This window comes from Chiloscyllium punctatum, chromosome 3, assembly GCF_047496795.1.
Source record: "Chiloscyllium punctatum isolate Juve2018m chromosome 3, sChiPun1.3, whole genome shotgun sequence".
Lineage (NCBI taxonomy): Eukaryota > Metazoa > Chordata > Chondrichthyes > Orectolobiformes > Hemiscylliidae > Chiloscyllium > Chiloscyllium punctatum.
Window position 1 is genome coordinate 110653286 of NC_092741.1, and position 144179 is coordinate 110797464.

Genomic DNA, 144179 nt, shown 5'->3' on the forward strand with positions numbered 1-144179 from the left:
GAGTTTTTTTTTCTCTCATAAGGTTGTGCAACTTTGCAACTCACTGCCTCAGAAGGTAGTGAAGGTGATATCAATAGATGGTTTTAAGATGGAGGTGGATGGATTCTGAATAGGCAGGGGAATCAAAGGTTATTGACAGTGAGTGGATCTGTGGAATTCCAAACATGAACGGATAAGCCTTCATCTTATTGAATGGGGGAGAAGAGTAGAGTGGCTCAATGAGACAAAAGTGAGAACTGCAGATGCTGGAGCTCTGAGTCGAGAGTGTGATGCTGGAAAAGCAGAGCAGGTCAGGCAGCATCTGAGGACAAGGAGAATCAAGGTTTTGGGCAAAAGCTCTTCATCAGGAATGAGGCTTTTGCCCAAAACATTGATTCTCATGCTCCTCAGATACAGCCTGACCTGTTGTGCTTTTCCAGACCACATTCTCAACACTAGAGTGGCTCAATGGCCTAGTCCTGTTTCTAATTTGTACATTTGTAAATTTCTTCAGAATTCCTTTTGAATTTTCAGGGAACTCTTTTCTTATTGATGGCATCTGGCTGTATTCTTTCCCATAAGTTGAAACCCTGTCTCATTATCCTATCTATCAAAATCTCTCAGAATTGTAAAGATATAGGCCATTCTTCATTTTCCTTAGTGAATGAAACCCACATTGCGCTTTCTCTTTTGGCAGGTACAGCACTACAGCCCTCAGTTTATTACCTTAATCACAGATTGTAGTCTCCTACAAACCATCTGTCCACAAACGCATTCAAAAACATATCAGAGTTATGAAAGTAGAAAGCTATACCTCACCTAACTGGCACTGTCAGAATCATGGCAAGTCAAATATAAAGACCTTGGGTTGTAGGACACGCTAAAGTGTACAGGATCAATGGGAATGTACTGCATTTGGCTAGAGGCAACATCTGTATCCAGGCATTTACCAATATATGGGATGGTGGTGAAGTGATAATAATGGACTAGTAATCTAAACTAATGCCTTGGGGACATGCAAGCTGGTGAGGTTTATGTTTAATTTACAAAACAGATCTGCAATTGGAAGATAGGCTCAGTAATGTTGAGTGGTGAAAAACCCATCTGGTTCAGAAATCTCCCTTAGGGAAGGAGATCTGCCGTCCTTAGTCTGGTCTGGCCTATACAAATGGTTCACTTGTAACTGTCCTGTGAAATGGCCGAGCACATCATTCCATTTGAAGAGAGTTTGGGACAGGTTTCAAATTCTGGCTTTGTCTGTGATGCCCACATCCTATGAAAGAATAAAAAGTGTTCTATGTTCACTGTCCATTTCTATGCAGTTCTACTAACTTTCTGGCACATGCAAGTCATCTTTGGATGCTCATGGTTTAACTTTTCCCTGTTATTTGTGTATTTGACTAAGTACCAATAAAACAATCCAATGTTGAGCGTCTGGGAATTCTATTCATCTGCAGGCATCACTGAATGTAATTGATAAAGCCAGCTCCTGACAAACTGTCGACAATGCTAATTGTACGTTATCTGCTACAGAACACATGGTAAGCACTTGCCTGTGATCAATGGTGATTAGTTAAGACTTGTACAAGCTGAAATACTAAAACCACCATCTGTTTCAGCAACAAACCCAATACCGGGTGTTCACAGAATTTACAAACGTGTCAAAATTGATAAGGTCAATTACATAAAGGTGCAATGTTACACTGATTTTCAACACAGCATTATCTGCTTTTATCAAAAGGTTTCAGGCTGGTTAGAGCTGTTGGAGCTTCCTTACTGGATAGCACTTTTGCCATTGACACTGAAGAAGGTGGATTCAAATCTGACTCTGGGGGGTGCATATATCTTAGGCTGGTATTGTCATGCAGTACTGAAGGAATGCCGCATTGTTAGCATGTTTATGATAAGCAGGTAATCTCGCAGCTGGTCGAGGGCTGCAAAATGCATCTGTGGAAGAATAGGAGCTTTAGAGCGCTATTTAAGCAAAGCATTCACTTACTAATCTGTGAACTCCCATGCAAGAACTGACGTGCAGAGCCCCAACAGGATGATGGTCAAGGGCCCAGAGTTCCTCAATACTGCAGTGTCTCATAATGTGGGTGAGACTCGTTGAGCTTTTCTTTAAATCTATACCTTTTAACTACATGAGAACACTTAAGCAGAATTCTATGAACAAGTTAAAAATAGTGGCATTCGTGGGGATTATGAGCAACGAAGGGTACGTAGTTGTAGATATCACATTATAGGAATATATTGGAGAGAGATTTACAGGAATGGTTCCATGGGTCAGGAACCTTGACTATGAGAATAGGTTAAAGAAATTGAAACTGTTTTTCTTGGAGAGAAGAAGACTGGGAGGAGATTTAACAGAGGTTTTCAAAATCATGAGTAGACGACAGAGTAAATATGAGAAGCTTGCCTGCTGTTAAAAGAAGAAAAGAACAAGAGTGTATGGCTTTAAAATGATGTGCTAACAAAGCAAGCATGAAGTGGCAAAAAGTCTTTTTACACAATGAATAGTCCGGGTACAGAATTCAGTGCCTGGAAATGTGATGGAGGCAGGTTCAACTGGGCATTGGATGATTATTTGCACTAGAAATAGAAGTGCAGCGATATGGTGAAAAGACAGGTAATAGGCATTCGGCAATAGAACTGGTTCAGGCATAAATGATGGGCTGAATGGCCTCTTTCTGCATTATAATAATTCTGAGATTCTAAGAAGTGATAGCATGGTGTGATATGACATCAAGGATAAGGGGAATGCTGTCTGCTTCTGGTTAGCTGATAGGTATTTGTTTCCTGGGCAGAAGGATTCTATTCTCATTGAACCAAGCACACCAAGCAACATGAGATTGCCTTCATAACTAAAGGATTATGCCATGAGCTAAAATCAGTAATTATTTTATCGTGCAACATCAGCATTTTTTGAACATTTGAATTCCCTTTCACCTGTAACACAAGTTCTACTCTGGAAAGATATTTACTCCACTGAGTTCCAGTTTGCAGAAACATCCCTCCCAATAATTTCCAAATGCTCACCAACAACCCCTCAAAGCAGTTTTGAAAGATGCACTGTGCACAATATTATCAATCTGCTCTCACCCATAGATTTTTGTGATTTACAATTTAATATTAAATTACTCATTCTTTATCATAATAGTTGCATTGATAGGAACATGAAATCAAGGGAATGATTAATAACTGGACAGAAAAATCTCTTCTGAACAAAAAAACTCAGATGTTTGATATTGGATACTTGTTCATATACAAAATTTACATGTTTCATCTTTACAATTGCATTCAATCATGTCAAAATTTATCTGCTGTTTCTTAACTTAAATACTTAATTGATTCAGACTTGTAAATGTCGTCAGCCACCTGTCGCAAAGCTGAATGCCATCTGTTTGATTTTGAATCCTTCTAGAATTTTCCTTTCAACTGACTAGTGTGGACAGCATGGGGCCCCTCAGCCGATCCTTGGTGGAGTATCTGCACCAGTGACCTTTGGAGAGAACATTTATCAGTTCCTGTGTTGGTCAAAAGAGATTATCCTGTCCATATGTGAATGATATACATCATTTAAAAATAATCTACTTGAGTTTTGACAATAATTAAAGGATTTAATGGAAGAGATAATTTTTTATTTCTGTAGTTAGAGGAAGGTGAGAAGCTGGTGGGAGGAAGGGAGCTTAGAATAGCGGACATCAATGAACCTAAACCATTCAGCACTAATGTGAGACAACAATTTTTCATGCAATGCTTAGTGGAAATGTGAACCATTCCCTTGAAAATAATATTGAGGATGGTTATCGATTAAAAACTTCCAAATAGAATTCAATAGATTTTTATTAGGCAAGAATATCAAGAGTTAAGGAAACAAAAAAGTAGATGACATTAAGACATAAGCAGCTGTGATCTAAATAAGTGGCAGACTACGCTTTAGAAAGATCGCTTGTGATGTGCCAAATCTATCTTATTTTATTTCTGAAAGTAATTCAGAAATTCAAGTAAGTGCACTGAGTTTATGGTTAAGATTTTTGTATATGAAGCTAAAGACTGGTAGCGAACAAGTGTTTTGGCATCTTTTTTACCATTAGCTATCCCATCCAATCATGCACCTCTCATCTGAGTAGTTCTCCAAATGGGACGATAGACCTATTACTTGGTGAATCGCATGGTGAGTGAAATGGAAGTATTGGCCAATGTTGAGACCTTCCAGATTCTGAGGTTCTAGCACCATATTTAATACCCAGCCGGATAACACTTCAGAGGCTACAAGCCAGGAAGTATCTCTTATACTGTTGCTCACTTCTGAACCCTAACTGGATGGCATAAAAGTTAACTTATAAGCTTGCTCCCCACTTTACTGAGAAAGATCTTGAGGTGCTGCTGAAGACCGTGAGTTTGAGAGGGTCAGTCCTCTTCTTGGTTCATCATGAAAATAGACCACTCTCCAGAACCAGGCAGCCTGAGTAAAGATACAAGCAGGGCTTAGGGTTGTCTTTGTTATCAAAAATCCATACAGTAGTGCACCTCCCACTTCCTATGATACAAAAATTGGTGCAGTGGTAAATAGTGAGAGATAACTTTATCCTTAGATTAGAGGGGGATAAAGATAGGTTGGTCAGTGGCAAATGGAATATAATCTGGACAAATGTGAGGTGATGCACTTGGATCCTTTGGAATGCACTAAGATTCAGAAGAACTTTGGTGTGAATGTACACCATCCCTTAAGGTATCAGTTACATTTGGGTAAGGTAGTTAGGAAGGCATATATGAGGCACGCACTTTTATTAGCTGAAGTATAGGGTTTAAGAGGAAGGAGGTTGTGCTAGAACTGTATAAATACCCTAACAAGTAGAGTATTCTGTACAGTTTTGGAATCCACATTACAGGAGGGATATGATAGTGCTGTGGATAATGTGCCAAGGAGATTTCTTAGGATGTTACCTGGGCTGAAAAGTTTCAGATCTGACTAATTGATTAGGGCTTTTCGATGAAGTTTCAACCAGAGTGGATTGAGGAGAACCAGTAGATATGTTGCATATGGACGTCTAAGGCATTGAACAAGATACCTCACAAAAGGATAGGTCATATGATAAGAACCCATGGTGTTGGAAGTAGAATTTTGGCAAGGAAAGAGAATTGGCTAATGGGCAGGAAAGAACAAGTGGAGAGAAGGCATTCTTTTCTCATGTTGGAAATGTGTAACCAATGGGGTTCTACAAGGGGGCCAGGACTGTTACTGTTTACCATATATATTAATGACATGGATGAAGGAAACAAATGCACTCTAGTCAAATTTGTAGACGAGACAAAAATAAATGGAAAGGCAGGTTACGAGAGGCATGCAAGCAGTATTCAGAGAGATATTGGTAGGTTAGGTAAGTGGGCAAGAATTTGGCAAATGGAGTATAATTTGGGAAAATGTAAAGTGGTTCATTTTGGAAGCGAGAACTAAAGAACAGAGTGTTATTTAAATGGAGAATAATTGCAGAAATCTGCAAACTAAAGGGACTTAGAAAGTTAACAGGTTAATGACATTTTGGCCCTAATTTAAAGGGGGTTGAAACTTGAGAGTGGGAAAGTCTTACTGCAACTGTGCAAGGTGCTAGTGAGACCACATCTGGAGTACTATGGGAAGTTTTGGTCCCCTTATTTAAGGAAAGATATCACTTCATTGAAGGCAGTTCAGAGAATGTTTGCTCGGATGATCCTTGGTATGCAGAGATTTTCTTACGAGCAAAGGCTAAACAGATATTACCAAATGGAGCTTAGAAGAATGGGAAACAATCCAATGATATCATATAGAATTCTTAATGGGTTTAACAGATTATATCCTGAAAGGATGTTTCCCCGCATGGGATACTCAAAGATCAAGAGGGCAAAGTCTCAGAATAAAGGGGCATGAAATTAAGACTGAGATGAGGAGGAATTTCTTCTCTGATGCTTAAGAGTCTTTGGAACTTCTTGCCAGAAAGACCCGTGGAGCAAAGTTTGTGTGAATGTTTAAGGCTGAGAAAGAGAGATTCCTTGACCAATAGGGGAAAGAAAGCTTATGAAAAGACAGGAAAATGGAAGTGAGGAATGCCAGATCAGTCATGATCCTTTTCTTATTTTTATGGTCTTTTGAAGAAAGGTTGGACAGATTGTTTTGAGAAAGAGTCACCGGACCCGAAATATTAACTTTGATGAGTCTTCACCGTTGCTGCCAGACTTGTTGAGCTTTTCCAGCAACCTCTGTCTTTATTTGGACAGACTGTTATTGTTTTCCTTAAAGCAGATGAGATTGAGAGGGGTCTTGATAAAAATGTATAAGATCACGACAGGCATTTATAATGTAGACAGGAGGAAATGTTTCCCCTTGATAGACAAGGGGCCATATATTTAAGGCAAGGGGCGGAAGAATTAGAGGATGTGTTTAAAAAAAAAATCACCCAGTGGATGGTGGGCAAATGGAACTCACTGCTTGTAAGGGTGATAGAAGCAGAAACCCTCATAATATTGAAGAAGTATTTAAATATGCACTTGTGATGGTAAGACATACAAGACAATGGGCCAAGTGTTGAAAAGTGAAATTAAAACATTTGGATAATTGTTTTTGATCAATATGTACATGATGGGCTGATGGACTTTTTATGTGCTGTAGACCTTGATAAGTCTATGACTAACACTTGCTGAGTGCGCAATGTAATTTTGATGATCGCTTGAATTTGATATCTGCATTTTGTGACAATTGAGCTAAATGAAGTAATCATTGAAGGCAGATGTGTAGCATTGCTTAAGGCCTCAACAAAGAAAGTTGCAAACTCTGCCGCTGTACAATAAACTTATACCCTCCATGTTGCATGTGGTTCTAGCCATTTTGTGAAGACATTGCATGGTTGTCTTTTAATCCAGCATGGTGAGAATACAGTTTTGTGTTCAGTTGAGTAGCTTGCAGCTTCTCATGTGACCTACGAATATCCATCCATTCTTCATGTTTTATTTGGTGTTGCCACCTTGTGGGTCCTGATGATCCTTCAGCTTTCTTCTTCCTAGTCTCAGTGAGCCCCTCTACATTACTATTACCATTTTACCCCTAGTTCCCTCTGTTCTTCCCATTCAGAGACCACAGTTACCCGAACTGTCCCCACCCCACCGAAAGGGCACCCAGTCCCCTCCCCAAAACCATGAGCTCACACCTTTATTTAAAATTGCACCTTGTCACAGTGATCATTGTGATCAGCCATTCAGTAAAATGAAACACTTCCCCAGACTTGATCTGTTCGTTTTTCCCAGGGTGTCATGGAAAGACCCCGGTTCAACCATTGATTCTAAAAACCCAGGCTCCACCAGAGTGAATGTAGCCATACTTCTCCTGGACTAACTGGGCAGAATAATCCTGACTAAGCATCGCCAACCACCCCAGGCTCATACCTCAGGAGCATCCCAACTGATCTCCATATAATTCCTGAACTGTTTGCATTTAATCTGTACAACTAACCAGCTCTAATCTGTGTACTGCAAGGACATGAGTCCCTGAGCTTTGGTAGGACCAAGTGACTAGCTGTAATTAGGGCAGCCCATTGAATGACTGTGAAGGTATCCCCTGACTGACTGGAGTTGTTCCTCTTTAAGTGCATGGTTTCAGCATTTGAAGGTAGAGGTCATCACTTCTAGACTAACAAAAGAGAAGTGTATTGAGGGCAGGAAGGTAAGTGGGGCTGAGGCCACCATAAAATCAGCCATGATATTATTGAACAGCAGACTAGGCTTGAGTAGCTCAGTGGCCTATTACACTAGGTGAAGGGGCAGGGCTTCAAAAGCTTCTGCTATCAAATAAACCTGTTGGACTGTAATCTGATGTCATGTGACTTCTGACTTTGTAAATCTGTCAAGTACTTTTCCAATGTTCAAGAGCCTGTCACAAAGTTGAAATAATGTTGAAACGTGCACCATTTTAAAACAAACTACAGCAAGATAGGAGAGAGTTCATTTTCTTAGAATTCCAGGAAATTGTCTGACTTTACAATCAAAATTCCGCAGATTTGTCAGGTGTGTCACATTCACACCTATTAGCTGTTTATGAATTGTTCCATCAACAATGCACAAGTTAACTGAGACAGAAGTGACAATGGTAATAATTAGCTCTTATTTTATCATTTAGGTTTAGTCTGTCACTGATTATTAAATAAATGGCTCAGAAATTAGAGTTGGCATTTAACTATGCTTTCTGACATTTATTGTAATTAGCTCTTTTTACTATAAAAGGCCTAGAGGTTAACATTGCTGCCAGTGGGGTAAAACTAGTGATGGATTATAATTAACTCTTAATTTTAATGTTTTACACAGGTGATAATTGTTCTGAGGTGATTGGACAGTATGAGCCACATGTCTGTATCCATGGAAACTGCAGCAACATGATGGTGAATATTTTTGTGTGTGTGTGTCACAGTGAGTATAAAGGTGAAGCTCAAATCAGTTTGATTTTTTTAAGCTCCTGTTTTATTTTTGCTACCAATTTTCCTGCTTCTTGCTAATAATTGCTACAATTATTAAATCATTGTGCTGAAAAGCAACAGAAGCTCACTGGGTGAGGACCAGCAATCAGTCTGTGTAGCTGATCGGCCATGGAGTAAATTAAGCTTCAGTTGATGTTGATATATTTAATTTCTGACAGGGATATTTTCATAGTCAGCAACTGACATGAATCTACTTTAGCTGTACCTTAGTAGCAAGTACACTTGTAACATTCAGTAGTATGTGCTATACTGAGTACGATCTAGGGTTCTGCACAGGGTACTATGCAGAACATTCTATTTGTAATTTGTTCATGGGATTATGGATGTTGCTGAACTTCTCTAGCCCAGAAGTCAGTTAAGGGTCAATCTCATTGTTCTGGGCCTGGAATCACAGATATGCTGGACTGGGTGAAGATAGCATTCTTTCTTCCATAAGGGCATGAGTGAACTTGAGGACTTTCCACCACAATCAGTGGCAACTTGGTCACCATAAGGCTAGCTTTTCTATTCCAGATTTTGTTGAAATGTAAATGTCACCATTTATCACGTCCCTAGAACATTAGTCTCAGGTTCCAAACTTCTAGTATAGTGACATTACTTCTGTGCCTAAAGAGTACTGTGAGAAATACAAACTATTGTATTGCATTACAAAAGTGTTAAGGTACATTCAGAGGTCATTTGGCCCAATGTGTCTGTAGTAGCTCTCTAAATGAACATAATGAACCAGCGAGAGTATTATGTGCAGCTTTGGAATCCACATTATAAGAGGGGTGTGATAGCACTGAAGAGATTTACCAGGATGTTGCCTGGGCTGGAGCATTGGACAGATTGGACAAACTGGGGTTATTTTTCTTTGTGAAGGAAAGATTGACAGGGACATGATTGAGATGTATAAAATTATGAGAGGCACAGATTGTGTAGACAGGAAGAAACTTTTCCTCTTGATGTAATGATCAAAGGCGAGGGAGTACAGATTTAAGATGGGGGAGCAGAAGGTTTAGCAGAGATGTGAAGAAAAACGTTTTCATCCGGGAGATGGTGGGAATTGGGAACTTACTGCCTTGTAAGGATGGTCAAGGCAGAAACCCTTGTAACAATTCAGAGTATTTAAATGTGCACTTGCAATGCTAAGTGCTTAGAAATAAGATTTGGAATAGTTAGGTAGCTATTTTTGACTGACTCAGATGTGTTTGGCCAAAGGGCCTTTTTCTGTGTTGTAGATCTCTATGGCAAACTCCCGCTTATTCCCGTTGTTTCCATTTGAGTAATCATTCAATTCCTTCTTAAATGCCTCAAATGAATTTTCCTCCACTACATTTCCAGCCATGATCTGATACCTTAACTACTTGCTGTGTGAACATTTTTTTTTGCATGTTGGCTTACTTCTTTTGAAAATAGTTTCAAATCTGTGGTGTCTCATTTTGCTCCTTTAATGAGTTGTAACAGTTTTCCCTAGCTACTCTATCCAGACCTCTGAGGATGTTGAAAAGCTCAATAAAATCTTGTCTAAGAACTCGACTCTCGAAGGAAAACAGTCCCAACTTCTCCAATCTTTCCTCATAATTGAAGATTTGATATGGAGGTGCTGGTGTTGGTGTGAGGTGGACTAAGTCAGAAGTCACATGACACTAGGTTACAGTCCAACAAGTTTTATTTGAAATCACACAAGCTTTTGGAGGGCAGCCCCTTTGTTAGGTGATGAAGGGGCAGCATTCTAAAAGTTGGGTAGCTTCAAATAAACCTATTGGACTATAACTGGGTGTTATCTGACCTACATCTGAAGATTGTCATCCCTGTAACCATCTTGTAGACTACTTCTGCATGATCTACAATTCATTGATATTCTCCCTTTACTGTGGCACCCAGAATTGGATGCAGTTGATGTCTAATAAGTATCTTATACTAGTTCAGCACATTTTGCCTTCTGTTGCATTAACTGCACCTATTTTAAAGCCCAGGATACAGTCAATTTTGTTAACAGATCTCACTACCTATTCTGTCACTTCTCATGACAAGTACGTGCAGATTCCTCTATTTCTGCATCCATTTCAGCATTGTATTCTTTATTTTACATTGTCTCTCCATGTTCTTCCTATAAAACCATATTTCTCTGCGTTGAACATCATCAGTTACCAATCCTCCCAAGTTTCGTACCATTTACAAACTTTGAATTTCCCTTCCCATCAAAATTTAGAACAGAATCCCAATAATAATCCTTAAGTAGTACATCAGAAAACCATCCATCAGCTTGAAAAATATCAATCATGAGTCTCTGTTTCCTATTATTCAGCCAGTTTTGTAGCATATGGTATTGTATTACATCAGCTATAACATTTCTCTCAGCTCTGTTATGTGGCAATATATCGAATTCCTTTTGTAAATTTATTTACAATAGATCAACACTGTCACCATTATGAAGCCTCTCTGTTATTTCTTCAAAATGTACAGCAAGTCAGTTAAACAGGACCTTCACTTTGGGAATTCATGTTGGCCATTACTAAGCACCCTAAATTTATCCATTAATTCTGTCCCACATAATTGTTTCTGGATGTTTCCTCACCAGTGAATTTAAACTGCATCATCGGCAGTGACTGGTATACCATACTCTACAAATTTGATAGAATTTTTTGAGGAGGAGACTGGGTTTGTAGATAAGGTTTATATGGACTTTGGTAAGGCTTTTGATAAGTTTGTGCATAGAAAACTAAGATGCCATGGGATCCATGGCAAATTGGCAAATTGAAATCAAAGATAGCTTTGTGGCAGAAAACAAAGGGTGATGGTTCAAAGGGTGTTTTTGTGACTGGAAGCCAGTAACCAATGGTTAGCCACATGTTTCAGTGCTGGGTTCCTTGTTATTTGTTGTGTAAATTAATGATCTAGACATGAATGTAGAAGGTATAATCAGTAAGTTTGCAGATGACATGAACATTGGTGGTGCTGTAAATAGTGAGGAGGAAATCCTTAGACAACAGGATGATGTTAGCAGGCTTGTCAGATGAGCAGAACAATGACAAATAGAAGTTAATCTTGACAAGTGTGAGGTGAAGCATTTGGGAGGAATAGCAATGTATGGGAATCCATGTTTAATGGTAGCACCTTTGTAAGTACACAGGTTCAAAGAGACCTTGGTGTGTATGTCAATAGATCCTTGAAGGCAGCAGAACATATAGATAAGATGGTTGAAAAGGTAGGTACTTGTCTTTATGGGCAGCATGGTGGCACAGTAGTTAGCACTGCTGCCTCACAGCGCCAGGGACCAGGGTTCAATTCTAGCCTCGGGTGACTGTCTGTGTGGAGTTTGCATATTCTTCCTGTGTTTCTGTAAGTTTCCTCCTGGTCCTCCAGTTTCCTCCCACAGTCCAAAGCTGTGCAAGTTAGGTAAATTGACTATGCTAAATTTCCTGTAATCTTCAGGAATGTGTAGGTTAGGTGCAGTAGTCAGGGGTAAATATAGGGTAGCGGGAATGGATCTGGATGGGTTACTCTTCGGAGGGCCAGTGTGGACTTCTTGGACTGAAGGGCCCTTTTCCAGACTGTAGGGATTACATTTAAAAAAATTATTAGCCAAGGAATTGAATACAAGACCAATGCCCAATGTGATGGAACTGTATGTAATGTTAGCGAGGTCACAGCTGGAATATCGTGTGTAGTTCTGGTTGTTACATAATAGGAAGGAAGTGATTGCATTTGAGAGGGTTTATGGGAGATTCACCAAGATGTTGCCTGGATTGGCGTGACTCAGCTGTGAAGACAATGAGAAAGGCATGGGATGTTTCTTGAGAACAACACAATATAGTGAATTGAACAGAGCACTATCCATGGTGCTGGATTTGTAAAGAGTACTATCTAGGGTACTGTTAACCATACAGATTACTTTAAAGGAGACTGTGCACTGAACACAGTGCTGTATGGTTCTGGCTTGCAATCAGTTATTTTCTGATCGGTAAGTGTTTTGAATCATTCCCAGATTCCTGATTCTGGATACTGGACTTATAAAGGTAATGTGAAATGAAGAGCAATATACAGTTGTTTCAGAGTAAAAGAATCTCTGTTTATTTAAAATACATAAGCTAATATATACACAATAAAAATAGACAATTCAATAAAAAAGGAAATTGATAATTAATTACACAGGAGAATAGTTGTTGTTTAAATACGTTATTAACTAGATTAACACTATTAAAACATTATCCTACTGACGCACAGAGAAAACAACAGTGTTCAATTTCAAACTCTTGCATCAAAATTCCTACCCTTGAAGTTCCAATGCACTGTCACCATCTGACTTCACCTCCCTGCGAGCTGGGTTGGAACTTTGGGGTCTTGGGAATTTTAAGCTCACCACTGAGAAACGTGGGTTTGAAGTGTGCCTGGCTGTTCCCTCTTGCTGTAAACAGAGCCTGGATAAAGACCAAAGACTGCAGTTTTTCAGTTTGGGTTCAGTCTGCTGATGTGGTAAGGTGCATAGTGGGTCGATCAGGTGAGTACCTGGTTTTCTTCATTTTCTGTTGGTTTTGCGGGTCCAGTGTTTGTCTCCGGTTGTGTCTGAGGACTTTGTGGGGTTGGTTGAATCTGTTTCTCAGAGTTGTTGGTTTCAGTTCTGTGGGTCATGGTCGGTTGCTGCTGGTTCTCTTGGTTCATAACAGATCTGTGTCTGGTAGATCTTTTGGCAACAATCCTCAGGACCGACTATACTGACTGTGGGTTCCTTATCTCCATGCCAAATTTGTGATTTCTATTGTGTTCAGGTGTTTTCCTTCCGATGTTAATTGGTTTTCCAAACATTAGAGTATGTGTGAATGGATTTCGATTGAGGTTGAATGTCCAGTTTCTCTGTAGGCCCCTTGCTGCCTGTGCTGTGAAGCCCAAGGTATTAAAGCTATCTTGGGCTTGCGCTTGTTGGTTCCAGTTGATTGCCCCATTAGGGAGGAGGTGTAAATTGGAATTCTAAGCTGAGCAATAGTTCTGGACAATAATCTCTGCTCTGAGGTTTGGGTTTGTGTATTTCCCACAAAACTCAATCCAGCTGTCCCCTTTCCCTTTAAAAGTTTTGAAAAGTCTGGAGTTTTGATCACTATTTTAGATATTGGGAAGTCCAAGGTCTTGTCCAATATTTTGAATATTGGAGATTTTTGTTTGATCCTCCATGCTCTATATTGTAAAATGAACTGTGTACTTAGATCTGTACAGTGTACTATACAGGGTTCTGTGTTCTTTCAATCTACTATTCATAGTATGGTGAACTCTATAGGAGACTGCGAACTGTTGAGACTACTACACGTACTACTATATGACCTGTACACCATACTGTACCGAGTACAGTAAACTGGGCACAGTGAAATATACAGTATATTACACAGTGTATTGTGAAATATAAAATGTGATATCCAAGATACTATGAATGGCACACACTATCATGAAGGGCACGAGAAACTGCAAAACATTCTAAACAGATGGCAAGACCTGTTTAATGTACAGGATTCTGTGAACTCTGCAGTGTAATGAATTGAACAGAGTACTATGTACTATACAGAGTACAATACAGGGTGCTGTGATCTGTAAACGGTACTCTATATTATACAATGAACTGTACAGGCTACTCCACTATGTACTTTTATCTATACAGTGCACCAAACAGAGTACTATGATCCGTACAATCTACTAATCATAATATGGTGAACAGGACCCTGGGAACTGTTGGGACTACTATATAAAGCACTATGACCTATATAGCATACTGTGCAGTGAACTGTATAGTGTACAGAACATGGTACAGTGAACTTTACAGTGTACTACACAGGGTACAGTGAACTGTCCAGAGTATTATACTGGGGCATGACCAATAGAGTACCCTTTGTTGTCCAGTACATCCCCGGAGTGGAGAAACTATGTCATGTTCTTCGCAGCCTTCAACATGTCATTGATGGCGACAAACAACTTGCCAAGGTCATTCTTACACTTCTACTTCTCAACTTCAAGTAACTGCCAAACCTTAACCAGACCATCGTTCACAGCAAACTACTCAGTCTTTAGGTCAACATCGACCACAACACCACACAACCCTGCCACGGCAACCTGTGCAAGACATGTCAGATTATCGACATGGATACATCACCTATCACTTGCACAGCAGGTACTCATGTGACTCAGCCAATGTTGTCTATCTCATATGCTGCAGACAAGGATGTCCTGAGGCATGGCACATTGGTGAGATCATGCAGCTGTTATGGCAATGAATAAATGGACACCATGCAATAATTGCCAGTCAGGAATGTTGCCTCCCAGTCCAGGAACACTTCAGTGGTCAAGGATATCAGCCTCACATCTTCAGGTAAGTGTCCTCCCGATGGTGCCTTCGAGATATGCAACAACATAAAGTTGGAGAAAGTTGAGACTGCAAATGCTGGAGATCAGAGTCGAGAGTGTTGTCCTGGAAAAGCATAGCAGGTCAGACAACATCTAAGGAGCAGGAGAATCGATGTTTTGGCCATGAGCCCTTCATCAGGTACCTAAAGTCCTGATGAAGGGCTTATGGCTGAAACGTCGATTCTCCTGCTCCTCTGATGCGGCCTGACCTGCTGTGCTTTTCCAGCACCACCACACTCCCACCCCAACAAGATAAAGTCACCTAGAAGAAACTGGCAATCAAGTTCCATACCCATGAAGATGGCCTCAACTGTGATCTTGGGTTCATGTCTCACCACATGTAAACCCACCATACCGTTCTGTATTTGTAAACATGTCCACTAAATACAAGGCAAAAATCAGGAGTGTGATGGAATTTTCTCAACTTGAGTGGACAGATGCAATTTCTACAACACTCAAGGAGCTCAACACTATCAAGGACAAAGGCATCCACTTGATTGGCAACACCTTAAATATTTACTCCCCTCACAACGGGAGCAGTGTGTACCATTTACAAGATGCACTGCAGCAAATTGCCAAGTCTCATTCAACAGCACCTTTCAAATTTGTAACTTCAACCACCGAGAAAGACAAAGGCAACAGCTGCTTGGGAATATCATAATCTGCAAGTTCTACTCCAGGCCACTCAGTTAACCTGCAAGTACATGGCCTGCAGTGTTTCAAGAGGTGGCTACATTTGTTTTATGGGATATAGTACACCACTGGCTGGGTCAACATTTATTGACCATTCCAGTTTTCTTTGAATAGGTAGTGATGAACTATCCTTTTGAATTCCTTCTGTCTTTGGGATATAAGGATATTGTTGTTAGGCAATGTGTTTTGTTCCAGTGACAGTGAAGGAACGGCAATATATTTCCAAGTCAGGGTGGTAAGTGTCTTGGAGAAGAACTTGCAGGTGGTGGTATTCCTATGCATTTACTATTCTTCTCCTTCTCAAGAGCAATTAGGGATGGGAATAAATGTTATCCTTGTCAGCAATGGTCACATTCCAAGACCAAAAATAAGAGTGATTTCCAACCTTCAGATATTCAGTACAGTTTTCAATTTAATTGTGAGAATTGAGCTGGTACATATGCTAGCCTCTTGCTATTAAAGCCCTCTTTTCCATGAATTTAACCAGCAGTATGTCTTGCTGGAGTCCTGCCAATAAAAAAAGCAGCAGAAATCTCCATGCTGTCCAGCTTGTCACACTTTGGTGTGGGCAGATCCTAAAATCATCACCCAAATAACATTGCAATCGAGTACTTAGCACCATATGCTTGATCAGCAGGAGGATAAACTGGTGCAACAGAGAATGCTTGATTCTGATGTTTTTTTCCAGGTATTAAATTATTTTTTTTTGTAAATATCAATAAAATGTAGGGAAAATTTACCTAGTCTCTGCAAAGACACAAGATGCTCTAAACTCTGAGAATTGCCTAGGAAGCTTGAATTCCCAATGGTCAATTATCCTGTTCCCTGAGACCTTCAACTCTAAACCAGAGGCAGAAACTTTAGAGGGTTCTGGTATTATTATCTGAATAGTTACTCGGGAAATGTTAGATAGGAAAGTCATTGGTAACTACATCCCCAATCACTCCCACTGATGTTTCAACTATTCCCTCAAAGCTTTGGACCACTCTCCTGACCTCTGACAACTCCTCATGCATCCACATACCCATCCATCCATCTGACTACCCCAAAGTCTTGCCTGCCCATTGGCCCCATTCAGCCTGACCCAACTACATCTCCAATCAAACACTATCCACTTGAGTCCACCTCTGGACCACACTATTCCCCTCAGCAACCTGACTACTCCTACAGACTTTATAACCACCAGACCCAGCAAGATCCTAACCAACTACTCACTCACCCATTTACCACCATATATGCATCCTTAGCTGCCACCATACACAACTGACACTTTAACCTGCATTCCACCTCACGCATCACAGTCACTTATCTGATTCTGCTCTGCCAATTGACCCATTCACTGATGTCCCTTCACTTACCCATTGACTAATACCCATACAGAAGCTTCAAACTTCTCTATGTCAGCTAGTACTATAAAAAGGTGTGATGGGGAAGGGCCTGGCAATGGAAAGTATCCTAATTCCCTCTGAGACTACTGCACTCCTTCTGGTACACTCAATTGGAAACTGTGCCCCACCATTTCAGGGAAAGCTGGGCTTGGAAACCCTGGTAAGAAATGTGAAATGGTGCTGAGGCAGGGAAAATATTGAGCAGAGCAGAAACCTGACAATGTTAGCTGTTCCACACAAGGTCCAGGCCAACTAACTAAGTAAATGAGATTGCATTTGGAAACAGAAATGGGAATTGCTTGAAATCAACTTATTGAGAAATGAGATGAAATTATATCTGAAATTAGTTTGTTATGATGTTTGGATTCAAACTAGAACATTATGAAAATATAATTCATCTGACAAAATAAATTATATTACTTGCATGGTAAATGATATTAAAAGCTATAATTTTAGAAAGTATTAAATAAAGAATAGTCAATTTAATTTGAAGTTTATAGAGTATTTAATATGAATGATACTGTAAATTATTTCATGTTTATCATTTTGTAAAACAGTAGGAACTGTTGGGTTATTTATTTAATATTTTGAGATAAGCGATTCCCTTAAAAACATTGTCCTCCCTGTCCCCTTACTCCTTTTATCATGCCTCTGGATAACCCTCTCTGTCTTTGTGTCTCCTGACTTTCCTGCCCATTACAATCACTGTTCTCTGTCTATTATTGCCCCACCACTGTGTGTGCTCACCTAGCCTTTCTCATTGACTTTTTTGTTCTCTTCTCTTGATACCTTTCATTTTATAGACGTTGGGAACAAGGTTCCAGATTGGCCCTCATTCCATGTCTTTTGGCATACAAAACTGACACGCCTGGCTCTGATTGCTTCCTGTCATGCCCCTCAAAAGCATGAGCTGCTTGAGTAGTCCCTGGTAAATCAAATGCTATGTGTTACTGAGGTTCAAGGCCCAGTTAGGAGTGGGGTGGACTTTGCCTGTGCAGCACTGAGAGAAATTGGTATTTTTGTTTGTAATAAAATTTTGTACTAAAGTTCAAGTCAATGCTATCTTCCTTTGATATGACATTCAGACATTGCTTTTGAAGTCAATGTCCAAAACAACAGAAACCAAGCACTTCCAATAAGATGGGCAATTGCCTAGGAATGACCTATTACAATTTATTTGTGAAATGGATTGCACAGAGGTTGCAGCATATTTCTGACTGTATATGATGATACCCTGCAGGCAGATTTATAGCTGGTGTATTTGAGCAAATGCATTGTTAAGAAATGATATTTAAAGTTTGCACCTATTTATTTTCTGAGATGATGGAAGAATCATTAATTATATTGTGATCTAAACTTTGTGCCAATTCACTGGTAGAATGTTGATACAGTTGTTTTGTGCTAAATTACTGTCTTATTTGTATTTGGTTGTTATTTGCTTCAAGAGACACAAACAGTAACTTTTGTTCATTTAATTATTGATTTTAATGCCTTCTGTCGATTTCTCTTGTGGCAGCCAGAGAGTATGTCCAATTATAATTTACATTTGGGGTTATTTAGAATGAAGAATCAAGGTAATGAATTATTGTTGGCTTCTGATCAGCATACAATTGAACACCCCTGTGATATGCTTGAGGAACTTGCTTGCATTGTAATCTGGCTTGAGGATACACAAATAACAAGTCACATTACACATAGAGATCAGGCATGTGATCTCAATGTCCAATTAGATGTGATTCTTTCTCATATTCTTGTTGTGTCTCCATAATTATCTTCTCATCACACTGCATATCATGCCACCTCTATAACAACAAGAGTAGGCCACTCAGTCCATTGTACTTACTTGGCCATTTAAGATGAGCATGGTTGATCACACACGTGTAGTGATTGTAATGAGGTGGGCCGGGTGGACCTCATGGAATATGAATTCCTCGATTAGGACTGTTAATCTGATCCAATTAAGGAATGCTGGCTGACAACAAAAAAACAGGAGTCAGACCTCCTCACGGGTCTGCTCCTGGGCCTGGCCAAACTGGCCATCAACAGGTCCAGGCAGCGGGCCGTGGAGGGGGTCGTTAGGGCCGACTGCCTGCCCCTCTTCCAGGGTTACGTTAGAGCCCGGGTGTCCTTGGAGAAGGAGCACGCGGTGTCCACCGACACCCTGGAGTCGTTCAGGGAGAGGTGGGCGCCGCAGGGAGTGGAGTGCATCATTTCTCCCTCCAACTCTATTTTGATTTAGTCCCTACCCTCCCCTTCACTGTTTTGCTCACACAGCATTGCCCTGTGGTTTGAAGGGCAGTGCTTGTCACTGGCCACTCGGGTGTCTTTCCTGTCTTCCTGGTGGTGGAAATTGAATAAAGATTCGTGCACTTTGTGTCTTTTCACTGTGTCTCACACCTGCACACACACACACTATGGGTGCTGGGGAATAAAAATAAGCACTACCGCACTTAGGTAGTGTGGGGGTAAAAAAAAAGAAAAAAAAAAGAAACAGGGGTTTTTGGGTGAAAGAAGAAAAAAAAAAACAGGAGTCAGACCTCCTCACGGGTCTGCTCCTGGGCCTGGCCAAACTGGCCATAAACCGGTCCAGGCAGCGGGCCGTGGAGGGGGTTGTTAGGGCCAACTGCCTGCCCCTCTTCCGCGGTTACGTTAGGGCCTGGGTATTCTTGGAGAAAGAGCATGTGGTGTCCACCAACACCCTGGGGTTGTTCAGGGAGAGGTGGGCACTGCAGGGAATGGAGTGCATTGTTTCCCCCTCCAACTCAATTTTGATTTAATCCCTGCCCTCCCCTTCACTGTTTGATCACACAGCATTGCCCTTTTGTGAAGGGCCACTGCTTGTCACTGGCCACTTGGGTGTTTGCCTATCTTGAGAGTTGGATCAGTGTATGACTGTGTGTGTGCACACGTGCAAGGACTCTCCTCCTTGAAGGGGACCGTCCCTGTTGCTGCTTAGGGCCTGCCTCACTGCTGCTGCCTGGGACTTGCCTTGGGGCCCCTCCCCAGGACCTCCACCATTGCTGCTGTTATTAGAGGCCCACCTCCACTGCTGCTGCCTTGGACTCAAATTTGGGGCTGCCTGGGAGACCCTCCCCAACAGGTCTGCCCCCCGACCACTGTGACCAAGAGCCTGCCCAGGACTCGCCTGAGGCCTACCTCCTCCACCTCTGCCTGGGACTCGCCTTCGGCCCCTCCCCACAACCAACACCACCACTGCTGCTGCTGCCTGGGACTCAATTTTGGGGCTGCCTGGGACTTGCCTTGGGGACCCTCCCCAACAGGTCGGACCCCACCGCTGCAACCGAGGGCCTACCTGGGACTCGCCAGAGGCCTACTTCCATTGCTGCTGTTGCCTGAGGCCAGTCTCCACCGTCGCTGCCTGGGACGTGTCTTGGGTGACTGGCCTTGGCCACAACCCCAGGACTTCCACCACTGCTGCTGCCAAAGGCCCATCTCCACTGCTGCTGCCTGAGGCCTAACATTTAGCAGCAGAGTATGGCGAGCCCGAAGGTCGCGGGACCCAGCCGTACCTACGCCGGGGTAGCCGCTGCCTTCGGCTCGGCTGTCCCAACCCCGGCTGCAATGTCAACCCCCTTCAGGCACCTAACCAAAAGCCCGGGGGTAAAGGCCTATCCCCACCCCAATATGACCAAAGAGGCCTGCAGCAAGGCCATGGCTAGTGTGGTCGGCCCACTGGCCATTGTCGCTGCGGCCCGGATGTACGGGAAGGCCATCTTCTTCCTTAAGACCGAGCAGGCGGTCCACCTGGCCGTGGAGAGGGGGCTCACTGTGGGAGGGACACATTTGCCTGTCGACCCTTTGGAGGTCACGGCCCAGAGGGTAGTGATCTCCAACATCCCACCCTTCATTTCAAACGAGCTCCTTCTCCCCCACCTCACCACCTTGGGGGGGATCTGGTCAGGGATCCAACCGCTCCTGCTCGGTCTTAAGGACCCCGCCCTCTGACTCATGTACTCCTTCCGACGCCAGGTGTTTATTTGCCTGGACCGGGAGGAGGTCACCGAGGGCTCCTTCACCCTCCTCCACGAGGGCGCAGCCTACCGCACCTTCTGGACGGCGGACAGTGTGCGGTGCCACCTGTGCCGTGAGGTGGGGCACATAAAAAACTGCCCCATCCAGAAGGCTGCCCAGCCCACGCCAACGACTGATATGTGGTGCCGCTGCACCCACTCCCCCTCCCCCGAAGTCAACACCACAAGCCCTGGCACCGAAGGCTTCCAATGCTCCAGCCTCTGGCAGGGAGGGAGGGGTGAGCATCCAGCTGGCCAGAAGGCGCTCAAAAAGACACAACGCGTCAGGACCGCCCACGTGGAGATCGCCTTATCCCCTTCCCAAACACCTAGCCCACGACCTGCCCCGCCCCGGCACGACAATGCCCCTGCAGCCATGCCAGCATCGCCCTGGCACGGGAACCCTGACCCCCAAACCCGTACCTGACTCTGGCCCCACTGGCCCCACATACACCCCCCACCCCGATAGAGAAACCCCTGGGGCTTCGACGCCTGCTCCTGGTGCTACAACACCTGGCCCGGGGGCCACTGAGCCCTGCCCCACCCAGGCACTAACCTGGGGGGACACACCGCTGCCCAACCTCCTGTAACAATCATGTTTCTGGGCCCCGGAAAGGGAACTGGGCCACTGCTGTCACCTGATAGACCAAGGGTGGGGCAGGAAGTGACATGGTTGACCCTCCCCACCCTGGCCATGCCCCCTGTCTTCCCCCAGCCAATCATATTTTGGGAAAGGCTCGGGCAAGGACCTCGGGACCCATGACCACCAACGTGGGTGGGGAGGGGAAGACCCATAAATTCCTCCCTGTCTCTCTGGGGAAGAGGTGCCGGCCCTTGGAGGAGAGAGATACTCCAGCAGCGCTGCCCCTTTCCAGGGGGATGAGCCCACGGTGCTTCTTGACTGTCCCGCACTGCAGCCTGACCTAACCAAACCCCCAGGGGCTACAGCAGGGCCTCATGCTACCTCAACTCCTCTGGCCCCTGGGGAGGACTTTAACAACCACAAGGGCTGTGGTGCGGGCGACAACAGAGGACCCTTTGCTGTGTTGTGGAGGGGAGGAAGGTATTATCCTCGCTCCTCCCTCCCAGACTGTTTTACCGGGGGCTTTGGCCCTGAGGGAGGACCTTTTCCCTGAAGAACTGGGCGGCCCGGTGTCAGGAGAGGAGCGGAGCCCTGAGCCTCTGCTGCCCGATGACCCGAACCCGGGTGTTCCGGGAAGGGGTGTGCCGAGGAAGGTACCGCCGGTGACCCTGGGGGTGGGGTCGCTGGGGGTTTGAGGCCAGTTGGCGGTGCCAGACCAGCACACATCCTCTCGGTGGGGGAGGGGTCAGTGACCGACGGCAACCTCCCGGAGGAGGGTTCGGGATCGGTGGCAGTCACCGGGGACGACGTGGACTCTGTCTGCAGTGACATTTTCGAGTCCCAGGTGTCCCCCACTGATTTCACCCTCATCCCCCTTGAGGAACTCTGGGAATTTGTCGAGGAAACTCGGGGTCGCCGGGATAGAGCCCAACTGGCGCTCGACCGCTGGAGCTCCTTTGAAAGAGTTTACTGGTCGGCCCACACTGCTCGCCAGGCGCCTGGGCTCGATATCAACAAGCAAAAGCAAGTCAGGAACTTCCTGGGGGCACTCCTGGTGAGGGTGAGGGACTTCTGTGCCCCTCCCCCGTCCTCTCAGTAAATGTACATATTGGTTTTTAACTGTACTGGTGGTGGTTGCACTACGCTTCCGACATGGAGACGACTATAGCCAGCCTCAACATCAACGGCAGCAGGGAGTCACAGCGCAGATTCCAGACCCTCTCAGCCCTTCAGGACGGGAGGTATGCGGTGTGCTTCCTGCAAGAAACCCACACTACCCCGGGAGACGAAGCCACCTGGCTCCTGGAGTGGCGGGGGGCGGGGGGGGTGGGGTCTACATGAGTCACCTCACCCGCAGATCTGGCGGGGTGGCTATCCTGTTGGCCCCGCGTTTTCAGCCGGAGATCTTGGGGGTCAGGGAGCCTGTGCTAGGCCGTTTGCTTCACCTGATGGTTCGGCTGGGGGGGGCGGTGCTTCACTTGGTGAGCGTCTACGGTCCCCTGGCCGGGCCGAGGCAAGCGAGCTTCTTCGGAGAAGTGTCTGCTCATCTCGCTTCCATCGATGAGAACCAGTGCGTCGTCCTTGGGGGAGATTTTAACTGCGTCTTCGAAGGCAGGGACCACAGCGGTGCCCGCACTGGCTGGGCGTCGGGGAGGAGGTTGGGGGACTTGGTCAAGTCCTTCGACCTGTTGGACGTCTGGTGGAATCTCCATCCCGACTCCATCGCCTTCACCTTCTTGAGACCTGGGGTCGGAGCGTCCAGAATCGACCGCCTGTACGTTTCGCGGGCGTATGCCTCCTGTTTTCCGAAGGCCTCCACGCGGCAGGTGTCGTGCACGGATCATCACCAGGTGTGGGCGGAACTCCTTCCGTTCGGCTGAGGCTATGGTGGGACGTGGGCAAGGCTCATGTCCGCATCTTCTGTCAGGCGTACGCGAGGGGGTTGACGAAGAGGCGGAAATCCAGGATCGTGGAGTTGGAGAGGGAGATGCTTGACCTAGAGTCATGCCTCGGTCAGCCCGACGCAGACCCGGCCCTGTGCGGGGCGTACGAAGAGAAGAAGGCCACGCTCCGGGATCTGCAGCTCGTCGGGGCTCGGGGCGCGTACGTGAGGTCGTGGATCCAGCTCTTCCAGGACCTGGACCGCGGCTCCCCCTTCTTCTACTCACTGGAAAAAAGGCGTGGCACCCGTCAGCAGCTCCTTGTGCTGCTGGCCGACAACGGGTCCCTCGTCTCGGATCCGGAGGGCATCAGGTCCCACGTCCGGAACTATTACACAGCTCTGTTCTCTCCGGATCCGTCCAGTGAGGATGCTCGCAGAGTTCTGTGGGAGGACCTGCCGCAGCTCAGCGTGGAGGATGCCGGAAGGCTCGACGCTCCCGTCACCTTTAGAGGAGCTGACCGGCTCTCGAGGGGCAAAACACCGGGGCTGGACAGGCTGACTGTGGAGTTCTTCAGGGACCGACTACGAACAGGTCCTAGGGGAGTGTCTAAATGCCAGACAGCTGCCCCTTTCTTGGCACAGGGCAGTCATCATCCTGCTGCCAAAGAAGGGGGACCTTCGTTCCTTAAAGAACTGGCGTCCGGTCTCCCTCCTCAGCACGGACTACAAAATCTTCACCAGGGTGTTGTCCTCTCGCCCGGCTTCCGTTCTGGCCCACATGATTCACCCGGACCAGTCCTACACGGTCCCAGGCCGGAAGATACACAACAACGTCCACATGGTCCAGGACCTGATCCATTTCTGTCGACGGGCTGGTCTGCCGCGCGCCTTCCTGTCTCTCGACCAGGAGAAGGCGTTCGACAGAGTCGATCATAAGTACCTGCTCGGGACTCTGCGAGCATTCGGGTTCGGGACGCGGTTCGTCGCCCGGATCCGACTTTTGTACGCCGCCGCAGAGTGTCTGGTTAAAGTTAACGGGTCCCTGACGGCGCCCCTTCACTTCGGGAGAGGAGTGCGTCAAGGCTGCCCCCTGTCCGGCCAGCTGTATTCCCTGTGCGTGGAGCTTTTCCTGCGCCTCTTGCGGAGGAGGTTGTCGGGGCTGGTTCTGCGCGGCGCGGGCACGGGGGTGGTCCTCTCGGCCTACGCCGACGACATGCTCCTCACTTTCACCGACCCGGCTGACCTGGGGAGGATGCGCGAGTGCCAGGCCGTGTACTCAGCAGCGTCTTCCACCAGGATCAACTGGGCCAAATGTTCCGGACTACTGGTCGGTCCGCGGTGGGTGGACTCCCTGCCGGAGGAGTTATCGGGGTTCAGCTGGAGTACCACCCATCTCCTCTACCTGGGGGTCTACCTCAGCCTGGCTGAGGAATCCTGGCCGGCTAACTGGCAGAAGCTGGAGGCCAAAGTCTCGGCTCGCCTAGGCTGCTGGACAGGACTGCTCCGAGTGCAATCTTACAGGAGTCGAGTGCTGGTCATAAACCAGCTAGTGGCCGCCATGCTGTGATACCGGTTGGTCACTTTGGTTCCTCCTCCTGGCTTTGTCGCTGACATCCAGAGAACATTGGTCGACTTCTTCTGTGACAAAAGATGCACTGGGTCGCTGCGCAGGTTCTGAGTCTCCCTACTGAGGAGGGTGGTCAGTCACTGGTGTGCATCCGCACCCAGGTTGCAGCATTCCGCCTTCAGACCTTGCAGCAATACCTTTTTACGTCAAGCCTCCTCCTATGTGGTGCGCCCTGGCGATGTACTTTTTTTTCTGCCAGGTACGTAACCTCAACTACGACATGCAGCTCCTGTTCGTCGACCGTGACAGTTTGGAGGTTGCCCTCAAGACACTACCTGTCTTTTTGCAGGACCTGATCACTGTCTGGAACATAGTCAAATCGTGCCGTGCCTAACCTCTGGCAGGAGTAGCAGCTGTCGTCAGGGAGCCATTGCTCAAGAATCCGCACCTCCGTACTCGTGGGTTCGAGTGGATGTCTGAGGGGAGGGCTGTCGTGGCGAGGGTGACCAGGGTCGGGGATGTGCTGGGGGCCTGGGCTGGATGCTGCTGCAGGGCATAATGAGCAGGGCAGTGGTAGACGTCTGGTACGTGGCCACCGCAATCCAACTTCTTAAAACGGCGGTGCTCGGCCCTGACGTAGTGCACCAATTAGAGGATGCTCAGGTGTGCAGTGGGATCCTGTCCATGCTCACCCCAGCCTGGACGAAATTTCACATTGGCCCCAAGGTCCCGTACTTCCCATAGGATCCTGAGCCGCCTCCAGAGTTTTCATTTTGTCCCTCCTTTTTGTGGATGTAAAAATGCAGGCTCTGTATCAACTGCTGCTGCACACCATCCACCTCTTCTCCCTTATCCACTGTCCGGACACGCCTTGGCATGTCCATTTGCCACCGGGTGGTGGGGATCCCCAGTGGAGGGCTGTCTACGCAGGAGTCCTCCCCCTTTCTCTTGGGGATCTGGGGTGGGGGATGCTGCACACAGCAGTCCCCTGCAACCGCAGATTGCGGTGTTTCACGGACTCCCAGCCTAACTGCTTGTTCTGTGGAGTCCGTGGACCACGTGTATATTGGGTGTGGGTGCTTGTACTCCCTTTTTTTTGATTTTCTTAAAAACGTCTTCGTCTGCTTTTGGTTGCTCCTGATTCGCGGGCACCTGGTATGGAGGAGGGAGAGCAAATCTGAAGACCTCCTCATGGCTCTGCTCCTGGGCCTGGCCATAAACCGGTCCAGGTAGCGGGCCATGGAGGTGATCGTTACGGCTGCCTTTATACCCCTCCTCCGCAGTTGTGTTAGAGCCTGGGTGTGTCTGGAAAAGGAGCACGCGGTGTCCACCGACACCCTGGAATTGTTCAGGGAGAGGTGGGCACCGCAGGGAGTGGAGTGCATTATTTTCCCCCTCCAACTCTATTTTGATTTAATCCCTGCCTTCCCCTTCACTGTTTAATCACACAGCATTGCCCTTTGACAGGCATGCCAAACATCCTGTTCACTCTGAGAAGGGCACTGCTTGTCATTGGATACTTGGGTGTTTCTTTTCTTCCTGGTGGTGGAAATTGAATAAGGATTTGTGTACCTTGTGTCTTTCACTGTGCCTTGCATTAGTACATACACAACATGGGTACGGGGTGGGGCGGGGGGGGGAAAGAAAAAATAAAGAAACAAAAAAATAGAACAGGAGGATCAGACATCCTAAAAAAAAGAATAAACAGGAGTTAAAAAAACAACTATATTAGAAAAAAACAGGAATCAGACATTCTTTTTACCCTGACAGCTGGCTCTAAGGAAGCTGGATCAGTGTCAAGGACTCGCAACACATCAAAGAAGAGTGACTTGGTGACAGGATATCGGCCTCTGTGGAGTTATTTTACTGCCAACAAGAAAAAAGCACACTCCAGAAGAAATTTGCTTGCAATGGTGGTCTTTGAGTTGAGCAATGCATTTCTGACATCATGCTGCTATTTGGGGAGCTCGAATCATTTGATCCTGCCATCAAAGACTGAACCTGTATATGGAAGGTATGTGTTAGTTTTTCTGGGCAAATGGCACTGGGGTCAGATGAAAAGCAACGAGGAATTCTCCGAATATACATGAACCTATAGCATTTTCAGTGATTTAAGAGCCTAATGTTCCCTGAGGCGCCAAATTCTAAAACCTCTATGGATTGAGTTAAAGAATACTACAACCCCAAGCCTCCTCTACTTCTGACACGCTATTGGTTTTACTCAGCAATTTGAATACCAGTAGGAATTTGAGTATTCAAGAAGTCAAATGATACTCAATATATACGGATAGCTCCATACTATCTATCATCCAATGGTCTGGCAGAAAGTGTAGTCCAAACTTTGAAGGTACTCAGATGGGGAGGGATATCGTGATTGTAATGAGGCCAACCAAGTAGACCTCAGAGAATACAAGTTCCCTGATTGGGGCTGTTAATCTGGTCCAATTGGATAGCCCTGGGCTGACAGATAAGAACAGGCATGTCAAACATTCTGTTCCCTCTGAGATCTAACTCTGAGGGAGCTGGATCAGTGTCAAGTACTCTCCGTGTGTAAATAAAGGGCAACTTGGTGTTAGGATACCAGCCTCTGTAAAAGGCAATGCCTTTTACTCACTTTATCCCCATTAACCCTTTAAACCACTGATAATCAGATCTTAATTTAAATATACTCAAACAATGAACTTTCTGCTGTCTGAGGTAGAGAATTCAAATGATACCCCACTATCTAAGTTAAAACAAATCTCACTGTTGTTCTAAATTGCAAAGCCTATAATTTTAAATTGTGTTCCCTCGTTCTAGACTCCTCACTCAGGAGAAGCTGCTTGCCTGCATCTGCCCTCTTTATCTTTTGAAGTATTTTGTAGTTTTCAATGAGATTAACTCTCATTCTTTGAAACTCTATAGAGTACAGGCCCAGTTTGCCCTAACTATCTTCATAAGTCAGTCCGATCTTCCTAGCAACAAGTCTAGTGAACCTTCATTTCACTCTTTTTGTGTTAATAAAACCTACCAAAGCTAAGAAGAGCAAAACTGCATATTACTCCAGGAGAAGTCTAACCAAAATCCTATACAATTGAAGCAAGATGTTATTACTTTTGTACTCCAATCCTCTTTCAAGAAAGGCAAACAGTCCATGAGCCTTCGTAATAATTTGTTATACTTCTGTGTTAGCCTTCAGTGATTTATCACACCCAAGTCTCTTATTAGATTTACATTTTCCAACCTCTCACCATTTAAGAAATATTCTGCACATTTGTTACTCCTACCAAAGTGGATAGCATCAAATTTTTCCACATTATTTTCCATGTTCTGATCACTAAATCTGTCCAAACCTTTCTTACATCTTACTCACAACACACACTTCCACTGACCTTTTGTATCAGGCACAATTTTAGTAATGTTACATTTGGTTCCCACCTCCAAATCACTTGCATTTGCTGTGAAGGTGTGATGTCCATGTATTGATTGTTGTGAAACTGTGGTTGTACTGTACTTTTCAGAGTGTAAAAGCTAGCAATGACAGCACCAAGTGCTCTCAATAAGACATAATGTAATATGTGCTCCAGCTACTGGGGTAACTGGTTGCCTGGAAATGACAAAACAGATTCGAATTAGGCCAATCAATTTAAATTATACCTTGAAAAAATACCAAATTCCAATCAAGTTTGAATTGAGTATATTGACAATCTTAAAAGCCGATGCATTGGGGTATAAGACTGGAGAAAATTGAACAGTTGGGAGGAGAACTGCCACCAGACCAACAGATGTAGACTGCTAGTCAGAACTCTCTGAGAGGTACCTGTCCAGAGAACAGTTTGCAATGCTGACCTGGAGAGCCAATCTATTGGCAAAGATAAAGATGATTCCACCACTGGCTGGTTTTTATATTTTGAATTTTCCTGTAACTTTTAAGTGCGAGTTTTATTGGACTAGTATTATAGAAGGGAAGGCAAAGATAGGTTAGAGAAAGGTGATGTAAATAGTTATGAGTTAATTATTCTCTGTTATACTTTAAGAAATAAAGTCGTTAATTTTTATTTTAAGTAATTTTTGACCTATTGAATTTTCAGATTACTGCACGGGATAAATCTTTTCTGTGTTGCTGGTTAAATTAAGCAGGAGGGCTTACCCTGTGTCATAACACTGATCCTTGCAATATCCCAGTAGTCATATCCTGTCAACATAGTAGTGTCTTATTTATTCCCACTCTTTGTTTTCTGTTGTTATTTAATTGCCTAGTCTATGCCAGTATGTTGTTTCTGACCTATGTGCTTTAATCTTGCTAACCAATCTCCTGTGGGGCATGTTATCATCTGCCTTCTGAAAACCCAAACATATTAAGTACTACAACGCCCCTTCATCAATTTGATAGTAACTTGGAGGAAAACAAAACTTCAAAATATTCGTTCAACATGATCTTCCATTTGCATGTCCATGCTAATTGTGCCAAGTCAGATCATTCTTATCGATGCGTCCATTAATCGCATTGTCTACTACTGCTGTAAAGTCAATGGATGAGTATTTCTTTTGTTTTTCTCCTTGTTCCTTTCTTGATTAGAGGATCATTCCATAATTTATGCAATTTTGAATGATGATTACCAATGATGCTTGGTCATCTGTTTCTCCTTACACTGTTTTTGTCTCATTCCTCCATCTTTGCTATCCCACACACTGATTGCTCAATCTAATTCTTATAGAGCCCCTCAAGAAGAAATCATATCACCTGTGAAAACATTCTCCCATCGGAACCTGGTGTATGTTTACCTTGGAGATGTATGTAAGTGGCAAGAATTTATTTATGCTTTCAATTATCTCATGCTTTGAACAGTTAGTTTTCTAGCTGTGTTTATTGAGTCACACCCAGGCTTAACCCATCAAGCACACTGAGCATCAATAGCAGACTGTCAAAACCAAACATGGAACCATTGAACACCACAAGAACAACCGTGTGTCTCACAATCCAGTCCACTTGCACAATCTTACCAAAACCAGTTACTGAGCCCTCACAGCTCTAGCCAATTAAGCTTGATGGGCTCGCCCCAAGGCTGTGGGCCCAACCAGTTGGTTTGTAGCTATAGACAGCTGGAAGACTTACCAGCGGTGGTGAATACTGCTCAACATAGAGATGTCCTCGAAAGCCTTCTCAACATTCGTAGCTGACAGGGGCTGAATCAAGCAGCAGCTGGGATTGGAGGGAACCCTTTTCCAGTGGAATCATTTAAATCAGAGCCATATTATTGATGCATGGCTCCAATGGCACCCCTCAATGTCAGCCAATCTCCTGCTTCCCTCTTCCACCCCTTCACCCACCCCACCTGTCTCCCTCCCCCATCTATCTCTCCCTCTTCCCCATAACTACTCTGTCCTGACCCACACCCACACCCTTCACACTTCTTTCTTTTGTCTCTCTCCCCCTCTTACCCATCCCTTTTTCTCTCCTTCTCCCACCTTCCCGTTCTTCCCTCCCACCCACCCTACTCCATCTTGCCCCAATCCCTCTCCCCACTCTCCCCCTCTCTCTCTCCTCCCTCTCCCCTCTCCCATTTCCAATCCCTCTCCCACTTTCCACTTCCTCCTCCCCTCCCTTCTTCCCCCACTTATTCCCTCCTGCACGTCCCATCACTGGCCCTCCCCCCTCCCTGTTCTCCATCAGTGGGAAAATCCCAGACGTAAAAAAAAAAGTAGCAATACTTGGAAATGGCCATACTGCAGCTCCATTGTTAAGTACACAAAACAAGCTGGACTAGTATGTTTCATTCACCAGTTTTACTAGTGTGCCTTTTTGGAATCTCAGTGGAGTCCTTCTCGTTCCTCTCATTAGCTTCTTAATTGATCATCAAAAGCAACTTGTCACTGCCAGGTAGGTACCTGTTTCCATTCATAACTCACTTTGGCAAGCTTGCTTGGAGGTAGAAGCACATTGGACCGCCAATCCAATGTCCTCATTTTCAAGTTTGCTCCTGATCCAACCTTCACTCACAGCTCCTGAGGACTGGGAAGACTTCCCTGTCCAAGTGGTTTTGCAGCAATGTTCTTGTCAGTGAAAATTCGAACTGCTTCATTTGGAACCTGTGTGTGTTCTAATCCTGCAGTGGCTTGCAATGTTGGCCTTATATTCAGCCAGCTGTTGGCTCATTAAAGTGTTTGTTTGTATGAAGTAATTAGATTGTGCTACTGTTGCAACAATTCATTTCATTTGAAATCAATGGTGAGGTTCTTTTGCCCATGGTTCAAAACCATCTCTCTGGAATGTTCAAGTTGTAACATGAGAGGAAATGTGAAGAAACCCAGAAAATTTTTAAAAAAGGAATGGAAGATGAACTGAAAATATCAGAAATTGGGGATCTTGAAGAGAAGCTGTGGTGAAATTGGGAGAAGACAGGATGTAAAGAACTAAGTGATAAAGAGGCATGAGAATTAAGCAGAACCAGGAACCGGAGCAGGAGTAAACAGATTCCACATATGGAAGGACAACTAAAGAAATAAAAGCTAAAGATATTCAAATGAGAAATGTACCAAAAACGAAAAAAAGGAAGCAAAGATACCAAAAAGATTACAAAGAAAGTGAGAGACAGAAAAGACGGTGGCATGTTTCAGGCAGAAAGTGAAGTGGAATTTCAAACACTGCCTAAGATGGATGCTTTAGGATCATAGGAATGTCATGGGAACATTAGCAGGTCATTCAGTCCCTTAAATTAAGAGAGGAAAGAATTATGAGAGGCATGGATAGGGTGGATAGTTGAGTCTGTTCCCCCAAGGGTGGAAATGTCAAATACTTGTGAGCATAGGTTTAAAGTGAGAGGAGAAAATGTAAAGGAGATACCTGAGGCAAGTTTTTCTCACCAAGGGTACTAGTTGCCTGGATAGCACTGCCAGGAGGGATGATAGAAGCAAATGCAATAACGTTTAAGAGGCATTTAAACAGACACATGGAAAAGATACATTAATAGATAGAGAATGTTTAGGTGGATGGAATTAATTTAGAATGGCATCCTGGATCAGCACAGACATTGTGGGCAGAAGGCCTTGCTCCTGTGCTGAACTGTTCTATAAACTGTATACATTCTTTCATTCTTGCAAGGGATAGGGGCATCACTTGATGGATGTGGAGGGCACCTTTGGGGCCTTGGACGGAGGTGAGTGGGGAGGTGTGGGCACAGGTTTTGCAATTCCTGTGATGGCAGGGGAAGGCGCCAGGAGGGAAGGGTGGGTTGTCGGGGGGCGTGGACCTGAGCAGGTAGTCACGGAGGAAACAGTCTTTTCAGAAAGTGGATAAGAGTGGTGAGGGAAGTATATCCCTGGTGGTGCAGTCTGTTTGCAGATGGCTGAAATGTTAGCGGATGATATGATTTATGCGGAGATTGGTGGGGTGGAAGGTGAGGACCAGGGGACAGGGGGGAGGGTTCTGTCCTTGTTGCAGTTGGAGGGGTGGGGTTCGATGGCAGAGGTGTGGGACGTGGAGGGGAAATTGCGGTCATTAAAGAAGGAAGCTATCTGATATGTTCTGTGGTGGAATTGGTCCTCTTGGGAGCCAATTGATGCCAATCTCCTCCAAATCTCCCATCACCAAACCATCTCCCGGACCATACACAACTCATCACCTCAGGGGATCTCCCACCCACATCTTCCAACCTCATAGTTCGGGATGCCCGCACTGCCCGGTTCTACTTCCTACCCAAGATCCACAAGCCTGACTACTCAGCCGACCCATTGTCTCAGCCTGCACCTGCCCCACCGAATTCATCTCCACCTACCTTGACACTGTCCTATCCCCCCGGTCCAAGAACTCCCCACATACGCTTGGGACACCACACATGCTTTCCACCTCCTCCAAGACTTCTGTTTCCTCATCCCCCAATGTCTCATCTTCACTATGGACATCCAGTCCTTCTACACCTCCATCCACCATGATCAGGACTTCCAAGCCCTCCACTTCTTCCTGTCCCAATGTCCTCACCAGTACTCTTCCACCGACCAGTTTGGCTGAACTTGTCCCCACCCTTAACAATTTCTCCTGCGAATCATCCTACTTTCTCCAGATGAAAGGGGTAGCCATGGGCACCTGTGTGGGTCCTAGCTATGCCTATCTCTTCATCAGCTACGTAGAACAGTCCATCTTCCGGAGTTACACCTTTTCCTCAGCTACATTGAGGACTACATTGGCGCCACCTCGTGCACGAGAAGGTTAAACATCAACTTCACCAAAACATTCCACTCTCACCTTAAATTCACCTAGACCATCTCTGACACCTCACTCCCCTTCCTGGACCTCTCCATCTCCATCAACGATGACCAACTCATTCCTGGTGAAGGGCTTTTGCCAGAAACATCAATTTTCCTGCTCCTCAAATGGTGCCTGACCTGCTGTGCTTTTCCAGCACCACTCTAATCTTGACTCTAATCTCCAGCATCTGCATTACCCGCTTTTGCCATTTTAGACTACAGTGAAGTCAGCTATGGATCTAGAGTCATATATAGCTCCGACCAGTTAAATACAGGTTCCTGAAAGAGACATTAATAAACTAGATGTGGATTTGCAAAATTCAATGATAATTTCATGGTCATCATTACTAAAACCAGCTTTACATTCCACATTTAAGAATGGAATTTAAATTCCACTAGCTGCTATTGTAGAATTTGAGCTTTTAGCCTGGGCTTCTCAATATATAATAATAAGAACAGAAAATGTTGGAGGAACTTAACAGTTCTGGCAGCATCTGTGGAGAGAGAAATGTTAATGATTCAAATGGCTTCTTCAGAACTGAAAGGACTAGAAAAATGATTTCTATGATGTTATCAGAGGGGAGAAAGGGTGAGGATGCCACATTTTGTTTTTATTCTAGATTACTAGTACAGTGGCATTACCACTGCACTATATCTTTCATCCAGACCAATAATTAAACCAATAATTTGATCACAAAGTTTTCACTTCCGTTTTATTTTTGTTAATTACCATGCCTCTCCACACAGCGGCTATATTCTCACCCTTTAGCAAGCTGAAGAGTGAGAAATGAAAGTAAACCCAATCTATACATTGTGATTATCAAATTATAAATATTGCAATCACAACTGCAATCCCTGCTGTCAGCCTGTTGAACCTTAATTCCTGAATAATATGCAAATTGCCAATCAATTTTGTGAATCTGCTTTAATAATAATGAGTTGTAACTTTGAAGATCTGTTCATTTCTGATCAGAATTTCTTTCCTCAATACCAAAATCTGATCGGAATTCTATCGGATTTCTCTTCACTGTCATGTGTTTAAAAGACAAAAATTGCATGTGGATTATAAATCATGTTTATAATACCTTTCTGGTCACATGACAATATGGAAAGGGGTTTGAGCATTATGCAGAGGGAGCTAGGTTGTAAAAATTTTACTTTTACTTGGCACAATTTTGGCACTTACAGGTAATAAAAAATGTGGAGTACGGTTAACGGTGAGGAAGCACATCCCTGGTTTCAAGAGGATGTAGACTGGCTCGTGGGATGGATGGACACATGTCAGACAAATTTAATGCAGGAAAATATGAGATACTATATGTTGGTGAGAATAATGAGAAAAGACCGTAAATGCTAAATGGCAATACTTTGGAAGGCTTACAAGAAAAAAAGATTCTTGTCAGTACTTGTGCACAATTCTTTGAAACTGGCAGATTAGGTTAACAAAACAGTTAATTAAGCATCTGAAATAGTGTGCTTTATTAATCAAGGCATTGAAGTCCAGGGTATCCTGCTAAACTTATATAAAACACAAATTTTCCAAGGCAATATCTCTGTCATATTCCATCTGCAGTTTCATATGTGCTTTTATCGTTGAAGGCTTAACTATAGTGATGTTTTACTGCACATTACATTCATGCTAATAAAGTGATTTATTCTGATTAATTAACAGGAAATGACCACTTTTTAAAGTCTTTAATGTGTTACATCCTCAAATATGAAACTGGTGGAACTTTCAAATTCCTTAACTTTGTTCCAATTCTCATTTTGTGTCTAAGTAGCATTTTAGCCAGGTTATTTGCCACACTGTAGATTGTGTTCACTGTCCAATACTGCATAACTGAAAGATTCTACCAATTGCACATTCATCGTTTGGCGAAAACCTCTTGCGATCAAAACAATGCTCTCTCTTTGACTTGTATCTCCACATTCTTCCTCTGAATATTCTGTTTTAGATTGAGTTTCGAATAGTTTTGGGACAGTTCATGGTGCAGTCATACTTTAAAATGCAGCTGAAACACTGATTGACTGTGCCCTGAGCATTTCTGGACTTCATTTACACATTGTAGATCGTCTTCACTTCTTGAAATTATCAATATGATTTCTGTCCTCATTTTTCTTATTTACGGTTCTACTTCTGTGCCTTTGCCTGTGACCTCTATCTAGACGGTCTCACCAATTTGTTAACATTGTGTCTTCCATTTTCTGTTCCATACTGCTGAAAACTAATGCTTTTTAAGGGATTTTCTCAGTGCTTCTGACATTTACCTAACAGTCTATGTCTGTCCACAAATTTAATTTCCATCAACACTAGAAGTCTGTCCATAGTTTGGCACAGATTAATAACTTATATGCAAGCACGGTTTAGGGAATTTCCACATAAAATGTCTGCAGTCTTACAGAAAATCAATTAAATTCAATTGTGTACTCTCCCACGGTACTATCCAGTCTAAATGTGTTGATCACACAAGGTAGCTTTAAAAGATGTTGACAAATTCGTATGTCACAAAGATTTTTTAAAAAGAAAATCTGATGTGGGTATTGGTGAGTAAGCCAGCATTTATTTTATAACCTTAATTCTGCTTGAGAAGATTGCGGTGAACTGCCTTCTTGAATCACTGCGCTCCATAAGAGGGGACAGACACAACCACAGTGCTGGATGGAAGTTCCAGAATTTTGACCCCGTGATAGTGAAGGCACAGTGAAATAATTTCCATGTCTGGATGGTGTGTGGCTTGGAGAGGAACCAATGGTGCTCCCAAGTATTTGCTACCCTTCTCATTCTAATTGTTTGAGGTAGTAGGTTTGGAAGGTGCTATGAAAGAATTTTATTAAAGAAAGATATTTCATTGGAAGCAGCTCAGAAAAGATTCAGAAGGATGATATTGTGGGATTGTCTTATGAGCAAAGATTAAATCAATTGTGATTCTACTCACTGGAGTTTAGAATGATGAGAAGTGATCTCGTTGAAACACACAGGAAGCTTAAAGGGCTTGACAGGGTAAATGCTGAGAGGATGTTTCCCCTCTTGGGAGAGTTTAGGATCAAAGGGCACAGTCTCAGAATAATGAGGCAACAATTTAAGAGTGAGACAAGGAGGAATTTCTTTTCTCAGTGGATTATGACTATTTGGAACTCCTTCTCACAGAGAGTTGGTGGCACAGTCCTTGTGTACATTTAAGATAGAATCTTTGAGCAGGAGGTGAATCAAGGTTTACAGGTAAAGGGCAGGAAAGTGGACATGCAGAATTTTGGATCAGCTGTGATCCATTGAATGGCAGAGCAAACTCAAAGGGCCAAACAGCCTACTCCTGTTCCGATTCCTTATGGTCTTATGGTGAGTTGTTTTAGTTCACTGTGTCAATGATGTATACTTCTGTCACTATTTGGCTGATCCACACTCAAAATAAATATTCAGACACAAAACTATCAAAAACTATTATATGAAAAAGGGAAGAATTTTGTAGCAGAAACTGTGGATAATTTTAATTAATTTGGCTATAATGTCTACCACACAACTTGTAGGCAATGTGTTTCAATGTGTCACTGATACAGAAACAGGCTCTGCTCATTCATTGCCCTTCCAAATGGTCAATTTCTATAGTGTGGTGTAGCACATGTAGTGTTAAGACTGTCAGTAAAAAATGGAGGGTAGCATTTGGTCATTAGGGTTTTGTGACACATGCGGTTGAATCTGGCACAAGGACCAGCAGGCTATAGAGCCAGGGCACTCAGTCAAAAAATAGGTCTAATGGCTGCATGTGGTCTCTTTCTGCTTTCACATTGGACAAGTTCAGAACCAAGTTCAATGTATCTTTGAGACATTGCACAATCAAGCAGCTGTGATCCCATCTGGAAATACAACTCAAGCCAGGACAGCCATATACACCTCCCCACTATGTGAAACCATTCCCAGAAATCACCATGCAGCCGGCCAATGTCCCTGCAGCCAACAGGCAGTCATGGGGTGAGAACTGTCCAAAAACTGAGTGAACTAAATCTCTCAAGGTGATTTCTTAAAATAAAAATCAGGTTTTCATTTCTAACTGATTTCATTGATATTCAGAGACAACAGTTTTATAGATGAAAATGGAAAGTCCTGAGATTAAACAATAAAATAAAGCTCAGAATGATCTCAGTCCCCAAGTAGTTAATTTATGTTTGGCATTTGTAGCGTTCCTCTGGTCTGTCTCATGGACATTGTTTATCTTTCACACTAGAATGCCAGCTCTGGTACAATTCTTGCTGGCAAAACCAAGGGGAGTGGCTCCTAGGGCTGTTAGAATAGAGGAAGAGGGGTGGTGTTACAGAGTCCAGCAATACTATAGTGGGGTTTGGAGTCTAGTTGTGGGAGGGCTTGTCACAAGGCACAGTAGCTGTAGTGATCGTCATGAGGTCAGCCAGGTGGACCTCATAGAATATAGGTTCCCTAATTCGGACTGTTAACCTGGTCCAATCAGAGACCCCTGGCTGACAGATATGAACAGGAGTGTCAGAGATTCTGTTCAATGCGATTCAATATTGAGTTCAATAACTGTAGGGCTTGACCTCTTTTCCCCATGTCTTTACCCCACACCCACACACAGGGTCTTGCTATTATACACAACCCATTGTCAGCTATTAATAATCCCCATTAGAGGTCATTCATTCGCAGGATGGACCTTTATCCACTCCTTTGTCTATCCAGCTATTTTTCTGTCTCTTTGATCTCTATTTCCACCAATTGTTTAGTCCCCTGCTCCCCCCAGCCTTCTGTATAAATGCCAACCTTTTCTTAGCAACCATCAGTTCACGACCCGAAACATTAACTCTGATTTCTCTACACAGATGATGCAGTCTCTGTTTTCATTTTGGTTTCTAATTTCCATCATTTGCAGTTCTATTCATTTTTTTTTGTTTAAGCAGGAGACAGTGTTGTGTGTAAGATATGAGTCAAACTGTTTCCTCCAATCACTCCTCTTTTCATTGAGTTTTCATGCTATGTCATCCCCTGTAATGGATTTGTGGGAAGGGCATTTAATCAGGGGGTTGGCTGATTGGTTGGGACCCCAATTACCACCTTACTTCCACCTTGACAAAATCCAGGGTGAGATGGCTTGTACATAGCATTCCCACACTCCTACCAATTGAAGCCTTTAACGGAACAATCCCTACCCACTGTTGGGCCTCATCCTACCACCACTGGTACTAGTACAGGGGTTTCGCCAGGCAGGTGGGTTATGACAGGCAAACATATGCAAGCTTGGTTTCTGGTTCTAGAGGCAGTCACCAATGTTCATTCTAATTTTCATTCTGGCAGTGCTGAACTCTGAGGCCCATGTGTGGCAGGGTCTTCCAGAACCATGCCGACACCAATGAAAATATGCATGGAATATCAGTGCGGCTGCACGCATGCAGAGCTGTGCAGAGCTGTGCAGCTTAGTGGGAGTGGTAGCAGCGTGTTGTTCAAAGGTCCTCATTGATGGAACCTGGCATTGGGAAGGGCGTCAACAGCAATAACAACCCACGTGGCCTGGCTGCTATACAAACACCAGCCCTCCTGCCCACCTCACCCCCCCCATCCGACTCCCACCTCTCATACATGACGTCCTCACCATCACTCATTTGGGATACATTGACAGTAGCTCCCTCTCTCTGGAGGTACTACTAACTCTGGTCAGTCAACAGCTCTAGGTGAGCGGCATCTCAGTCCTGAAGGTTCTTGAATGTGGAGGAAGGCTCTCTGTTGGCCTTTCAAGTACCTGAGTGCAAGTTGATATGACAGCTCCTAATTCTACAGCTGACGGATAAGCCTTACTTGGCCATGATTAAATCCGGCCCTTTGTTTACTTTAATTGTCACTCATACTAGGCACATTCAAGCTTTCACATTCATGAAACCTATCTGTACTTGTTCATATATTTCTGTTTCTTTCCCTCCCCTTTTTCGATCACTGTCTGGCTTGATCTATTTCACAGTGTACCCTTTTCAATTGTCTTTCTTCATTCTTCAGGCTTAATCTTCCCAACTCACCCTATCCTTCACTCTATCTGTCTTTCACCCTTTGGCTCCTTTTCTGTTTCTCCTACTCATTTATTACTTTTTTTTTCAACTGCTTCTATATCTTGCACTAGCACAACAAAATGAAGTAATGTAAGTTTGAACCCTTCAATAAAAATGACATTTTTCATACCAACCTTTCGAGACTTGGAATGATGCTCTTCTGGAGCAAAGGGGGGACTTGAACTCAGGCCTTCTGGCCCAGAGACTATTCCTCACTACAAGAATTATTTTTCAGGTTTTGACCACTATGTCCAAACAACAGTGATTATCTCCTGTCATTTGTTTTGCTGTTATGACTGTGCATTCACTGAAAACAGAAATTCTGAGTAATGTTTGAAGTCAAAATGAAGGAGAAGGCAGCAGTCCACTGAGAAAAATAGGTTTGTTGGTAAGCTTCAAGTAAAAATAACAGAAGGGACAGCTGCTGTTTGTCTGTCTCAGAGGTAAAGTACAATTTAATTCAGCAATAAATAATAGTTAAATTGTAAGCATTACCTGAAGAGGAAAGAAAAATGAGAGTTTATTCCCTGGTGTATTTTGGAAAAGACAAAAATATAATACTCTGACAAGACATATGGCAGTGAGAAAATCTCATTGATACCCACTGGGAAATTGTTGACAATGTACGTGTTTGAAATGCATACCTCATTCCAGAAAGCTAATTTAGTGGCTGCACTCAATCAAAATAAGAATTTCTTTGTCCAGAGAGGCAGAACTTCTAATGATTGTACCAAACAACACAAAAGACTATGGCTAAACTTTGTTTGAATAATGCATCTTCTTGTGTATTCGATTCATTTGACTTATTTGTACACATTTTGGTCCTAGCATTTTCCCAAACTTGTAGAATCACATCAAATTATAAGCAAATGGTGAAATTGAACCAATAATAGTCTGTAAATTTTTTAGAAATTGAGAAATAATAGAGAAGGTGGTTCAGTGAGTCAAATATTAATTCTTATATAGAAAGAGAAATAAAGAAAGGAAAGGAAATCAAACAGGGGAAAACAGACTGCAGTGTCTTCAGCCATTTCTTATCATATGGAGTGAATCAACGTGACTGTAGATTGGAATCCATGATCCCCAGGACCACTACAGGAGGCAGAGATGAATCATCCACTCAGCACTTGTGACTGAAGATTGTTGCAAATGCTTCATTCTTATTTTGTGTACTGATGTGATGAACTCCACTATCATTGAGGATGGGTATATTTGTAAAGCCTCATCCTGCGGTGATAGAATGCTGTATACTTACGTGAATAAGTACAACTTGTCACTGGAGAAAGCAGCCACATAATTGGCACCCCACCCACAAGCTTTACCACTGTGCACAGCAGTATCTTCAATTTTCTCTGCAGCAACTGACCAAGGCTCCTTTCTCAGCACTTTTCACACTCATGACCTTTTCCATCTAGAAAAATATGGGCAGTGGATCTGTGCGAACACAACACCTGCAAGCTCTCCTCTAAACCACACACCATCTTGAGATGGAGCTATACTGTCATTCTTTCATTGTTACTCATTCAAAATTTTGGATCTCCCTCCCTATGACAAAAGATTGGTGGCATAGTAGATACGTGTTCTAAGATTTCAAAGGGATCTTGATCAAATGGGTCATTGGGCTGAAAAATGGCAGATGTCATTCAATTTGGATAAATGTGAGGTATTACATTTTGGTACAACAAACGGGGCAGAACGTATACAATTTAGGGTAGGGTCTTGAGTAGTGTTGTAAAACAAAGGGACCTAGGAGTTCAGGGATATGATTCTTTGCAGTTTGCATCACAGGTAGATGGGATGGTTAAAAAGACGTTTAGTGTGCTTGCCTTCATTCCTCAGTCCTTTGAGTATAGAAGTTGGGAAATCATGTTGATGTTGTTCAGGACATTAGTGAGGCCTCTTCTGGAATACTGTATCCAGTTCTAGTTGCCCAGTTATAGGGAGGATATTATTAAGCCAGAGCACATTCAGAAGACAGTTACCAGAACGCAATTGGGTATGGAATGTTTATAAAGAAGGGCTGAATAGCCTGGGACCTTTTCACTAGAGGCTGATAGATAGGGTTAATGATAGGTTTGTTTTCTCTAGAATGGGAGAATTTCAGTTTAAGGGGGCATATTTTTAATATGAGAGGAGAAAAATTTAAAAAAGACCCAGAAGCAATTTTATTTACAGGGAGGGTGGTTCGCATGTGGAATGAACTTCCTAAGCAAGTGGTGATTATGGGCACAGTTGCAACATTTAAAAGGCACTTGGTTAAGTACATGAATAAGAAAGGTTTGGTGGGTTATGGGCTAGGAGAAATAAAGTTGGGCTCGTTTAATTTAGGATTGTGGTCAGTTTGGAATTGGGCTGACGGGGACGTTTCCATGCTATATATCTCTCTGACTCTATAACTGCATCAGTTCAAAATGATAACCCAACAGCACATTCACTCTAACAGGAACATAATGCATCTGAAGTCTTGTTATCACACTTTTGAAAGCTTCCCACTTATAAGTCATTCTTTTATCTGTGAACAGTCTACTCCAATCAATTTTTGAAAGCTCTTGTCTCATATCACTGAAATTTGCCTTACTCTAATTAAAAAACTTTAACTTTTATTGAGGACTTATCCTTTACTGCAACTATTTTAAAACTAATAGAGTTATGATCACTAGTCCCAAAGTGTTCCCCGACTAACATGTCAATCACTTGCTGTGTTTTTTTCCCAAGAGAAAGTTAAGTTTTACTCCTTCTCTGATGGATACAACTAACAGTGAACAATAAATACTGTTACAACCAGTAGTGACCACATCCTGTGAGTTAATTTTTAAAATGCCTTATGTGCAATCACACAGCATTACAAACATATGGATTGTCTTAATTTGCAGCCAAAAATTAATCAATTATGTTCTCATTTCTGGCTTTTCAATCCATATTGCACAACATAGGACAGAGGCCAGGTTGTTTAGCAGCTCACCAACTTGCAGCCAGCCTTTGCTGCAAAGGGATCAGATGAAGATCTCAGTGGGGTCAAGTATAAGAGGTCCCCTGACCGAGCGTGCATACACTGATCGCGATGCCTGGTCTGTCAGACAACCTCCTACTACTGTCAAGGAACATAAAGGAATCTGGCTTGGCAGATGGCATCATGCAGAGCTTACCCTCACCCTGCAGCCTCTTCTTCATCTCCCTACCCAGCGGCAGGCACAGAGGCTACACCATGGCTGCTTCTGTTCCTTTCGTGTGGACAGGGCAGGCATTCTTCTGCCCCAATCCATTTCAGGACATTGTAACAGTTTCTGCCAAGAATAGGAAACTTGCCACAACAACCTCAAAGTACACACTAGAATACTTCTGGATATGTTACATGTGCTTGAACATTATCTTGCATGCAGTTTGGGTGTCCAATCCTTTAAGAAAGGCACTATTATGACAAAGGATGTTACACAATGTCTCTAACTGAAGACTTTACACTAACCTTCAACAGCAACCTGCTCTTCCTTCAGAAAGAGGTTACAGCCTTTATGTTTGCTTTCCCAATGTATTATGCATGTCTGCATCTCTAACAGAATACAGTTCATTCTAATGCAATTGCAGTCATTGCTTCCTTTTCTAAAATCATATTCACCATCCTATTCTGCGAGTAAAATTGCAGCAACACTCTCTCCTGATTGTGTTTCCATGCATTCTGCTCTTTTTTTCTCTTTTCAAAACTAATATCTAGCCTTTCTTTCATGGAACCTAAAGCACCTTGATTTCAGTAGTCTCTTTTGGACAGCTTCCCAAACGAGGGAGAATTTTTAAATGTCTTGAATCAGAAGGCAAGAATTCATTTTCAATTTCATTATGTGCAGTTCACAGCAAAACCTTTCTTGCTCAATTCCATTAAACCTGGTCTCACCCCTTCAGTATTTCCTTTCTCTTGTTCAAAGTGGTGATTTTATCTTAGAGTCCACAGTGAAAAATTAATGATTGTGACAGATAGGTAGTGCACTTAAATAAAATCCATAGCTGATTGCAAATCCTCTGACAGCATGTGTATGTATTATGCTATGTTATATTTGTTTTATTGGATATTATGGACATGCATTATATATTTTTGTTGCATAACCGCAAACCTCTTCCAGAATATTAATATAGGAGTAGCCAGTTGTAGTAAGAAGCAGTACGTCCATAATAAAAATTTCCAGATAGAATTTTACAGTCTCCTTATATCCCTGTGTTTCAACTGTCCTTTGGGTCTGTTGGAATTTATCTGTCAGATGAAAAGTCATAACATACAACATTCATTGTCCAGAAAACTATACGCCAAACCACAGAATTGTTGTGGTGCAAAGACTGATGCACTCAGGAAATGTATGGGAACATGGGGCTGGGACATTATAGCTATTCTAGAAATTTTGATTAGATTAGATTAGATTACTTACAGTGTGGAAACAGGCCCTTCGGCCCAACAAGTCCACGCCGACCTGCCGAAGCGTAACCCACCCATTTCCATACATTTACCCCTTTACCTAACAATTTAGCATGGCCAATTCACCTGACATGCGCATCTTTGTGACTGTAGGAGGAAACCAGAGCACCCAGAGGAAACCCACGCAGACACGGGAGAATGTGCAAACTCCACACAGTCAGTCGCCTGAGTCGGGAATTGAACCCAGGTCTCTGGCGCTGTGAGGCAGCAGTGCTAACCACTGTGCCAACGTGCCACCCACGTTGAGGGAGGGAAAGAACTGACAGCTCAATGTTCTGGGTTTTATATGCTATAGGAAGGATAGAAAGGGAGGCAAAAGAAGAGGGGGAATGTCATTTTTCATAAAGGAAAATATTACTACTGTAATTAGAGAGGATATTTCTGAGGGATCGTCCAGAGAAATTAGAAATAAGAAAGGGATGATCACCTTGATGGGATTGCACCCCCATGATCAGAGAGAAATTGAGGTGCAAATGGGCAAAGAGATCTCAGATATGTGCAAGAATAATCGAGTTGTAATAAAAGTTTAATTTTCTAAACACTGACTGGCACAGCCATAGTGTTAAAGGTTGAAATGGTGAGGAATTCATTAAATGTGTTCAAGAAAATTTTCTTTATCAATCCATCAGAGAAGGAGCAAAACATGACCTTCACTTGGTGAAAGAAAAACAGAGCAAGTAATTGACATGTTAGTAGGGGAACACTTTGGGACTAATGATCATAATTCTATTAGTTTTAAAATAGTTGCAGCAAAGCATAAGTCCTCCATAAACATTAAAGTTTTTAATTAGAGTAAGGCAAATTTCAATGGAATAAGACAAAAGCTTTCAAAAATTCATTAGAGTAACTATTCACAGATAAAGGGATGATTTAGAAGTGGGAAGTTTTCAAAAGTGTGATAACAAGAGTTCAGATACATTATGTTCCTGTCAGAGTGAAGGGTAAGATTAGTAAGAATAAGGAGCATTGAATGAATAAAGATATTGCAATTCTAGTCAGAAATAAGAAAGGATCATAAATTAGATATAGACAACTGAGTTCAAATAAATCTCACGGTGAGTATGAAGAGTGTAGGGGCATTCTTAAGAAAGAAATCTTGAGGGTAAAGAAGGGACAAGAGTTAGCCATGATACATAAGGTTATGGATAATCCAAAGAGATTCTGCAAGTACATTGAGAGAAAAAGAGCACCTAGAGAGAGAAAATGACCCCTTAAAGATTAATGAGGTCATCTATGTTTTTAACCTCAGGAAATGGGTGAAATATTAAATGAATATTTCACATCAGTTTTTACTCTGCAGAAAGACATGGGGGCTGGACAACTCAGGGAAATACATACTGATGTTTTGAAAACAGTTCACATTACAGAATAGGAAATGCTAGAAGTGGATAAACCTTTGGAATCTGATCAAGTATGTCTCAGGACTTGATGGGAATTCATGGAAGAAATGGTAGGCCTCCGGCAGAAATATTTGTATCATCTATAACCACCAGAGTGGTGCTGGAGGACTGGAGGGTGGCTAATGTTTTGCCTTTGTTTAAGAAAGGCTGTAAGGAAAAGCCTGGAAACTATAGACTTGTGGGTAATTTGTTGGAGGTGATTCTGAAAGATAGGATTTACATGCATTTGGAGAACCGAGTGTTGATTATGGATGGTCAGTATGGTTTAGTGCAGGGAAAATTGTGTCTCACAAACTTAATTGATTTATTTTAGAAAGTAACCAAAGAGGTTGATGAGGGCAGAATGGTAGACGTTGGTTACATGGACTTTAGTCAAGCTTTTGAGGAAGTTCTGCATGGTAAACTAATTAGTAAAGTAGATCACATGGAATTCAGGGTGAGCTTGTCAATTTAATGTAGAATTGGCCTAACGGCAGGAAACAGAGAATGATGTTGGAGGGTTGTTTATCGGACTGGAGGCCTATGAACAGTGATATTCCATAGGGATCCAACATCACTTTTGTTTGTCATTTATATAAACGATTTGGATCAGAATATAGGAGGCATGATGAGTAGGTTTGCAGATGTTACCAAAATTGGTGGTGTAGTGGACAGTGAAGAAGGTTATTGAAGATTACAAAGAGACCTTGATCAATTGGGTCAATGCACTGAGGAGTGGCAGATGGAGTTTAATTTGGATAAATATGAGGCATTGTATTTTGGTAAAACAAACTTATGCAATTAACGGTAGAGCTTTGGGTAGTGTTGTAGAAAAGAGAGACCTCGGGATTCAGGTATGCAATTCTTCGAAACTTGCATCACAGATAAACCAAGTGGCAAAGAAGGCATACAGCACGCTTGCCTTCATTGCTTAGACTTTTGAGTAAAGGAGTTGGGACATCATGTTGAGATTATACAGGATGCTGGTGAGGCCTCTTCTGGGGTATTGTGTACAGGTTTGGTTGTTCTGTTATAGGAAAGATATTATGAAATTGGAGAGGATTCAAAAAACATTTACCAAGCTATTGTTCAGAATGGAGGGTTTGAGTTATAAAAATAGGCTGACGAGGCTGAGACTTTTTCCACTGCAGCACAGGAGGTTTGGGGGTAACCTTATAGAGATTTATAAAATTATGAGGGACATAAATAAGGTGAATAGCAAGGGTTTTGTTTTCCTAGGGTGGGGGAATTCAAAACTAGGGGGCTTATTTTGAAGGTGAGAGGAGAAAGTTTTAAAAAGGGCATGAATGGCAACTTTCTTTTACACAGAGTGGTTTGTGTGTGGAACAAACTGCCAGAAGAAGTGATGGATGCAGGTACAGTTACAACATTTAAAAGATATTTAGATACGTACATGAACGGGAAAGGTTTGGAAGGATATGGGCCAAACACAGGCACGTGGAACTAGTTCAGTTTAGAAACACTGTCGTCATGGACTATTTGGACCGAAGGGTCTGATTCCATGCTGTATGACAATGATGCCATTTGTCGCATTATGTCCTCATTCGCTGTCTGAGCATTTTAACTTGGTGTCTTTTCCCCATATCCCTGCACATTGTTTCTATTTATATTTCTAGATAAACAGCTGAACCTAGAGGGGGTGAGCATCTATTTTGCACTGAGGAAGTATCTTACAGGAGGTAGCTACAATGGTTTAGGTTGCTAACGTCACTTGTTCGCCTTTTAATTGGTTATTCTGTACTGGTCAGGCTACTATTTGGCCAGTTTATAAACCTCAAATACTTCAGGAGAAAAACTGAAGGGCATTCAAATGCTGTGTAATACCAGATGTCAATTAACTGGCAAGTTTGTTTTAATGTTTCTTGGATACAGCTGTTGCTGATGAGGCTGGCATTCATTGTCCACCTGTAATGCCCTGGAGAAAGTAGTGATGAGCTACCATTTTGAATTGCTGACATTCTTGGGGTATGAGGTCACCTACATTGCTGTTAGTGAGACAATTCCAAGGTTTTCATCCAGTAACATTGAGGAACGTTGACGTATTTACAAGTCAGACTAACAAGTGGCTTGGAGGGGAACTGACAGGTTGTAATCTGCTGTCCTTGTGCTTCTCAGATCTTATAGTTCACAGGTTTAGTAAGTGCTGTCAAATAGGCCTTGGTGAGTTGCTACAATACACCTTGTCAATGAAACACATTGCCAGCAGAGCAAATGAATGTTTAATTTGGTAGATTGAATTACAGGTTCTGGATTTGTCCTGGATCATGTTATGCTTCGTGAGTTTTGTTGGAGCCACAATCAATGAAACAAGTTGAGAAATTCTGTCTCACTCCTCACTTGCAAATAAACACAAGAGATATTTTCAAATGCGTGGCACGCACTGCATTTGAAAAATGTATTATTTTCAGAAATTATGTAGCCTGTTGTAGATTTCAAGTGCAGCTAAACAGGATGCACATGTTCCAGAAGACCTATATTATAGACAGAAAGTTTTGATTATTTAAAAAAACTGGTTCCTGATTTCAGGAATACATATAGCTGACTGGGAGCTTTACACATCCAGTTTGAGGTATTCCTTTTAGGGTCAGTACTCTATTGATAAGCCTCCAAAAAGGAGACAGAGAATTGCAAGTACACCCCGAAAAGCTGAAATTGAAAATATTATTTAAGAAAATGCAAGACACTTTATGAAATTTACAACCACAAGGAATATTGAAGCAAATGTCATAGATGCTCATAAGAAGAAGCTAGCAAAGCGTATGGAAGAAAAAGAAAATTTACAGGGTTATGATGATAAATTTAGATGAGCCAAGATGAGGAGGAGGCTCGAGTGGAACATAATCACCGGTATGGACTGGTTTGGGTTAATTGCCTGCTGCTATGCCATATTTCCAAAGGAATCCTTCTGTTACCTCTTATGGTCAGAATGCCTTTCAGAAACATTATCATGATATCATCACTTTATACCTATATGATACAAATATCACACAATCTATCTTGACTTGAATACTTGAATAATGACATGCTGCCCAGTTGGAATCTAATAAATTAATGTTAGCTCAGACACTGCAAATGGAATATTTGCATATATCAGGAAGCAGTATTAAATATTGTCTAATTCTTCAGCACCAATGACATTTGCTTCCACTTTGCTATATTACACAAGCTAACATAAGCATTACCACATTACGTAAAAAAAATCTGTTGCAGGCAAAGATTAATCTAGTTTTAGAGGCAAAATTGTCTGGGGATTATAAAGGGACAGGTTAATTATGGGATTGTCATTAGGAAGAGGGTTGCTAATGGTAAAAGCATTGGAATAGTTTCAAGTCACCCCTCCCAATCACAAAATATACCTCCGATACTTCCAGATTTGGTTCATCGAAACTCCCTCTAAACTGGCAGGCAGGCTGCTCCATTGGGAAGGCTACCAGTGTTTTCACCTGCTGGGAACAGAGTTAATCATGGAAGTGCCCTAAAGAGCACTGTAAGCAGTCACTAACTGACTACTTAAAGCATTTAATTGGCAGGACATGGTTGGAAAGTGAAACCAAGATCTAAAGTCCTATGGTGGAGGGAAGGTGCTCCAACATGCCCAATTGTCTTCCCCTCCCTGCACATTGCTTGCCATTTCTCACTTAATATATATTTTTGATCACACTTTTTGCAGAGACATAGGAAAGAACAGATATGTTCACAACTTTATGATAGGGATAGAATATAAATAAATAGCATCATAGTATGTCTCTCCCTTCATATCCATTTGTAACAAATGATTCAAGTTACCTGTCATCTTTTAAAAAACTCTTTACATAAAATATATGTAAGTATTTATGATCTTTATGGGAACTTCCCAACTCCTACCACTGTTCATGTTTATTACAGCGGTAAGTACAATGTCTTGGCAAATAAAGATGAATAACAAATACTCCTCTGTGCAGTGTTCTTTCATAAATACCAGTCAGCCTAAATACCCAATATCACAATCTAGACTATTCTATTAAAACCTTTCATCTTTGTACTTTCTCCTCTCTTTTGAACATGGAGCACTCCATGACCCTTGCCATTGATGTAGCTGTTTCATACATATTTGTCTAACAGTAATTGATATCATTGTTTCTAGAAATTAAAAAAACTGTTTTGTAGATGTAATGAAATGTCTTTGCATCACTTTCTGCTTGATGCTTCTTTATTTCAAAGTGTGCTGGTGCTTAACATGCTGGCTTTCATTGTACGTAAAATCTAAAAATAAAACCTGATTTGAGTTCTGAAGTAAAAAAAAGAGGAAGAATTTAAAAAGTGGATTCAATTCATACATAGTAAATGCATCTGAGTATGTTTGGAGATATGCAGCCATTGTCAATCTTACAAATTTAATTAGACTGTTCCTCAGTCTCATCACTTACACCTTCTTGCCATTCTGTACCTCACATATATGTACAACCATATGTTAAATATTAGGTTTTCATGCTTCTTACCTTTCCATCTTTTGGACCATTCTTCCTTGATCAGCATCTAACTGCTTATTTAGACTACAAACCTAGAACTGTCAATCAAGCAGGGGCTCAAGTGTATTTCACAGAGAAATCGATTTCTGGGCTTTCTGCCAGGAATGCATGATGAAGTTTGGTGGAGAGCCCAGAAATGAATTATTGTGTCAGGAAACAGTTGAGCTCCATGGAAAACATTGCTTAATAGATAGCTCTGGCTCTCTGATCTCTGTTGCCAATTGTACATCTTTATTTCTAGAAAGTTGACAGGCTTCAAGTACTTGCAGTTTTTGCTATTGTTAATTTTTTTTGGATGAATGACACTGCTATTAACCTGTAGCAAAAAGATGTTTAGTGGAAGCTTATCAATTAGTGATTTAAAATAAAAACTTTTTTAACACATCCTATTGTTGCAATCGAGTTCATTGATTCAGTATTGATGTGCAGTGGATTAAAGTGTATGCTATAACTTGACATGGATGCATGACTGGCCTTCAGGGAGGGTGGAGTTCCAAAGCCTTTCATATGCAGCTTAGGGACAAGGCTTATGAGTGGAGTTCTATAAAATGGCATAGAAGGAAGCTATTCCTGATGAAGGCCTTTTGCCTGAAACATCGATTTTCCTGCTCCTCGGATGCTGCCTGACCTGCTGTGCTTTGCCAGCACCACTCTGAATTAAACTCTGGCTTCCAGCATCTGCATTCCTCACTTTTGCCAAATAGACAGCATTAGGGCCACTTAGTTTTGTGAGCTGACAGCATAGCCTAGAACAGGTAGTATGAGAGATCATGAGGGTGGATGGGTAGAATTGGTCTGGTATGGGAAGGATAACGTAGCATGGATGGAGGTTGGCAAATGTGTGTTGGGGATGGGTTTGCTGTGATGAATGAAGACTAGAAGGAATGACAGATTTCATTATGACCTGGGTGAAATTTCATAGCAACAAGGTAGGTGTTTCAAACTGCTCACCTTTCCAAATGGCAGAATTTATGGCTGCCTCCCATTGCTTTCTGTGGTCATCTGGTCCATTGCAACCTGCATCACAATGAAGATGAAAATCTCATTTTTGCTGGCATATCTCCTGAGCCAGGCTTGCAAAGCTGGAAATTTTCTTGACTCCTGCTAGCTGCCTTGGTGTGAAAATCAAGGTCACTGTATTAATTTTGATTTTTTGTTTGTGTGATCTTGACACTATACTGCATTAGCAAGCATTATCCATCACCGAGGTTTCCAAATCAGAGAAGACATGTATTTGATGGGACAGCCACCACTTCAATCTATTGATCTGCTTTCAAAAATATCATTCCAAATTATTTGGTTTCCATTTCACAAATTGGAGATCATAAAGTTTAGATTCTGTCAGAATACTCTGACTTGTTTTGTTTCCTCATTTTTACCAACTGCTCAAAAGCAAGAGGTTTTAAAAAAAAGGGACATTTGTGTTTCAAAAATTGTGCACTTTTTGTTAATGGTGCTGTCAGTACAGCATCTTGCTCCCTGACTATGTTTGGAAAATGAATATTTCATTGAGTGTGTTGCAAATTCTTTTCGAAAAATAATAACTGGCAGAAAACATAGCTAAACCAGTTCCTTGCAAGTCAATTATAGGACCCTCAAGCATGGTGTTTGTGGCGGGTGGAGGGCACAATCTGACTGTCCACATTGCATTATTGCAATTGCTGTAGTCATATTGCAGGGGTGTCTTGTGACAAGATAATCTTTAGGCTACTCTACGTCTATCACAGAAGATCGAAGAAAGGGTGAAAAGAACAATTGTAAATGGCATAATCAATGACCACAATGCTGGAACACCATCTGGTGGCAGCCAGTAGATGCACTGCTCTAGTTTTCGTATCTACATATAGTGGATTCATTTCAATTCAGCCTTCACCAAGCATTGGAATCACTTCATTCAGATACCAGTCATGGGAGCAATGTGTTCTCAAAATCTCCAATGCGTAAATCAACCCAAGTGCAGGATTTATAAATCTGGTACCTTGCAGTAATTTGTGGATGTGCATTTGATAGCATAAGTTTGCTTGAAAGATGGCTTGAGTGCATTAATGAATTATCATTTTCCATAGCTCTGCCTGTGCTGATGACCCACTGTCGATGTACAGCACGTCAAAAGCATTGTTCGATTTTGCTGGTCTGTACTGAGCAAATCTATTAAGTAAGAATGTACGCTATAGTCTATGTGTTTCTTTTTATATTATCCTGTCGATTTCATGCATATGACTGTATCTCATGCAGTAAGGTCTTTATTTGTTGGTTGAGGTGGGAGGAAGGGTAAGGGGATCAAGATTGCCACGACATTGGTAAGGAGGTGGGGGGATATGACAGCAGATGTGACAATATAGTGACAGATGAAAAAATGTTCAAAAAAATCAAATTTGACAGTAATATGCTTCTTTTGAAAAAGAGAAATCAATGATGAAATGCAAACAAAATCCATCATTTGGTTTTCTGTCAGAAGATGTTAAAGTAAAGGAGGATGAGATTAATCAGCTAAAAAAAATCCATTTGTTGTGCAGTATCACTCAACATTATTTGACAGAAGGTTTTAAGATACACTTTCATGGAGTCACCTCTAAATACAATCTCTCTAATCACCTTTGCTGCCCTGCACTTTAGCAATGTCTTATAGCCACTCGTATAAAACTCTGCTTTCAAACCCAAGCTTGCATCAATTCTCTTTCACCTTGTATTAGTTTTTGATCCAGGAGTGGATTGATTTTAAAGTTCTCAGAACTGTTGTTAGCTCCCTCCATAATCTCACTGCTCCTTACCTCTGCAGCTTCCTTCAGCCCTGCACCATCTTTGTGTTCCTTCAATTCTGATGGCAAGGCATGGCAGAGTTCAAGGTGAAATGTCATTGGAACACTTTGTGAATAACTCAGGAAAGATGTTAAGGCATTTGGGAAGGCGCAACGGAGATTTATTAGAATGGTACAAGGTACTTCAATTATCTGCAGAGACCAGAGAAATTGAGATGGTTCTCTTTAGAACAGAGAAGTTTAAGGAGCATTTTAATAGAGGTTAATCAGTTGCTGGCGTGGGGAGTTGGAAGAGTGGGGAAGTTCAAGAGCTAAGAATTGAGAAAGGGAGAATGCTTTGCCAGAGGATGTCAGATTAAGGTTGTACTATAAAAGAAGAATCCACAGGAGTTCAGCCAGCAGCATCTGCCCATCCTGAAATGTAATAAACAAGGATGAAATGAAAATAAGAGGCAGGGATGGTGAAGGGAGGGTAGGAAGACTGAACTCAGCAATTTGGGATGAAGAGATATATAGGTGGATAGGAGAAACATAGGCATTTAACAAAAGTGGTCACAGAAACACTGAAGCAGAAAAATTAATGACATGCACTTTGCATCTATGGATAAAATATTATAGCGGTTTAAACAATGTGGTTTATGGTGAGATGTGTGATAGGATTGAGTGTCAAGTGCAGCAAGGCCCATCTCAACACTGGGAACAACCCTCGCATCCTTTTACACATGGCATGATGAGATTCTCAAAAAACAATGGCAAATTGCCAATTGATGGGAACTAATGTTTGTTAAGTGTCTTGTTGTTGGCTCAATTTGCCTTAATAGTATTTAGGTTCAGATCTGACCAAACTCACCCAACAAATCAGACTCTGGGAAAACTCAACTCTGGGAAAACTCTGGGTAAATCAAAACTGACACCTGGCAAGTTTGTAAAATCATGAGGGGAATGGATAAGATAAATAGACAAGGTCTTTTCTCTGGGGTGGGGGAAGTCCAGAACTAGACAGCATAGGTTTAGAGTGAGGGGGAAGAAAATTAAAAAGGACCCTAAGACGCAACTTCTTCATGCAAAGGATGATGTGTGTATAGAATGAGCTGCCAGAGGGTGTGGAGGAGTCTGGTACAATTACAACATTTAAAAGGCATCTGTATGGGCATATGAATAGGAAGGGTTTGGAGGGATATTGGCCAAGTGCTGGCAAATTGGTCTAGATTAGGTTAGGATATATGGTCAGCATGCATGAGTTGGACTGAAAGGTCTGTTTCTGTGCTGTACATCTCTATGACTCTATGCTGCCAGACCTGATGATTTTTGCTGGCAATTTCTTTTCTTGTTTCAGATTTCCAGCATCCACAGTTCCTTGTTTCTTGTTGACTGTAAATTTATTTGGGATATCCTAGGGTTTGTGAAATATGCTACAGTGAAATAGTTGCTGATTACTCGAAAATATGTAGAACAGTTAATAGCTCAGATGACACCAGGAGACTACAAAAGGATATAGACAGGTTAAGTGATTGGGCAAAGGTCTGGTAAATGCAAAGGAATGTGGTAAAATGTGAAGTTATGCATTTTGGCAAAAGGACTAAAAAGAAGTATAATAGTGAGAAATTGCACAGTCCTTGTGCATGAATTACAAAAGGTTCCAATGCAGGCACAACAAGAAATCAGGAAAACTAATAGAATATCATCATTTATCATGAAGGAAATTGAATACAAAAGTAGGGAAGTTATGCTTCAGGTATACAGGGCACTAGTGAGAGCACAACTTGTGTACCTGCCCAGTGTTGATCAACCTATTTGAGGAAGGTGATTAATGCATGGTTCAGATAAAATATGCCAGAACAATATCTGGAATGGAAGGATTACCTTATAGCAAAAGATTGGATGGACTCAATTCACACCCAGTGGAGTTTAGAAGAATAAGAGGTATTTTGATTGAAATATGTAAGATTCAAAGTGACCTTGACAAGTTGTAGAAAAATCTAGAACTAAGGGCCACTGTTTGAATATAAGGAGTCACCAGTTTAAAACAGCAATAAGGAGATTCCTTTTTCTCATATAGTGTGCATCTGTAGAACTCTTCCCCAAAGGCAAAGGAAGAAGAGTTTTTGAATATTTTTAAGGACAAGGTAAGTAGATTAATGAATAATCAGGAGGATGAAAGGTTATCAGAGGTAGGGAAGAATGTGGATGAATCAGATCTACCATGGCCTTGTTGAATGACAGATCAGGCTTGCAAGGTTGAGTGGCCTATTTCTGCTCCTCATGCTCTAGAAATGCAAGTCTTTGCACTATCTTTCTATTTCATGATTGATACAAGTTGCAAAATGCAGAAGGGTTGATGTACGGAATTCTCATTTCATAAACTACAGCCAAGTACACCCCCAACAGTCACACACGCAAATACATACCTATCTCCCGTAAACCTGATAATCTCTTCCTTAATGTTGATTATATTTTGCATATTTTCCAAATACTAGCTGGCATTTCAGAAATTTAGTTCAACTGTGTTTAACTCATTTTATTTTAATAGTAAATAGCTCGATTCCTTTTGTTACTGAATGTATTTAACTCATGTTTTGTTTTAATGCCTTTTTCTTGTATCAATGTCAACTGATGCCAAAAATCCATACATTAATATGTGATCTATTGCAATGTAAAGTCAAAATTTTTGCTCAGCAGGATTCCAAATACCTCTTGATGCCGGGTGTGCTTAATCTAGTGGGCGTTCACTGACTACCAAATTATATTACATTTAGTGACTATAGCAATGCTAATGCCAAATTCTCTGGAGAGACATGACATGTATAAATGTTTTTCAAATTTATTTTCATGATGTGGAAATCACTGTCTGAGACTGTGGTGGAGACAGGTTCTATTGAAAAGAGAATTAGACTATTGTCTGGAGGGATACAGGGAGAAGGTGGGAGAATGGAACAATGTAAAGTAAACATGTGGAGATATGGTGCAGGCACAATGGGCCAAATGGCTGCTTCTGTACTGTAACAATTGTGATTCTGTGAGGTGGGCATCACTGGCAAGGCAGATTATTGTTGTCCATTCTTTTTGCACTGAAAAAATGCTGGTGGTCCTTTGCAACCTGTATGCATCTTTGTAGTATGCTCAGTGTCAACCAGTGGGAGACGAAATGTGGGACTGAAAACATCTCAGCAGAGTAGGTAAAGAGGATCTATTTCAAATAGCCAATGGGCCAAATGCCTGAGGGCACAGATTTCAGGGGATTGTCAAAAAAAAACAGGCAAGTATTTTGTTTTAATGCTATGAATGTTTCAGAGCTTGAAATTGCTGCTTGACATCCTGCAATCCCGATGCAACAATAGGCTGCACAAAAGAACTAGGTAAATTCTTGAAGGGGGGAAAAGAATTGTAAAACCTGTAGAGTAGGACTATGTGAATTACTCTTTGAAAGAGTCAGTATTTAGACGTGGACTGAATGGCCTGCTTCTGTGTTGTACTTTTCTATCACTGGATTAAAACAGTTGGAAGGGTTGATGCCGAGTACGGAGTTCTCATTTCATAAACTTCAGCCAAGTATACCCTGAAAGGACATTAGTGAATCAGCTAGATTCTTACAACTACAAATTGGTGAGAGAGCATACTATCTACTGTAATTACTCTAGATCTTTATCAATATTTTTTGAAGTTTCTTTCAACTGAATTCATGTTGAAGTTGGTTCTCTAGCAATTGAGATCTGTAATGCAACTCCATTGCAACATTAATCCCTCTGTATGATTAAATGGGAATGACAGTTCACTAAAAAAAATCTTGGGTGATATCTGGCTGGCATTTTACACAGGTTCACCAAATCATGCATAAACTATTGGTAAGGTCTGAATTATTTGATGACAAGTAATGCATAAATAAGCTAAAGGATGGCTCAACAAATAAAACAATTCTTGGCATTCAACATTAATAATAAAACTGCTCTCTGCCCATTGCTCGCATGCTGAATTACATCCTGACCCCATATCTAAATTCTCTTAAGTGATACAATAATAGGTAAACGTTTCAGAACTGCAAAAGGTAGTCAATCACACAAATGCTTTTTACAGTCCATTGTTCAGTCTGGGAATTTGATGAAGTGGAATGGAATGTAACTCCTGTTGTTGTGATATCCTATGCCTGTAGAACTAAACCAGAAGATTGGCCATTTGCTTATTTATTTTTAAAAGAAGTTTTGAAGGAAAATTTATCCTAAATCAGTTTGTACATTTTTGAAACTTTTGTATCTTCTGCCTGGTGGAAGAAGGTGGAAGAGAATATAATAGTGGGAGGGGTCTTTGATTATGTCAGCTGCTTTGACTTTTTGTTTTATAAAATCAGTGAAATAACTTCTCAGCTTGTGCAGCTGGTTGTCAGACTTGGTGCAATTGAGCATTGAATGATTGAGAATTGTGTGGACATTTTTCTGCCATGCACTGAGTAGGCTGAGCAATCTGTATCCTGACCTGAACCTCTTCGGTTGGAGACAAAAAACCTGCAGATACTGGAATCCAAAGTAGACAAGCAGGAGGCTGGAAGAGCAGAGCAAGCCAGATAGCATCAGGATGTTGCCTGGCTTGCTGTGCTGTCTGAACGTCTTCGGAGCTGCCTGACCCGCAACCACCAAGATCTGAAATCCATCAATGACTCTGTCCCTGTATTGCTATTTTCAAGACTGTGCACCTGTAACAGGATGGTCAAAACGGTGTGAAAAGGAAGGACCTTGGTTTTATTTGCCAGCAATGCCTGAACTGCTGTATAGTAAAATGATAGATGAACGATCACGGAACAGCGCTGAAAGCTGAGAAGAGGCACCTGTAATAGTACTGTTGACTAAAGTTAAATCCATGATAAGTGTGGACAGAGGAGTTTGTAATGGAAAACTGTGAGAGACAGGGTATGACAAAAATGCAGGAATGAAAGTGGGGATGGTAGGCAGTCATGGGAAGCAGAGAAATGCCTACATGGCAAAATTAGTTTAATATGTTACTATCAAATGGCAACAGGAAAGATTTGAGTTCTTACTCCCTGAGGTATCAAATCAGAAATAAAAAAATGCAGTTCAAATTTTGGAATGTGGAAATCATTTCCTTGTGCACTTTGTATTGAAAATGATACTTAAATTGATTTTGTCATTATATTTGAGGCGCCTTTTCGCTTCTGATTTACTTAAAGAAACAAATGCGGAGCTTTTGATTTCCTTTGAGAGAAAACAAATTTTACAGATGATCAGGATTGTGATTTCTCATCTGTTTAGGGTCCATTGGAACACAAAATACAAGAACTGGAGGACATGATTCAGCCACTCGAGCATGGTCCTCCAATCATTGGGATCTCTGTTGATACAGTACCATGATTTCTTTGGCATGCACTGGTTCTGTAATCCTGAACGACCTCGCCTGATAGAAGTCTAGCAAAATACTGCGAATGCTGAAAGAAATATAGAAAGTGCTGAAAACTTTTAACAGATCTGACAACGATGATGGAGAGAGGAACAAAACTTTAGGTTACTGAGCTTTCATTCATTCTGAATTTTCATGCAGCCTCACCAGTTTTCTGTGAGGACCAGATGGGTGTTTCTGATTTCCATGACCTTCTGTGTGGGCAACTGTTCAGATAAATAAATTCCAGGTGAGTAGAGTCGATTTTAAAAGCCTGATAAAACCATTGCATGATGGTTATGCTATTTTACAAAACATAAGAACATAAGAAATAGGAGCAGGAGGAGGCCACCTGGCCCTTCGAGCCTACTCCGCCATTCAATAAGATCAGAGCTGATCTTTTCATGGCCTCAGCTCCATTTACCCACCCTCTCACTGTAACCTTTAATTCTTCCATTGTTCAAAAAATTCTATCTTCGCTTTCCAAATATTTACTGAAGTAGTGTCAACTACTTCACTAGGCAGGAAATTACATAGATTCACAACGTTCTGAGTGAAGAAGTTCCATCTGAATTCAGCCCTGAATTTTGAGGCCCTCTTGGCCTACTTTCACCTGCCAGTGGAAACATCCTTTCTACATCTATGTTATGTAGTCCCTTTCATAATTTTGTATGTTTTTATAAAATCCCCCTCATTCTTCTAAATTCCAGTGAATGCAATCCCAGTCTAATCAGTCTGTCCTCATAATCCAACCCACTCAACTCCGGATTCAACCTAGTGAACCCTCTCTGTACCCCCTCTAGTGCCAGTACATCCTTTCTCAAGTAAGGAGACCAAAACTACACACAGTACTCCAGGTGTGACCTTACCAGCACCCTGCAGAGCTGCAACATAACCTCCCAGTTTTTAAACTCAATCCCTTTAGCAATAAAATATGAAATTCCATTTGTCTTCTTAATTACCTATTGTACCTGCAGACCAACATTCTATGATTCATGTACAAGGACATCCAGGTCCCTCTGCATAGCAGCATGCTGCAACATTTTATCATTCAACTAATAATCCTTTTTACTGTTACTCCTATCAAAATGTATGACTTTATGTTTATTAACATTGTATTTCATCTGCCAGACCTTAGCCCACTCACTTAAAGTATCTATGTTTCTCTGCAAAGTTTCACAATCCTCTGTACTATTTGCCCTGCCACTCATCTAAGTGTCATCTGCAAACTTTGACACACTATATGTCATCCCCAACTACAAATCATCTATGTAACCTGTGAATAATTGCAGTCCCACAACTGGACCCTGAGGCACACAACTAGATACTGATTGCCAACCATAACAGCACCCACTTATTTCTACTCTATGCATCCTGTTAGTTAACTAATCTTCTATCCATGCTAATACTTTACCGTAATGCCATAAATCTTTATCTTGTGCAGCAGCCTCTTGTGAAGCGCCTTGTCGAAGACCTTTTGGAAATCTAGGTACACCAACTCTACTGGGTCCCCATTGTCCACCATGCTCATAATCTCTTCATAAAATTCCAAAAGATTAGTTAAGCATGACCTGCCCTTCATGAACCCATGCTGCATCTGCCCAATGGGACAATTTCTCTCTAGATGCCTTGCGATTTCTTCCTTGATAATAGACTAATAATATTACTATGCCTGGTGCTGTTGGAAGCTTGGTAATACTATAAGTGAACAAAGCAAAATAACAGCAGCAGCAGTGAAGTAAGTTTAGTCAATGGCCCAACATGAATCAGGAGAAAGGATTCAGGTATTAATTCCATCAAGTGGCAGGAGGAAATGACCCTAAATGTATCCTAAGTATCTCAAGTGCTGCTAGGTCAGAGAATCAAACCAGGCTGACAATAAATGTGACCATGTTGAGCTGGCATTGAATGAATATATCGATGAGCTTCTGATGTAAGTTGTGATGATACTATGTCCTCCATGTGTTAGTGGTCATCTGAGAGTTAGGCTCTGTCCAGCTGAGAATATGCTGCTGTGTAACCTTACTGTTCTGTAGAGTGTAACATTAAATATAATGTGACAGTTACTTAGGTTGCTGATTGTATGCAACCTTAGAGTGCAGGTCAGTTTAGAGGGAGTGTTGCTTGTTAGTTCCCTTCCAAGTCACACCATCCTGATTTGGAAATATATTGTAGTTCCTTCACTGCCATGGGGCCAAAATCCTGGAATTTCTTCTCTAACAGTATTTTGGGTCCTTCGATCCCGATGACTGCAGCAGTTCAAGACAGTAGCTTATCATCACTTTTTCCAGTGGAATTAGAGTCAGCCATAAATGCTGACCCAGCTAGCGATATTTGCATCCCATGAATGAGTTTTTAAAAAAAGATATTTTAACTTATCCTCAAATCTTTCAAGAAAAATAAATAAATTACACTCCTCTTGTTTTGCTTGTGCAAAAACATGAAGAAAAATCCAGTTTTCTCTATTCCCGGTCTCCCATTTCCCACCAGAGTGACGGCCTTCTTTGCACTGCCTCCATGGAAACAGTTGCAGAAAATATCTCATTATATACTTTGTCATTTGAAACATTGATTTACATTTCAAGACAATGTTAAGTGCCACAAAGTGGTTCAAACAGATATATAATGAGTCAGTGATGCCCTTTGCTTTCCATGGGTAACAACTTGTTTTTATATTCCTGCCTTAACAAAGTGACCTCAGCTGCCTCATGAGAATTTCAATGTTGCAATTTTTTTTCATCCAATGGATGTTATGATGGATTGACATCAGCTAAAGATTAAGGTGTGTAATTGGGAAGGAGAGATGTAGGGAGGCAATGAGGTTTTGGTAGGGTGGGGGAGGTGACAGTGGGATTCTGGAACACCGGCATCAGTAAATCAAAGGAAAACAGGGTGAGAACTGGGGGAGAAAGGGAATCATGAAGGAATGTCTTCTGTCAAATTGCTCAGCTTCACCTGTGTGTTTTCCAGGACAGTGCAGAGTTCTGTCAAATACTTATGGTTTAGCCTTGATCTGGAGCTGTCGGTGTTGGACTGGGGTGGACAAAGTTAAAAAGCACACAACACCTAGTTATAGTCCAACGGGTTTATTTGGAAGTACAAACTTTTGGAGTGCTGCTCCTTCATCAGGTGTCTAGTGGGACAGGATCATGGGACACAGAATTTATAGTAAAAATCATCCAACTGATACAATCTATTGAACAAACCAAGACTGCTGTTAGGTCTTAATCACTCAGAAGGGGTTGCAGGTTTCAATTCATTAATATGTCAATCGCGGAACTTCTTCCAAGTCACATTCCTGAGATAACTTAAGAATACCTTTAATGCACTGTTTGAGCTAAGATCTCACCCTTTTTTTTATAAAACCTTAAATTATCTTGGCAACGTGGAGTTTGAACGTTCTCCCCATTTCTGCATGAGTTTCCTCTGGGTGCTCTGGTTTTCTCCCACAATCCAAACATGTGCAGCTGAAGTGGATTAGCCTTGTGGATTTGCGGCCTGCAATCTGGGTCCGGAGCTGAACAGGAGTGAATGGAGAGCAATCCAAAAAGGTAGTGAATATTAAATATTACCTCATGGATTCAGGGCCTGAACTTCAGAACAAGAGCTGCGTGGGAGCGAGCAGAGAGCAGCCTGGGAAGGTACCAGATTCTGACTTGAATTGGTTTCAACTGAGGAGAAACGAAAAAGTGACATCATAGGACGGTTGTGATTTGATTGGCTAATAAGGGGGTCTGCCTAGTTTTGAATCTGTATTAAGTTGAATCTTGTTAATTATTTGGTTACAACCTGCATAAGGAGAGATACAAATACAATTAAAAATTAAAACAAAAGCAAATTCAAAACTAATTAAATAAAGTAAGGATGGAGGGATGTGTTGTCTTTGCGTGATGTGGGAGCTAGTGGACCCCACTGTGGCTTCCAGTGGCTATGTCTGTAGTAAATATTGGTTGCTGGAAGATCTCTAGCTCAGAGTAGGTGGGCTGGAGTCTGAGCTTCAAATATTGTGACGCATCAGGGAGGAGGAGAGTTACCCGGATGCTGTGATTTAGGAGTCAGTCACACCCTTTAGTCTAACTGAATTTGTGTGGTCAGGCACAAGAAGGTGGGCCTGTGAGTGAGACACGTAGAGGGATTCAGGAGGTAGAGTTGCAGGAGCCTCAACCCCTGTCTTTGTCCGACAAGTTCAAGAGTTTTGCTCCCTGTGTGGGTGGGAATGGGGATTGCAGGGACGATGAGCTGACTGACTGCAGCAGCATGATGCTGGGTGCGACTCAAGTCAGGGGTTAGAAGAAAAATGTTGTTATAATTGGGGAGAGTATAGTCAGAGGCATAGACACTGTTCTCTGTGACCAGAATCGAGAGCCCCAAAGGTTGTATTGCTTGCCTGGTGCTCGGGTTCGGGATATCTCATTTGGGCTGCAGAGGAACTTGGATTGAGAGGGTAAAGATCCAATGGTCTCGGTCCACATAGGTACTAATGACATAGATAAAACTAGGGCAGAAATTCTGCTAAAGGATAATGAACAGCTAGGAGCTAAATTAAAAAGCTGAACCAAAAAGGTAATAATCTCTGGATAACTACTTTAGCCATGAGTTAATTAGCATAGGGTCAATCAGATTAAGCAGGTAAATGCGTGACTCAAAGATTGATTTGGGAGAAATGGCTTTCAATTCATTGGACGTCGCCACGAATACTAGGGAAGAAGGGACCTGTTACGATGGGATGGTCATCATCTGAGCCATGCTGAGACTAGAATCCCAGCAACCCACATAACTAGGGCTGTAGATAGGATATAAACTAGAGAGCAGGCGAAGGGTTCAGTTCTAGGGAAGATTAGAAAACCTGAATTAAAAGAGAGGAGGTAAGTGTGCAGAACTCAGGAGAGGTTATTACAATCTCCAGCAAAGACACAAAGAGGACAGAGTGTTTGGAAAGGGTGAGCAATCAACTTCAAGTACGCTGGACAAATTAATGACAATGAGAAGAAGGACAGTTCATACAGGACTCTCAAGGTAAACTTGCTGGTTGAGTCTGTAGTTAAGAAGGCAAATGCAATGATGGCATTTATTTTGAGAGGACTTCAATATAAAAGTAAGCATGTACTTCTGAGGCTCTTTTAGGCTGTGGTCAGACAACATTTGAAGTATTGTGTGCAGTTTTTAGCCCTATATCTCAGGAGGATGTACTGGTCCTGGAACATGTTCAGAGGAGGTTCACAAGAATGGTCCCCGAAATGAAAAGCTTAACATGAGGAATGTTTGAGCATTCTGGGTTGATACTCAATGGGGTTTAGAAAGATGAGGTGGGATCTAATTGAAACATACAGGATACTGAATGGTCTGGATACAGTAGATGTTGTGACGATGTTTCTATTGGTAGGAGAGTCTTGGACCCAAGGGGACAGCCTTAGAGTAAAGGGAAGACCTTTTAGAAGGGGGAAAGGAGAAACTTCTTCAGCCAGGGAGTGTGGCAAATCTATGGAATTCATTGCCAAAGAAGGCTGTGGAGGCCAGGTCATTGAGTATACTTAAGACTGAGCTAGATAGGTTCTTGAGCATCAAGGGGATCAGGGGTTTTGGGGAGAAAGTGTGAGAATGGCTTTGAGAAATTTAGCAGCCATGATTGAGTGGTTGAATCAGACTGGGTGGACTGAATGTCCTAAATACTGGTCCTTTGTCTTATAGTATTGAATGCAGGTTTAAGGAACAGGGAGAGGGAGTGGGCCTGGGTGGGATGCTCTTCGGAGGGTTGGTTCAGACTCAGTGGGCCGATTGGCCTCTTTCAACACTGTTTCCTACACTCGGGGTTCTATGGATATAAAAATATACCTCTATTGGTTAATTGTTCAATCAAGAATATAAAAATTGTTACCTGTGCTGAGTTAGTTGTATTTTGCCTATGTTCTGAGGCTCTAGATTCAAGATCCGCTCCAGCTCTTCATTCCACAAGCCATTCCAATGCACTACTGAGCAAGTCCTGAACTGTTGAAGGGCCTGTCTTTCAAATGGGATGTTAAACCAAGGCTTAATCTGACTACTCATGTGAATGTATAATGTTTTTTTAAAAGAAAGGCTTCTGGTGACTGGATATTGGTAGGTAGGCAGAAGACATGGAGTAATGCAATGCTGCATCCTGTCAATAAGCCTGTTGTTCAGAAAATTATTTGCCTGTAGTTTCACAATTTTTAAAATCTGACTTGGGATCGAACTATCATCTTTGTACAGCAATCTCAACACAGAGCTGTTTGGATGAATTAAATGAAGCCACGGGCATGGAGTAAAATGACTGCAGACTACAACATACCATGCATTGCAGGCTAAAAGTCTGTTAATTGAGTAATTCATTGCTGCACCCAAATAGCTTCGAAATCGACGTTTCGGGCAAAAGCCCTTCAGCAGGAATAAAGGTGGTGAGCCTGAAGCGTGGAGACATAAGCTAGAGGAGGGTGGGGGTGGGGAGAAAGTAGCATAGAGTACAATGGGTGAGTGGGGGAGGGGATGAAGGTGATAGGTCAAGGAGGAGAGGGTGGAGTGGATAGGTGGAAAAGAAGATAGGCAGGTAGGACAAGTCCAGACAAGTCATGGGGACAGTTACTGAGCTGGAAGTTTAGAACTAGGGTGAAGTGGGGGAAGGGGAAATGAGGAAAGTGTTGAAGTCCACATTGATGCCCTGGGGTTGAAGTGTTCCGAGGCGGAAGATGAGGCATTCTTCCTCCAGGCGTCTGGTGGTGAGGGAGCGGTGGTGAAGGAGGCCCAGGACCTCCATGTCCTTGGCAGAGTGGGAGGGGGAGTTGAAATGTTGGGCCACGGGGCGGTGTGGTTGATTGGTGAGGGTGTTCCGAAGATGTTCCCTAAAGCGCTCTGCTAGGAGGCGCCCAGTCTCCCCAATGTAGAGGAGACCACATCGGGAGCAACGGATACAATAAATGATATTAGTGGAAGTGCCCACACCAATCAACCACACCGCCCCATGGCCCAACATTTCAACTCCCCCTCCCACTTTGCCAAGGACATGGAGGTCCTGGGCCTCCTTCACCGCCACTCCCTCATCACCAGACTCCTGGAGGAAGAACGCCTCATCTTCCGCCTCGGAACACTTCAACCCCAGGGCATCAATGTGAACTTCAACAGTTTCCTCATTTCCCCTTTCCGCACCTCACCCTAGTTCTAAACTTCCAGCTCAGTAACTGTACCCATAACTTGTCCGGACTTGTCCTACCTGCCTATCTTCTTTTCCACCTATCCACTCCACCCTCTCCTCCTTGACCTATCACCTTCATCCCCTCCCCCACTTACCCATTGTACTCTATGCTACTTTCTCCCCACCCCCACCCTCCTCTAGCTTATCTCTCCACGCTTCAGGCTCACTGCCTTTATTCCTGATGAAGGGCTTTTGCCCGAAACGTTGATTTCGAAGCTACTTGGATGCTGCCTGAACTGCTGTGGTCTTCCAGCACCACTAATCCAGAATCTGGTTTCCAGCATCTGCAGTTATTGTTTTTACCTAATTCATTGCTGTGTCTCTCCCCGGGAACACTGCCATTGAGCACTGTCATTTCCCATTGGACATATTTACAATGGCAAGCCTACAATGAACTTCACCCATTTAATTCTTGCAAAGTATTGCAATTGTTGTTTTCAGTTTACTGCTGGACTGTGCTTTCCTTTTTGTTGAACAGTAAGGGAGTAACAATAGTAACAAATATCAATTTATATTAAAGGTGAATGTCCTGAATTTGATGTTGCAATTAATGTCTGTGGTCCATGCAACGTAAAGGTGCTTTTATCCTCATTCTATTCCATCAACTTAAATATGTTAGCTGCTGGTCTGCCTTGCTACCATGCAATCACCTGGTTGAAGAAATGTCACTAGTGGGAGATTGCTAAACTTATTGAGGTAAAAAGAATGACTGCAGATGCTGGAAACCAGATTCTGGACTAGTGGTGCTGGAAGAGCACAGCAGTTCAGGCAGCATCCAAGGAGCTTCGAAATCGACGTTTCGGGAAAAAGCCCTTCATCGGGAATAAAGGCAGTGAGCCTGAAGCGTGGAGAGATAAGCTAGAGGAGGGTGGGGGTGGGGGGAAAGTAGCATAGAGTACAATGGGTGAGTGGGGGAGGGGATGAAGGTGATAGTCAGGGAGGAGAAGGTGGAGTGGATAGGTGGAAAAGGAGGTAGGCAGGTAGGACAAGTCCGGACAAGTCATGGGGACAATGCTGAGTTGGAAGTTTAGAACTAGGGTGAGGTGGGGGAAGGGGAAATGAGGAAACTGTTGAAGTCCACATTGATGCCCTGGGGTTGAAGTGTTCCGAGGCGGAAGATGAGGCGTTCTTCCACCAGACGCCTGGAAGAAGAACGCCTCATCTTCCGCCTCGGAACACTTCAACCCCAGGGCATCAATGTGGACTTCAACAGTTTCCTCATTTCCCCTTCCGCACCTCACCCTAGTTCTAAACTTCCAGCTCAGCACTGTCCCCATGACTTGTCCGGACTTGTCCTACCTGCCTACCTCCTTTTCCACCTATCCACTCCATCCTCTCCTCCCTGACTATCACCTTCATCCCCACCCCCACTCACCCATTGTACTCTATGCTACTTTCTCCCCACCCCCATCCTCCTCTAGATTATCTCTCCACGCTTCAGGCTCACTGCCTTTATTCCCGATGAAGGGCTTTTGCCCGAAACGTCGATTTCGAAGCTCCTCGGATGTTGCCTGAACTGCTGCTAAACTTATTGAGTCTGGGCAGGGGATATATAAGGTTCATGCATTGTGACATCTCCACAAGTTCTAAGCTATTTTTATTGACGTCAATGCCAGTTCATTATATTCAGTGTAATCAGTATTACCAGCACTTTAGAGTTATTCAGTAACAGTTGCTGGGCATAGGTGGGAATTGATTGATTCTGTGCTAATACACACAGGACACAGTTGGAGGCACTTGCTCACAATCTTCATCAACCTATGAGATGTTACAGCATTGGTCCCAATGAAATCCTCATCCCCAAACAACCAGAGAAGATCTGTTCAATACACCAGTCCTCCACAATGCATTTGCTGGCCCGTCATCACTCAGGCTGCCCATTAACTCCTTCCATCAGTTTCAACATGCACACCTTCAACAACATTTACACATAATAGTCACAATGTATCTATGTTTGTGTAATTGTACCTTCCAAGCCTGACATGACAGCTGCTGCCCCCACAAAGAAATAATGTTTTCTGCCTACTCTGTGGGGCAAGTATGTAACACTTTAACAATGATAAAGTATGATTCATGCACCGTGACCTGTTTGTACTCATAGATGTAACAAGTGGAGAAAGATGGGAACTGCACAAATGCAACACAGAGTTCCTGTTCAGAATGAGAGGCTCAATAATCTTGCACCATTTTCAACATCCAGTTTGCTTTTGAGATTGGAACCTTCCCTGGAAGTGCTTTGAGGTAAACATAGTGCAACTGTGGCATTAGTGACAATCAAATATAAATGTATAAAATAAAGGAGCAGGAATGCACCTGATGTCCATTTAGCCTTTTCTGCAACCTATTAAATTATGGAGGTTCATTAACCCTATTCGTTCTACCCCAACTAATCCTATATCTCTTGATTCCCTTATAAAATGTCAAAGATCCACAACCCCTGCATGAAGATATTCCTCCTAGTGTTTGTCCTAAACAGGCAACCCCTAGTTTGAAACCCCATGTTTATCAGAATCAGGCTGAAACAACATAATTTTGTTAAAGAGATGTCAGGTTTGACCAATCTATTCAAGTTCTTTGAGAAGGTAGCATGTGCAATAGATAAAGTGGAAACAGTGGATGTACTGCACTTAGATTTCCAGAAGGAATTTGATAAGATTCCACATCAAAGGTTATTGTGGTCAGTAAAAGCTCATGGTGTTATGTGTCACTAAGGTTATGCTCTGGAAATGAAATCCTGCTATTCCCAGAATGAATCCAAAAGTTAAGGATTTTATCAATATATGTAAAATGCCCTGATTTACCTATCTTTTAGAGCTGGAGCCAGGTTTCTGTGCTTATACAAGAATGTTATTTATTACAGAAAATTAGATTCGAGAAACAGATAAACCCTCATGAACCATTGATATGTAACTATTATTTTAAACTCTCTTGATCCATACATACCGACAGACATAAAGAAAATGGGTATTATGGGCAGAGGGAAAGATTGAAAAGGCAGTTCAATGGTGCCTCTCCAGAGGTTCGCTGAGATGCTCCTTTTGCCCATTGGGACTTGCTACTTCTCAATCTTCCTTGTCCAGGTACTTTCACTTGCTTGCAGAAGACGCAGGGTGACTGTTTCACTCTTATAAAATATTGGTTAAAAGCTATAGCTTATAGTAATACCTTTTTAAGTTTATAAAATCATGAGGTGCATGGATAGGGTGAATACTCAATGTCTTTTTTCCAGGTTTGGGGAGTCCAAAACTAAAGGGCACAGGTTTAAGCTGACAGAGAAATATTTAAAAAGACCTGAAGGGTAACTTTTTCTTGCAAAGGGTGGTACATATATGGAAGGAGCTGCCAGAGGAAGTGAACTTAGAATCCCTACCATGTGGAAACTGGCTCTTTTACCCAACAAGTTTGCACTGACCCTCCGAAGAGTAACCCACCCAGACCCATTCCTCTACTCTATTATTCTATATTTACCCCTGACTAATGCACCAAACCTACACGTCCCTGAACACTATGGGCAATTTAGCATGGCCAATTCACCTGACCTGCACATCTTTGGATTGTGGGAGGACATTGGAGCACCTGGAGGAAACCCATGCAGACACTTGGAGAATGTGCAAACTCCACACAGACAGTTGCCCGAGGCTGGAATCAAACCCGGGTCCCTGGCACTGTGAGGCAGCAATGCTAACCACTGAGCCACTGTACCACCTAAAGGTAGAGGCAGGTACAATTACAACATTTAAAAAAAGCATCTGGATGGGTTTATGAACAGGAAGGGTTTAGAGGGATATGGACCAAATACTAGCAAATGGGGCTAGGTCAGATTGGGATGTCTAGTCAGCATGGATGAGTTGGACTGAAGTGTCTGTTTCTGTGCTGTATGTCTCTCTAACTGATGAGATGGAATAAACTGGCTTTCTTTATAATTTAGGTGAATTTTTCTCCATAGAAAGAATAGCATCTTCCTTTCCAAAGACCAGATGGCTTCTGCCAAACAGCTTCATACCCACAAGTCATTTAGCTACCCGAGTGCCAATCACATGGTTGGTGGCAGGCAAAATGCCTATATTATTGATAACTGGGCACTAGTCCACAAACCAATCAGATACTATTCCCAGCTATATTTCGCTTTGTACACATGCTCTGGCTCCAACTCATCTGTGGTAACCTCACACACTGCTTGAAGCAACAGCAATGTAAACAGCACTTACATAAAGTGTCAGGTAACTTGCATTTTAAAAAGTACCCAGCAATCCTTCCCACAATCCTGGATTTGTAAAATAGTCCTTTCCCTATTTCAGTCCACAATAAAAAAAAACAGGAAAATAAAATGACAGAGTCATTACAGTGCATAAAGGCAACACGCTGTCATGGTGAAAAGGTTGTCTAACAGGAAATAGAGAGTTGATATTTTATTCTCTTTAGGTTGGCAAGTTATCATGAGTGGTGTGCCACAGGGGTTGGTGCTGCGTCCTGAACAATTTATGATTTATATGTGATTGAAAAAAAGGATAAAAAGTATGGAACTTTACTAAATATGCTGCAGTACAAAAATAGTTAGGAAGTTCAGTTGTAAATGGAACATAAGGAGGTTACAAAAAGATCGCAGTCAGTTAAATGCATGCAAAAAGATATGGCAAATGGAGCATAATGTTGAAAAACATTTTGGCAGGAAAATTTTTAAAATTGCATACTTTCTAAATGGTGAGAGATTGCAGAGCCGTGAGATGCAGAAGGATTGAGGTATAGTCTTACATTAATTGCAAAAGGTTTATTTTCTTCGTTCCTGGGACAGAGTTGGCTAACGTTTATTGCCTGTCCCGTTTTTTGTGTTAAGACATACTGGGAAATATCCAAATTATTGGGTAGATGATGGTGTTGTGACTGTACTTGGAAGACTTTGGCTAGGGGAAGGACAAGTTCTAGAGCACAAGTCTTCAGTACAATTGCTGGAGTGCGGTCAGGCCTATAGCCTTTGCAGTATCCAGTACCTCAACTGTTTTGTGATATCGCATGGACTGAATTGAATTGGCTGAAAACTGGCATCTGTGATGCTGGGGATTCTGGATGAGGCCAAGATGGACCATCCACTTGGCTGGCTGATGCTTTAGCCCTATCTTTTGTACTGATGTGTTGGACTATTCCAATATTGAGGATGTGAACATTTGTGGGAGCCCCCTCCATCAGTCAATTGTGTAATTGTCCACCAGCATTCATGATTGGATATGACAGGACTACAGAGCTTAAATCTGATCCATTGGTTTTGGAATTGCTTAGCTCTGTCTATCACTTGCTGCTTATGCTGTTTGACATGCAAATTAATGTGTTTGGTAGCTTTACCAGATTGACACTTCATTTTTAAGTATACTTGGTGCTACTCCTGGCATCTCCATTGAACCAGGGTTGATTCCCTTGCTTGATGATTATGGTTAACTGGCATATGTCATGCGGTTGCAGATTGTTTTCGAGTGAAATTGTGCTGCTGTTGATGGCCCACACACTTCATGAATGCCCAGTTTTGAGTCGCCAGATCTGTTCTGTCTGTTCCATTCAGCATGATGATAATGTCATATAACACAATGGAGGTTATTCTCAATGTGAAGGCAGGACTTCATCTCCACAAGGACTGTGCAGTGGTTACTCTTGCCTATATTATAGAGAAGTTAGGTCTCATTTATACAGGGTGCTGGTGAGACCATATCTAGAGTACTATGCACAGTATTGCTCACCTTAATTTAGGAAGGATATAACTGTATTGGATACTGTTCATTGGAAATATACCAAGCCAATCCACATAGTGTTATTTGTCCAGAGACTGAGTCAGAGTTCAAATCCCACCTCAGTAGCTGTCAAATTCAAATACAATAAATATCTTCAGTTTAGAATCTAATGATGGTCATGAAATTATTGCCAATTGTTGAAAAAACTAACTTTAGGGAAGAAAACTGCCATCCTTCCTTGGTCTGGCCTACATGTGACTCACAGCAATGCGGTTGACTCTTAACTGCTTCTGCACAATTAGAGATGGACAGAAATACTGGTCTATCTGTGACACCCACATCCCATGAATGAATAAAAATAGTCACAGGTTTGTGAACAAGTCCTGTCTTGAGTATGTTGTTAAGTCAATTTGTCCACATGTCAGAACACAATACAGGACAGTCTAAAAAACTGGACGTTTGAGGAAATGTTTGCACATCAGAACTTTAAAATTAATATTAATACATCGCATTTGTATGCATGAGCATTCGTAAGTCTAATGTTCATAAATTGGGACCCTGTTATTGGACCAAACGGTTGACTTATGAGGAAAGCTGGATGGCCCAGGCTTGAAACTGCTCAAGTTTAGAGAAGTAAGAGGTTACTTGAGTTAAGGATATAAAATCCTGAGGGGGCTTCACAGGGTAGACATGGAGAAGATGTTTCCTTTCATTGGAAAATTTAAAAGTGGGACTGACTGACTGTTTAAAAATCATGGCTCATCCCTTTGAAGACATTGATTAGGTGATTTTGTCTTCTCTTAGAGGCTTGTGTCTTAGAACATTCATCCTGAAAAGGTGGTAGATGCAGGTTCCTTGAGTATTTTTAAAGCAGGGGTAGAAAGATATTTGTTAAACAAGGGAATGGAAGAATCAAAGCAGGCAGTAATATGGAGATGAGGTCACAATCAGATCAGCCATGATTTTATTGAACGGCAGAGCAGGAGAGAGGGGGTGAATGGGCTACTCCTGCTCTGGATCTGTATGTCCATACATTCAGAATCATACTGAGAATAACAGAAACCCATTAAAACATTTGTAATCAATTTTCTGTTTTTATTGCAACAGTGCTTCCTGGAATATTAAATTTCTAGTTATTCTTTCAGAAAGACTTTAACAGAATCAAAACTTCTCACTCCATTGAAAAAGCTACATATAGCTCTCCAAGTGTAAAAAATGAGATGAGGAATATAAATACAAATTTTGTCAAATCTGGCCTTGTGACTTTGTAGAATATGAAAGTCTAATTGAAAACTTCTGAGTTGAAAAAGCAGGTTTGCATATTGCGGCCTCAATATTGTTCAAAGAATGAGCACTCTATTTCTTCAACTCTGTTATAATTTCAGCATCTATCATCATAGATAGCAGCTTCCTAACAACCAACAAAGACAGAAATAGCTGGAGAAATATCTCTGGAGAGAAAGCAGAGTTAATATTTGGAAGTCAGTGACCCTTCTTCAGTTAAGAAATATTAACTGCTTTCTCTACACAGACCAGAACAGCTGAATTTTTTCAGCTATTTCTGTTCTTGTTTCAGATTTCTGGTGACCACAGTTCTCTGTTTTATTCCTAATTATCGGTGTTGTTTCATGCTCGAGTTTAGGGTTCATATTTTGTCACATCATTATACTGTTCCTTCCTTAATTTATGTCTGTGCAGTGTCACGGTATACAATGGAGTTAGAAGGTGATGAAACTTTAGAGAGTACAGTCTGGTCTCATCTTCATCATCTACAGAATCAAGCTGATGGTTTCATTTAGTGCACATGACAGCTTTTCTAATTTAGTTTTCATTCAAAGTCTAGTGAGTCTTCATTTATAACACAAAGAATAGATTTCAAATAATATGTTATATCAAATAATTGTTCCTGCCACTTTGCCTCATAACCAATTCCATGATGTTATTTACCCATCACAATGGCTTTTGCAATGAAGTAGTAGTGCCTAGGAGGCCCGGGGTTCAAGTTCCACATACTCCAGCATCTCTGAATAGGTTGTTATAAAATGACTATTTATCCATTCTCTATCAACTCGTTCTTCCCTCTGTTGTTTTTGTTCTATAACAATACCACCACCCTTAGCCCCAACCCTGCTTTCTTTACCTCTGCCCTTGCAATTCCTAGATGGTTGCACCTGCATCATGAGGTCTCGTGCTCTGTGCACCTCATGTGTATCTACTTGTGCTGGGAAGTGCCCAAAAATTTAATGTAATAACAAATATGGACCTTTATCTGACCAATAATAGACTGAGGACAGACAAAAACTGAGTATTTTTATGGTAGTTTAGTAGACTCTGAAGAACCCTTTGTTCTTCTGTAAAAGCATTTTGACTGTTTGGATCCACATTCAGCTTCACCATTCCACTGATGGCACTTCGTAAATAAGTGATGTGTTGGAACCCTGAAATGGTCACAGATTTCTCAAATGTATCACTAGTAAATTGTAGCCCATCATTTGATATAACCATATCTGGAATTTTGAATGGCAAATATTTCATGAAGGTGGTGGAGTATGATCTCTATTTCAACTTAGTGAGAGAAATAGTTGATCGCTATTCAATAAGAGTGTCCTTCAAACACAAACAGTTCAGTTGGTATATTAGCCTATGATCTGGTCAGAAAGGTAGTAGGAAATGATAATTCTCTTTCGTGTATGACAATCAGTTATGAGATTTTCTATTTGTTTAGTGATTCCTGGCCTGTAAGCTGAAGATTGAGTTCCTGGCTCATTTGTTCCTCTTTGATGAGGTTAAACTTTGTTTGTGTTATTAGCCACTACACAATTTTTGTCTAAGTATATGAGTTGTGCTGTCTTTATCCTCTGCTACTACAGCCACATCTCCTTCCTCACCACCTGTCTATGTAGTCGGCTTATCCCCCATGGACTCCAGACAACATTCATCTGTTTCAATTTGGACCAAACCATGACAACCGTCACCTACAGCATGTCCAAAGCCTCCAAAAATGGCTCTCCCTACGAATCCTCAGCCCCATACTTGCAGCCATGATCTACCATCTTCTCTCACCACAGTCAACCCTGCCCCAGCTCAGGGCCTCACTTTCTTAGACCTGCAAAGCACCTCTGCCATTCTTCAACCTCGTCCAACCAAAGCTTTCTCTCCACCCTATCAGACATCAAAGAGTGTAAGTACATCAAACCTCGTTCATACTTGCTTCCAAACCCAGATCTCCACGACTACTCCAGACCCTGTCCCCAATCTCCTCCTGAATCTACTGGATGCCATTAACCACGTGGTTGCTCCAGCCGGCTCCATTGTCATAGAGGATGAAGTCATTTCCGCCAATCCCACTGACTACGCTGCTTCTGCAGCCATCGCCACAGATACTGTTACTGGCGGGGCTACTGACGTCACTTCCGCCGATGCTGATGTCACTACCACCAATGTCATTACCGATCACATGACAGTCCCTCCAGTGCGGGCCTCTCTCTCTCTCTCTCGCTCTATCTCCAACCTCACCAGCAGACAAGGGAGACACAGTGGTAGTTTGGCGCACTGACCTCTACCTTGCTAAGGCCAGATGCCAACCAGCTGATACCTCCTACCACACCCTCGACCCCGACCCCACCTCCCATCACCAAACTATCATCTCCTAGACTATCGACAACCCCATCACCTTGGGAGATTGACCATCCACAGCCTCTAACCTTATAGTTCCCCAACCTGACACCACCTGTTTCTACCTCCTACCCCAAATCTACAAACCTAACTGCCCCAATTGACCGATTGTCTCCACCTGCTCCTGCCCCACTGAATTAATCTCTTATTGTGATTCCGTCCTTTCCCCTTTTTCCAAACACTCCCCACCTACGTTTGGGATGGCACCCACACCCTCCAATATCTCCATGCCTTTCAATTCCTCGGTCCATGACACCACAGCTTCACCATGGACACCCAATCTCTCTACACCTGTATCCCCCATGGGAGGAGGGGGGGGGGGTGCCTAAAATCCCTTTGCTTTTTCCTGTCTGGTAGACCCAACCAGCCTCCCTCCACTGACACACCCATTCACTTGGCTGAACTGTTCCCCACCCTTAACAACTTTTCCTTTAAATCCTCCCACTTCTTACAAACCAGAGGGGTGGCTAAGGGTACCCACATGGGTCTGAGCTATGCCTGCCTCTTCGTAGAATACATGGAGCAGTCCGACCTCTGCAGCTACACTGGCACCAGCCTCCAACTTTTCCTCTGCTGCATTGATGCCTGTATTTGTGCTGTCGTGTTGCTCCCATGAGGAACTCCAATGGTTCATTAGCTTAAATGATACCTTCTACCCTGACCTCATCTCTGACCTCCACCTAGACCATCTCTGACATCTCCCTCCCCTTCCTGAAACTCTCCGTCTCTGTCTCCAGCAACCGACTTAACACCAATATCTATTTCATACCCACCAACTCCCACAGCTACCTCCTCCCAAACCTCCCTACAAAAATGAGATCCCTTACTCTCAATTCCTCTGCCTCCACCACATCTGCTCCCAAGATGAGCAATTCCACTCCAGAACAACCCAGATGGCCTCTATTGGCAGGACTGCAAGTCCCATCCCCATGATCAATGATGCCCTCAAGCGCATCTCCTCCATCTTCCACACCTCTGCCCTGAAACTCCACCAACCACAACAAAGACAGAGTCCCCCTGGTCCTCACATCCCACCTCACTAATCTCTAAATCCAACATACCATGCTCCGCTATTTTCAGCAACTGTAGTCTGACCCCACCACCAAAAAGATATTTCCTTTTCCACTCTGTCTGCTTTCCGTAGACACCATTCCCTTTGCAACTCCCTCATTAGGTCCACAGTCCCCACCAACCGCTTCTCCACACCCCACACCTTTCACTGTGGCTGCAGGAGGTGCAACACCTGCTGCCATACCTCCCCTCTGACCTTCATCCAAAGCCTCAAAGAATCATTCCAAATCCAGCAGAAATTCATTTGCATTTCTTCTAACCTGATTTACTGCATCCGTTGCTCTGGATGCAGTCTCCTCTACATCGGAGAGACTGAGAATAAACTCAGGGACTGGTTCAGGGAACATTTATGGTTCGTACACTCCAATCAAGCTCACCTTGCATTTGCCAGCCATTTCAGCACCCCCTCTCACTGCCCTGATGACATGTCCATTCTGGGCCTCTTCCACTGTCAAAATGAGGTCACATGCAAACTGGAAGAATAACCCCTCATCTTTCACCTTGGGGACTTACAAATTTATAGTTTCAACATAGAATTCACCAGGTTTCAAATATCCCCACCCCTCTACCTCATCCTAGGTCTAGCACTCCATCTCCACCCTGCCCTCTTGGCCTGACCTAACCTGTCCATCTTCCTTCCCATCCATTCTACCATCCCCACTGACCAATCACAATCATCTCCAACCTTCATCCACCTATTGCCACCCCATCTGCCATCTCCCCAGCCTCACTCCCTCCCTCTCTTTATTTCTCAGCCCCCTTCCCCTCCCTAGTCCTGATGAAGGGTCCCCCTGGAAATGTCAACTCTCCTGCTTCTCAGACACTGCTTGACCTACTCCGCTTTTTCCAGCTCCACATTCTATTGACTCTGACTTTCCAGCATTTGCAGTCCTCAGTATTTCCAAGTCTCTGGGAAAAGGTTATCAACAATTGATTTTCAGAGGGCAAGTGCTGATATCTGTGATATCCCTTTATGTATTTGGTCACATAAACAAATCTGGTACTTTTATCAATTATTTCTCATCTAACAGTGAGACCAATGGGTTATTATTGCTTTCTGTAAAAGTTTTAAGACTCATTATGTAAATTTAATATCTTTCTTAGTCCCATGTAATAGAGAGAGCTTCATTTTCAGTGAATATAAATTGTATTTGCATATTAAACAATGCTTGGGATGCCTTCAATGTTGGATTTCTGCATTGTTATGATGCGGAAGTTGAACCCCTTTGTTAATTAAAACCAAACACCCAGAAAAGCTTGCCTTGCTTTGTAATCTGTTAAAACTGTGAGTGAGGGAAAGAGAACTCCTAATTTCCACTATTAAAGAAAAATAAGAATTTATTTTCCTAACTCTAACAGAGAACACTAAATAAAACTACTAACAACCTGAATGCTCCTTTTCTGAATGAATTACTAGCTGACCCCAATTCTATAAAAATGCTGCTCCATAAACACAATTATTAAACATTACATTAACCTAATTTCAAGTCCACACAGTCTCTGTCTTCTCCACGGTCTTCAATCTTCTGTCTGCTATTTTCCTTGGTCGTCTTCTTTCTTTTAACTGTGAGAATTTTTAGCTGAAAAGCTACTTTTTGATAGCAAGTGCCTTCTTATTTCTTCGACAGCAAGAGTTTAAATGGGCAGTTAGCTCTCCAGCTCTATGGCAGTTGCTCTGCTGTTCGGTGGCAGTTGATCAGACAAAATTTTCAAAATACCCTAGTTTTATTTCCCCCAACATCATAAAGTCTAATTTGTCCGATGTTATCAATTCAGTAAATTTAAACTCAATTAGGTTTTAGGATCCTGGACATAATTTAAATTATTTGGTTAAATTTGAATTGTTGTCAAAATAGCAAGCAAAACTCAGGTATCCATTTAATAGCCAATTGTTACATGTATCGATTTTGAAACAACCAGTCTCTTAGCTGTTCTGTTCGACAGCTGAAGCTGTACTTTAGATTTACTTTAAAATTCAGAAAACACTTTCTGTCGTAAAGTGAACACACTCTTTCGACTTTGTAACTGTATTCTGACACATATTCTTGGATAAGGTGTGCTGCAATACCTGTTGCTGAGAATCTGGAGCAATAATCATTGGGAATATTGATTATAGTGGATCTAGACATCTGCAGAGGTCAGCATGCCTTTGATCTTCTGAAAGGCTTCTTCTTGACACTTTTTGAGTAAGTGTCTTAAAAGTTTAGTAATGGTTGCCAAGTGGGCTAATTGCCAAGTACTAACTGATTTACCATTCCCAGAAATCTTTGTGTCTTGTCCTGTGTTTGGAGTAGGATACTCTTTGACTGCCTTTTTTTCCAGATGTCATCTTTGTCAATGATATATCCCAGAAATTGAATAGATTATTTGGAGAACTCACATTTCTCTTTGACAGTTCTACTGTCTTTTGTTTTTTTTCAAAATTGTGTGGGCCCTTCAGTCATAAATTTCTATCATTTCAATTGTGGACCAGAACATCACCTATAAAATAGTATCCCTTGTAGATTTTTGGAAGATCTCTGGAGCTTAGGCAATTCCAAAAGACAATGTATTGAAACAATATCCCTGAAGCAGAGTGATGAACTTGGAAAGCAGTCCAGACTTCATTCAATGGAAACTACAAGGAATCACTTTTGGCATAACATTTAGTCAAGAATTTGTTCTGAGAGAGTTTAGATAAGTTCTTGATCACAGTAGGATGGAATTCTGAAGCCACCATCCCATTGACTTGGATAAAATCAATGCATATTCTGAATGCACCATTAGTATTTGGTATAGTGACCCAGCTCGTGCACCATTCTGTTGTCCTTCTCGTCTACGGGATGACCCCATGTTGATCATCTCCTGTAATTATCTTTAATTTGCTGTATTGAAGGAAGAGTGTATACAGATGCAACGGATTAGTATATTTTCCTAGCTTGGTGCTGTGTGCTGTGTTAAATTTACTCAATATGTTTTAAAATATTCTTTCTTGAAATTACTCTTCTGTTTATGAGGTTTTGCACCCAGTGGAGGAAGTTCAAAGTGTACCATATGTCCTTACTTAACAGCATGCTCTGCTGGTTATGGCTGGTTATATGTTTTGTCTCTAAAATAATAAATGTCATATTAAAGAAATGTTTTAATCTCTGGGCAATTTGGGAGGTGCTGTTTCAACCTCCTATGTATTATCAAATCAGGGGTAACAATTTTTACTTTTCATTAGCTAAGGGTTTGTTTTTCAGATAATACCTTGACATTCATCTTTTGGCCATGCTTGAAACATGGTGGCTCAGTAGTTAGCATTGCTGCCTCACAGGTCCAGGAACCCAGGTTCAATTCTAGCCTCAGGTGAGTGCCTGTGTGGAGTTTGCACATTCTCCCATGTCTGTGGGTTTCCTCCAGGTGTTCTGGTTTCTTCCCACAATCCAAAGATGTGCAGCTCAGGTGAACTGGCTGTGTTAAATTGCCCATAGTGTTCAGGGTTTTGTAAGTTAAGTGCGTGGGTCAGCAGAAATGTAGAGTAATAGAGGAATGGGAATGAGTGGGAGAACTGTTCAGAGGGTCAGTCTGAAGATGTTGGGCCAAATGGCCTTTTTTCATATTGTAGGTATTCTATGATTCTATTAATTCAGTTACCACTAATCTGTAAGATCTCGGACCATCTCATTCAGATGTTTCATCTATATCTTTAGGAATGACTGAGTTGTGTCTTCTAAATTTGGTATATAATGATAGAATGATATGTGTTCTCTCACAGGTTTTTGTAGTCTGGGATTTCTTCAACCAAAGCTTGCTGCAAAGTTTTAACTTCTTTGTGTGATGAGAATGATTTGTTCTGTGGTTGAAAAGTTGTTCTGGGCTTTTGCATGATCTGGAAATTATCTATTTTCTTACATTGGTGTGATAAAACTTGGCATTGTCTTTTTTTTTAACTTCACATCTAGAATAGTAAGTTCAGGCATCAAGGATTTGAAGACTTTTTGTGTCATGTGATACTTTGGTGTTTTGTACTTAAGGAAATTGACAGTCTGATCACCTTCTTGAGCTTGGTTAACATTCTGTTCCCATCATTCTGTTATGCTATTTTTGAATTTCAGCATCTACTTCCATCTAAATAACTATCTCCAGTGTAAGAAATTCTAATAACTCTGTAAATCTCCAAAATCAAAGAATTCTGGCAATGTGACAGTCGTTAATAAAGTTTGCTTCAGATTCTAAATCTTGTACCCTTCATGATAATTGGTTCTTAATGTAAAGTTATTGTCAAATGCTCTTACAATGAAATCAAAATAATCAATTTCTTCTCTTACATTGTCATTTTAAAACATGATCCATGATCTACATACAGAATAAAGAAATGCTTTCACTTGTTCTTTGCTAGCTTCTTTTATCATCCTAAGACAATCAGTCTCTCGTGAATTGTCTCTTCCATACAGTACCATTTAATTCCCTATCTAAAGTATCTGTAAGTTTAAATCTGTTTGAAATTGTAATGCCTTTCTCCCTTGTCACTGTTTAACTACAATTGCTTCTCTTAATTAAATAATTTACTTAAAAGCTGGTGAAGCAATTTTCACAAATCTTTGTAAGTATAGATGGTTCTGCTGAATTGTATAATCACTTGCATTGGATTAAATGTTGAGTCCTCATGTTTTTAAGTATTCCAATTTAAAACTTCTGAAGATGACGAAGATGAATTGTTCATAAAACTTTACCAATAAGAAGCTTTGTTGTTTTAAGTAAGATTTTTAAACTTCTTTCTTGCAGCCACAGGATTTTAAAAAAATCTGTTAATTTGAAGTTAAAAAATATTCTAAATGTTTCTATTTCTGTTGAAAAGTTCTGGAGTCTTCAATGGCATTTTCCCATGCTGCCCTTTTTCATCCCATCCTTCCAATCATATCTTCACCTTCCAACTACACCTTCTCAACCCCCCAAACTGACTGATTCTCCAATCGCAGATGCCCCCCCCCCTTTCCTTCCTGACATGTGTTGCATGTGTGCCTCCCGATTAGTTGTCAGAACCCAATCCTTTCTCTGTCAAATCCATTAATCGTGGCAGCATATCACAACCAAGGAATAAATATTGCTTTTGAGAATTTGCAGGAGTGATTGCTTGCTCCTCCAAGTTCTAATGCACATCACTTGGATCTACTGTGGCAGAGAGTCTCATATCCTGACCATTGCAGGAGCAGCTCCCCAAATTTCTCAAGAGCACCCCACAATACCCTAGGTTCCTGGTGAAAGTTCTGGGATGACATGAAACACACAAAAATGCAATGCAGAATTTTCACCACACAACACTCCTCTTTCCTACGACTTTTGTATCAGGGTAATGGACATTCACTGAGAGGCCTTGGTCAGGAAGAATGTTAGCATGGCAAACCAATATTCGACAGTTCACTAACCACAGACCCAAACCTAAACCAAAGCTCCGTCCTGAAATGATTCTCTGTATTCTCTCATATTTAATAAACTGTTTCACATAATATCACCCTCTTCCTTATAAGCAATTAAATACAGCTGATGTGTGGTCTCTGATATAATGCAGGAAACGTGGAAATCAGAAAACAGTAAGCTTCCACAAACAAAATGTATTGTATAATGTAATACTGACCAACTTAATTTGGTTTTGTATTGTCAACGAAGGGCAAAAGGGGAATCTCGCTTGTTTATCTTTGAACCATGCCCTGGGATCTTTTATGTTCAACTAAGGAGCCAGGGCCTTGGCTTAGCATCTCATCCAAATGATGACATCTTTGACAAGCTTGTGTTCATGTTTCTGGGAAGTGATTTGAACTGTCAATCTGCTGACAATGCTGCCTCTGCTGTTGCTTCAGTATCACAGACTGACCATATATCCCTACATAGTGAAAAGAAAGCATTTGGCCCAGCAAGTCAACACCAACCCTCCAAAGAGTATCCACTCCCCCCATCCACACGGCACGGTGGCTCAGTGGCTAGCACTACTATCTCACAGTGCCACGAACCCAGGTTCGATTCCAGCCTTGTGCAATTGTCTGTATGGAGTTTGCACATTCTTCCTGTGTCTGTGTGGGTTTCCTCCAGATGCTTCGGTTTCCTCCCACAATCCAAAGATGTGCAGGTTAGGTGAATTGGCTATGGTAAATTGCCGATAGTGTTCAGGGACGTGTAGGCTGGGTGCATTAGTCTGGAGTAAATAGGGGAATGGGTCTGATTGGGATACTCTTTGGCAGAGGGTCAGTGTGGTCTTGCTGGGTCGAGGGGTCTTTCCCACACTGTAGGGATTCTATGATATTCCTTATCCTCTCCCTGTAACCCTGCATTTCCCATGGCTAATCCACCTTAGACTGCACATCCCTGGACACTCTGGCAATTTAGCCTGACCATTGTATCTAACCTGCACATTTTTAGACTGTGGGAGGAAACTGGAACAAACCCATGCAGACATGGGGAGAATGTGCAAACTCCACACAATCACCTGCGGGTAGAATCAAACCCGGGTCCCTGGCACTGTGAGGTAGCAGTGCTAGCCACTGTGCCACCCTTATCTATATTCTGCCATAATTTATATGGTTAGCCCTTACTAAACCAGCAAACTTGCTGAGATGGTAGCTCTAACAATGAAAACTTGTAAATGGAAATTACCTAAAAATAGGTCCTGATTGTTTCAAATGCCAGGGATGTTTAATATCTTGTCCCAATGTAGGATTGTGCTTGGGAAGAAACAGAATGTCTTGGAAAACAATGGTCTTTGTACTATGTGAAATTGGCTCCCTAGAATTTTGTTGTTACTGGAATGTTCAGGGAATTGTTTCTGTCAAACCCCACTATTCTATTCCACTTTCTAAAGAATATGCTCAGACGAGTTAACTGTCTCCTTTGCTGTAGTGATTTCCATTCCATATCTTTGATCAAGGTGTGGCACCTGGTGATTATTTTTCCCATTAGATAATAACAAAATTATTCTAATACAGCAAGTCATTGGATCACTTCAGTCTTATTTATATCATTCGCCGTGTATGGATTCCACACACAGTGTGTGTACTGCACTGAGTCATGATAGGCAAAGAAAAGCTTCGATTGAGCCGGAAGCCATGGATCATGAAAGTCTCTTTTGTCCTGTAATTAATGTTTGCTCTTGGGTTCTGCCTTGCATTAATTTCCATAAGCTAATTAATTTCATCTTCAGTGCCATTTGCTCTGTTAATATTTCTGTTAGTGAACGTAGAATTTCATGCATCTATTTTGAAGAATTGTTCTCTGCCTTTATTAACATATGTCCTGTCTTGTTCTGACTTTATCAGTGGCTTGAGCTACATCATTGCATCCAAAGCATGATGAGAGGCCAACTTTCTGCCTTGATGTATGAATTATTTGAAGAGAACATGATGGGGAATAAAAAGAGACTTTCATACATTTTCTCCTGAGCCAATTTGCAAATGTATTGTGTCTTTCTCAACCAGATTACTGCACCTTTTATCCCTTCCATAGAAAATTTATCTTGAGAAATGGTGACAATCCCTTATTGGTTTTATTATCCCCTTTCATTCTCAATAAGAAAACCACATTTGATGAACCAATGTATCTCAAAAACAAGAAATCTTGTGAATCATGCACACTGACAGAAAATTAGAAGTTAAAAATCACACTACACCAGGTTATAGTCCAACAGGTTTATTTGGAAGCACTAGCTTTCAGAGCGCTGCTCCTTCATCAGGTGGTTGTGGAGAATGCTTTGTTTTATGGCCTTATTCTCCACAACCACCTGATGAAGGAACAGTGCTCCGAAAGCTAGTGCTTCCAAATAAACCTGTTGGACCTCTTGTTGTGTGATTTTTAATTTTGTCCACCCCAGTCCAGCACTGGCTCTTCCATATCAGAAAATTAAAAGCCACTGAATTGGAGGAGATTTATGCTGTCTAACTGTTCTGAGTCAAGACAGGGAATGTTTGTTGCTGATTTATGATGTAGAAATGAAAACTGATGTTTTATAAAGCAATCACAGCTTTCATCTGGACTGACATGTGTAGCTTAGGAAAAAAAATATTTTTATTCAGTCATGGGAGTGGGTGTTACTGGCTGCCCACTGCCCAAACCTAATTGCCCTTGAAAAACTGGCAATGAGCTGCCTTCTTTAACCACTACAGCATATGTGCTGTAGGTAGACTGATGATGTCATTAGGGAAGGAGTTCCAGGATTTTAACACAACGCTGAAGGAATATTGATACACTTCTAAGTCAGAATGGTGAGTGGCTCAGAGGGGAACTTGCAGGTGCTGGTGTCCCCACATACCTGCGGCATTTGTCCTTCTAGATGGTCTTTTGAAGCTTCTGTTGAAGATTTGGTGAATTTCTATAGTTCATCTTGTAGATGGCACACATTGCTGTTACTGAGAGTCAGTGGTGAAGGGAGTAAATAATTTTGGATGTGGTGCTATTCAAGCTGGAAGGTGTCAAGCTTCTTGATGTAATTGGAGTTACATTCATCGATACAAGTGGATCATATTCCGTCACGCTTCTGAATTGTGCCTGATTATTGGTGGACAGGTGTTGGCGAGTCAGGATGTGAGGTACTTGCTGCAGTATTCCTAGTCCCTGACCTACTCTTGTAGCCACTCTATTTATACAATAAGTCCAGTTTAGTTTTTGGTCAATGGTTTTTGGTCAAGAATGTTGATAGTGGGAAATTCAGTGATGGTCAGACTATTAGGTGCCAATGAGTAACAGTCAGATTGTTGAATTTGCATTGTCAAATCCAGTAAAGTGTTCAGGAGAAATAGACAGGTGATACCTTGAACTTGTTACCATAGGATAGTTCAGATGCTTTTAAGAGGAAACAGATTTGTCAGGACAACATGTAAAGGTCTGTGGAAAGAAGTAGATGTAAGACTTATATTTAGATAATTGAAGAACATTTTAAATCACAAAGGCTAAACTAATTCCTTAAAAAAAAATGGCTTCCTGAGAAGTACACGTTTGTGTTTTGGCCTTTTGGTCATGGCTGAAAAGCTACAGAGATCTCTTCTAGACAATGATGTGGAGGGAGCAAAAAGAGGGGACGACTTGGCTGTGGTCGGAGATGGGCGTCACAGAGCACTTACAGGTGAGTGGATGGTGAGGATGAGGGTGACATATTATTGCAGCAACATATTCCCTTGGCAGGAATATCAAAAGCAGGCTAAGACTGGAGGAGGAAAGTTAAGTACATATGAAGGAAAGAATTAGAATTTGCTGATAGCGTGAAATGAAACAAATTAAATTGAAGGGAGTCTCTGTGGAGCATAAACACCGGTAAGGGATTGGTTGGGCTGCATTTATAAAAAAGAATGGTTTACATAATGGAATGGATCAAAAATGCTACACTATGTTACCCAGGTGGGACAGAGTATTTACATATCCAACACAACTCTCAAAATCCAGGCTGGAGTCTGTTAGCAAGAGTGTGTTCAAGTGTGTCAGTATGCTGAGAGGGAGATGGGGAGCAAGGGAAGGCATCACTCCCTCAAAGGATGGATGCCTTTGTTTTGGTCAGGTCCTCTATTGATCTTTGAAGGTGTGGACAATGATTAGCGTGCATATCTGGGCACTGCTGCTACATGTGTCTGACATTTTATTCAAGTCACAGTGCCTTGGTACCAAGAAAGCACATATCACTGAGGGTGTGAGTGCAGCCACTTAACTGACACTTCAGTTAAGCAATCAGGAAGTGCTTCAGGAGGCAGAGGTGTCCTCTCTAAAGTATTAAACTGAGGTCCATCTGCCTGCTCAAATGAACATGAATTAACGTTTGGCACTATTTTGAAGAAGAACAATAAAGTTGTCCCTCAGTTTCTGACCTATATTTGACCTTCACTCAACATCACAAAATAACTTAGCTGATGTTTATGACATGGCAGTTTTAGGAAGCTTGCTGCACATAACTTGGCTGCCATGTTTACTATTTTTCAGCAGTGGCTGAATTTTAAAAGAACTTCATTGGTTGTAAAGTACTTTGAATCATTTTGTGGTTGTGAACAACACTGAATAAATGTAAATGTCTCCTATTTTTGTTCTTTTTATTTGAATAACTGACACAAGTGACTCTTGCCAACTCTGAATTTGGCCTTAACTATGAATAAAATACACACTGGAACAGGGTTCAGTCGGTAGAATTCAGGTGAACATGAAGTACATGTTTTTAGTTTTTTCTCTGTCCTGTTACCAAGGCCGTAAAATCCTTCCTATAACTCTGTAGCATAGCATTAACTGACATAAAGGATCAGCCATAAACTACTTATTTTATACTATAACATCACTCATTGTGCGAAGGAGCCCAAGGCAGCAAGGAACCTTTCACAAAAACAAAGTGCTACTGTTTGAAAAAAATGGTCTTCTGACCACAGGCATTTAAAACCAAGAGTTTATATTACTCACCATTTCACTTTTTCTCCTGTTCTTTTGAGCCCTGATGTTCCTGTTCCCTGAACTGTGGACCTTGGTCCTCAATCCAAAGGTTTCTTTAAGGAAGCAGTCAAAAGCAAGTTGCCAAACAATATGAGATCTCACCATTGGAAATGCTTAAGCTGTGATGGCTGGAACTTTCCCATTTTTTTGTCTAACTGTTGGGCTGAGTGTGTGAAAGGAGGACAAATTTGCGAGGCAATTCTATTGGGGAGGAGTATGTTGGTAGACCCACATCACTGTTAGGGAGGGAGTTACGAGATTTTGACCCAGCAACATTGAAGAAATGGTGTAATACATCCAAATGAGGGTGGAGGAGATTTAGAAATCATGGTGCTACCTTGTATGTTTGGCCTTTGTCCTTTTGGATAGTAGTGTTTGTGGACTTGAAAGGTGTTGGCTAAGGATCATCATTGAATCTGCGCTACTTCTACTGAGCACTGATGGTGGAGGGAATGAATATCTATGGATGTGATGCCAATCATGTAGATCGCTTTGTCCTGAATAGTATCAAGCTTCTTGAGTGTTGTTGGAGCTGCACTCATCCAAGTAGATGGGGATTATTCCATAGCCCTTGTAGGTTCTGGTTTGCAATCAGTTATTTTCTGATTCTTAAGTGGCTCGAATCAGACCTGGATCCCTGGTTTCAGACACTGGACTTATTTAGGGAATGTGAAATGAAGATGGCAATAGATAGCTGTTTCAGCACAAAAGAATCTCTGCATTTATTTAAAATGCAAAAGGTAAGTATAATACAAGAAATACAGACAAATGTAATAAACAGGCAATTTGACACAATCAACTATACAGAGGACAGTAATACTATTAAATACATTATTAGCTGGATTAAACACTGTTATAATCTAAAGACAACAGTTTTAATTACAGAAATTTTAATCAGGCTTTTTTTCTTTGGAGTCCCAATGCACTCTCACCACCTGCTTTCCCCTCTCTGCTAGCTCGGTCAGAACTTTGGACTCTTGGGAATTTAAGCTCACCACTGAGGAAAATGTGGTTTCAAAGTGCCCTTGGTTGCTGAGACTCTTGCTGTCACATCTCTTGGTTTGGAACAGACCCATGTCTGGAATCTTTTGTTCGATAGCGCTTGTTTGGCTTTTTCCCTTTCAAATGGCCTTTTGTTGCGATGATGCTCTTGGTTTGGCTTCCCGATTCAGCTTCTTGGTTTGGCCTCTGTTGTTCTTGGTTCTGAAGCCACTTGTTGGGTGTGGAAGCTTGTGGGGAAGTTGTTTGTGCAGAAGTTTGTTGTTGAAAAAAGGCTCTCTCCTAGGTGAGATCAGGTCTGCTAAATATATAGACTGTGCACCCCGTTATCTCCCCTCAAATCTATGTTGTCCATTGTGCTTCTGGTGTTTCTTTCCAAGGTCAATTGGCTTTCAGATGGTGAGGGTATGTGTGAATGGGTTTTGATTGAGATTGAATGTCCAGTACCTTTGTAGGCCGCATACTGTGTGGATAACACAAAGTGTAAAAACCGAAAGAATGGCAGATGTCATAAATTAGAATCTCAAGCAAAAAAACAAAATTGCTGGAAAAGCTCAGCAAGTTTAGTAGGATCTGTGGCGAGGAATCAGAATTAACATTTTGGATCCAGTGACCCTTCCTCAGAACTGCAATTCTAAATTCAGTTTTGAGGAAGAGTCACCAGACCTGAAACGTTAACTTTGATTTCTCTGCACAAATGCTGCCAGACCTGCTGAGTTTTTCCAACAATTTATTTTTTTGTTTGAGCCCAAAATGTAAAAGGTAGTTTTGGTTGATTACCTTCTTAGAGAGGAGGTGTAATTTTGAATTCCAGGCTGATCATTACTTCCAGGTAGCCATCTCAGTTACCGGGTCTTAGAGTCATCGAGATGTACAGCACGGAAACAGATCCTTTTCTCCGACTTGTCCATGCTGATCACATTTCCTAAGTTAATTTAATCCCATTTGCCAGCACTTGGCCCATATCCCTCTAAGTCCTTCCTAATCATATACCCATCCAGATGCATTTTAAATATTGCAATTATACCAGCCTCCACCAATTCCTCTGTTAGCTTATTACATACACGCGCCAATCTCTGTGTAAAAAAGTTGACCCTCACATCTCTTTTAAATTTTTCCTCTCTCACCCTAAACCTATGCCTTCTAGCTTTGGACTTTCCCACTCCAGGGAAAAGACCTTGTCTATTTATCCTGTCCATGCCCCTCATAATTTAATGAACTTCTATAAGGTCTCACCTCAGCCTCCGATGCTCCAGGGAAAATAGGTCCAGCCTACTCAGCCTCTACCTATAGCTCAAACCCTCCAAACCTACAACATCCTTGTAAATATTTTCTAAACCCTTTCAAGTTTCACAACATCCTTCCTATAGGAGGGAGACCAGATTGCACACAATATCCCAAAAGTGGCCTAATCAATGTCCTGTACAATTGCAACATGACCTCTCAACTCCTATGCTCAATGCTCTGACAAATAAAGACAATCACACCAGACAAAACTTTCAAGGAGCTATGAACCTGCACTCCAAGGTTTCTTTGTTCAGCAACACTCCCCAGGACCTTACCTCTTATGTTCACATCCAAATCATTTATATAAATGACAAAAAGCAGTGGACCCAGCACCGATCTTTGTGGCACACCACTGGTCATATAGGCCTCCATTCTATGAGTTGTGTTTGTATATTCGACGTAGAACTCATTTCAGCTTCCATTTACCTTTTAAAAGTTTTGGACTAGTCCAGGATTTTGTCCAGTTTTATTGATATTGGGGAAATTTTCTTAATCCTACACATTGCTGATTTGTAGAAAGCGGACAGGCTTTGGGGAATCAGGATATGAATTACTCACTGCAGGATGCCAAGTCTCTGACATGCTGTGTAGCAGGTCCAGTTCACTTTCTTGTCAATGATAACCTCTCGGATGTTGTTAGTTGGAGATTCATTGACACTAAAGTCATTGAATATAGAGGGCTAGTGGTTAGATTGTCTCTTATTAGAGATGGCCATTACTTGCCACTTGTCAGCCCAAGCCTGGATATTGTTCATGATTTGTTGCATTTGGACATGGACTGCTTCAGTATCTGAGAAGTTGTGAATATTGCTGAACATTATGGAATCATTGGAGAACATCCCCATTTCTGACTTTCTGATAGCAGGAAATTCATTGGTGAAGTAGCTGAAGATGGTTGGACTTAGGACACCACCCTGAGGATCTCCTGCAGAGATGTCCTGGAGCTGAAATGACTGTCGTCCAACAACCACTACCAACTTCCTCTCTGATTCCAATTGACCCCAATTTGTTGAGGGTCCTTAGTGTTCAAATGCAGGCTTGACGTCAAGGGCAGGCACTCACCTCACCTCATCAATTCAACTCTTTTGTCCATGCTTGTACGAATGATGTAATGAGGTCAGGAGCTGAGTGGCTCTGGTGCAACCTAAACTGGGCATCACTGAGCAGGGTATTGCTGAGCAGGTGCTTCTGTTGATGATGACACCTCCCATCACTTTACTGATGATCGAGAGTAGACTGATGGGGCGATACTTGGCCAGGTTGGATTCATCATGCTTTTTCTGTATAGGATAGTATGTGAAACAAAATGTAATGTTTGCTGTATAAATATTTTACCAGTTTAAGAGAACTTGGGACAAATTAGATTGTGAATCTATACTGGAAAGAACCAGTAACAGTTATTAACTATTAAACTATATAGAGGATCATGATAGAAGAAAGCTTTGTCAGGTTTTGGTCTCACGAAAGCTGATTACATGATAACACAGTCCCTTATGCACATGCTCAGATGCTATAGCTTCAATTAACCCCTTTCACTGCATTTGCTTCCCAAGCCAATGATGCAATTTCCCAGAGTTGCAGTGCTCCATTTTGACTCCCTCTGTCTAGTCCCAAATTACAGCCATTCCTGACAAAGACAATATGTTCTAGCCTGTACTGTTCCCAATAATCTCAGGCCCTCCAACAGTTACAATGCACCTTCCAATTAATGGGTACAAGTTAATTTGAAGAACTGCAAGGAAGCAAGTATCTCAGTGCTTCTGCTGATGAGTAAATAGTGATTAAATAGCATAGTTAACACAAGAATCATTTATATCTTTTATTTCTGCAATGCTGGGCATTTTATTTCTCACCTGTCTAAGATTCTGTAACTAAAGAAGCTGTACCTAGGTGCCTTTGTACCTAATGTAAATAGGTATAAACTTTTCACTGTAATCATTGAGTTTATGTGCAAATAAAAGATACTTCTAAAAAGCAAGCAGCACAAAGTTGTTCCCATGTATCACAATCTCACTTTAGATTGATGCTGTTTCTGTCTTGGCCAGAGTCATTACAAAGTTTTAATCTTGTAGGATTTGAAGTGTTTTCTGCACTGAAGCACCTTTATGCTGAATTGCACTTATGCATCCTTTGATGATTGCTGTGATATTTGACCACCTACTTACATAGCAACTGCTATGTGATGCTTTAAATTACATTATATGCATTAAGTACAATTTACAATATACAAGCAAGTCATTCAGGGAAGCTAATCTTTGCTTCACTCTTATTTGTCATCCAATCCAATCAACATGAGCATCTTTGTTTCCCTGTGTACTTTTCTTGTTTCCTTTTAGATGCATCTATCTCGTCATTTTTCATGAGTTCTGCATCCTAATCCAAAAGTAAAATCTGGCAAGTGCTTGATACCTGAAGTAAGAACAAGAAAGGCTGAAAAATCTCAATGGGTCAGACAGCTACTACAGAGAGAGAAACAGGGTCAATGCATCAGATTGATAATCTTCCATCAGTTCAGTCCACAGCTAAAGCTGACTTTATCTCCTTTGGAGAGCTTCCCTCTGCAGCCCCCAACCTGATGGGTTCCCCCAACACTGAACATCTCTATCTCCTCCTCAGCCTGTTTGCTCCCCTCATACAATCTCTTCCCAATTTGTCAGACAACTCTTCATTTCCCTACATTACTCGCATAGTTCCCTCTTTCTTGGCTTTCACTACTTCATTCATTGTAAACCTATGTATCTCAGCCTTCTCTTTTCCAGAAGAAGGGTGCTGATCTGTCTATCTTTTCCACTAGCTATAATAACCTCTTCTTTGCTCTCACACTATCCAAATATGGTCTCTTGTCATTGATCTGTCCTTGTTGCTGATTTTATTCTGCAAACAATTTGTACCACATTTTCACACTGGCTTATAAATATTGCTATAAAGAAAATTTGTGATGCTGGATTCAAATAAAACATCATCTTGAAGTAGCTAATGGCTTTTCTAGTAAATTGGATAATGAAATGACAGTTCTTAGCAGCTGTTCTTCTTTAATTTTACATTGAACATTTTTTTCCGTATAATCTTCTGATTTTACCTGGAGTCATTTAACTTTTCCAGTTGGATGTGCAATGTAAAAAGTTTTTAAATGCTTACAGCCATTTAATTTCCATGATCAAAATTATTACCAAGCACACATCCATGGACAGAACACAGGAATCTTTCTCTCACTCCCGTTTCTCACACAACAAAACCTCACAGCATTATTCCCTTCCTTTACTCAATGGGGCAGTGGATGTCTGCCTTTCCTATTCACTGATAAGATCTTCACGTTATGAATGAAGTCATGCATTCTGGCAGAAGAAGGTGGCGTATATGATCAAATTTCAAAGAATACCAGACAATTTTTTTGAATGTGGTAGTCAGGTTGATTAAACTGTTAAAGAAATAAATGGAATCCTCCTCTTTATAGTGACAAAGCAAGGAAAATACGCCCATAATCCTTTATGGACTAAATTTTACCAAAACTAATCAGTGTCAATTTCAGTGAGTTTAGTTAAGGTTTTTTTTTCTCTGTGTGTTTTGGTGAATTATCTCATGTAATTGTCCATTGCTCATTTGAAGTGTTTTCATGCTTGTTATGTATGCACCATGACTGTATGGCACTGTTCTTACACAGTTGCTATCTTGCGTTCATCAAAAACTAAATTACTCACTCTAGCTGCGACCTTCTGAGGATTCTGCTGTAGGCAACATATTTAAAGCCCATCTGTGTAACAGATTAACTGCTGCCAGACACGATAGCCCTTCGTCATAGATGTAGTGGCAGGGATACAAAAATGAAAGCATCTGAGGGCCCACAGGAGTCACAGGTGACATTTCATTGAAAATAGGTGCTCATAAATTGTAAATATGCTGCTGCTTTACATCAACACATGTTTAATTGACTAATACAGGAACTACAGCAACACAAATGAAGCTACAAAGGTTGCCCTTCCCTAGTACATCAGGCTAGAATACTCTCTGAAGAGGAGTTCCTTTTTCCCTAACACCCAGTACATTATAATAGTTTTTCACTGTTGACTGTGGGAGTATCACATGTTGGAAAGCCTTCAAACAGCTGTTAATGTTAATTTTTATTAATCAGCAGGGAAAGCCACGTAACAACAAATAAAAAAGCTTTATTTACTTCTGGGATTAAAAATAAACTGCTTGGCTTTTGACCAAAAGCAAATTAATAATCAGTTAGTGATCATTTCATTCATCTCAGATCTATTGGAAGCAAGTGTCAATTAAATCCCATCTGGTCTGTTGTGTCTGACACTGCACCACGCTGTCAGACTGGAAATGATATCCTCATGCTCAATGTACTCCTTATTCTCCTCGGAATAATGCTGCTGCTCTCAGGTCTTCAGCATGCATCACATCCCCTGTTGGCCTGCTCCAGTTATGCAGAGCTCAGCATGCAAAGATTATGCATCACACACTGTCTAGAATATACCACAAGACCATCCCAAATAAATCCAAGCATGAGGGACGAAGGAAAGCTTCCTCACGGCACCTTGACAGTCACCAGGATCAGATGGCAAACTGTCACTTCATGTTGCAGGTCCAGCTACAGCAGATGGCACAGTTATGTGATGGTATCCAGGGACTTCTTCAGTCTGTAGTGACACTGCTTCTCACTCAACTGAAAAAACTCAATGGATGATAGAATCTGGGCTTCCTGAATCTGATTCCAGGGGAGGGAATCTGAGGGGATCTTCAATTGCAATATCTTCATGTGGAGGCTGTTCCACATGAGATTGCTGGAGATTGCTGCTGATTCTGAGATTGCTACTAACTCTGTATTTCTCTGCACCTTCATAGCCTTGCATTTGTAATAATGCTAACCCCTGCCATGACTGAATCCATTAACCACAGTTCTCTTGAGCTTGTGTGGGGTATAGTAGAAGCAGAAAGGATCTTTTGTAATGTGAGAAGGCAGCATTCACATCATATCAACACATTACAGCTTAGCATAATTGTGGATGTGGAGTGCCATGGAACTCCTGGAAATGTAACTCTTACTTAGGGATCTTATTCTGATAAATGCAGCTTAAGCCATGGTGCACAAATGCAAATGATTGTAAATCCAATAGGGTTACTGAAATCTTGCCCACCCACTCCCACCACCGCATCACCCAAGGAAGGTAGCATTGTAAAGAAGAGCATATTGATGATGAATACTTATAGTTCAAGGTTAAATAATTTTCAATACCTATCAGGCCACAAGGAAGTACCAGAAGGAGTACTGGAGGACAGCCAATGTGTACTCCTTTTCAAGAAAGAAGCAGGAGATAAACCAGTAATCTACAGGCCAGTGATTTAACTTTAATGGTAGGAAAACTAGTGGAAGCAATTCTGAATGACTTAATTAATCAGCATTTGTAGAGGGAGGGATTAATCAAGAACAATCTGTGTGCTTTTGTTAAGATTTGGAGATGCCCTATGGGATTTGAACAAGCCCTACACATACACCGGATCTGTTCAGATGAGGAGGAACGTGACGGACACCTGGAAGTACTCAAGGATGCCCTCACAAGAACGAGGTACGATGCTCAACTCATCGACCACCAGTTCCAACATGCCACAGCAAGGAACCGTAATGACCTCCTCAGGAGACAGACCCGTGCTGCAACCAACAGAGTATCCTTCGTTGTTCAGTATTTCCCAGGAGCTGAAAAATTACGCCATGTTCTTCGAGACCTGCAACACATTGTCAGTGAGGATGACCACCTCACCAAGACCTTCCCCACACCTCCACTACTTGCCTTTAAACAACCGCCAGACCTCAAACAGATCGTTGTTCGTAGCAAGCTGCACGGCTCTCAGGGCAACCCCATACAACCCTGTCATGGTAGACGCTGCAAGACGTGTCAGAGTGTGGACATAGATACCACCATTACATGTGGTAACACCTCCCACCTTGTACATGGCAGGTACTCATGTGACTCAGCCAAAGTTTTCTATCCTATACATTGCAGGCAAGGATGCCCGGAGGCATGGTACATTGGGGAAACCGAGCAAAGGCTACGACAACGGATGAATGGGCACCGCACAACAATCAACAGACAAGAGGGCTCCCTCCCAGTTGGGGAACACTTCAGTGGTCCAGGACATTCTCCAAGGTGGACTTTGGGACAGGCAGCAGAGAAAAGTGGCCGAGCAGAGGCTGATAGCTAAGTTTGATACGCATAGGGAGGGCCTCAACCGGAACCTTGGGTTCATGTCACATTATAGGTGACCACCATTGCACTACACACACACAGATATTCCTACACACACTCTCACATACACACAGGCACTCCTATACACACATACACATGGACACACATACACACAGATGTACACACAGACACCCACACACACCCTTACAGACACACACACTCCCACACTCACACATGCACCCACTCACAGACTTAAGACACTCTGCACTCACTACACACACGCACATACACTTTCTCATACTTACAACCCCCAACCCAGACAGACAGACACACACACACACACACAGACAAAGACCCACATGCACACTTATATTTTGTGGGATAAATTTGTACTTGCAGGGTTACATTGTACTTTGCTCAAAAACTGCATGCATTCATGTAGAACTCTGAGCTCAAAAACTGCATGAATTTATGTAAAACTCCGTTATCTCACTTTTTAGATTAGAATCAATCTAAACATCATGGCATAGACAGAGAACACAGGGGGCCAACACCTTCAACATATTGTCTAGCTATCACCATTGTTAACAGCTAACCCGAGAATGCAACTTTTTTTAAAAAAGGTTTTGTGATTTACAAATGAAAGAAGTGAAGCTATCACTGAATTCTCACAGATGAAAGGCTTAACAGACAATCAATTTTTCAATGTATAATTTCAGTTACATCACACTGTAAATTTTTGCTATAAATTCTGTGTTAGGATTGAGCCCTCCACTACCACCTGATGAAGGAGCGGTGCTCCGAAAGCTAGTGTGCTTCCAATTAAACCCGTTGGACTATAACCTGGTGTTGTGTGATTTTGTTAAGTGGAGGTCATGTCTGACCAAATTTATTGAGCTTTTCAAAGAGGTGATCAGGTGTGGAGATGACATGTATTTCATGTAGTTTGTTTGGACTTCAGCAAAGCTTTTGTTAAGGTCTCATATGGGAGACTGATAGTAACAGTAAAAGCCCATGTGATCTAAGGAAATTTGGTAAAATGGATCAGAGTTGCCTGAGTGAAAGGAGCAAAGAGTAGATAGAATAAATAGAATAACCTTTATTGTAGTATGCACTCGAATAAATAAAGTGAAAATATTGTCATGCCATCTTCCGGCGCCATCTAAGTTACAGAGGACCTCGGTAAAGATACTTTTTTGTGTAGTTACAGAGTTTAAAAAAAATGTAATGGTTGAGCGCGTATTTGTGGCTGGAAGTCTGTGTCCAATGGGGTTCCAAATTTCTGAACGTTGGAGGCCTTGCTGCTGGTGATTAGATAAGATTGAAAATAGGAAGGTAAATTTAAGGGTGGTATGAAATTTGGTAGGACGGTAAATAGTGAGTAGGATGGGCTTAAATTACAGGAGGATACAGATGGGTTGGTCAATGGCAAATTAAATTCAGTCGGTATGACAGTGAGGTGATGCTTTTGGGGAGGACAAACAGGGCAGGGGAACACATGATGAATAGTAGGACCCTGGAAAGCACTGAGTGTCAGAGGGAATTTGGTGTGCATGTCTACCAATTCATTAAGGTACAGGAGAGGTACATAAAGTAATTAAGAGGGCATATCATATATATGCCTTTATCAGCCGAGACATTGCATTTAAGAACAGGAAGGTTGGAACTGTATAAAAAGTTGGTTAGATGTCAGCTGGGGCGTCGAGTACAATTCTGGAATCCATACAATAGGAGGGATGTGATTGCACTGGATAGGGTGGAGAGGAGGTTTACTAAAATATTTTTGAGCTGGAGAGTTTTACTATGAGTTGCTATAGGAAAGATGTTGTGAAACTTGAAAGGTTTCAGAAAAATTGACAAGCATGTTGCTGGGCTTGGACGGTTTGAGTTATAGGGAGAGGCAGGATAGGCTAGGGCTATTTTCCCTGAAGCATTGGAAGCTGAGGGTTGACCTTACAGAAGCTTATAAAATCATGATGGGAATGGATAGGGTAAATAGCCAAGGTTTTTCCTCCAGGATGGAGGAGTCCAAAACTGGATCGCGTTGGTTGAAGGTGAAAGTGAAAAGATTTAAAATGTACCTAAGGGGCAAACTTTTTCACACAGAGGGTGGTGCTTGTGTGGAATGAGCTGCCAGAGGACATGGTGGATGCTGGTACAGTTACACCATTTATAAGGTATGTGAATGGATATATGAATAGGAAGGATTTAGAGAGATATGAGCCAAATGCTGGCAGATGGGACTAGATTAATTTAGGATATCTGGTTGGCATAGATGAGTAGGTCCAAAGGGTTTGTATCCATACTGTACAGCTCTATGACTCTTTAAGAGAAATTGCATAGACTGGCTTGTTTTCCCTGCTGCCGGGAATGGAAGGGTAGACTGAGGATTTTTAAACTGCAACATAGGAATTTAAGGGGTGTCCTTAAAGAGGTTTATAAAATCATGAGGGGTATAGATAAGATGAATGACAGGTGTCTTTTCCCAAGGATGAAGACTTTCATGACTAGACGCCATATTTTTAAGGAGAGAGGAGAAATATTTTAAAAAGATATCGAGGCAATTTTTTTTTTCCACAGAGATTGGTTCATGAGTGGAATAAACTTCCACAGGAAGTGATGGATATGGATATATTACAATGCTAAAAAGACATTTAGAAACGTACTTGAATAAAAAATGTTTGAAGGGATATGGGCCAAGTGCAAGCAGGTGGGACTAGTTTAGTTTGGGATTATGGTCAGCATGGCCTGGTTGGACCGAAGGGTCTGTTTCTCTGCTGTATGACTCTGTGACTCGATAAATCCATCAGTGAACTAAATGGGTTTTTAATGACAATTGACAATGGTTACACAATCACCATTAGTCTAGCTTTTCATTCCAAAATGTTATAGCATTCAAATGTCACCATCTGCTATGGTGGGTTGCAGAACCATGACTCCAGAAATTAGTCTGGGATTCTTGATTAATAGTAGAGTGATTGCAGCAATCCACAACAAGTCAATGCTAGGCAGAAATGCTGTGAGTATCCAAATAAGCACAATTTGAATGAGCAGTAAGAGAGTAAGCTAAGAGTCCAGAGATTGCTATGACGTTCCCCCCCCCCTCCCCTGACCACTCCCCAGTCCAAGATATTAGAGAGGTATCTGTCCATGCACATAGTATCCTGGCAGCAGCAATGCTATGAAAGGCATTGATGAGCTCAACGAGTGCAGTATTGAAATAATTAACCATATTACAAGTGGGTTAGGGATGTACCGCAATGATATAATGAAGTTGGTGTGTGTCCAATTCCAACTTCCTTAGCTGAAAGTTGAAGGCAATTGTTGCTCATATGGACTACCATGAGATGCTAAGAAACACTGGCCATGGTGAAGACCAAGAGGAATCGGCAGGCTGCTGGAGCTGCCAGGTACCATTCAGACATCTGTATCACTGTTTTGCTGCTCCTCTGTGCCTGATAGAGTAGCAAAGTGTCCATTATTGAGAAGGTAATGCATTCACTAGTGAAATTCTTGTCTGACAATTAAAACCCTGGTTGGAAAATTGAATTGTTTTACTCTATGTTGAGGGCCTCATATTTCCAATCTTGTCATATATTCCAAACTATCATATTATTTCCTATACTATTAGGGGACTGAGAAGATTCCACAAATGAAATTCCTGAAGGGCCTTGGCAACTGTATGACAACACATTTTGGGTTTGAATCATTGAAGTGAGTTGAGGCCTTGGCAAAGGTGCAGTGGATCTTTACCACCAGAATGACACTAAAAGATCATAAGACCATAAGACATAAGAGCAGAAATTAAGCCATAGGGGTGCAGAGGAGGTTTACTAAAATATTTTTGAGCTGGAGAGTCTGTTCTGCCATTCAATCATGGCTGATAAGTTTCTTAACCCCATTCTCCCATTTTCTCCTCATACCCCCTGATGCCCTTGACAATCAAGAACCTATCTACCTCAGTTTTAAATATACTCAATAACTTGGCCTCCCTTCTGTGGCAATGAATTCCATAGATATATCACTCTTTGGCTGAAGAAGTTTCTCCTTACCTCCGTTCTAAAGGGTCTTCCCTTTACTCTAAGGCTGTGTCCTTGGGTCCTAGTCTCTCCTAACAATGGAAGCATCTTTCCAATATCTACTCTGTCCAGCCATTCAGTATTTCATAAGTTTCAATTAGATCCCACCTCATCCTTCTCAACTCCATCGAATATAGACCCAGAATCCTCAAGCATTCCTTATATGGTAAGCTTTTCATTCCTGGGACCATTCTCGTAAATATCCTCTGAACACATTCCAGGGCCAGTACATCCTTCCTGTGATATGGGGCCCAAAATAGCACACAATACTCCAAATGTTGTCTGAGCAGAGCGTGAAATAACCTTAGAAGTACATGCCTACTTTTACATTGAAGTCCTCTCAAAATAAATGTCATCATTGAATTTACTTTCTTAACTATAGACTCAACCTGCAAGTTTACCTTGAGAGAACCCTGGACTAGAACTCTCAAGTCTCTTTCCTTTGCAGACTTCAGAATTTTCTCCCCACTCAGAAAATAGTCCATGCCTCTATTCTTCTTACCAAAATGCTTGACCTCACACTTTCCCATGCTGTACTCCATCTGCCACTTCTTTGCTTATCTCCTAACCTGTCCAAATCCTTCTGCAGCCTTCCTGCCTCCTTAGTGCTATCTGTCCCTCCAACTATCTTTGTATCATCTACAACTTAGCCAAAATGCCCTCAGTTGCTTCATCTAGATCGTTAATATGTAAACTGAAAAGTTGTGGTCCCAACACTGAGCCTTGCAGAACACCACTTGTCACTGGCTGCCATCCTGAGAAAGACCCTTGTATTCCCACTGTTTGCTATCTTATAGACAGCCAAGCTTTAATCCATGCTAGCACTTTGTCTCTAATACCATGAATAGTTACTTCGTGTCAGTATTCATGGTGGAAGTCACGATAATATCACAAAAAATTAAGAAAATGAAGAGGCAGAGCTGAGCATGGTGGCCATCGTCAAGGAAACTCAGTAACCTCCTATGTGGCACCATGTCAAAGGCCTCTTGAAGTCCTGGTAGATAACATCCATTGGCTTTCCTTGGTCTAACCTGCTCGTTACTTCTTCAAAGAAGTGTAGTAGATTTGTCAGGCATGATGTCCCCTTGATGAAACCATGCTGACTTTGCCCTACTTTACCATTCACTTCAAACTATTCAGAAATCTCATCCTTCACAATGGATTCCAGGATCTTACCCACAACTAAGTTTAGGCTAATCATTCTGTAATTTTCCATCTTTTGCCTTATTCCCTTTTTAAACAGGGCATCACAATCGCGATTTTCCAGTCCTCTGGAACCCTCCCTAACTCAACGATTCCTGAAAGATCACCACTAATGCCTCCACTGTCTCTTCAGCTATCTCCCTGAGAACTTTGGGATGTAGTTCATCTGGGCAAGGTCATTTATCCACCTTCAGGCCATTCAGTTTTTCTTGCACTGTCTCCTTGGCGATGGCCACCATACCCAGCTCTGCCTCTTCACTTTCTTAATTTTTTGGGATATTATCGTGACTTCCGCCATGAATACTGACACAAAGTAATTATTCAGTTCCTTATCCCTTTCCCTTATTCCCCACTAATATTTCTCCAGAGTCATTTCCAGTGGCCCAATGTGTACTTGTGCCTCTCTTTTTCTGTTTATATATCTAAAGATACTCTTATAGCCTTCCTTTATATTACTGACCAGCTTACCCTCATATTTAATTTTCTCCCTCTTTATTGCTTTTTTTGTTGCCCTCTGTTGGTCTTTGTTAGCCTCCTAATCCTTCGGTTTCCCACTGCCCTTTGCCACATTATATGCTTTTGCTTTTATTCTATTTCTGACTTCCCTAGTCAGCCATGGTTGCCTCATCCTCCCTGTACTAGACTTTTTTTTCCTCAGGATGAATCTCTGCTGTGTCTCTTGAATCCAGAATCTCCTGCCATTACTGTTCCACTGTCTTTCCTGCTAGACTCCTCTCCCAGCCAATTATATTCAGCGTCTCCCTCATATCTCTGTAGTTGCTTTTAGATTGGGTTATATTAGATTACTTACACAGTGTGGAAACAAACTCTTCGGCCCAACAGGTTCACACCGACTTTTCAAAGAGCTATCCACCCAGACCCATTCCCCTACATTTACCCCTTCACCGAACACTACAGGCAATTTAGCATGGCCAATTCACCTAACCTGTACATTTTTGGATTGTGGGAGGAAACCGGAGCACCCGGAGGAAACCCATGCAGACATGGGGAGAATGTGCAAACTCCATACAGATAGTTGCCTGAAGCGGGAATTGAACCCGGGTCTCAGCTATAATACCATTACCTCTGATTCTGTCCTCCTCCTCTCAAATTGCAGTGTAAAATCAATCATATTATGATCACTGCCTCCTAAGGGTTCCTTCACTTTAAGCTCCCTTATCAAGTCTGCCTCATTGTATAACACTAAATCCAGTTTTGCCTGTTCCCTAATAGGCTCCACCACAAGCTACTCCAAGATGTCATCTCATAGACATTCCACAAATTCCTTTTCTTGCAAATCGCTACCAGCCTGATTTTCCCAGTCTACCTGCATATTGAAATCTCCCATGATCATTGTAACTTTGCCTTTCCTACATACCTTTTCTATCTCCTGGTGTATCTTGCACTCCAGCTCCTGACTATTGTTTGGAGGCCTGTACATAAATCCAACTATAGTTCGTTCACTTTTGTTGTTCCTCAATTCTACCTACATAGATTCTATACCATCTGACCCTACTACATTTCTTAATGTTGATTTAATTTCATTTCTTAGTAATAAGGCTAGCCCACCCGCCTATCTGTTTGATCTGATGCATATCATAGAAGAATAATAGAATCCCTACAGTGTAGAAACAGGCCATTTGGCCCAACAAGTCCACATCGACCCTCCAAAGAGTAACCCACCCAGACTGATTCCCCTACACTATTACCCTACATTTACTCCTGACTAATGCACCTAACCTATACATCCTTGAACACAGTGGGCAATTTAGCATGGCTAGTTCACCTAACCTGCACATCATTTGTCCTGTTGGAGGAAACCGGAGCAACTGGAGGAAACCCATACAGACATGGAGAATGCACAAATTCCACACAGTCGCCTGGGACTGGGATCGAACCTGGGTCTGTGGCACTGTGAGGCAGCAGTACTAACCACTGAGCTACCATGCCATCCTTAAATATTCAGCTGCCAATCCTGATTCCCTTGCAGCCATGTCTCCATGATGCCCACCACGTCACACCTTCCAATTTCAATCCATGCCATAAGCTCATTTAGTTTATTCCTTATACTGTCTGAATTCAGATATAACATCTTCAGACCTGTATTGGGATGAGGATCTCCAGATATGTAAGGAAGCTGGAAAATATGGCATTGTTCTCCTTATAGTGCAAAAGGTTAAGGGGAGTTTTGTCACAGCATCCCAAATTCTGAGAGGTTTACATGAGGAAAGCATTTCTGCTGTCAGCAGGATCAGGTTGGATGAGACAAGTTTTGCAAATGTAGTGATCCGTAATCAGAGGATAGAGGTTTAAGAAAACTATCAAGAATTCAAGGTGGGTTGAGAGAAATGAAATTGTTTTGATTGGAGGGTCTCACAAGAAAGTTTAGAATTCCAGAATATTCCAGCACAAAAGGAAGGCTTGTAATGGAGGTGATAATATATGACTTCAGAGCAGTATTTGTTATGTGAATACCGCATGGTTGCAATACTTAATAAGTACAACAAAATGTGTTAATTACATTAGCATTGCTTCATTGAATATAACAATTTGAATTGAAGTAGAACAGGTAATCATAACAGGTTGACTTAATTATTGTGGCACAGAAGAGCTAAGTCAATGGAAGTCAAATTGGGAGTACTCTAACCATCAAACAGCAAGCCGCCTTTGCACCTGAATAAGCAATCTGCATCCAGAAGAGCTTTTAAAGAGCTGGCACGTGAACAATGGACCACATGGCAGGTAGTGATTTTATCTCCTTTTTTTAATTTTGGAATGTAACGTGAGAATTATGATTAACACAATGTCACACAAAATTTAGCACTTTAATTGGATATTTGAAAACAAAGCAGTTTGAATTTAATCATACTGTTAACTCCTCAGCATATCAATGAGATAACTGACGGGTCACTCAGAAGTAATATTTGACTGAAATTTTATTTGGTTTGCCAGGACTATTACTGTTAATATGTATTTTCTGTTTTCTTTCTTGAGTGTTGCTGTGAGGAACTCTTCAAGTGTTTGTCCAGGAGTACAATTTTGAAAGAGCTCATGCACAATCCTCTTCTGGATGCAGATTGTTTAGTTGACTGCAAAGTCAGGTTGCTTAGAGTACTCCCAAGTTGTCTTCCATTGATTTAGCTTTCTGTGCCACTGTAATTACAATTAACTTGTTGTGATTAACTGTTCAACTTCAATTCAAATTGTTATATTCAATGTAGCAATACCAATGCTATTAACAAGTTTTGTTGTAATTATTAAGTATTGCAACCATCCAGTTTTTGCATGATAAACACTGCTCTGAACTTATGATGTTAGCCCTTCCATTACATAGTTTTCTTTTCTGTTAGAATGTTCTAGAATTCTAAAACTGATTGTGAGACTGTGGTTTCTCATGATATCAAACAACGTGTATACTAAATGTTCTAGTATGACCCCTTTCGGGGAAGCCTGGTGACCGAGTGATTAACACTGCTACGTCACAGCACTAGGAACCCAGGTTCATTTCCAGTCCCAGGCGACTGTCTGTGTGAAGTTTCCATACTCTCCCCTTATCTGCATGGGTTTCCTCTAGTTGCTCTGGGTTCCTCCCACTGTCCAAAGGTGTGCAGTTAGATGGATTAGATATGCTAAATTGCCCAGTATATCCAGGAATGTGTAAGTGAGGTGGATTAGGCAAGTGCTATTCAAGGTTATCAGGATAAGGTAGGAGGTTGATCTGATTGAGATGCTCTTCAGAGTGTCAGTATGGACTCAATGGCCGAATTGCTGCCTTCCACACTTCAGGGATTCTACGAGTCTATGATAGACAGTGCAGTGCATAAATGCAGTGCTCTGACATAATTAGGGTTTTCAACTTCATAATACTGGAGAATGTGCACAGAAGGTTTACCAACATGTTGCCTGGGCTGGAGAGTTGCAATTATGAAGAGGGATTGGGCAGACTGGGGCCAATTTTTTAGAGTTGAGCAGGTTGAGAGGGGACATGATTGAGATGTACAAAATTATGAGAGGCATAGATAGAATAGACAGGAAGGGACTTTTCTCCTTGATGAAGAGATCAATGACCAGGAGCATAAAGTTTAAGGTAAATGACATAAGGTTTGGAGAAGATGTGAGGAAAATCTTACCCAGAGAGCAGAAGGAATCTGGAAATCGCTACCTGGAAGGGTGATAGAAACTCTGATAACGTTTAAGAAGTATTTAAATTTGCACTTGCATGCCAAAGCATACAAGACGTTGGTGAAGTGCTAGAAAATGGGATTAGAATAGTTTGGTACTTATTTTTGACAAGTGCGGATGAAAAGGACTGAAGGGATTTTTCTGAGGTGTAGGTCTCTATGCCTCTATGGTTTTAATATTCTATCAAGAATATATTGCAAGTTTGAATCCTCATTATGCTAAATTTAAAGTTGCCTTCCTTTACCTCTCATTTAACTCTTACCTGTTATGGACCAGACAAGACCCCTCAAACTATTTTAAGAAGGTAGCCCAGACCATAACATTTTCTTATTTTAAAGGCAGCTGTGAAGTGACTGTTCAAGATGTGATGCACCAAGTCAAACTACTTAAGCAAAACAATTTATTTAAATACTATAGTTAAGACACCAATAAATGAAAGAGGAATCTAGAATAACTTAACTATTGGAAATCTTAACTGAATAATAAATACAATAACAATTACTAATTAACTGTTCCAATATAGTAACATCCCATAAACACACCCAGTGGCAAAAAGGTAAATTCAGACACAGATTCTTCCAGGAAGTTCTTTAAACCAGGAAGAAAAACATCAAGAGAGGGTAGCAGCTATGAATCATTCACTGAAGCTCCAACTCTTCTGGATCCCAAGCAGCTTCTGACTGCCACAGCTAAAATAAATGAGAAAGTCTGGTCTGTGGGAGCTGGTCGCTCCCCTTTCATTGTTCCAACCATTTTTTAAAAAGCCAAAGGCCATCTAAGTTATTTACTTGAGAGCTGTTTTCAGTATCCAGTTCGGCATGTCTGCCTTTACAACATCTCTTCAAAAAAATCCAGGACAAAATAATCTTTTTAAAGTGACAGCATCATCACATTCCTATTCTGAAAGTTTGATTCTCCCCATTCTGAGCACAGTTTCTAGATACCAGGGATTAATGGGGACCTTCTGCCTCTGTTATTTGGATTGGTAGTCAGTAAAGCAATCAGGAAAAAGATCAGAAGATTGCACTTGAGTGAGACTAAGCTGGAAGCCAGCAATGAATTCAGTTCCCATAGGGTTCTGGTGGACAACTAAAGACATGCTCCATCTTCTACCTTTTTAATCTGCCTCCTGTAGTTGGAGAGCCTTTCTTTCTTTGGCTACAAGATAGGAAAGTGAATTATCCTATTATACAATATTAGTCTGTAAACATTTAGCTAGTTTCCTGATGAAATAAACAAGTTAAGAATTGGCAGGTTGATAATGTGCCATGACTGTAGCATATTTGAATCCATAGAATACAGTGCAGTCCTAGACATACATATCTGCAGCTAATGTCAGTAACTTGCACAATCTCAGCTCAGAATTGCTAAGCTGGAGTCTGAGTTGCAAACATTGCAAGACATTATAAAGGAAAAGAGTTGCCTGGGCACTTTGATCCAGAATATAGTCACTCCCCTTGGATTAGGCCAACCAGAATTGGCAAGTGGTCAGGAACAGGAGGGCTGTGACTGTGAGTCAGGCAGGTATGGGATAACTGCCTTCAGTGATGAAAGAAATTCAGCTCCTGACCTTACCTACCAAGTATGAGGTAGTTGCTGCCTGTGTGAATGAGCAGACTGACCATAGCAGCAGGGTGAAAAATGCCATTTGAGGGGTCAGAGCAAAGGCAATGTGATAGTGATGGGGGAAAGTATACCATGAGAGGAAAAGATACTGTTTTCTGTAGCCGTGAATGGGAAATCTCAGGGGTTGTGTTGCTTGCCATGTATAGCAATTAAGTACATCTTCTCATGCCAGGAGAGGAATGTGAACTACAAGGTACAAAATCCAACTTCATACAAATGAACACACAAAAATATACAAATTAGGAGCAGAAGTAGGCCACACAGCCCCTCAAGGTTGTTCTGTTGTTCTAAAAGATCTGTTTATTTCACTTTCTCACCTATTACTGCTAACGTTTGAATGCCTTGATTTACAAGCATCTAGCTACCTCAGCTCAAGAGTTCTGTTTCTACTGACTTATGAGTTCCAAAGACTTACAATCGATTGTACAAAACACATTGTCCTGGTCTTAAATGGGTGATCTCTTGATTTGAAACAGTAACCCCTAGTTTCAGATTTTCTATCAAAAAGAAACAAACTTGCCACATGGAACATGTCAAGACCCTCAGAATCTTATGCTTCAATCAATGCCTCTTCATTTTAGCTGAGACTATCCTCAAAGACAGCCTGCCCATTTCAAATTTAAATACATTTCTATCCTTCCTGGGAACAGAAGGCCAATACTTTGCACAGTATTCCAGATATGGTTTCACCTGTGCGATCACCTCTCATATCTTTCTCTGAAGTATAATCTTTATGTTCAAATCCCATTGCAATAATTCATTACATTCCATTAGCTTTCCTAATTACTTGATAAATTTGAAAATTTATCTTTTATGATTTATGCATGAAGTCACCCAAATTCCTTTGCATTTCAGAGCTCTGAAATCTGTCACCATTAATTTACCCTTCCTTTTTAAAATCCTTCCTGACAAAATCATGGTTTCACAGTTTTCCTCATAATGCTCCATTTACCAGATCTTTGCCCACTCAATTAATCTCTCTATACCTTCTTGTAGCTACCCAAGTCATTCATAAAAAGAAGTTGAATGATCAGCACTAATCCCTGAGGTATACTGTATCAGCCAATTAGAAAATGACCCATTTTTGTCGACTGTTTCCTGTAGCTAACCAGACTTTTAACCATGCCAATATGTTATTGCTTACACTATTAGCTATTATATTTGCTAATGTGTTTTGCTGTGACACTTTATCAGCCCTTTCTTGAAATCTAAGTACATTACAATCATTAATTTCCCTTTTATTCATAGAGCCTGGCATCCTCAAAACACTACAGTAGATTGTTTAAACATAATTTCCCACTCACAAAATCATGTTGACCCTGCCTGATTATCTTGAACTTTTCCATGTGCTCTGCTGACTACCTCTAGCTACTTCCCTATGATTGATAAGCTAATTGGTCTGTAGTTTCCTGCTTTCTGTGTCTTTCCCTTGTTGAATCAGAAGTTGCATTCACAATTTTCCTAAATAATGAAACTTACCCCTTGTCTAGGGAACTTAAAAAAAGAATACATTAACTATTTTATGAGCCACTTCTTTTAAGATCCTAAATTAATATCCGTCAGGACCTGAAGAGGTCTTAGCCCCCACCCAACGGTTTGCTTTGTATGGCTCCCCTGATAATTATAATTCTCCAGTACAATATGCAAAAATTCCTGTTCAATTTGTCTAACATCTCATTATTCTTCATTATTTAATCATAAGGATATTCCTTTTTAAAATTCCTTTTTGTATAGCAACTCTTATTATCAGTTTTTTTTAGCTAACTTTCTTTTGTACTCTACCTTTTACCTCCTGGTTAGGTCTTTGTGGGACCAACTGATATAGATAGAAGTTTAAGGATATAATGAGGCAGGTAGATCAAGGGGAACCATTGGATATAGTATACCTGAATTTCCAAAAGGTATTGGATACGATGCCACACAAAAGGCTAATGAGAAGATCAGGACTTATCGATTTGGGAATGATCTATTAGCATGGATAGAGAATGGTCAGGAAGCAGAAAATAAGCATAAATTGACATTTTCATGATGGTAGGCCGTGAATATTGAAGTGCCAGAAAGATCAACATTTGAGCTTCAGCTGTTTACAACCTTCATTCACGATTTTCATTGCTGTCTGTCTTGCCATCTACATCAGTATGATGAAAATTCAAAGTTACATGAAAAGGTAAGCCATGGAAAGGATACAAAGAGGTTGCAAAGAGATATGGTCAGGCTCAGTGAATGGCAATCAAGGTGCCAGGTGGCATATAACATAGGTGAGAGCCAAAGTTCATTTAGGTCCTAAAATAAAAAGGTAGAATATTTTTAAGATGTGTGAACTTGTAAATGTTGATGTTCAAAGAAACCTGACTGTGCTCGTGCAAGGTACATAGAAAGTTAGCGTGTTAGACTTTATTGCAAGAAGATTGATGTCAAGGAATAAATAACACCTATTACAATTGAACAGGATTCTGGTGAGACCATATCTGCAATACTGTGTGTGGTTTTAGTCCATCATTTCAATAAAGGGAAATTTGCATTGGATACAGAATAGTGAAAATTCATTAAATTAGTTCCTGACGTGATGGTGGTGTCCTAAGTCTCCTGTGATGAGAAACTATGCAAATTGATCGATGTTCTCTGGAATTTGGAAAAATGAGAGATAGCCATAAAAGGTTTTGAATGGGCTTGACAGAGTAGATGAGAGATTGATCCACTGATTGGGAAATCGAAAGCATGGGACAGATTTTGTGTAAGGTCTGACCCTTTAGGATTCTTGGAGTAATTTCTTCACCCCAAAAGTTGTGAATCTTTGTGGAGGGTTGTGGAGTTGCCATCATTGAATATAATTAAGGTTAAGATAGTCAGGTCTTTGGTGTCTCTATGGATAATAGGATATGGGAATCAAGAAGGCAAGTAATGTTGAAGCCCAAAGATCAGCCATGCTCATTTTGAATGATTGGTCTGATTGATCTAATTCTGCTCCTGTATCATGACTCTTGTCATTTCCTTCTCTGTTCCTTGGTAACCAGAACTGAATATCTTACTCGAGGAGCTTACTCATGGCTTCCTCTAACTAGTGCTTCACAGTTTAAAGTACAACATTCTATTGCACTACCACTGCCACTCAATGTATTAACTTGAACTTCCGTGTTTGCATTCTACCACTTAAATATTTACTTTTATTTTGATTTTAATCAGTAATTAATGGATAACTGTCAAATTGAACTTTCATTGGAACCAGCTTAAAAGATCAAAGTTAATTGCTCCTCAGAATGTTCCATTTCTGGTGCAAACTCCAAGACCATCTCCTTGACTAATCAATGCAGAAAGGTTACATATTTCAATGGCAAGAAGTATGGGATAAAAGGACAGACTATATTGCTCGACCTTCAACTTTTCAATGTGATACTTCCAATTGTTGAAAGTTGGCTTTTCTACCAATTCACCTTCTCTGGATCACTGGATATCAATTACTTTTTTTATTAAGGACATGACAAATGATTAAACAGGAAATTACTGGATATAAAGCCAAGCTTCACTGCACTTGGCACAGACTGAGTGGCTACTCATTTCTGCCTGCTTCATGCGACTACTCCCAGTCCAAACTCTGCTGTCTAACTGATATATTTCTCTAGCACTGCAGGAATGCTATTTACTGTACTCCTGAGTCCAGTTCAATTCTGCAGGTTAATGCATCAGTCTTTTTCTTTCCTGGTTAAGAACATGTCCAAAACAAGTCACATCGGTATCTGCAAAAAAATGTAATCATAGGTACTAGGTGAAGGCCAAAATGTTTTATTATTTTTCAATTATTGGCAAAAATGTCTCTCACACTTCATTTTTGTTACAGTCCTCATGATCCTAACCCTTTCATTCACATTGTCATCTCAAAATAATAAGTCTGCTTTTTCTTTACTTGTATTCATCTATTATCTTTCATCCTCCCTTTTCACTACTCTCTCAAACCCTCCCCCTTATTCGTTCTTAGCCTCAATGTTAATTCACTGTCTTCTCACTTTTAACTTGTTGTCTCTCCTTCTTGAAGTTATTTGAAATGATTTACAGCCTGATTAGTTGTGTAGTTAGCATTGAAATTGGCCAGCTTAAAGTTAGGCTTTTAAAGCATTATTTCAAAGGAAGCACTGGAGTGAGTAAACAGATTTTGAGAGCAAGTGCCTCAAAGTCAACTTCATGTCTTGCTAATTTATTTTGGCCAGTCTAATCATGCTGAAGCTATTGCCACTTATTTTTCTTCCTTACACAAGCCTGAAATATTTGAAAATTCTGTCAATCAAAATTTGACTTTAACTTGTGACACAATTAACATCACAAGGCACAATGAGCATGAGAGTCAGGGGTACATATTAACATTCATAATGCTCTTCAGCTTCTTTCCATCAGTATAATTGAACTGAAGAGAAAACAGGCAATGGCTTGACAAAGACTGCTACAGTTTCTGGAACAGTTTCTGTTCCTTGTTTGGTCAATGGTATTTATTTTGTAATTATTTCCCACTTATTTTAATTCTGTCTGCATACGAATGCCCCGATATTTACAAACCATGGCTTTGAATTTATCAAACACATTTATGGGATAAAAAAGAATCAAGCTATAATCTTCTTCCATTATGCCAGTGGTACGCGTGCTATTGCAGCAGCACCTTATGGCATCATAGACTCGTACAGCATGGAAACAGACCCTTCAGTCCAACCAATCGATGCCAACCGTGTTCCCAAACTAAATTACTCCCACCTGCCTGTTTTGGTCTATATCCATCCAAATCTTTTCTATTCATGTATTTATCCAAATGTCTTTTCAATGTTGTAACTGTACTTGCATCCATCACTTTCTCTGGTGGTTCATTCCACACACTAACTAGACTCTAGGTAAAAAAGGTTGTCCCTCTTGTGCTTTTTAAATCTTTCTCCTCTCATCTCCAAAATAAGCCATGAGTTTTGAACTCCCCATCATAGGGAAAAGACCCTTGCTATTCACTTTACCTTTGCCCCTCATAATTTTGTAAACATTTATAAGGTCACCCCTCAGTGAAAAAAGTCCCAGCCTATCCACTCTATTTTTATAACTCAAACCCTCCATTCCCAGCAACATCCTGATAAATCTTTTCTGAACCCTCTCTAGTTTAGTAATATTCTTCCTATAACAGGATGACTGAGGGTTGGAGGATCTGAACTACACGGAGAGGCTGAACAGGCTGGGGCTGTTTTCCCTGGAGCGTCAGAGGCTGAGGGGTGACCTTATAGAGGTTTACAAAATTATGAGGGGCATGGTTAGGATTAATAGGCAAAGTCTTTTCCCTGGGGTTGGAGAGTCCAGAACTAGAGGGCATAGGTTTAGGGTGAGAGGGTAAAGATTTAAAAGAGACCTAAGGGGCAATTTTTTCATGCAGAGGGTGGTACATGTATGGAATGAGCTGCCAGAGGATGTGGTGGAGGCTGGTACAATTGCAAAATTTAAGAGGCATTTGGATGGGTATATGAATAGGAAGGGTTTGGAGGGATGTGGGCTGGGTGCTGGCAGGTGGGACTAGATTGGGTTGGGATATCTGGTCGGCATGGACGGGTTGGACTGAAGGGTCTGTTTCCATGCTGTACATCTCAATGACTCTATGACTCTATGACCAGAAATTCATACAGTACTCCAGAAGAGGCCTCACCAACACCCTGTACAATCTCAACATGATATCACAACTCCTATAATCAAAGGTCTGAGCAATGAAGGCAAGCATGTTAAATACCTTCTTAACCATCATGTGTACTCATATTGCAAATTTCAAAAGAATTATGTACCTGAACCACTGGCTCTCTGTTTTACGGCATTACCCATGGCCCTATCATTAATTGTATACAAGTCCTGTCCTTGTTTGTTTTACCAAAATGCATTACCTCACAATTATCTATCTGCCACTCCTCAGACTATTGACCTAACCAATCATGATCTCTTTGTTATCTGAATTAATCTTCTTCAGTGTCCACTACATCGCCAATTTTGGTATCATCCACAAACTTACTAACCATGCTTCCTATATTAACATCCAAATCATTGATATAAATGACAAAGAAAAGTAGACCTGATACAGATGTCTGTGGAACACCAATACTCACAAGTCTCTCGTCAGAAAAACAACCCTCCACTACTGCTCCTCGGATGCTGCCTGAACTGCTGTACTCCTCCAGCACCACAAATCCAGAATCTGGTTTCCAGCATCTGCAGTCCTTTTTTTTACCCTCCACTAAGACTGTCTGTCTCCTAAATTCAAGCCAATTTTTTACCCAATTGGCAAGCTTAGTGTGAATCCCATGTGATCTAACTTTATTCATTCATCTACTGTGCAGAACCTTATCAAAAGCTTTACTAAAGTCCAAGTAAACAACACTCTTCCCTCCTCAATCTTTTCGGTTGTTACTTCAAAAATCTCAATTAAGTTGGTGAGACATGATTTTCCTCACATAAAACCATGCTGACTATCCCTAATCATTCCTTGCTTTTCTAAATGCATATAAATCCTGTCTTTCAAAACCACCTCCAACAACAGCCTGAGTTTTCTAGCCTCTGTTTCTTTCTCCACAGTAAAAACTGATGTGAAATATTTATTTAATATCTCTCCCATCTCCTGAGGTTCATGACCTCATTGATCTTTAAGGGGTTCCAATCTCTCTCTAGTTGCATTAATGTGCTTGTAGATTCTCATAAAGTCATAGAGATGTACAACATGGAAACAGACCCTTCAAGCCAACTCATCCATGCCGACCAGATATCCTAACCTAATCTACTTCCATTTGCCAGGACTTGGCCCATATCCTCCTAAGCTCTTCCTATTGATGTATCCATCCAGATGCCCTTTAAATGCTGTAATTGTACCAACCTCCACCACTTCCTCTAACAGCTCATTCCATATATGCACCACCCTCTGTGTGACAAAGTTGCCCCTTAGGTCCCTCTTAAATCTTTCCCCTATTACTTTAAACCTACACCCTCTATTTCTGGACTCTCCCAACCCAGTCTGTATATCCTATCCATGCCCCTCATGATTTTATAAACCTCTATAAGGTCACCCCTCAGCCTCTGACACTCCAGGGGAAATAGCCCCAGCCTATTCACCCTCTCCCTATTGTTCAAATCCTTCAACCCTGGCAATACCCTTGTATATCTTTTCTGAATTCTTTCAAGTTTCACAATATCCACCTGATAAGAAGGAGACCAGAATTGCACAAAATATTCCAAAAGTGGCCTAATCAATGTCCTGTACAGTTGCGACATGACCTCCCAACTCCTATGATCAATGCTCTGACCAATAAAGGAAAGTGTACCAAACACCTTCTTCACTTTCCTATCTACCTGTGACTCAACTTTCAAGGAACTATGAACCTGCAAGTCTTGGATGATCCTTAACTTTATCTGCCAAAGCTATCTCATATCCCTCTTTGCCTGCCTGATTTCCCTCTTAAGAATGACCGTAACACACTTTATACTATTCAAGAGATTCATTAGATCTCTGTTGTCTATCCAATGCATTTTTAAAAAGTTCTTGACTAAACCTCAATATCTTTATTCACCCATTGTTCCCTCCTCTTACCAGCTTAATCTTTCACTGTAACAAGAACATAATGCATCAGAACTCTCATTAGCACACATTTGGAAGGCTCCCATTTGTCAGTTGTACCTTTACTCATGAACAGGGTACCCCAATTAACTTTTGAAAGTTCTCATCTCATACAATTAAAATTTGTCTTAATCTGATTAAGAACTTTACATTTTATGGAAGGCTTATCCTGTTCCATAACAATTTTAAAACTAATAGAGGTATGATCATCAGTCCCAAAGTGTTTACCTACTAACGCTTCAGTCACTTGCCCTGCCTTATTCCCCAAGAAATGATCAAGTTTTGTTTCTTCTCTGGTTGGAACATTTGCATATTGATAAAGAAATTTATTTCAAATACAGTTAACAAATTCCTCACCATCCAAGCTGTTAAGATTATGGCAGTCCCAGTTAATGTTTGGAAAATTAAAATCTCCTACCAATACAAGCCTATTATTCTTACATGTACCTGAGATCTCTCTGCATATTTGTACGTCAATTTTCCTCTGACTATTGATTGTAAAGGTTCTTTCCCTTCAAACGTGATCCATTGCAATCATTGTGCCTTAAGTGGATCAATTTGGTGAGGTTGAGGCTGTCACTAATCAGCATTGTGCCAAACTGTACTGAAGTTAGACAGAATTTGATTTGGAATGAACACCGTTGTGATGGCAAAACTATTGTTAAGTTGTCTTATGACTCTGTGACAGTGTGAGACTTTATGGTGATACTGGTAGTGGAATTGGATCAAGAATGTGATGTTGTTGGCAGTGCACAGAACAAAGCAAATCATGTTATTAAAAACAGGAAGTGCTGGAATACCTCACACACCAGATGGCCTCCTTCTTTAGAGACCGCAAATTCCCTTCCCACGTGGTTAAAGATGCCCTCCAACGCATCTCGTCCACATCCCGCACCTCCGCCCTCAGACCCCACCCCTCCAACCGTAACAAGGACAGAACGCCCCTGGTGCTCACCTTCCACCCTACTAGCCTTCGCATAAACCAAATCATCCGCCGACATTTCCGCCACCTCCAAACAGACCCCACTACCAGGGATATATTTCCCTCCCCACCCCTTTCCGCCTTCCACAAAGACCGTTCCCTCCGTGACTACCTGGTCAGGTCCACGCCCCCCTACAACCCACCCTCCCACCCTGGCACTTTCCACTGCCACCGCAGGAACTGTAAAACCTGCGCCCACACCTCCTCCCTCACCTCTATCCAAGGCCCTAAAGGAGCCTTTCACATCCATCAAAGTTTTACTTGCACATCCACTAATATCATTTATTGTATCCGTTGCTCCCGATGCGGTCTTCTCTACAGTGGGGAGACTGGGCGCCTCCTAGCAGAGCGCTTTAGGGAACATCTTCGGGACACCCGCACCAATCAACCAAACCGCCCCGGGGCCCAACATTTCAACTCCCCCTCCCACTCTGCCGAGGACATGGAGGTCGTGGGCCTCCTTCACCGCCGCTCCCTCACCACCAGACGCCTGGAGGAAGAACGCCTCATCTTCCGCCTCGGAACACTTCAACCCCAGGGCATCAATGTAGCCTTCAACAGTTTCCTCATTTCCCCTTCCCCCACCTCACCCTAGTTCTAAACTTCCAGCTCAGTAACTGTCCCCTTGACTTGCCCGGACTTGTCCTACCTGCCTATCTTCTTTTCCACCTATCCACTCCACCTTCTCCTCCTTGACCTATCACCTTCATCCCCTCCCCCAATCACCCATTGTACTCTATGCTACTTTCTCCCCACCCCCAACCTCCTCTAGCTTATCTCTCCATGCTTCAGGCTCACTGCCTTTATTCCTGATGAAGGGCTTTTGCCCGAAACGTCGATTTCAAAGCTACTTGGATGCTGCCTGAACTGCTGTGCTCTTCCAGCACCACTAATCCAGAATCTGGTTTCCAGCATCTGCAGTCATTGTTTTTACCTCGCTGGAATACCTCAGCAGATCTGCTAGAATCTTTGGAGAGAAAAACAGAGTTAACAGAGTTTCAAGCCCAATGACTCTTTGTATTCAATTTGAAGCTGTAAATTCTATTTCCCTTTCTACAGATGCTGCCAGACCTGCTGAGTTTCTCCAGTACTTCTTCTTTTATTTTAGATACCCGATGTTTAGTTTTCAGTGAAATCCTGCAAGATTGAAAAAAGTTGGCAGCAGGAGATGAGGGATTTTGTGTTTTGATATTCAGAAGAGTATGTTACAGTTTATGTGCACTATAATTTGGGAGAGAAAATTAACATAAAGTGAAATAAGTTATTACCTACGGATATAATCCACCACAGGAAAATCAATTAGGGACACATTTTGATGTGAAATTTTGACAGTGCTCAATGGCGTCAGTGAAACAAAATCATTGCAGGGATAATGAATCTTTTACAATAATATTTCTGAATTAATAGAAAGAATTATTGGAATGTGGGCAATTATTGACCATGAGATTAATCACTGATCCAAGTATTTGTATCTAAACTGGAATAATTAAAGGCATAAATTCATGAAAACAAGTCAGGAATAGCTGTCATGCCTGAGTAGCTTCTGCAATCATATAAGCTGTAAAAATCATTGCAACAGTCCCAGGTTTGATTCCCAGTTTGCACTGAGTTGCCTTTACCTTAGCAAGAGGTGAGTATGTTTGACTTTAACCTCAGCATCTATGTGTTAGTTAGCTGAAAGTCTGCCCAGACTCACTGCTCCAGTGGTTACAGTTGGGAGTTTCCATGCATGGTTGCCAAAGGAGATGACAAGATAGGGCTTAGGTTTGTTACTCTCCAGTGGTTGAAAGGTTAAGAGTTGCACATTAGTAATAGCCACATTGGTCTGTGCCTAGAGGTGGGTTAATGTCTGTAAAACCTTGTCCCAGCACAAGGCATAGGAAAGGATGAAGAGACACTTGGCAAAAGGAAATGCTGTATGACTTAATGACCAAGTAGGAATATAGCTACAAAATTATGCTATGCCTCTATGTAATTTAAATAACTGCAATACAAGAAACTCTATTTGATCTGTCAGAGTCCAGCATCATCAGGATGGCAACCAAGCACCACAAAACAAAACACTGTCAGCCAAACTAGCCTCATCTCCTGAACCTTTCCTCTAATTTTTCACAAGAAGACAGAATTCATAAGTTGACCTTGATCTTACCATGTACCGAACAGATCAATTTGCTCTATAAACAAGCTACTCAACCCACTCAGTGCAAAGCTCAAGATTGGGAATACATTAAATCTTCGCATTAATTAAATAAAACATTATTTTCCTCTATTACATTTTACAATCTCTTGATGTGCCAGAGAATGTTTTTGCAGCTGATTGTTGTGTTGTAGCTAACCAGTTGGTTACCTATGAACAAGAATACGAAAATGATTATGTTTAACAGACTGATATCCATATGTTGAATTATGCATCAAGAGATTCAAAAATTTACAAAGATTTTATTGTAAATCTATTCATTATCACAAACAAATTTCCACCTTTCTCTTCTGGACCTTTTCACTGTCCAGAAGACAACTCTCTGTCAGAAGAAGAATGTGTTTTTGTTTCTAATTCCATTGATAATTTACTCCTCATCCTGAATATTAGTTGCAATCCACTGACTGTGATCAGGTGAAGAAGTGCTGAAAATTCTGCATAATTTCAATACTGTTCAATCTTCGTTCACATTCTCCATTCTTCTTGGGAAACAGCAATGCATATTTGACAATCAAAGCTACAGAAAAAGCTGTGAATCCACACTTCCAGCTTTGGAGGAAAACCTCACTGAAGGAGATAGCTTCACCATCACTTCTGTTGAACAATCAGTCCCTCTGGCCTTGCCTCCAAAACCTCAGTGAGGTCCCAATAACAAAAAGAAAACAAAAAGGAAAAAAACAAACAAGGTGTCTAAAAGAAATGGTGATTGCGGGGAAAATAATACATCCCAGCCCCTATTACTCTCTAATAGCTTTGAGAATTCTGATGGACACCAAATACCGCCTCTCCAAGGACACCCAGGTGTAACCATAATTAAAGGAGAGTGGCAGGCTATTCAGTATTACAACCCTCTCCCTCCACAGTTCACTCCCTGGATCGGTTGATAGCTGCTTCAGCCAGGTCCGGGCCAGGTCCACAAAGAGGGTGCCTGACCTGACTGCCCCTTTCCAAGCCAGGCATCCAAAGATTTTTGTTTAAAATACAACATGAGGTTGTGGCTACAACTGCCCACATCCAATAGATGCATAGCTCACAAACTCCACAGAACAGTTGAGAACCTGGTTCTTCAGTAAAGCCTGGAACTGTTCTGGTTGACTCTTAAATTCACATGCATTTCTAGCATTGACTTTGGAAGTACTGTGTTTGATTAATTCAATTTCCTTTTGAAAGGTTATTCTTTAATATGTTGCAGTGTTACTGACAAGATCAGTATTTAACTGACCTCGAACTAAGTGGCTAGCCAGGGTGGTTAAGAGTGGATCTAGAATCATGTGTAGGCCAGGCCAATAAGGAACACAGATTTTCTTTCATAAAGAACCAGATGTGTTTTAATGAAACTCAATAGTGATAACTGTGTACTATTGTTTACTTTATGTTTGACATTCTGCCATGGTGAGATTTGGACTCATGTTCCCAAAGCATTAACCTGGTGCCTTTGATGTCCACTGATATCACCATTACTTCTGTTTAGTTGTGGGAAAATTATTAGTCCAGAAACAAGGGATGGTGCTGCTGAGTTTCTTTGAAAGACACCCCCATGTAATCATGTGCATTTACCTGATTGAATTTCTCAATCAGAAATGTTATCTCTGACACTGCACCACTCTCACAGTATTCACCAGTATATCAGCCAAGATGTTGTGACACACCAAACCACTGAAAGCTTGAAACAGGAGAAGGCACCAACACTGATTCTTGTTTAGACAGAGCTTCTTTGCTGACTGAAGCCAGACGAACTGCTCTACCCTTTGGTCATCTGTCAGTGCAATAACCGTCTAACCTTCAATTCCACTTTGATCTGTGCAACCATCCATCTTTCTCTTGATAGAATCAATTGACCCCACATTGCTTTCAACAAGAGTTGAGGCATGTAAGCACAGCAAAGATTAAGTAAAGCCTATGCACATCTTGAGTCTTTGCTTAAAAGTTGATAGTATTATAGCTGTGCCCTTTAGTAGTATGATCACAGTCCAAATTAAACTGTCTCCTGACAGCTACATTATCTATGTCTCTCATCAGTGTATAAATATTCATTCATAATCTCGACGGGCCTGAAGGATAGAGAATGCTTTTATGTGGTGACTTTGCTTTCCTGATATGAGCATGAAAGAATCTTAACAAGGATGTGAGATAATAAATTCTCAAAAAAAGTGGTGAATTTGACAAATGTAGCTATGTAAAATACAAGCCAAGTTTTGCACCCTTGAAATTTTAAGAATACAATTTTGTATTCATATGCTGTAAAAAGTGCAAAAAATTGCAAGGGGATGGCAGCACCTTTCCCAACCTTTTCCAGTGTGCAGTATTCTTTTCCTAGGCAATTGTCAATATCATTTGATTGAGCTTGCAAGATGTAGACTCCAGTGGGTCAGAGAAAATTAAAGTACATCAACTTGACTTAGTAGTTGGATTTTCAGTCAGAAAGTAGGTGGTTGGATAATTCACACCCCAAATTTCCAGTTCTCCAAGTTTTGATGGGACATGATGAGGGTATGGTCACTAGTCCACATTCAGCACTCCTGATCTGGCTAGATCTATCGTGAGAGTAGGCATCCCCTAGCACCTCAATTTTAATGGGGCTAGCCCGGCCTCTCCGTGACTCATGGATTACAGCACCTCAGAGGAATCATGAAAAATATTGTGAATTTGGGACACTTTTGAACGATAATTTCAAACAGCTTTATCCTTGCTTTCTGTACTTCAAATGCCAACTCATACCACCCCACTGATTTCCATGGCCTCTTATTGCAACCGATCAATTCATGACCCTTCTATGCCCATCCACATAACACATATCACTGATCAACCCAACATCTGCAAAAGTGCTGAAAAGATTATTTGTTTTTAAAAAACCTGATGTTTCCAAAAGCCTCTATGAGGGGCAAACAAACAGACCATTAAACTGTCAATAACAAAAGCTCTAAACACTTGGCATTTCTTAATCTGTGCAAATAAACTTTAAAGAATTGTCAAAGGAGATTTTGGGGGACAAACATAATATAACCAAATAGAGATGTCACTAAAGCACAGTCAACAGTTCTCTGCATCTGTGCAAACAATTTCATTCACATAGTAATTTTATATGCATCTGGGCAATGAATTGTTGAGGCTTTAAAAGGTATTGAGATTAGGCAAGATCAGAGTTGGTTTTTAGCTGGAATGGGACATGGAGATAACACATGGAGTGATTGAGGTTAGGAATGGAATATCAGGGGTGAAGTGGGTCTAAAATGTAACCAAATAATTGGAACACAATTTTTAAATAACACATCTCAGCCCCCTGGGTCACTTCAGATCTCCTTTAGAAACAGCAAAGCCAATTCCATCAGACATCTGAACTTCTTGAGTAAAGATTATGCCATTCGGGGCATTTATACCAAGGCAGGTGAAACACATTGGAGATATCCACCTTGATGAATCAGGCCCATTGTGTCTGTGCCCACTCTATCACAGCAATTGAAAATCAATCCTATCATCATTCCCTGTAATTTCCTTTGCAGTAAATGTTTAGCTGCTTTTCCATTAGAAGATGTTGTGTCTCTGCCTCAGTAAATCCTTGTGACAAAATATCCCATGTTTTGACAACTCTCTGTATTTGCCTCAACCTCTCCTCATATTCTGCTGACCACTTTTAATTGTCCCCCTCTTTTAGTGACTCCACTATAGAACAAATCAGCTATTATCCAAAGTGTTCAGTTGGTTTTCTTTTAAAATAAAGTCTTCTATCAGATTTGTATGAAGTTTCATTCCAGAAGGAGTCCTAACATCTCATGTCACTCTTCAAAAACAAAGCTTTTCATCCATAGTGAACCTTAAGTGTACCATGTGCATTTTAATATCTATACTCTAAGGGGGCACTGAAAACTGCTTTAACTGTTCCTTGCTTTGTTCATATAGATTATATCCTCTTTAACCTTGTAATCTTTGCTACGGTTTTTGAAACCAGGATTCGCTTTGGCCTATTTTAAAGCTTTATCCACCCATACACACTTTCAAGAATGAAAGAAAAAACTTATGTTTATGGAAAGTTTCACAGCTCAAGGGCATCTGAGAAGTGACTGAAGTATTCGTTGAAATTTAATCACTGTTGTAGTAGCAATGTATCTTTAGTTAATTCCATTGTATTTAATGGATTTCTATTTCACGTAATAACTTAACCTTGAGAAAAATATGTCATATCACAGCTCTTATCAATATATTATTGTAAGTGTTTTTTAATACCTATTTATACTAATGAGCCATATTGGCATCTTGCTATTGTGAGCTTTTATTTCTATAAATGCTGGGATTTTATGCAATTAATTTTTCATAAGGTCTGCAATGTAGTTATTAATTAATTTTTCTCCATTTTAAAGCATTGTCATGACCACACCCAGCATTTTGTCAGCAAGGTTTATGACAAGCAACGTTTTGACAAGCTCATTTGTTTGTTTTTAGATTTTGAGTATTTCATTTTTAAGAGAATAACATTATGTATTAATCAAGATAAAAGTTAGTTTAGTACACAACTGGATCTGAAAGTTATGATGTAAAAAGGGGACAGTTATGAGCTAAAATACAGATCCAAAGATTAAATGTAGATAGAAATGCAAGATACTGAAATGAATAAGATTAGTTTTTGTTAACGTTGCAGACCTGGTTTGCTTTAGATTTCTCTTTCTAAGATAAAGGGGTGGAAAATCAAAGCTCAGTTGGTCAGTGTCAACATGGTTTCATGAAGGGCAAGTTGTGTTTAACAAATTTGCTGGAGTTTTTTAAGGATGTAACCAGCAAGGTAGATAATGGGGATCTGGTGGATGTGATACATCAAGACTTCCAGAAGACATTTGGCAACATGCCACAGACTGATCCAGAAGGTTAGATTTCAGGGGTTTATGGGGAGAGTATTGGCTTGGATAGAGGATTGGCTGATTGACAGAAAGCAGAGGTTCTAGATAAATGCATCCTTTTCTGGGTGGTGAACTATAACTAGTAGGTTGCTGCAGGGTTCAGTTTTTGGGCCTCAACTATTTACAGTCTATATAAGTGATTTGCAAGCAGGGACAAAGTGTAACACAACAAAATTTAAGAATGATACTAAAATAGGTGGGAGAGCAGGCTGTAATGAAGAGATAAATAATTTACTGATAATTATTAATAGGCTAGGAGAATGGGTCCAGACTCTGGCAGATGAAGTTTAATGTGTATAAGTGCAAAGTTGTGAACTTTAATCAGAAAAAAAGGAGCAAATCGTTATTTATATGGGAAGCAAATTCACAGGGTGTCAGTGCAGGGGGATCTGGGCATCCTATTGCATGAATTTCAGAAAGTAGGTATGCAAGTGCAGCATATAATGAAACAGGCAAAGGGAATCCTGGCATTTGTTGCGAAAGGACTGGATTATATAATAATGTTGTTACAGTAATAAAAGGCATTGGTGATAACATGCCTGGGGTATTTTGTTCAGTTTGTTCTCCTTACTTGACAAAGAATGTGGCGCCACTGGAGGCCATTCAGAGAAGGTTCAGCAGATTGATTCCAGGGATGAAAGGGTTACCATATGAAGAGTGAATAGCTTGGGCTTGTACTTGCTGGAGTTCAAAAGAATGAAGGGAAATTGGTTTGAGGTATGTAAAATGCTAAAGGAGCTTGATAAGGTAGACAGTAAACAGATGTTCCCCCTTGCGGGATAGTCTCAAAGAAGAGGTCATGAGTATAGTGTGAGAGGAGGTACATTCAAAACTGAGATGAGGAGAAACTACTGCTCTCAGAGGGTTGTGAATCTATTGAACTCATTACCCCTGAGTGCAATGGAGGAGAATCTATCAACAGTTTCAAGAAAGAAATACATATGTTTCTGATGAAAAGTGGCATAAAGAGCTCTGGAGAGCAGGCAGGACAGTGGAGTTGAGACCAGGAGCAGATCAGCCATGATCATATTAAAATGGTGGAGTAGGTTCGAAGAGCTAAATTACCTATTCATGCTCTTAATTCTGATGTTGTTATGAAAGTTCAATCTAATAATCCAGCAGCTGAAATGGCTTTTGTTGTCAAATAGTTATTTGTACATGTAGATTAAGTAAGTAGAATTGAGCCATAGGGGAAAAAGAGAAGATGTCTTGTTCTTCACTTCTACTATAGTTACAACACTTGCAGATTGCTTGGATTGCTGTGGCAGAGCAACAGTTGAACTCAAAAAAACTTTTCTCCATGGGTTCCCTTTGGACTGGAATTTCTTCCTCTTTGGAGGAATCTCTCTGAGTCATTCCTACACTTTATTCAAAATGGTTACTCTTAGCCTAACTAATGACAACTCAAACAAAGTGGCTGCTATTTTAATTTTGATAATTATTGTTCCACAAAGCAATCATGCTGGAGTTCTTTAAGGTATCTTCCCAATCTAGCATTCAACACCACAGTAGCCTTTGCATTCCCTTGCCTTTTGAGGTTTCAGTGAATGATGCTGGTGTTCCTTGAATTAGCATTGACCTATTGTGATTGACTCTTCAGATAGCAGATGTGTCTATCTCTTTTTTTATGATAATGAATCAATAGGAGCAGGCCTTTGGCTTCTGTGAGCCATCTTCTAACATTTTTGTATCCTCCTTAAAAAAGACAAATTAGCCTTCTTTATAAAATATGCAATTTTAGTATTCAGCTTGTCAGGAGTTCAGCTTTTATTTTACTTTAAAGTCTCAACTTAAGTTATAACCTAGTAATGTCTACAAAATGTATCCCCTTCCTCCCAGGATTCTTCCTCCAAATACCCATTGGGACCTGCCAACTTGCTCCTGCCTTGTGTTCACTTCAAATGGAACACAAGGAGAAAGGCTCTCATGATTCAACTGCTGCTCTGCTAAAACAGTCTCAATAATTTGTAATCGTTGATCCTTTACATGTGATTAACATCCTTACTTATTTCGACAGAGTGTCCAACTCTAATTTATTTACCATTGCTGATTCTCCATAATCCTGGTAGTAGCTACTATGGCTTGGTTACACATTGCTGTACCCATAAATCTGCTAGCTGGTTAAGTGTCCAGCTGTTCTCTGAAGTGGTGCTTTTTCATGATGAGGGTGGACATCTAAACCTGAATCAATTGATGCCGTGTTAGTTGTTAAATGACTGTGGGGCAAGGCCAGAGAATGGGGAAAACTCATTCTTACTTTTATACTAATCTTGTTGGTTTGGATTTAGAGTGGTAGGTAGTGGCAGTGCTGGTGTGGCCCATTGTAAAATCCAGGATTTAATTTTTCATGAAAGAATGACCTCTGTTCACATATGCAGAGCATTCTGAGTTTATCTTGGCATCCAATCAACAATTATTTTTTTACCAATGTTGCCATTCCGTTAACAATGACATTTAATCCGAACATTTCTGAAAGATCATTGACTTGGAAAGTTAACTCAGATTCTCTCTCTCCATAGTTGCTTGACCTGCTATATATTCTTGCATTTTCCCTTTCCAGTTCTGAATCCTAGGAGCCACAGTATTTAATGTTGGCAATATCAAAATATAATTTGTGCGAATTGGATGTTGTTGGGGAAAGCCAGAAGGAGTTCAGTTGACATGATATTCCATTGAATTGCTTGAACCTTTTTAATGCCAAAGGATCCAGTTATGCACAATAGTGGAAAGTCAATTTCATAAATTGTTGTTCCATACTCCTATAGTCATGCTAAGATAGATGTCCATCTAAATTGGAAATGGTGCATTTCCTAGTGCATTACAAAATGTACAGAGTGAGGTGTACTTAGATCCTTAAAATGTTTGAACTAAGCCAGTTCAAGTGAGTGTAAGTCATGATAAAATTGTACACAAATCTGGCCTGACAACACCCCTGAGTACTATCACCAGCGCTGAGACATAAGTACTTGTCCAAAAATGCCAATAGGAATCAACAGGCTTAAACCTATTGTTGGGCTGTTAAGTGATGTTGAAGAATGGAGACAGTCTTTGTGTGACACTCATCTCTGCAGCTCCTCTGAAGTGACATTATGTGAGTCTTGAACCCATCTCGAGGTATGTACAGTACCACCAACTGCTTCTGGCACAGCCTGCCTTGCATGCATTGCTGAGATGAGTACCCATATGGGTGTCTCTACATGCACTATAATGAATGCAATCTTGCTATCATTAATAAAACTCTTCAATTGTTGGGACTCTTAACCTCCAGATTTGGACCCTTTAGATGAGTTGAATGAATATTGTCTTCACTATGTAAAGTGCAAGTGCTGAACTTCAAGATGAGCCTGGTATTAACCAGGCACCACGGGTTACAGCCAACATGATTTTAAATAACATTTGCTCTTTCAGTATATATGGAAATATTTAGGATTGTTTTTAGAGATCGGGTTTTGATGAGTTGATGGATTTGGGAGCAGTTTGTCATTCTTCATATGGCAGGTTATGAAATCATGATACGGCTACCCATTAGTAATAGGACAATGTTTGATGTCTGGTCTATTTACAAGGATAATGCTTGTGCCGTTATGGCTATTTTAGTCTGAAAGTAGAGAGATCCTGTACCTACACTGCAAAATGTTCTATACACAATCAACCAAAACCCGAGGAATTCTCAGCTTCTGTAATTCTCCACAATTTGATCTATGCCAGAAGCTCTATAAAAGTGATGTCTTAGTCATAAAAGATCAAGAACCATTCCTTCCAAGAAAACAACTCAAGCTGGACATTGTTCTCTGACTTCACCCTCACAAATGATTGGACCTGTCTTTATGAAGAGGATAAGGTAATTTCTTCTTGCTAAACTGAGGTCTATGATTTCCATACCTCATCATGTTAAAAAAAAACTTTTTTACCCAAATAGTTATTTATCATGGTGTTAAAACTGAATATGCTTCATAGCTACCACTTTAAAGGGAAAAAATAACTTGTAATTTTTGATGGAAAGTTTTGAAGCATTAAAGGACTTTAATTTTACACGCACAATTTAAGTCAAAAAGCCTTCTTTTTGTACAAGATTTGTGTGCATTTTGAAAACACGCGTTATTGCCCATTGTCCCTTTCTCATCAAAAAGCAGATTAGTTCTGCAAATTCATCATAGTTATTTTGATTTTTAATCCTGAGTGTCATATTTGTGTTTGCACTGTTCTCGGTCTTTCCTGCTTACTCAGCAGTTCCTGCTTCAGAAGCTGAGTGACTAAACATGCTTTTACAAAGGTTTGGTTTTTCCAGCCAGGATTGAATGCTGGGAAGTTCAATAGGTGCTGTCCATAACCTATGATTTCATGTAAGGGTGAAGACTTGAATTCCTCTTCTCAGTGCACCAGACTAGCAAACATATGGTAGGTTTATTATGGATCAGAGCAGCCTCAGCATTGCATCAGAGGAGCCTGAAGTACAGACAGAAACCCAAAGAAACCCAACAGCCTGATAGTAAGAACACTGCTATTGCACAGTAACAATAAGAAATGAAATAAAGCCCACATTTGCATTTCCTGGTTGACATTAAGAATTCCAAAAATGTTGGTGTAGTTTCTGCTTCATGACCCAAATGAACAAAGAAAAGAAAATTTAAATTCCTAGTGGGTTGGAATAGTAATTTCTCCTCTCAGTGCACAAATAGGAAACATAGATTTAAGTGATGCTTCAGTTATTAGTTCAATAATGTGCATTGCCTGACAAAATTGGGTTTTGTAAGAAATTCTACCTCATGCCTGTACTATGCGCTTGCTGTAAATGTCTCTTTTTAACACTTTTGACTCAATTTTCATCTAAAAACAATTGCTAGCAGAAGCTATCATCCATTTTAAAAATTCCAAAATGTTATTCAAATTGCCTAGTTCCAATCAATATAAAATTAATAACCTGAGCAAATCAGAATGGATTGTCTTTGAAGTTATATTTTTTTTAATAACAGCCATTGCAGCAAGTGAGTGCAATCTCAAGAAAATATTTTAAACGACCAGGATACTGTTTCTTCTATTGTTGGAAACACTTGAAAGTAGGTCTTGACAATGCTGCATCAATCATGATTTGAAATATTTTATCCAGTCAGATGTACACTTGTAAAAGTCAACTTCTCTATTCCAATCAACAATTTTACATTATCACATGAAAGTACCTAGCCTTCAGGACATAAACCTTCTCACCTTTCTTTCATGGGTTGTGGGTGTCACTCACAATGTAAGAATTTATTGCCCATTCCTAATTGCCTTTTAAAGGCAACTAAGAATTAACTACATTGCTGTAGTCTGGAGTTAGTCATAGGCCAGACCAAGTAAAGATGGTAGATTGCTTTCCCTGCAGGACATATGAACTGGATGGGTTTTTTTACAATAATCAATGATGGTCCTTGTTACTGAGAGTAGCTTTCAATTCCAGGTTTTGTTTTGAGGGAAGGCCAAAATTTGGAATTAGATTGCAGATTTCTCTCAATTTCTCTAACCTCCCTTGTACCAGTTATCTTCTCCACTTTACTTTCAACACCATAAAACCTATCATTTTTCAACCAGTTCTCAGACATAACCCGAACAATTAAATATTTTCCTCTCACCATCGATGTTGCCTCAAATACTGGGCTTTTCTTGCACTTTGTTTCTTTTTATTTCTCCTTTGAATCCTCCCACTTCTTCCAGACCAAAGGGGTAGCCATGGGCACCCATATAGGCCCCAGCTATTCCTGTCTCTTTGTTGGCTACGTAGAACAATCCATCTTCCGTAGTTACACCGGCGGCACTCCCCACCTCTTCCTCCGCTACATTGATGACTGCATTGGCGCCACCTCGTGCTCACACGAGGAGATTAAGCAATTCATCAACTTCACCAAAACATTCCACCCCAACCTTAAATTCACCTGGGGATCATCTCTGACACTTCCCTCCCCTTCCTGAACCTTTCCATCTCCATTAATGATGACCGACTTGACACTGACACTTTTTACAAACCCACCGACTCCCACAGCTACCTGGATTACACCTCTTCCCACCCTAACTCCTGCAAAAATTCCATCCCGTATTCCTAATTCCTCTGTCTCTGTCGTATCTGTTCTCAGGAGGACCAGTTCCACCACAGAACACACCAGATGGCCTCCTTCTTTAGAGACCGCAATTTCCCTTCCCACGTGGTTGACGATGCCCTCCAACGCATCTCGTCCACATCCCGCACCTCCGCCCTCAAACCCCACCCCTCCAACCGTAACAAAGACAGAACCCCCCAGGTGCTCACCTTCCACCCTACCAACCTTCGCATAAACCACATCATCCGATGACATTTCTGCCACCTCCAAACGGACCCCATCACCAGGGATATGTTTCCCTCCCCACCCCTTTCCACTTTCCACAAAGACCGTTCCCTCCATGACTACCTGGTCAGGTCCACGCCCCTCAACAACCCACCATCCCTTCATGGCACCTTCCCCTGCCACCGCAGGAATTGTAAAACCTGCGCCCACACCTCCTCCCTCACCTCCATCCAAGGCCCCAGGAGCCTTCCACACCCATTAAGGTTTTACCTGCACATCCACTAATATCATTTATTGTATCCGTTGCTCCCGATGCGGTCTCCTCTACATTGGGGAGATTGGACACCACCTAGCACAGCGCTTTAGGGAACATCTCCAGGGCACCCGCACCAATCAACCCCACCGCACTGTGGCCCAACATTTCAACTCCCCCTCCCACTCTGCTGAGGACATGGAGGTCCTGGGCCTCCTCCACCGCCGCTCCCTCACCACCCGACCCCTGGAGGAAGAACGCCTCATCTTCCGCCTCGGAATACTTCAACCCCATGGCATCAATATGGATTTCACCAGTTTCTTCATTTCCCCCTCACCCCAGCTCCAACCTTCCAGCTCAGCACCATCCCCATGACCTGTCCTACCTGCCTATCTTCCTTTCCACCTATCCAGTCTACCCTCCTCTCTGACCTATCACCTTCATCCTCACCCCCATTCACCCATTGTACTCTTTGGTACCTTTCCCCACCCTCTTCTCTGACCTATCACCTCCATCTCCACCCCCATTCACCTATTGTACTCTATGCTACTTTCTCCTCACCTCCGCCCACCTCTCATTTATCTCTCCACTCTGCAGGCACCCTGCCTTTATTCCTGATGAAGGGCCTTTCCCCGAAACATCAATTTTCCTGCTCCTCGGATGCTGCCTGACCTGCTGTGCTTTTCCAGCACCACTCTAATTAGACTCTGGTTTCCAGCATCTGCAGTCCTTTTTTTTAACCCTATTTTTATCCATTTGCCTCTTGCAGCCCATTGGCCCATCTGGCCAAGATCCTGTTGTAATCTGAGGTAACCCTCTTCGATGTCCACTACACCTCCAGTTTTTGGTGTCATCTGCAAACTTACTAACTGTACCTTTTATGCTTGCATCCAAATCATTTATGTGAATGACAAAAAGTAGAGGATCCTGCACTGATACTTATGGCACTCCACTCGTCACAGGCCTCCAGTCTGAAAAACAACCCTCCACCACCACCCTCTATCTTCTACCTTTGAGCCAGTTCTGTATCCAAATGGCTAGTTCTCCCTGTATACCATGAGATCTAACCTTGCTAATCAGTCTCCCATGGAGAACCTTGTCAAACACCTTACTGAAGTCCATATAGATCACGTCTACTGCTCTGCCCTCATCAATCCTCTTTGTTAGTTCTTCAAAAAACTCAATCAAGTTAGTGAGATATGATAGTCATTGATTGTGAAGACAGGCTGAAATCCCCTGCTCTTTTCCAACTGGTTTTATAAGATGGTTTTTAAAATTAGATTAGATTAGATTCCCTACAGTGTGGAAAACAGGCCATTTGGCCCAACAAGTCCGCATTGACCCCCCCAAAGACTAACCCACCTAGACCCATTTCTCTCTGACAAATGCACCTAACACTACAGGCAATTTAGCACAGCCAATTCCCCTGACCTGTACATCCTTGGATTGTGGGAGGAAACCAGAGTACCCAGACAAAACCCACACAGACACGGGGAGAATGTGCAAACTCCACACAGAACGTCACCTGAGGATGGAGTCAAACCTGGGTCCCTGGTGCAGTGCTAACCACTGAGCACCATGCCACCCACAGGATCTTTTACATCCATCTGGGAAGGTTAAATGGGGCATCGGTTTAATAGTTCATCCAAAAGACTGACTATCAGCAGTGCATAGTGTTCCTTCAAAATGCATTTAATTCTGATTTTGTGTCTAGATTTTGTGTTTAAGTCTCTAAAGTGAACCGACAGCTTTCTCACTCATAAATAGGCAAGCCACTCCCGACTGATGATGGGTGCTGAGTGAGTGTATATTGTTAATGTTCTTGGAGACAGTTATCACAGAGCTGGCATCTTCAACATCATCCAGAGATAGTCACAAAGCTTTTTGATCTTGGGACCAGTTGGATCAAATCCTCCTTCATGAAGGGCTCCTGCTTCTCGGATGCTGCCTGATCTGCTGTGCTTTTCCAGCACCACTTTAATCTTGACTCTAATCTCCAGCATCTGCAGTCCTCACTTTCGTCAAATCCTTCTTGACCGATCCAACAGGTTTGTGTTTGCAGTGCAAGGTGTGTTGATCAACATTAAGTAGTGGAAATGCTGGATTCATGACTATTGGTAATCAAGGAATATTTATGCAGAACCTCCTTGCAGTTGCTTCAATGGATATGATTAAGTATATGAACATGGCTTTTGCAAAGCATGAACTTGACCAGGCGAAGTGACTTGCTAGTGCTTTCATATCTTTAAAATTATGTTAGTAAGGAGTTGGCAGTGTCTTGAATGGTAGCATTCCCATTCTTGAGTCTGAAGACATAAAACCATGAGCTTTCACCATCCTCTAACATTGTCATTTTTTGACTGCAACTTTTGCAGGTGTACATTGCCTTTAAGAGAGTTTGGCTTTAAGGATAGTGTTGTGTGTGTGTGCAATCATAGAATCATACAATACAGAAGAGGTCACTTGGCCCATCAAGTCTGTCCCACCAGAAATATACCACTATTTGATTTGCTTTGATTTGATTTATTGTCACTTGTATTTTGTTACAAAATACAGTGAGAAGCGTTAAATAGTGTCATCCCTCTCTGGCACCATCTTAAAACACAGAAAGTCAAAACATAGCATATAAAGGCAGAAAAATAAAGAAAAAAATGTTCAAAGTTCTTTTTGTTAGGTGGTTCACCATGGGCCTAGTGGCTAGGCATGGGTCCCCTTCGCTGCTTCATCACCATTGGAACAAGAGTTACCACTCTTTAGTGCCATCTTGATTCCTTGCTACTATAAAGTCTTTTTCTCACACTAGGCTCACAGCCTTGCATGTTATGACATTTTCAGTATTCATCCAACTACTTCTTAAAGTAAATGAAGTTTCCTGCCCTAACTACCCTCCCAGACAGTGCATTTAAGATGCCCACCACCCAGTGGGTAAAAGATTATTTCTGAAGTTCCCTCTAAACCTCCTGCCTTCCACTTTAGAATAGTATCCCTTTGTTATTGACCTTTTGACCATAGAGAACAGCTGCTTCCTATTCATCATGTCCATACAACTCCTCATCATCTTCACCCCCATCAGATGTCCCCAGACAATTCTCTGCTCCAAAGAAAGCAACCTGCAATTGTTCAGTCTCTCTTCATAGCTGAAATGCTCCATCCCAAGCAACATTCTGATGAACCTACTTTACACTCCCTCCAGTGTAATCACGTCCTTTCTGTAGTGCAGTGAACAGAACTGTACACACTACTTCATCTGTGGCCTTACCAAAGTCAGTACAGCTCCATCATGACCTCTTTGCTCTTACCACCTATGCTATGACTGATAAAGGCAAAGCATTCCGTACGTTGTCTTAAGTATTCTATTAACTTATCCTCTCAACTTCAGGGATTGTGGAAAAGCACCTCAAGTTTTCTCTGTTCTTCAGAGCCACTGAGTGTTCTGCCATTCATAGAGTACATTGAGTGCAATATTATGATTCTGCTTGCCAGTTAGGGCCTTCAGATTGCACATGATCAGAAATCAATGTTGCCATATACAGTCATAGAGATATACATAATGGAAACAGACCCTTTGGTCCACCTTGTCCATGCCATCCAGATGTCCTAGGGTAGTCTCGTCCCAGTTGCCAGCATTTGGCTGTTATCTCTCTAAACCCTTCCTATTCATATACCCATCAGATGCCTTTTAAATGTTGTAATTTTACCCACCTCCACCACTTCCTTGGGCAGCTCGCTCCACACACGCACCACCCTCTGCATTAAAAAGTTGCCCTTAGATCCCTCCTCTCACCTTAACCTATGCCTCTAATTCTGATCTCCCCTTACACTGGGAAAAAGACCTTGGTTGTTCACCCTATCTGTGCCCCTTATGATTTTATAAACCTCTATAAGATCACTCCTCAGCCGTCATTGCAACAGAGAAAATAGTACAATACTATTCAGCCTCTCCCTATAGGTCAAACCCTCCAAGCTTGGCAACATCCTTGAAAATCTTTTCTGAACCGTTTCAAGTTTCACAACATTCCTACTATAGCTGGGAGACCAGAATTGTATGTAGAATTTCAAAAATGGCCTAATCATTGCAACATGACCTCCCAATGCCTACACACAATGCCTTGACCAAGCAAGTGTACCAAACACCTCCTTATCTATCCTATCGTCTGCCTACGACTCCACTTTGAGTCTGCACTCCAAAGTCTCTTTGTTCAGCAACACACCCCAGGACCTTTATCATTAAGTATATAAGTCCTGTCCCGTTTTGCATTTCCAAAATACAGCAGCTTGCATTTATCTAAATTAAACTCCTTCTGCCTCTCTTCTGCCCATTGACTCATTTGGTCAAGGTCCCATTGTACTCTGAGGTAACTCTGCTTCATAACTTAAAATATGTTTTACTAATTTAAATAAACTAACCCACACAGTTAATTGATTCCTGATAAGTGATTGAATATTAGACCATTATGATTAACGTGACCCTCACAATCATAAAACATATGAACATAAAAACTAGGAGCACAAGTAGGCCTTCTGGCTCTTCAAGCCTGCTCCACCATTCAATAAGATAATGGCTGATCTTTTTGTGGCCTCAGCTCCACATAGACCTTGGAGTGCAGGTTCATAGCTCCTTGAAAGTGTAGTCACAGTTAGATAGGATAGTGAAGAAGGCGTTTGGTATGCTTTCCTTTATTGGTCAGAGTATTGAGCACCAGAGTTGGGCGGTCATGTTGCAGATGTACAGGACATTGGTTAGGCCACTGTTGGAGTATTGCATCCAGTTCTGGTCTCCTTCCTATTGGAAAGATGTTGTGAAACTTGAAAGGGTTCAGAAAAGATTTACAAGGATGTTACCAGGGTTGGAGGATTTGAGCTATAGGGAAAGGCTGAACAGGCTGGGGCTATTTTCTCTGGAGTGTTGGAGGCTGAGGGGTGACCTTATAGAGGTTTACAAAATTATGAGGGGCATGGATAGGGAAAAAGGCAAAGCCTTTTCTCTGGGGTGGGAGAGTCCAGAACTAGATGGCATAGGTTTAGGGTGAGAGGGGAAAGATACAAAAGAGACCTATGGGGCAACGTTTTCACACAGAGGGTGGCACGTATATGAAATGAGCTGCCAGAGGAAGTGGTAGAGGCTGGTACAATTGCAACACTTAAGAGGCATTTGGATGGATATATGAATAGGAGTTTGCACATTCTCCCCGTGTCTGCATGGGTTTCCTCCGGGTGCTCCGGTTTCCTCCCACAGTCCAAAAATGTGCAGGTCAGGTGAATTGGCCATCCTAAATTGTCTGTAGTGTAGGTAAGGGGTAGAGTAGGGGTATGGGTGGGTTGCGCTTCGGCGGGGCGGTGTGGACTTGTTGGGCCGAAGGGCCTGTTTCCACACTGTTAAGTAATCTAATCTCTTGTGCCAGTTCATCCTTTCTCAAGTAAGGAGACCAAAACTGCACAGAATACTCCACAGTGTAACCTCACCTGCACTCTATACCGCTGTGACATAACCTCCCTGCTTTTGAAGTCTCTTTAGCAGTGAAGGACAAAACTCCGTTTGCCTTCTTAATTACCCGTTGTACCTGCAGACCAACCTTCTGTGATTCAGGCACAAGGACACCCAGGTCCCTTTGTGCAGTGGCTTGCTGCAGCTTTTTACTATTCAGGTAATAGTCCTTTTTACTGTTATTCCTAACAAAATGGATGACTTCACATTTATTAACATTGTACTCCATCTGCCAGACCTTTGCCCACTCATTTAACCATCCATGTCCCCCGAACAGTACAGAAGTAGATCATTCAGCCCATCCTGTCAGTTCTTTGAAAGAGCTTTTGATCCTGCTTCCTTGGTTCAATGCCTGTGACCCTGTAACTTCTTCTCAAGTACGGAATGTTATATTTAAATCTGCTTCTAGCAGCTTTTTTGTTACAGTCCAGATCATAACACTTTGCAATAACACCTGTTCATTAGAATGGGGTCTTAATTAACATATCCACTTTGTCAATGAGAATTTGTTTATATGTGCTGCATTTTTGAAAACTTTGAGTATAGGAGTTGGGAGATCATGTTTCAGTTGTGCAAGATGTTAATTAGGCCATTTTTGGAATTCTGTGTTCAATTCTGGTCTCCCAGCTATTGAAAGGATGTTGTGAAAATTGAAATAGTTCAGAAAAGATTTACAAGGATGTTGCCAGGGTTGGACGGTTTGAGCTGTAGGCAGAGGCTGAATAGTATAGGACTATTTTCTCTGGAGTGTTGTGAGCTAAGGAATGACATAATAGAAGTTTATAAAATCCTGACGGTCATAGATAGGATGAATAGCCAAGTTCTTTCCCCCAGAATAGCAGAGTCCAAAACTAGAGAGCATTGGTTTAAGGTGAGAAGGGAAAGATTTGAAAAAGATCTAAGGGACAACTTTTTTATGCAAAGGGTGGTATGTGTATGGAATGAGATTCCAGAGAAAGTGGTGGAGGCTGGTACAATTGCAACACTTAAAAGGCATCTGGCTGGGTACATGAATAGGAAGGGTTTAGAGGGATATGGGCCAAATTCTGGCAAATGGGATTTGACTAATTAGGATATCTGGTCAGCATGGACAAGTTGGACTGAAGGGTCTGTTTTCATGCTGTACAGCTCTATGACTCTATGTAGTGAAGATTTTCTTTTGGGCTTTTTTATTATGCATGCTACTGTTTAAAGTGTTGCTAATATGCACCAGAAACCAGTGATTAAATTATTTTTGATTATAAAACTGTCAGTATTAAAACATTTGTGCATGGTTATTATAAAACAAGCTGAGCAAGTTTGTTTTACTCGTGTTGAGAGTTGGGTTTCATAAAATGCAGTTAGTTAATAGACATTTATTCTTACATGAATGTGTTCTTTTTTATATTCATCCCAATCAAACTAAAACTCCTCTTGTCCTTGGGGAATGTTTGGGGAATCTGATTTGTTGAAAATGTCAAATATATTACACAATTTTCTTTCTGCAGATTTTTCTGAAAGGAATAAAGGCTGATATAATAGAGATAAAAGTAGTGCATATCTATCTGTGATACTAGGCTTTCAAATTTTGCACTGAAAGTAACTGTGATCTCATCTTTTAAAGAATCTTTTTGTGACGAGGTAATGAGGAGCTGTGATTTGCTGACACTTCATTGGTAAAGTGTGTTAGAATACAATGTCAGGGTCTGTCTGTAATTGTCCAGTTGGGTTTACTGGGCATGACTGTGAGACAGATCTCACTAAGTGTTCCTCAGATCTGTGCTTGAATGGAGGCACATGTCTGAACGGAATCAATATAAGTGTCACTCATTTTGCAGATGTGTTGGAGGAAGGGGGAGATAGCATGGGCAGGATATAAATGTTTTATTTAGTTAAGGACCACTGTCACTTCCCTGGCTTGCCTTTTCAGCTTATCCAAAACTGTTTACCCAGATGTTGCATTATGCCATGTGTCACTCAGCAATCGTGCATCATTACACAGTGCAGATGAAGACACATGTCCCATGATTTGTTCAACACATTTGCCACTCTTTCCCACTTAACCCTAAACATTTTATTCCTTGGTTCTTAGTGATTCCACCACTACTACCTCCCACCCCCTCAACAACCCCTCACCACTATCTCCAATTTAAAATTCTCATTCTTAGCCCCTTCAGACTTTGACCTTGCTCCATCTGTTGAGGTAGAATTTAAATGTGTAGAAATGCCTCAAATGTAAGATGTTGTGTAACTGTGACCTCAGTAGTTATGTGTTGGTAATTTACTGACAGGTTGGAATCTGTGCATCTTGGAACATGGTGCTATGGAGCCTTACCAGCTGGTAGAGATGTTTATGTAGTCATAGAGTCAAAAAGATAATACAGCATGGAAACAAACCCTTTGGTCTAACATGCCCATGCCAACCAGATATCCCAACCCAATCTACTCCCACCTGTCAGCACCCGGCCCATGTCCTATTAATCGTCACTGTTTAAAAATACCCTAAAAATCTGGTCTGAGTAAGTATATTCAACTTATATTAGAACATGTGGATTCTTCCACTCCGAAGAACATTCCAAGAACTCACTATTTCTTGAACTCTTCTTTTATGCTTCTTTACTTCCCAACTGGATGTCAGCCATTTTGGAATACTCTCCAGATATTCATCTCTAAACTTTCCTACCTCTCTAACTCTCCTCTTCCTCAACGACATCCCTTAAAACTGGCTTTCCTTTATTGCATGGGATGTCAGGGTCACTGACAAGACCAGCATGTGTTTCTATCCTTCATTGCCCTTGAGCTGAGTGGCTTGCTAGACCATTTCAGATTTAACTGCATTGTTGTTGGTCTGGAGTCACATGCCATCAAGGCCAAGTAAGAATGGCAAATTCTCCTCCCTAACGGATATGAATGGAATAGATGGGATTTTAAAAATAATAATTGTAGTTATGGTCAGGAATATTATAGACAATAGACAATAGACAATAGATGCAGGAGTAGGCCATTCAGCCCTTCGAGCCTGCACCGCCATTCAATATGATCATGGCTGATCATTCCCAATCAGTATCCTGTTCCAGCCTTATCTCCATAACCCTTGACTCCACTATCTTTAAGAGCTCTATCCAATTCTTTCTTAAATGAATCCAGAGACTGGGCCTCCACTGCCCTCTGGGGCAGAGCATTCCACACAGCCACCACTCTCTGGGTGAAGTAGTTTCTCCTCATCTCTGTCCTAAATGGTCTACCCCGTATTTTTAAGTTGTGTCCTCTGGTTCGGCACTCCCCCATCAGCGGAAATATGTTTCCTCCTGCCAGAGTGTCCAATCCTTTCATAATCCTATACGTTTCAATCAGACCCCCTGTCAGTCTTCTAAACTCAAGGGTATACAAGCCCAGTCGCTTCAGTCTTTCCGTGTAAGGCAATCCTGCCATTCCAGGAATTGACCTCGTGAACCTATGCTGCACTCCCTCAATAGCCAGAATGTCTTTCCTCAAATTTGGAGACCAGAACTGTACACAGTACTCCAGGTGTGGTCTCACCAGGGCCCTGTACAGCTGCAGAAGCACCTCTTTGCTTCTATACTCAATTCCTCTTGTTATGAAGGCCAGCATGCTATTAGCCTTCTTCACGACCTGCTGTACCTGCATGCTTGCCTTCATTGACTGGTGGACAAGAACACCCAGATCTCTGTGAACAGCCCCTTTACCTAATTTGATACCATTGAGGTAGTAATCTGCCTTCCTGTTCTTGCCACCAAAGTGGATAACCAGACATTTATCCACATTAAACTGCATCTGCCATGCATCTGCCCACTCACCTAACTTGTCCAGGTCACCCTGTAATCTCCTAACATCCTCATCACATTTCACCCTACCACCCAGCTTTGTATCATCAGCAAATTTGCTAATGTTATTGCTGATACCATCTTCTATATCATTTACATATATTGTAAAAAGCTGCGGTCCCAGCACGGATCCCTGCGGTACCCCACTGGTCACTGCCTGCCATTCCGAAATGGAGCCGTTAATCACTACCCTTTGTTTCCTATTAGCCAACCAATTCTCTATCCAATCTAGTACTTAGCCCCCAATACCGTGCGCCCTAATTTTACTCACTAACCTCTTGTGTGGGACTTTATCAAAAGCTTTCTGAAAGTCCAGGTACACTACATCCACTGGATCTCCCTCGTCCATCTTCCGAGTTACATCCTCAAAAAATTCAAGAAGATTAGTCAAGCATGATTTCCCCTTCATAAATCCATGCTGACTCTGTCCTATCCTGTTACTATTATCCAGATGTGCCGTAATTTCATCCTTTATAATAGACTCCAGCATCTTTCCCACCACTGAGGTCAGACTAACTGGTCTATAATTTCCTGCTTTCTCCCGCCCACCCTTCTTAAAAAGTGGCACAACATTAGCCGCCCTCCAATCCTCAGGAACCGACCCCGATTCTATTGAACTCTGGAAAATAATCACCAGCGCATCCACGATTTCCCGAGCCACCTCCTTCAGTACCTTGGGATGCAGGCCATCAGGTCCCGGAGACTTATCAACCTTCAGACCTAACAGTCTCTCCAACACCAAATCCTGGCAAATAGAAATTCCCTTAAGTTCAGGTCCTTCAGCCACTGTTACCTCAGGGAGATTGCTTGTGTCTTCCCCAGTGAACACAGATCTGAAGTACCCATTTAATTCCTCTGCCATTTCTTTGTTCCCAGTAATATATTCCCCTGTTTCTGTCTTCAAGGGCCCAATTTTTGTCCTAACCATTTTTTTGCCTTGGACATACCTAAAAAAGCTTTTACTATCCTCCTTTATATTCTTGGCCAGTTTACCTTCGTACCTCATTTTTTCTCTGCGTATTTCCTTCTTACTAATCCTCTGTTGTTCTTTAAAAGCTTCCCAGTCCTCCGTTTTCCCACTTATCTTCGCTAAGTTATACTTTTTCTCTTTTAACTTTATATGTTTCTTTACTTCCCTCATCAGCCACGGCCGCCCATGTCTCCTCCTGGGATCTTTCTTCCTTTTAGGAATGAACTGATCCTGCAACTTCTGCATTATACACAGAAATATCCGCCATTGTTCCTCCACGGTCTTCCCTGTTAAGGTATTGCACCATTGAACTTTGGCCAGTTGCTCCCTCATAGCTCCATATTTCCCTTTATTCAACTGAAATATTGTCACTTCCGATTGTACCCACTCCCTCTCAAATTGCAGATTGAAGCTTATTGTATTATGGTCACTACTTCCCAATGGCTCCTTCACTTCGAGGTCACTGACCAATTCTGGTTCGTTACATAATACCAGATCCAGAATCGCCTTATCCCTGGTCGGCTCCAGCACCAGCTGCTCTAAAAATCCATCTCTGAGGCACTCCACAAAGTCTCTTTCTTGAGGCCCGATACCATCCTGATTCTCCCAGTCTACCTGCATGTTAAAATCCCCCATAACAACTGTAGTAACATCTTTGCAACAAGCCAATTTCAGCTCCTGATTCAGCTTACATCCGACATCCAGACTACTGTTTGGGGGCCTGTAGATGACTCCCATGAGGGTCTTTTTACCCTTAGTGTTTCGAAGCTCTATCCACACTGACTCTACATCCCCTGACTCTAGGTCCCCCCGCGCAAGGGACTGAATATCCTCCCTTACCAACAAGGCCACCCCACCCCCTCTGCCCGTCAGTCTGTCCTTACGATAGCACGTGTTGCCTTGAATATTCATTTCCCAGGCCTTGTCCCCATGAAGCCACGTCTCAGTTATCCCCACAATATCGTATCTGCCAATTTCCAAAAGAGCCTCAAGCTCATCCACCTTGTGTCTAATGCTTCGTGCATTCATATATAGAATTTTTAATTTGTTACTGCTCTCACCCTTCCCCTCAACCCTTATTTCACTCAACTTTACAGCATGATGCCTTTTCCATTTTTCTGCCTCCTTGATACAGTTGTCTTTCTTGACTTCTCTTGTTCTAACTACCCCTTCAATTTCCTTTTTAAACATCCAGCTTGTCCCCTCTCCCCCGCTACTTAGTTTAAATGTAGCGGTGTTGCAGCAGAAAACCTGCCTGCCAGAATGCTGATCCCTGATCTATTAAGGTGCAAGCCGTCTCTCTTGTAGAATTTATGGTTACCATAAAATATACCCCAGTGATCCAAGAACTTGAAACCTTGCTTCCTGCACCAGTTCCCCAACCACACGTTCAAGTCCATTATCTCCCGGTTTCTGGCCACACTAGCCCGAGGAACTGGAAGCAAACTGGAGATAACCAACTTGGACGTCCTGCTTTTTAGCCTTCTTCCTAGTTCTCCGAAGTCTCGCTGTAGTATGTTCCTCCTCTTCTTCCCGACATCATTTGTGCCGACGTGTACCACCACCTGGTATTGTGACTACCTTTGCATTCCAGATTTTATTTATCGAATTAAATTCCACCAGCTGCCATGATGGGATTTGAATCCATGTTCATAGAGCATTAGTTTGGACATCTGGATTATTATTACTACTTTTTCTTCTTTTCTGTGGCTGTGGCAGAGGAAGGTGGTTGTGATGGTAGATCTAGATGTATGTTCTTCATGGCCATAGTAAGATGGAAGATGTCATCATTAATGAGTCTGGTCCATTTCTCCTAGTGACAGTGTGGCAGTATCAGCGGAGGCTATAGTGGTGGCGGCATGATTGTTCCGGTTTGTTCCTTGTGGCTATGGTGGCAATGTGGTGACTGGGCAGCAACTGTATTGGTGATGGCTCAAATGGCAGCTTCAATGTCAGTAACTGGTTGGGTCCAGTCTGTCCCTCCTTGCTATGGTGGTGATGTGTGACTTCGGCAGTGGCAGTGTGGAGAATCCAGTGCAGAAATCCTTGCTTTGGCAGCCTAGGCATGGCTTTGGGGGAGGCATTCCTTAGCCACTCCAGAAAGCGAGGAGCTAGGAAGGGAACAAAACATGAACTTTGCCTCAATTATTTATTTTTATAATTTCTGTAATTAAGATGACATTGAATCTTAGCAACTTATACACATTCATTCTTTTCTATCCTATTCTATTTTACTAGTCCAGTAACACAACTGTAACACTACACCTCCATTGCTTCAGACACTTTAATCAGTGTCTGCTTTTATCTACTTATTCTTGAAATACTTTGTGACTTTAGGAACACTGTATAAATGTGAATTGTTTTTGTTGGTTGAGAATGTTTTCTTGGAAGCATTTAAAAAATGACATCCAACTAATGATGAGCAGATTCCTGATTAACTAGCCAGTATAGTTAACAGTTTTATTCTGGATGAATTCTGATATTCCCTGACATCAGGGGCCACTACTGTGGAAGCATAAAACGTGTTAGCCTTTGGTCTTTGAAGAATTTAATTTATCCAAGTCCAAACTTGGGAGCTTCACAATGAATATAACTGGGAGAAAAAGCAAGACAGTCACTGAGTGTAATCCCTTTTGAGACCTGAACCTGCTGCCAGGGTAACTGTCACTGATTGGAATTTTCATTGGAGTGGCCTATTTTTCTGTTCATTGGGCAATCTAGCACTAGGGATCACAGGTTAGTGCCAGGCCTTACTGGAGTGAAATTAGGTACATAATCTTATTGAAATGTCAGAGGGCCTCACAGTTGGTTGTACAACGAACAAGACTTACATTGCCCCTTTCAACAAAGGTTAGAGACAAAAAAAAATTGCAGGTGCTGGAATACACAGCAAACCAGGCAGAGCAGGAGGTGGAGAAGTTAATGTTTCAGGTGTAACCCTTCTTCAGGACTTGGGGTGGGTGTAAAGGGAGCTGCAGATGAAGGGGGGAGTGGAGTGGTGAGGTAGGGATAGGTGAACACTAGGGATAGTGGGTACGACCTAGTTGGTCGATGGGAGGAATGAATCTGGTTGGTAGCTGGAATGAAGGGTCAATCAGAGGGATGAATGGGAAGGGGAGGGCTGGGTAGGGAGTCAGGTGATTGGATGGGAGGCTATTTGAAATTGGGAAACTCAGTGTTGACTCCTCCAGACTGTCGGCTTCCCAGGTGGAAAATAAGGTGTTGTTCCTCCAATTTGTAGTCTGATTTGCTGTACAATGGAGGAGGCCAATGATGGTCATGTTGGGAAGGGAAATTAAAATGGGCAGTGACTGGGAGGTCAGGTTGGCCCCTGCGGACCCGGCTGTGATGCTCGGCAAAACCTGCCCTGAGTTTAAGTTTAATATCCCTGGTGTAGAGAAGAGCATGTCGGAAGCACCAGATACAGTAAACAAGGTTGGAAGGGAGGCAGGTGAACATCTGTCTCACCTGGAAGGACTATTTGGGGCCCTAGATGGAGGTGAGGGAGTTGCTGTTCCAGCAGGTTTTGCATCTTTTACTATTGCCGAGGTAGGTTCTAAGGGGTTCGGAGGGGGTTGGTGGGGAAAATGGCAGGAACCAATGATTGATGAAGGGAGCGGCCCTTGCGGAAGGCAGAGTGGGGTGGGGAGGGGAACATGTTCTTGGTGGTGGAGTCTAATTGGAGTTGGTGGAAGTGTTTGAGGATGATACGATGGATGCAGAGACTGGTGGGAACTGGTGTTTTGTACACAGGTTTTGTTCATGGGAATGGTGCATATTCTGTCAGTCTCTAAAAGCAGGACAAGGGGGACCCTGTCTTTATTGCATTCAGAGGGGGGAGGATTAAGAGCAGTGGAGCGGGGAATGGAGATGGTGTGATGGAGGGCTGGCTGGGTGGCAGAGGGTAAAAAGCACTTTGCTTAAAATAGGTGGACATCTGGGATGCTTGGAATTGGATGTCTCTTCATCCAAGCAGATGCACCAGAGGTGGAGCAATTGGGACAACGGGATGAAATTCTTACAGGATATTGTGTGGAAGGTTGTATAGTCCAGGTAGTTATTGGAATTTGTGGATTTATAGTAAACATCAGTCTAGAGACTGTCACCGGAGATGGAAATAGAGAGGTCTAGAAAGGGGAGGGTGGTGTCCAAGATGGACCACATGGATTTAAGAGCTGGGTGGAAGTTGTAGGTGAAGTCGATGAACTGCTCCAGTACAGCCTGGGTGCAGGATGCTATGCCGATGCAGTCATAGCAGAAGAGTTGGGGCATAGAGCTTGTGTAGGTATTGAAGAGGGACTGTTTGACAGAGCCGACAAAGAGGCTGGCATAGCTAGGGCCCTTCCGAGTGCCCATTGCCACCCCCTGGATTTGGAAAAAGTGGGAAGAGTCAAATGAAAATTTATTAAGGGTGAGAACCAGTCCAGCAACGCAGAGGAGGGTTATTGGTGGAGGGGTACTGGATGGGTCTGTTGGAGAGGAAGAACCTGAGGGCCTGAAGGCCATCCTTGTGGAGTATGGGCATGTATAATGACTGCATATCCATAATGAAGGTAAAGTGCTAGATCCCAGAGAACTGGAAGTTACTAAACAGTTGGAGGACATGATTAGCATTGTGGATGTTGATGGGAAGTATCTGAAGCAAGGGGGAAGGACAGAGTTGAGATAGAATGAGATGGCTTTGGTGGGGCAAGAGCATGTGGAGATGATGGGTTGGCTGGATAGTTGGGCTTGCGGATCTTAGGCAGGCAGTAGAACCGGGCAGTGTGATGCTGGGAGTCCATGAGATTGGAGGCAGTGGAGGGGAGATCACCAGAGACAATGAGGTCACAGACAGTCTGAGTGATTTTGGCGTGATGGGTCACAATGGGTTCATGGTAAAGGGGGTGGTTGGATGTGGTGTGGGAGAGCTGGTGTTCAGCCTCTGCGACATAGAGGTCCATCCTCCAGACTAACACTGCCCTGTCTTTGTCAGTGGGTTTGATGGTGAATCGGGGCTTGGTGCAGAGAGAGTGAAGTGCTGCGCATTCAGAGGGATCAAAGTTGGAGTGGGTAACGGGGTGGAGAAATTGAGGCGGCCAATGTCACATTGGCAGTCTGTAATGAAGAGGTCTAGGGCAGGTACAAGGCCAGCGAGGGAGGGTAGGGGGGGGGTGCGGGTGGCGGGGTTGACCAAGTGGAGGAGAAGAGGTCCTCGGAGGGAGATTGGGAGTTTTGTTGAAGAAGAGGGCACTGAGGTAGAGGCGGAGGAAGAAGAGGTCCACGTCGTGGCGGCTACAGAATTCGTTGAGGTGGGAGTGGAGGGACATGAACATGAGCCCTTTCTTGAGGATGGAGCATTCAGCTTCAGAGAGTTTGAGGCTGGAGGAGATGGTGAATATGCGGCAAGGCTCAGGGGTGGGGTTTTCACCAAAGGCCCACTGAAACACATGCCAAATGATGAGGCTGTTTTGTTGACCATCTGCTGGAATTTAAACCTCAGTGAAGGAATATGAAAGTTTTAAAGAAGGATTGATTAATATTTTATGCACATTGAGAATAATTAATTGGTTGGTAAAAATGCGATACTATCTCTGACAACAATGATGTCAGCTCAATTAATGAAACAGACCCATTTTTTGCTAATTCAGGGATTTGGAACACAGATGGCAGAAGGAGTCAAAATGTAGATCTGCCAAGATTTTATTGGAAGACAACATAGTGAGCTTGACAGGTTGAAAGGTCTACTCCTGTCCTTTGTATTGTTTTAAAATGTTGACTTCAGAAAGAAACCCCTCCCTGTATTTCCTTTCTCATCTTGAATTATATAAACCATGGGTCCTACTCAAATGCCAGACCAATTGCATGACTTCCAATAGTTTGCATTTATAAAGTGCTGCTTCAACAGTAGTATTTAGAACAAGTTTGGACAAGGAATCAAAGAATGTGGCAACACTATAGGAAACAAAGTAAGCAGTACATTTTAAATTTTAAATGTCAGAAAAGGAAACAGAGAGAGATTTCTTCTAATAATTCGAGGAATTAGGGCTCAGCCTGCTGAAGCCACACCATCAATAGTGAAGTAAAAGCCAGGAATGGAATAAAATACATGGATCAATCAGAAGAAAATATTTTCTGCCTTCCAAACATTTAACTGGAGAAATTACAGCTCAGCTGTGACTAAAAAAGGCACATCATAGGCACCACCTGCGATGGTCTTTTGGGGAGAACAGTTTAGCATCTCAAAGGAGTGGAATCAACATGTGGTCATCCTTTAATAATACC